Here is a 144,179-nt window from a genome sequence, read left to right on the forward strand (position 1 = left end):
ATATACTGCATGAGATGCTTTTGGGCACAGAGGAGTTGGGGCACTGCACAGTTGGGTTTACATTGCAGAAAACACTGCAAGGTGCAGGGCCACCTGCAAACAGGAGTGGGCTGATACAGAGCTGTGCTGGGCTGTTAATTGCAGAAACTGCTAGCTGGCCTGAGCTGACACCATGGCAAGGTTCATCCTGAGCAGTGTAATGATCTGGGTATATTGCTGGCAGCTTTTATAGGTGTATCTGTCTGATGAATCTCAGATTCTTCTCTTGGTGATTCTCTTCTACTCACAGTTTTACACTAAGTTGTTTACCTTGACACAGAGGGCTCTGGCTCTCTTAAATGCTGTCATCAGCTGGTTGAAGACTTTTCCATGCTGCAAGCCAGGCTGGGTGATCCTGCATGGTTTTATGCAGATGTACAGCCAGAGACCCATCAGTGGAAGGGACCGCCAGGCTGCCCCATACCAGTTGTTGGGCATGACATGATCTCTTCACATGGCAGCAAGAACTGCAGTTCTAGAAGCGTTGTGGACACCGTACAGCTGCCTTCGGGCAGTGCAGGGCTCCAGGGCGACTCCGCTCCCAAGCCCTGTGCCCATGGTGTGGGGGACGGGGCAGGAGGAGCAGTACTGGGGGGCACGCTGCCCTCCCCATGAGCACAGGGACCTGTTATCCTGCTGCAGCCTTCCTGCTGTGCAACATCTGCACAGGCACATCTGCACCTGACCTTGCAACATCTGGCCAGCTGTGCTCTCACCCAGCCGCTGAATGCAGGACAGCAAGGCCCCAGAGGAGCTATTTCTAGGAACGAGGCAGCGCAGACCTTTGTGCTTTGTGTCTTCACTCCCCACACTGTTACTGCTTTCCAGCTGCAGGTGAGGCCCAGGCCGGAAGGAATGTTGTATTCAGCTCAGGGATGTTTTCTTTTTATTTGTCTGGAAAATGCAGCTAAATCCAGCTCCCTCTTTGCTCTCCAGCCTCTTCCTTGGAGGAACCTCCTGATGGGCTGCAAAGTCCTTACAGAGAAGGAAATTAATCCAGGCATTTTAGGGCAGGGCTTCCCTGTGTGCAGCTGGGACAAGGGATGCAAGAAGAGTGTGGTGGGTCCAAGCCTAACCATTACCAGGGAGAGTTTTGGCTAATCCCAAAAGGAAGAGTGACCACACCAAAGAGACAGCTTCCCATAGGAGCACGTTTGAGTTCTGCTGCACTGATGCTTGCCTCCTGAGAGCAGCTGAGCGCAAGGTACCAGCTGCAGCATCGCTCCGGGCAGGGTTAAGAACACACACTGTTATCATGGGGGACACAGGCAGGAGATGGACTCCAGCCCCAAGCTCCTTGCAGGGATGATGTCAATGAGATGTGCCTGTTTGTTTCCAATCTCCAGCTGCTGGTAGGAGGCCCCATTACCAACTGTCTGAGCATTTCAAGCTGTTGGAAAATGTACAGGGAAGGCAAATGCTATGAATTTGGACAGATCAGCATGCAAACAGGCTTTTAAAATAATAGACTGAAAAACTGATGATTGTGTAAATACCTGCATTAAACTCACCAAGTAGGAGTCTGTGTCAGGGCAGCCAAAGGTTTGTAGCAGTGGCAGATGCGTTGCCATAAAATGCCTCAGAAAAGACAAGTTGTGTCACAAAACATAGCCTCCTGAAGCCCCTGGTGGGACTGGGGTCTGGCATCTGCAGGACTGAGAGGACAAACCTCTGCTGCTTGTACAAAGGGGCAAACACAACCATTGAGGAGCCTGATGTTGGTGACACACCACCGAGGATCCCATCACAGGGTCCAACGAGTCGGAGAACATCATTTCTCCTGACAGATACTTCGTCACGCACTACTGTAACCTGGGGAACTCAATGCACACGGCTTTCTGGCCAGCAGAAAGGTAGGACTATTCTGTAGCTACAAAAAGTGTATCTCAGGCTTCCTCAAATAAGTAGAACCTTATTAAATCACAGATTTTAATTCACTTCAGCTGCAGTTCACCACTGTATATTATTCTAATCCACAGGGTTTATGGAAATGACTGCTAACATGAGGAGAATAAATTTGTTACTGCCCTGAAAAGAACATGGACATAAAACCAGAATAAAGTATGGTTATAGTCTGTACTGAGTATCTCCATTATTTTCAAAAGGATCAGTGCAGGACCCAAACAGAAGAGGAGGAGGAGGCAGGGATGAAGAAAAGCATTTTGAAACTTCCCTTCTATGAGATGTTGTGCTGAGAGCTGGCTTGCACCCATGAGCATCTACAGTGACCCAGTGCTGCTTTAGATGGAGGCTTCCAGGTACTCAAACTCTTGAACTGTGGCATGATGTCTTTAGTGCAGACCAAAACCACAGTGAACAGCAGACACAAACCACTGATCTGTCCTAAGAGCCTCCAACCAGTTCCTGTTTGGTTGAAGAAACTTGGTGGGTTATGCCTGTGCCTGCAGGACATGCGCTGGGTTGCGTCACGTCTTCTGCGCCGCACCCACCTCCTCCAGGAGCTTTTCCATGAGTTTATCCCACGTGCAGCACTGTGACTGTGCCACTGCTTTGCAGCCTGGGTCCAGAGACCTCCCATAGCGGCAGGCCCCTGCTCCACAGACAGCCAGAGCCAGGAGAGGCTGCCTCTGCTCCAGGACCTTTCACATGCTGGGAAGCCTGGCCACACTGCCTGAGACAGCCGTTCCTTCCTGCAGCACATGGGTCCCTGTCACATTTAAGGGCAGATTGCTCCAGCCTTTTGAGTCTGCCTTTTGCTTCGATGACGGCTGGCATCAGCGTGAAGACAGCCCCAGAATCCTGGAACAGGTTGGGTTATGAAGGGATCTTCAAAGGTCATCTAGTCCAACCCACTGCAATGAGCATGTTCAACCAGTTGTCTTGGTTGGCCCAATGCAAGCCCAGGCATCTCCTGGGGGCACGTCAGACGGGCAAAAACTCACCCCTGCTCCACCACTCTCCTCCTGTGGCCCACTTGGTCCTCTGGCCTCTGCTTATCCTCCTCTTTCCTGTGCTGTCTAGCCTGGTACCCCACACTACCAAAGGCTCCCAGAGAGCAGCTCTTATAGCCTAAACACAACGTGTGTATAGCAATGGTAATTTATTTAGCTCTGAAATATTCATGGCAGTGAAATCCCATCCCACTTCCCTCCTTCCTCCAGCCAGCCAGTGCTCAGGAAAACACACACCATGAAGCAGGCTTTAAAACTAAATCACAGCTCCACATAGCAATGCAGCACCTGACAAGATTCCTGCCAGCATTTCCTCTATCCTGCTCCTGGTTGCTCCTCCTAGGGCACTGTGTTGTGCTTTACTGCAGCACATGGCAGTGTGACCTTCCCTTGGCTTTTACTGCCTTGGGCTGACACGTAGCACATTGTCACTTAGTCGGCCTGAGGAGCACTGCAGGAAGCCAGCTGGCCCTTCAGTGCTGGCCACTGCAGCACTGAGGAAGCCAGCAGGCCCTTCTGCCACCACTGAGCCCCATGCTCAGGCAGCAAGAGGTAACATTGGCTTCTCTCCTTGTGCCCCTACCTGTGAGTTATCCGAATAAACCATCTGGCCACTGTTTCTTTTACTCTCAATCTCCTGTTCCTCTGAAAAGCCAGCTTCAGGGGAATGACACTGATGTTCTCCACAAACATGACACAAAACATACCCAAACCAGGAACAGGGGGACCAAGGACCACTTTTCTTTTGCTGCATAAGGAACTTGTGAGCAGGAAATAGCCACAAGTCAGAGTGGGAGCATGCATACACTTTGGTGAGGAAAAGAATAAGATGATGCTTAGGAAGCACTTCTTCCTGAATGTGGCAACAACCAGCTTTGGAAGTAAAATGCAGGACTGTCACAGGTCTGCCCCTAAAAAAACAGAGCGGGATCATGGGCATCCACATGGAAAACAAACAGCAATTCACATAGGAGATAGTAGGCAGCAGGCTCATCGCTTATAATGGCACAAAAGCCACCAAAGCAGCTATGATCTTTCCTGCTAGGTGATCTCACCATGACAGATTCTGCATACCAGTTTGTCAACAGCCTTCTTCAGAGGAAACCCAATGCCGAGTAGCTTGCAAGAGGCTGAAGAGCCACCTGAGTCCAGGATGTAGCAAAGCGAGGTGCAGCTCCTGCCATTTGTGTGTTCTGCCTTTCAGACAGGATGATATTATTAGCAAATAAGTTACTGAAAAAACAGTTTCTTAAATATAACTCGGGAGAGGTGACAAAAGGCAACAGGGCTGACTGTGTAACTACTGCTAAGTTTAAAGAGAAGTAAACATATCCATTTATCCATATGCATTACACATATACATACTTTCACTGTAGCTCTGTGTGAAGTGCTAGCTGATAGAGAAAGGCAGCTTTGAAAGACAGCACCAGTCCGTGCTACTGCTCTAAGGTAGTTTTAAACATAGCTGGAATGCAGCCAGTGGCAAATGGAAGACCTGTGTTACTCTAGCAGGATGTCCACATGAGAAATGGTTCTGAGCTTACCAATCAGACAGAAGGCAGAATGTGCAAAACTGATTGCACGGGGTTTGGAGTGGATTCTATTCTAAGGACAGAAAAAGGAAGTCATTAATCAAGTTGCAGTTTCAGGGAGAAAACGATGTTTCATCCGACAGCTACCTAAACATGAGATACAGAACATATTTGTGCTATAACAGTGTAGCGAGATTTTCCTCAATGCAAAAAGTAAATGAACACACAAAAAGAAGATGAAAAAAATGGAAATAGTTTATTTGCTGCATAAGGAAACTTCTTGCAAATTACATATAAAGAAACTTGCTATGCTGTAGTATATAATTTTCAATATTCCACAAAGATAATTGTAATAAATATACAAACCAAAACAAAGTAGAAGACTAAATCCATCAGCCAACCTACAAAATGGTTCATCAAGTTTTATACTTTGCAGCGTTAGCATGCGTGAAATCTTGTTGTTCATTCTGAAGTGCTGCAGCAAAATTCTTTTCACATTTCTTTGGAGCATTTTCAAAACCATCTAACTACAAAATACTGTTAAAAATTAGCAGGCATGAGTTAAACCACCCAAGGAAAGTAACACCAAGGTCTAACTAATGCAAACGTGTGATTTTAATTTTTGCTTTTAAAAATCCATTTTAGTTTTGCCAGGGTTAGGAATTATCTGGTATAAGTGCACTATGAGTACAGCCAGCCTGAGGCACTGCTGACTCTTTGTCATATTACAACTCTATATAAACTTCACTGATTATACAGCTCTGGAAGATTTCTCTATTAGAGACACATCCACTAAGACGAATAACAGAAATACCATACTGAAGCTGCAAGCGAGTTAGAATGGTTGTACCCTCAAGTGCAGTGTGTGCTTAGAACACTCTTCCATGGTTTCATATTATACCACATCAGGCATTTTTATTTGACATGAAATTCAAAAGTGATGACAAAGGCTTTACTGGTGCCCCTGGCCTCTAGAAACAACATGCTGAAATTTTTGACACCTTTTGCTGTTCTACACCTATCATTTCTACATGTTTTCAAACAGGAGGCTGAACTGCATTTGACATTTCACTGCTCTGGACCACACTGACAGACAGGCCTATTACTCCATACAGATCTTTTACAAACTGAAAACACCCCACTATGCTTCAGTATTAGTGAATACTTGGGGATATAAGAAGAAACTCTACAACACGATTACCTAAAAATATTTGTTAATAAGCTTAATGCAAACATTATGTAGAAAAAATGGTTTAGTTACAAAAAAAAAAAATCATTATAGGGCCAATAAAAATATACTGAAGAGAAGATCTTTACAAAAGTGAGGTTAGGAAGTATGAGGCATTGACATTCACTGTAAACATCCTGTGTTCATTAGAATCCCTTGTCTAAAGTGTATGTTCTGGTTTTGTTCCTGAGCTTCATGGCCAACACTTGCATAGATAGCTAAACCTATCATAAAGGGTTGTTTATACAGGCGTTTCTGCACTGCTTCTGTACAGAACTTCCTTAAACTAATGATTTTTCCTTTTTGAAATAGTTTCACTCCACTACCAGGCAGTTCAAGGAAACTATGAAGCATGGATTAATTTCTGTGCACTTAGTGCATTGGATGGGTTGGGACACCTACCTTACGGTGTGTTAATCTTAAATAATATTACACTAAGAAGTATAGCTGTTTGATGTTCTGGCGTAGCATAAATACCTCACTTCTGGTCTGCCAAAGACTGCATATGGCAAAAACTCAGGAATCTGAGTGCTACAACATCAAACAACCAAGTTAATCCCCAATAACAAGATGCAGCTTATAAACAGTACAGAAGACCTTATAGAGAATTTCACCTTTACTCAGGCAACACGAGTGCTTTCCTCGAGATTAACCTTCCTCTATTGGAGGAAGCTAGAAAGTACTTTCAGGGTAAACATGACATAGAGTGGCCCAAGTAAAAAGTCTGAAGCACATACTTGTATTTTGGATATGAAAAGCAGGCATGTGCTTCGTTACTGCACACATGAACACACATGGGAAGTGGTAGAGACAGACAAAAAATCCCCCTCAGAAACAGCACAATAACACAAAAGCAGCAAATTGCCAATTTAAAATCTTATGTTAAGGCAAATCTAGATAAACACCCATAACAGGATTAATAAACAATGGGAGTTTTCCTAGGGTTTTTTTTGTTTACTTTTTCTGTGATTGGCTTTTACACATCGACAAAATTTGTTTCAGCACTTTCTGGACATCTTCATCCATTTGACCCTAGACAAGGGGAAAAAGAAGCAAAGAATTCAAGTATCTCTCTATTCATTAAGAAGATTTACAAACTATTTTTGAGGTTTGTAAATTAATTAGATCAATTTCCCAAAAGGAATCAGTGTTAAATTTGTGCTTAAGCAGTCACACCTTTTGGGTAGGATGTCTTTAGTAAAACATGCAAGGCTTTTACGAGATCTGCAGAAGAAACATCTTTCATTAAAATACCAGCACTGTGTAACTGACAATACGCATCCCTACCTGCACAGCATAGAGAAGATGCATCCTGTAAACTGAGACGATTTCCTGATGTTGTTTCTTTGTTTCCTGTAAAATAGCAGGAAGTCACAGAGCATTCACAACTGTTGAATTCAGAACTTCCCAATTAAATTTAGGCAGTTCTGGGGCACTACAAACCATAGTCTTATGCATGCATGGAAAACCAGCTCAGAAGTACTCTACCACTAGCCATCCAAAATGTAATTTGCATCAAAGTGTGGCCCACAGAAACACCGTAATTTTACCCATCTCAATAGGAAAGTGGGTGAGATGTCATTAGTTGTTAAGAAGCACTGAGCCACAAACATGTAGAAGGAGCACATATTCCTGAGTTTATCAGCAACCAGAATTGAGGAGAACCAACAAAATTCTGACAAATCAATCTCCAACTGCAACTAAGCTCTTCCCTGCAGTCAATGACCCATCTGTCAGCTAATGGCTTCCCAGGGAAGAGGAAGTGCTTACAGAGGCCTTAACCCATGAAATCCTCAGTTAATTACTGTACAATCAAACAAGGATCACCCATCTCCTTTTCCATAACCAGAGACTGCCAGAAAAGAAGCCATCTTTCCAAATAAATGTGAATCTGCTAGGAAAGCTAGCCTACAGGAAGGAAAGAATGCTTCTGTCTTGTGTTAAATCCTGACCACTTTCCTGATATGTTGCGTATCTTTGCATCTACTTTGCTGGTCCTTAAGTAGTGGTAGATAAAGGGTTCTTTTGGACCTGGTGGACTGGGATAAGAAACAGTATAGGCCTTTACACTGACAAAGTGCACTACTTAACTGTCTGCCTACTTATGCCTCCTCACTGCAAGGGAATTTTTCTGGCCCATATGCATATTGGCTTTTCCTTCTGTCTGCTGGGGAAGGTAGGAAAGCTGACACCAGGTGAGCAATGTAGCATGTCAGGCTGGGAATTCTCCTTTCAGAGTCACTTCAGAGATCTTAACAAAGGCCTCTGGTGAGTACTACCTTCTTTTTGCCCTCAGCAGTGAACTTAAGTGCTCCTTGGGAGAGGCAAGCTCTCCCAAGCTTTTATTTTGCTCTCAATAGCAGTTATGACTCAACCCAGCTTAGAAGACTGGACCTTTGATGCAAAACCAAATACAATTAAAGACAAATCTTTAAGCAGTTCGGAATTTCAGATAATAAACTGTGCTTCCCTATAAGAAGATGGATTTGCTTGATTCGAAGCTTCATGCCTTCAGTGACTACTTTCTTCCAGAAAGTTGGACTTATTTTAGTTTAAAAACCCAAAGATTCCAGCTGATGAAAGTTTCTGAGAAAATGCACAGATCTACTGCACATCAGCCCTATTTTTCACAAATCAGGGTTCCAGCAGCAGGTCTGGTCACTGCATTCCACTACAAGTACACAAACTTGGGCTCACTATTGATCTGAGAGGGTGTATTGGGGAAAACAGCTTCAGTTAAGACTATATCTGAAGAGCAATTTGTGATTTGTAGATTCCTACATGTATCAGACAAACAGAGAGATTACAGTATTTCTGGATGAAAATCCATTTCCTTGTGCTCTCATTTTAAATGAGGCAGAGTGAAGAATGGCACATGTAGCTTCAGAGAACTGGGAATAACGGTGGGCTTACCAAATTATTACACTTACCGCCAGTTGGTTTTGCAACTGCTTCACTTGTTGCTGCAATGCCTCCAGCTGCTGGCTTTGTCTTTTGGGGGTACTGGTTGAGTAGGAAAGTTGAGAAAGGCTGTTCAATGCTTCTTTCAATTTGCTAATTTCCTTGGACATTTCATTGATCTAGGGAAACAAAAAATAGCTTTTCATGACAAGCTGCAAGGGGTGCAAATAACCCTAAGATGTGGGTCTCATCTTAGGGTTATTTGTAATTCACATTTAAGTCATGGGGAAAACCAGGATGTAAGTAAACTTAATGGACAGAGATATCAAGTAAGCAAAAGGTTACAGTGCTTCTCTAACCCAGCTCCTAGCCCAGATGGGCTAAGAAAGTTGGGGCTGTTCAGCCTGGAGAAGAGAAGTCTATGTTGAGACCTCATAGCAGCCTTCCAGTATCTGAAGGGGGCCTACAAGGGTGTTGGAGAGGGACTCTTAACTAGGGACTGGACCGATAGGTCAAGGGGTAACAGGTTTAAACTTGAACAGGGGAAGTTCAGGTTAGATATAAGGAGGAAGTTCTCTACTGTGAGGGTGGTGAGGCACTGGAACTGGTTGCCCAAAGAAGCGGTAAATGCTCCATCCCTGGCAGGTTTCAAGGTCAGGTTGGACAGAGCTTGGGTGACATGATTTAGTGCAAGGTGTCCCTGCCACTGGCAGGGAGGCTGGAACTAGATGATCTTAAGGTCCTTTCTAACACAAACCATTCTGTGATTCTATGAATATGCATTTCTTGCTCTGAAAGACAGGAATATTTACAAACATGGACTGCATTTACCACATTTACAAATACTGCTGCTGAACATAAGACAGAAACCTACCAAAAATAGACCAGCTATTCACAGCTAGCAAAATACATAGCTTCTTATAAAGAAATTTGTAGTAAGGGATATAGTAACTGCAGAAGAAAAATAGTGAAGTAATGCTAAGTTTGAGATGATTTAGTAGAATCAGAATAGCGAATTTTTGTTCCTTTCTGATCTTTTGCTTTCTTGTCTCCTTTGGAATCTCTTCCTGCTGTAAATCCCACTTCCTTGACTTCAGCTGCCTGAATAGTGTGAACCCAACCTGAGCAGAACTTCAAATAAACTGAAACACCATTCATATCTCCACAGGGGAGAGAAGCTAACTGTAGAGTCAAACATATTGAAAACGTCTTTGACTTTGACATCTGAATTTTTAGATAGCAAATGCACTCAAAAGTTACTCCACTCTGCGACTTTTCACAGAGCATTGTCTATTAGGTCACCCATGTACCATGCAACAAGTTTTTAAGTCTGAACTCAAGTAACTACCCGCAGCACAGTGAATCACTAACCTTTTTATCTTTATCCTCTTCTAGTTTTGATGAGCTTTCAGAACATCTTTTCATTTGAAGAAGATCTTCTTGAGCTTGATGGTACCTTTGCTGTAGATCAGCCACCTCCCGATCTTTTGCTTCAAGCAGAGTATGCATACCTTCTTTCTCTTCTTTCAAGCGTGAAACTTCATTTCTCAGTTGCATGGCATCTAAGTACACTTTTTCCTTGTCATGGATTACATCCTTCAGTTTGGATGACAAAACATTAACTTCACGCTCTAGTGATGACTGAAGCTTTTCATATGTAGTCTTGGGTACCATTGCTTCATTAATTGCAGCCTTTTCTTCCAGTAATTCCTTCTGTAAGTTTCTTACTTCACTTTCCTTGTTGGTAAGCAACCCTCTGAGCTCGTTTATTTCTTCCTCCATTTCCTTCAGAGTGTTTCCAAGTGCATTCATCACCTGCTGGTGTTCAGTAATGGGCAAAGAGTTTTGTTTCTGAGCATCTAACAGTTGCTTTAGTTCTTCTGCTTCATCTAATGCTTTTGTGTACTGGGATTTCATTTCTGATAATTCACTCTCTGCTTTGTATTTCAGAGAACTTGTTACTTGCATCAGTTTCTCATGTTCTTCTCTAGGAATGTAGTCCAAAGCTATATCATCTGGAGTTTTTCTCTTCCTATAGCCTTCCAGCTCTATTTGTGCTTCTTTGTACAACTGAGATAACTCACTAAGTTGTCTATTGAGCTCCTCTATCATTCTGTGCATCACATCCTTCATTTCTCCAGCTTCAGCACTAGATTCCAACTGTGTCTGATTTTTCAGCTTGTCCTGTAGCCTTTTAATTTCCTCTTGCCCTTCTTTGTACCTCTCAATCAACAATGCTTTCTCCTGATTAATGTTTTCAATAACTGAACAATAAGACATCTTCATTTCCTCACATTCTTCCACAGACAATTTGTTTCCCACATTCTGCTCTCTTTCTTCAAACTTTTTCTGTAGCTCTCTCACTTTCTCTTTTTGTCTTTCACCTTCCTCCAATGCTCTCTTCAATTCTTGCTTAAGCATTTCAACTTCTTCACATGTAACCTTTAACCTACTCATATCAGAACTGGTTTCTTCACTTTCAAAGGCAACAAGACCCAGCTTCATTTGCCTTTGTACATTCAAACCCTCTTTCACAGCTTCCTCATACCTGTTTTGAGTACCTTGGAACTTCAGGTTAAGATCAGAACCATTTTCTGAAATGGTTGTGCTATTTAAATGATCTGTTTCTGGGACTCTGGGTGGGATCTGAGCTTCAATCTGCTTTCTTTGGTCTTCAGAATTTTCTAATTTCCTCTGCACATCCTTTAAGTCTTCCTGGAGGTACTTAGTTTTCACCTCACTGGGGCTTGTCAACTTTTCTTGAGTTTGGGTGGCATTTAATGAAGACTTAAGCTCCTGAACTGAGAATTCATTTTGTCTAACTGCTGTTTGTTCAAACTCTGTTTGGGCTGGATGATAAGATTCTACAATTGAATCCACTTCTTTAGGTGTTCTTTCCTATGTAAAAAAGAAACCCAAACAATGGCACACTGAAAGCAAGTACATGATTATACTTTTTAGAACAGAGCAAGCAAGGAAATGTTGCCACATCCTCCAGAGACAGACAATTGAAGCACCATGGAGGAAAGTTTTAGAAAAATTCAAAGCCCAGCTGCTCCCATTTAGTCATCTACAGCAAGAGAAGGCAGCAAGTGCCAAGCTCCTCTGAAAGTCTGGGCTGATCTCCATAAGCTAATAATCAAAGCTATGCAAATTAAAACTCTGCTAACACAACTGTTAACAACATCTTTTAGAATGTGGTTATCATAATAAACAAAGTTATTCAGCAATTTATGGGAAAAGTGAGATGATCAAAACACTGACTTAATCCCTCGGGGCAGAGCATTTCCATGATCTTACCATCAACAAGCTGGTTAAATTATCTTCACAGTACATCTCTTTAAAAATGGTAAGCAGCTCTTTGTTCTGCTAGCAGATTAAAGAGAGCACCAGAACAGCACAAAAATAAGCCACCTGTAATTTGTCCTGCAGCTCCTTATTGTGCAATGTCAAAGAAGCAATTTTTGCTTGCATCAACAGAAGTAGGTCTTGCTGGTCAGCTTCAGAACTCACATCCAGTAAACTATCAGCACCTTTAGAGAAAAAAAAAACAAAAGATTAAAGAACTTTAAAAAAGCTGGAATACCAGCTATTCTAACCTTTCAAATTGAACAGTGATTTCCCATGATGACTGAGTGTAGCAAACTGAGCAAGCAAAGCATTCCTAGGAACTCTCCCCAAAAATGTGTTAGATCACCCAAAAGAAGCAGGAGGTTTTGGTGGGCAGCTGGCAGTGAAATTACAAAACACTACTCCAAGGACTTCTTGTGTTTCTGCTTCTAAGTGGAAGGGCACAGGGGAATTTTGATCAGATTGCAACATTTCACATCATCTAAACCACCTCTCCAAATATGAAAATAAGGATGAAGTGTTATTGTATACCTGTTGTGCTGTCACTCAGTCTGTCTTTATTATCTCGATTCAAGGAGCTGAATTCTTCCTGTTGAGACACCAAAAGAAAATGCTTTCACAAGAAGTACAGTACAGTTCACCAAAGAGAAGTATAAACAGTAAAGATCTTGATGGATAAAGACTGCCAAAGTGGATTTCTCTTACTTCTGGGGTCTTGTTTAATTGTAGCAGGTGGCCAATATTTCAAGATCTGCTAAAGCCATTCAAGTTCCATTGCCCAATTCTCATTAAATATTAATGAAATATGGGCAACTGTCTCAGAGATAGTTTGGAAAGATGCAGCCCCTGTGATAAGTAATAGCAGCATATTGCCATGTATTAGAAGAAAACAAACACTTCACTACCATAAGGTGAAGATCAGACAGAAGACAACCAACCACTTCCCTAATATCTTTTGGTGAAAGGGTCTATACTTTTTGCAGTGCACAATGCCATGCACTTCGCTGACATTACCTAATGAGCTCTCACAGCATTAATACTTATTTTCATAACCATATTCCTAACTTATTCAGTAAACATTAAAGTAATACTCACTTGCTTTATAAATGACACTGAAGTAATTTTGGACTCCTTTTTGTTCCTAAAACTCAGCTAATTAATTCACAGGAGACTGTACAGCAAAATAGGTTATTAAGCAAAATGGATTACTAAGATACTATACTTTCTCTAATCTTCATAAGAAAAGAAAACTGATACCTTGCACCCTTGATCAGCAAAGAAAGCCTGCCCTTTTCCAGTCATGGGAGTTGATGTTGATGAGTGTGGAGAGGACAAATCACTAAGCTGCAAAATATTTTATATAAATAAATATGTATACATACATGTACATGTAACTACCTCTGTAACGTGCCCATACATACACCCATATTAAAGAGTACTTTCTCCTGCACTAAGTCAGTTTCAAAGAGCAGCTCAAATTTTTCAGTGCTTTCCTGAGTCAGTATTACATTTGCAGTGTAGCTGCTATACAGGTATATTAAACCTAACTATTAAACTGCATTTTTTATACTATATATTTTATGTATGTTTTATACTTTAGATGGAAGAAACAATTGTACAGTAAAATTTGTACAGTTGTATCTTAGACCATGCTGCATTTCAAACAATTTTACTTAGTTAACCTAACTGACATGTGCCATGTGTCACATGTTGTCACATGTGCCATGTGTTTTCATGGTGTCATCCTAATTTCAGGAAAAGAACTCTTGGCAAGACAAACACATAAAATAACAGTGACAGAGCAAATCCAGCCCACATCATTCACACCATGTTCAAAACCCTTTTCATCCCTTAAAAGCATCGCAAAATTGGTCTTCTCTTTACCTGAATAGGACTGATAGGAGGAGGTGGGGCTTTGCGTTTTTTTGGAGTTCCACTTCTTTCTGAACTTAATTTAGAGCCTTGATCATGCTGAAAGTTTCACCAGCCAGAAAAGGTAGTTTGTTAGTTTGGTTAGTAAAGTCCCAGCAAGTTGTTTTGTTTGTAAAATAAAAAGTAAAAAAAATCCCACATTAATATCAACTCTTGCAGCTCATGCAATGCCTCTTTTATTTTTTTCTATGTAAAGACCACATGTCTATTAACACAAAGATATTAAACATGCCTGACAATAAGAACCTGCGCCCTTGTAATCCATGCTTCAGTGAAAACAAACAAGATTTAGTGAAAAAGCAGCAGCTGGCAATAGGCTTAGCACTAGATCTTAAAGACTTCCATTCATACATAGTCCAGTCATGCAATTCTTAACAGCTACCATCTTTCCTCTCCACCAGCTTCTGCCTGAACTCCCTGAAAAACCCATGTCTCCACTCAGAGAAAGAATGAACCAATGCAATGCACCTTTATCCACTTCCCAGCCACCAGCAGGTCTACTTGCACTCCAAAATACTAAATAGTAAAATCAAAGAAATGAATTTGTCTAAATCTAGAATTCTCACAGGTGTGGTTCTCCACTAAGATGTAACCAGGGATAACCCTTCAATTGCATGTTTTAGAAATAGGAAACTTTTCTAGATCATCTTCTCTATAGTTTAAACAGATTGGGAGCCCAAAAGCTAAACTCCTACATTACACACGAGAAAAGCGGTATATCTTGCTGTCATGCATATGCACATACACAATGCCCGCCTTTCCTTGTCTCACTGAGAGTGCTGGCTGCTGTTACAGAGAAAAGCTAAATCTAAAAGTGATGTTTCTGAAACATTAAACAAGCAACAAAAATCTTCCATATTACAGAGCTGTCAGCGGCAGCACACCTCACAGTGACCTACTACTTACTACTAGAAACACTAACTACTAGTAACTGACTACTTCTAGTCAATTACTGACTGTTTTTTCTTAAATTACAAGGCAATATTTTGTATTTCTAAAACCAAGAGGACAAATACCTGTTTTGCTCTTGTTGGTGACTTTGTATCTGTGAAGCAGAAAAGAACTGGCGTTAAGAACAGCTTTGAAGAAAAAGTTACTTGTCATTTCCTAACCCATCTCTTAGCTCTACTTCGAACACCATAAATACTTTGTTTGGTTTCTGAACTCCTGTCTGAAATCTGAGAATTTCCAAATTCCATTTGAACCATGTAGTTTCTCTACTGTTTTGGGGGGTTTCATGTTGAGATAAAATTTGAAGGATTGTGACAATTCTTACACTCCTATAGTCTCGCACCATTCTTGAACATTAGCTTTCTACTTCAGAGATCCATCAATTTGACCATAAAACCCTCTGTTTGCATTAATTCCTTCTCCAACCCCTCAACTGAGGGGCTCTGTGTTACTCTTTCACATAATAAAAAAGGATCTATTCCAAATTGTATGCAAGACTTTATAATGCTGCCACATCAGCTTACCTTTTCTTTCTCAAAACACCTTTTCTGCTCTGCTTAGTGCTTTATCCCATGCTAAATATTGCAATCTATGGCAAAGATCACATTTTCCTGTTTTGGGAAGCCTCAGATCATCTTTGAAGATGGTTTTTGAAACTTTTCAAGCTACCTTATGAAGTAAATTTTTGCATGGGTGAACACATTTGCAGACAGTTCAAGAAGTGACAAACCGCCAGTCTGCATCTCTTACATACCCACATCCTGAGATAACTTTGATGACAGGAGATTCTGTATCCCTGTATTCTCGGACAGCTTGGAGTAATGCAGGGCATTGTGTCCAAAGACATCTACTAAACTGACATCTGCGCCTTTCTTAAGCAAGGCTTCCACCATGTTAAGGCTACCAGCTTCACAAGCCATCATTAAAGCAGTTCTGGATAAAACAGACAAAACAGAAACACAGAGTAAGTGTCAAGAGTGTACTCTTTAAGCAGCAGCTCATTGTTTTTTCAGGAAAAGAAGGGTGACAGTTATTGTGCAATAAGGCCCAAGATTTTATCAAAGTGTATTGACACATACATGTAACTTGTTTCTCTTTACAAACACCGGCCTACCTGTCCCTCCTCTTTCCCACACTCCCCTGCAGGACCTTCTACAAAGACCTGCCATGCTTTGCACAGGTCTCCAAACATGTCTAAAAATGGGTTCCTGAGTCTAAGAGGAGACTCGTACATAGAAATGGCTGCAGGATAAAGTCAGACTATCAAATCTCACTGACACAGTCCAATTACAGCTCTGCAAGTGGTGGCACATGAAAGCATTTATTACACTGCTGCTGTCCTTGACATGTTGCTTTTAAGATAAAACAGACAAACAGATTTCAACCAAAAAGCAGAACAAACCTCAAACCCTGATCTAATCAGGTTTTTAAAAAAGGCCCATTAGAGCACCAGTAGATCCCCTCTCCAACACAGGATAGCTAGACAGTGCCAGATCCTACAGTAAGGGTAGCATACAGAAGGAGTGTTTTACTAACAGGCTGTATCTCAATTACTTGAAGGGGTTACAAGAGATGTACAGAATAATTACACACACACTGAAAGACACACCTTTCAAGCACAACCTAATACTGCTTTCCTGCTTGGGCATAACTCCCTTCTCAGTATGAAAGCATGCCTTCACAGGATAGCCAAGCTCACTGACAAACACATTCCACAGTGAAGACATGAAACTGAAAAGTTACTACAGTGATAATATTTACTAGATATTAAGACAATTATTTGACTGATGAATTAACATACTCCCCATAGTGGGTGAGCCCTGGAGAAGCAATGGCTGTTGCAGCACTGTGCTAAAATGTAATGCTGACTGGCAACTTGGCTAACACTTCCAGAGTCACAGGGATGATTTTAGATTACCAAAATAACTTGCTTAGTCTGCACAAGATATGAAATCTGAGATGCCATTTTCAAAGATTACCCCCTTCCTTTCCCAATAAGGCTTCTCCCGTTTTCAGTAAAAACTTAACCATTTTTGTGAACATGAGATACAAGAGTAGTCACTCTCCTTATCAGAAGGAAAGTGAGAAGTAAAATGGTGTATTTCATGTTATATTGTTTTCTTGCTTCTACACACAGTACTTTCTTAAAAGAGAAAATACAAAACCACAAGTCTGTCCTACCTACGACAGAAACACCTTCATCTAATTAAACTAGAAACTCTTAACGCTGTCTGTTGATTAAACAGTGAGACAGTGAGGGGAAGGCAGAGGTCCCAGAGTGGGCAGCACCTCAGGTTCAAAGCACCAATGACAAAGGGGTTTTCTTTAGACAACTGAAAACGAAGAGAACACTAACAAACTTTGGACTGATAAAAAACAAGTTAGGGCCCAGTCTTATCCTCCCAGGTGCTGCTGAAGAACAGTATGAGCATTGTGTCACATACAATAATCAAGATTCCTATCAAGTCTAAGTGCCACGTCTTCTCAGCATCCTGCTTTACCTTCAGTTTAACCAACTGGTTATAAAATAGTCCATAATTTTTAAATCTTCATCAGCATCATCAAAACAAAAGCATTTTTCACTGCAAGGATATTGCTTTTTAAAATGTTTTCTGACACACACACACAATCTGTTAATGCAGCAAACCTCTAAATGGCACCTTCTAATACAACAGTATCTCCACTATATAGTTTTGCTGTGTTTTTCTCTTGCTGCTGTGGTAGCATTACAGTGTAAAAAAGTACCCTCCACAGATGTTCCAAGTAAAAGTTTTAGGATTTAAGTTGCAGAAACTAAGTCATGACAAGAAGACAGCAGCATTTAAAACTGGGACATGTACAAAGTGATGTGTGGGTAAGTGCTATGAATCAGATTCTTGTAGGAATTACTTACAAATGGGATTTACTGCTATGTTAGCCTGAGGGATATCTTACAGGCACATTAGTTTTACAGTTACGTAGTTTCACCTTTTCCTTTTGGCAGAATTCTGTAAGCTTTCTCAACAATCAGGATACGCTCTATAGTACAGAAGGCATTATTTCATTTCACTATTTTGGTGTACATATATTTCACTATGTATGTTTTCACTAAACAACCACTTCGGGAAGGACTTAAGAAGAAAGCTTCATTTGACAGTCAGCCTTGGGGAAGAATTAGCATTTGAACCTGCTGTACCTTCCATTTTTATCCCTGGTGTTGATGTCTGCTCCATGATCCAGAAGGTGTTTGCAGACTTCTGTATGACCATTTTGCACTGCAAGCAGCAGAGGTATGTTTCCATCCTAGGAAAGCATGTAAAGAAACTATGAACAATAATCCATCCACTTACAAATATCACTCTGAGATTTCAAGGTCAGTCATGAGCATACTTACAAACAAGATGCTATTGGTACCTTTATGTGATGTTATCATAAATGTAGCTGGGTTTACTTTAATTCCTTTCTTGACCACTGGGGATGCAAAGCATTAAGAGTAGAGCAGAAATGCTTTCTGCTGTTTGCTTACAGCTATGACATGATTTTGAAACTTTAAGTAGCATCACAACAAAAATGGTCATTTTAACTAAGTACAAGACAAAGTACTTAATTTCATACACAGAATAACTTAGTTGGAAGACACCTTTAGAGGCTGTCATGGTTTAAACCCAGACGGTAACTCAGAACCATGCAGCCACTCACTCACTCCCCCTCGTTCTTCCCCCCAAATCCCAGAAGGATGGGGAAGACAACCCCACCTCTGCTATGGCAAACTGCAAAAGGAAGTTCCTCCACAAGAGAAATCCAAGAAGAAATATAAGCATAGTATTGCTCTGAACTGCTGCACTTGAGATTGACTGGAGTGGAGGGTGGTAAAAGTTCTTAAGTATCTGAAGGACACAATGGGAGAGGAGATACGTACCAAATCTTTGATGTTAATTGGACATTTCTGTTCACACAGAAGTTGAACTGCCTGGAGACAACCACATGAAGCTAAAAAGAATAAAGACAACATGCATGAAAGGAAGAAAAGACTGAAAGGATGAACAGCAAGTTGCATGCAGAAATACAACCAATATGCATGGCCCAAATTATCATGAGAAGATATAACTTTTGAAAACTGAAATAAAAATCAATCTAATTTTAAGTATTCCAGTGGCTATGCACTTGCAAGTGTGCCTCTTAAGCTTGATAACTGTAATTAACTGAAATTCAGTATTTGCAGCATTTGTAAAAAAACCAACCTTAAAATTTGTGAACAATCAGATGGAGTCACTATATTTAGGTAACTAGACTCTAAAATGCTCCACCAGGCTGAAGAGCTAGGAATATGAAGCATGACAAAATAAATGGTACAAACTTTCAACAAAGAAGTTACCTGCATAATGTAAAGCTGTTTTTCCAGAATTGTCAGTGCTGTCTGCTGGACATTTACTCTGAACAGTTCAATAAAGAGAAATAAAAAAAAAGAAAAAGGCAATTAGAGAAGCACCAAGGAAATAAAAAATGTTGATGCTAAGGACAGAGTGCAGAACATCTCTGAGAAAAGTTTTATTGACTGCTCCAGAAAAGAATATTGAAGAAAGGTATAGCTTTCCTCTCTACCAATCTGGTCTTTCCTTTTGTGGTACCAGCTTATATTGAAAACATTTAGTCTTGCATTATTTTTGTTGAAGGCAATAAGGCTTCCTTTGCATTTGTAAAACTAAAGCATCAACAATCCAGTTATATTTTGTGGTGTTACAAGCCACCAGGTACTACTGATCAATCTAGACTTCAAAGAAATAAACAGTTTTTAAAAAAGTCTAATTTTAAAACTTTACTCAGACTTGTTTTGGTATAGAAGATTTCAGTTTTAGTTTACATCAAAGAAAAAGAATCAGAGAATTGCAGAATAGTTTAGGTTTGAAAAGACCTTGAAGATCATCGAGTTCAACTGTTAACCCAACACTGCCAAGTCCACCACTAAACCATGTCACTAAACGCCACATCCACACATTTTAAATACCTCCAGGGATGGTGATTCCACCAGGGCTCTGAGCAGCCTGTTCCAGTGCCTGAGCACCCTCTCTGTGAAGAAATCTTCCCTAATATCCAATCTAAACCGCCCCTGGCGCAGCTTGAGGCTGTTATCTCTTGTCCTATCACTTGTTACTTGGAGAAAAGACTTACCCCCACCTCACTACAACCTCCTTTCAGGTAGCTGTAGAGAGCAATAAGGTCTCCCCTGAGCCTTCTCTTCTCCAGACTAAACAATTCAGCCATTTCTCATCAGACTTGTGCTCTAGAACCTTCTGCACCTGGATTCATTGCTCTCCTTTGGACATGAGAAGATATGACCCTGAAATAACAGGCTTCCAACCAACATTAATCTTTTGCTTTTCAAATGTAGCACTACCTCTAACAGTTTTATGATTTTCTGGGAAAACAGGTTCACATAGATTACCACATTCTGTAACAAAGAGGTAAAGATTCTTCCTGTCTAAAATAATTATTTAGCCTGTTTTAATACACCTCCATCATGACAAGATTAGGCACTCCTCACAGGTACAGTTCATATCATCACAAGCTGGTCCACAGAAACAAAGTAATCTGAAGAGCGTGAATTATTGTAGAGTGTTACCAATGGGTTTGCACTTACAAACATATTTAGGAATTTGCAAATTGTAATAAAATCAGGAAAACATCAACAAAAGCACTCCGTGGTTGTAGCTAGTAAGTGAATAGCCAGCAGATATTTGGTATTAAACACTTTTAATTGCCAAGTTGATGCTGTTGCATGTGATACCACCAGCGACGGCTTGATGTCACTGTTTATGCTGTAAATGGGTTTGTATTAGAAGTACTAAGTGTTCACAGTGAAATCCTGAATAAGGGAGCCTCAGTGGTTAATGATCATAGAATCGTTTATGTTGGAAAAGAACTTCCAGGTGTGGAAGAACAGGAGGGACAGCTTGCAATGAGTATGGAGGTGAATCAGTGTAACTGGACAGTATTGTCAGGGACATCGACAGGGGTCAGTCACAGGACAATTGAAGAGCCCCAGGGTTACCAGGGAAAAGCAATGTAGAGGCTTGGACACAAGATCCATTCTCTTTTTTTTACTGCTGCTCTCAAGTGGGTTTGCCACAGTATTACCGATAACTCCAAAACTCCCAAAAAGCTGTCCCATTCCTCTGATCACATCTCCATCAAAACTCATCTGACCTTCTGAAATGGAGCCAAGATGGACAATGTCTCTTCTTGCTTACTAACACATTGTCCTCAGCCTTAATACCACAAGAGTCTTATCATCTTAATTTCTGTATTTTCTTTCTTCATTCTTTCTGCTCCCTCTCTAAACCCCTCATTTGCCTCATTCCACTGAGGATTTGAGTTATTTCCGTATTTTCACATCTAAATTAGTTTTGTTTCTTCTCCTTTTGACTTCAAAGTTAACAGACATTTCTGTGGTCAACAACAGACAGAAAGCATTCCAGTGGAACAATATCACAATCCCCCTAGAAGTAAAAAATCCTTTTCCTCTGTATCTCTTAACCCATCTACTTGAAAACCATCCAGCCACACAGACAAAACACAGGAAGTTAAAAGTTACAACCTGCTTGAAACCCAACTCTGCTATGTTAGATCAGCTGCACATGGAACATGGTATTTGTGGAACATTCAGGGAAGATACCACACTGTTTTCTATCATCCATTCTCAGTGCCTAAAAGGTCTTTAAACTTGAGCACAGCTCTTGATTGCAAGGAGACAGAGCAAAAGTGTGAGAGCGTGATGCAGATTATTAGGTGGAAATGTGCCAATATGTAGTATAGCCAATCCAGAAGAACAAAAGGAAAACTTCAAAAATTAAATTAATAATATACTTTACCTGAAGTAACCTCTTAATGCAATCAGGGTGGCTGTTCTTCGCTGCAAGATGTAAAGCACTGTGTCCTAAATTAGTAAAAGGAAACCAAATTAAGCATTAAATCATGCCAAAGCACAGGAAAAAACTCTTCCATGACAGAGGCAAAATTTTGAATTATCTGTCTTGTTCTTATCACAACACATGAAAGTAAGGATAGAGGAAAAAGAAATAAAAACCTACATCAAGCAGAATGCATTTATGACACACTGTTGTTCAGGCAGGTAACAGAATAACACAAATATTGTGTCAGAATACATCTTGGCAGAGGTAAATCTAAGATTGTGCATCTGTGCTTCTTAAAACCTAATTTTCTTACATTACTCAGCCTCCCTTGTAGAGAGATGTCTCTCAAGTGTCTTCATGATTTCTTCCATTTGGCAATGAAAAAGGAACCCAGCAAAACAAGGCAAATTAACCACACTACAATGAATTTGTATCATCCATAAAGTGCATGTAGAAGACTCAGAACATGGCCTACTTGGGTTTGCTTCTCAATTCCCTCTTCTGTTAATGTATTTAGCACACATGAGTACGTGTTTAGCTATGCAATAGTGATTTACTGACTATAGATTTGTGATGAAAGACTGCAGTCTATCCTCTTGGTCCATCTTATAGGGCATCTGAAAAATTGAAGAGGCCAAGACAGCAAAAGAATAAATTATCTGTGTAACTAAGAAAGAAGAAGCCAAGATTTAGTACTAAATACAGACAGAGCCACTTGTGATAACAGAATCTCACTGTAAATAATGTGACTACTACAGCCAAGGCTTTCCCTAATGAATACTGGGTCAACACTCTCAGGTGAGTGCAGGCAACTTCTTATTATCCAAACAACTAATAAATCCTGAGGCAAGATGAAATATGAATTCTGAATAATAGTCTGTATCACACACATATATTCTCTTATTATTATGTATAATCTGAATTCTTCTTCGCTATCACTGGTATTTCCTTATAGAGGCAAATCATTTCCACATATAAGAGAACTGGTGAGCCCAACATTTACAGGTCATTACTGGAAAGATGGAATGCTGACAGCTCATTCAGCTGACAGCTCATTCAGGTGACTCAGCTAGCCAGAGAAAATGCTGGGCACAGATTCCACTGAAATCTATTAAGAAGAGTGCCAGTTTCAAATTCAGCTCCCATCATTCTCTTAGTGAAATAGCAATTAAGGCACAGGACTTTAGTGGGCTGAAACAGTACACTTAATAGCTCTCAGCTCTCTTTTGGCCTGTATCAGCTCTTTTCATAATCCTGAGGAAATGTCTTACTGCAACTCCTGTAACAGTTAATGGGGTTAATGGCTTGGATGCACATAAAAGCAACATGGAAGATCTTGATTTAAACTGTAAAAAGCCTCATGTGAAATTAACAAAAAAAGTTGGAGGAATTTATTTAAAAATAAATAAAATTAAAACCCCAATAATAACCTATCAACTGTCATTTCTGGAGTCTGCTGTAAATCCTGACATTTATAGTATTAGATCAAAAGTTTTAAAGGGCGTTAGAATCTGAATTCTATATGCGGAAAAGCAAGTATGCCTAAACCTGCAAGTGTTAAAACTGCTGTCCTACATGTCATGTAGGGAAAAGCAGTGCTATCAAATCTGTAGTTGCTTTATCAAGAACTACACAGGCAAATTGAGTGTATTATACCACATGTGTTGGTTCACAGAGGCATACCTGCACCATCTTGGGCTGTCACATCTGCACCATGTGTCACCATGATCCTGAGGCACTCCGCATGCCCTTTCATGGCTGCCAGGTGAAAACTGGAAGAGAGGATTTACATATCACTTTTGTTTTATTAAGACCTCCTTTCTCTTTCATTCACAAATCAAGTACTGGCAAGTTCTCCCCTCCCTGTCCTTAGATCTTCTGGTGTCCCTCCACTGCCTCTCAAGAAGATAATAGCTCTAAAAGTGAAAAGGGAAATCAAAAAGTTTTTGTAGACACACCTCAAATACTGTGCTCAGTTTTGGGTCCTTCACTACCTGAAAGACATCGAGGTACTTAAGTGGGTCCAAGGAAGGACGACAGTGATGAAGGGTTTGGAGCACAAGTCTTAAGGGGAGTGGCTGAAGGAAGTGGGGTTGTTTAGTCTGGAGAAGAGAAGGCTCAAGGGGGACCTTCTCACTCTCTACAGCTACCTGAAAGGAGGTTGTATTGAGTTGGGGGGTCATCTCTTCTCCCAAGTAACAGTGATAGGGCAAAAGGAAATGGCCTCAAGTTGCACCAGGGGAGCATTGTATGTTAAGAAATATTTAGATTGGATATTAGGAAACATTTCTTCATGACTGTAAAGCATTGGCACAGACTGCTCAGGGAAGTGGTGGAGTCACCATTCCTGGGGGTATTTAAAAGACATGCAGATATGGCACTTAGGGTCTGGTTTAGTGGTGGACTTAGTGTTAGGTTTACGGTTGGACTTCATGATCTTGAAGGCTTTTTCCAACCTAAACAATTCTGATTCTACACAGGCTGTTGTCTCATTAACCCATGGATTTATGTGCATCTAGTCCCACACAATTTCTAAACCAATGTCCCTAGTGATGTAACATATCTCCACAGAACACCTTGGCTTAGGCATTAATGATGAAAACATTCACAATGATCGACTTTGCTCTAGTCATTCTACTCTGTATTGATTTCCCCATTTCAGGGGACAGGGTTTAGTTCCTCTAAAAGGAGATTTAGCTCCTAAATTAAACTATATCAAGTTGTATTTCTGCAATGTCCTTTCCAGAGCTCATCTTTCATCTATGTAAAGGGGGGAAAAAAAGCAAACACCAAACCTTAGTGTTTGTGAATATCACCTGGAGAAATCAAAGCTGCTGGATAGTTGTATTTTTTCAACTTTTGGTGTTGCTTTTCACCTCAAGCACCTGCTTGTTTGAACAGCAGGAAATTGCTGAGGTTACCAAGCACACCATGGCAGGATGCATTCAAAAGCATGAATTACCAAAGATATAATTACAGAACAAACCAAAGAAGTTATACTGAATCCAAGCCTTTCTACAGCTGAAGGTTCATGTTTGACACATCCCTGGCACCTCAAGATTCACAGAAGCAGTCTTAAATTGCTGCACATGCTGCAGGCTTAATTTTGCTGGGAAGCAAAAATGAAGGAAAAGCTCCTGAAAACAGGTAAGTTTATATCCTCCTGATGCATATTGTGCCAACACCATTGAGTCTCAAGATATAGGCACAGTACTGGCAGACATACTGCTTCCCAGTGGGTTCTACTAATATCAGCATGATATATACAGCTGTTTTCCAGTGGAAGCAAGGTAAAAAACAAATTCAAGACAAAACACACTTTCAATTACCATAGAATTGCATGTGAACATTTTGGACCTTCAACAGGCCCAAGCTGAAAGAGAGAGAATTCCAGAAATGTTTTCTAGTATCTTTTAAGGGAGACATTCAGTTTTAACATCATGCACCCCTGTGTTATGAACATTTTCCCCTGGACCCTAAAGGGAAAGTCAGAAATCATGTAGCCATAACAACTACTGTATTTAAGAGTTTACATTTTGAACAACTGCTTCCTCTAAACGTTAAAACTAACACTGAAAGTTCATCCTGATAACCAGGGAAACTGGGAATTTCAGGCAGGAATGAAACAGATATTTCAGGCACATAGTATGTGAACTGCAACTCTCTGTTTCCCTAAGCCATAGACTTCTTTGCTGCCTTCTTGAAAACTCAGAAGAGAAAAAGACCTACAGACAAGGTCTGGCAAAGGGTGTAGAATTAATCAAAACAGGAGTGCTCCTGGAACAGAATTCTCTATCATGTACAGCAACTACCACACTTCCTACATGGAGTCCTTCCACACCGACTGCTCGTTGCAAAGGGCAGACAGACAGCACTTAAGCATTGAACCATTCTCTGTAGATATAAAAATATCCTGTGTGCTCATCCTCATGCTTACTACTGCCATAAACAAACTGAAGAGTTAACACTTCCAAGAGCATAAAAAGCACTGCTGCTGGTTGTTCTCTAATCACTCAAAATCAAAACTCCATGTACTTGGTGACCAATGTCTTTGTGTAAATATTCTTCTTTAGAAGACGCTTCTCAGGCTCTGGGAAAATGGCTGTGGGAGGACACAAAAGGAGCCTGACAAATTCCAACACCTGTGATTTAGCCAGCAAAACATACGAGCAAATATGGAAACATGTTCAGATACATTTGTGTAGATACACAATATGCCTGAAGTCACTTACATACTAGGAAGGCTGTGAAGCAGGAACTCGGCTCACTTACATTTGACAATATTCATAACAAATACCTGAATATTAATAACTTGGCTAAATCTGGTACATTGGTGTTTTGCAGACAGACTGTGTATGATGGTGCCAAATGCAACATGAATACACAAGAGCAAAAAGAAGCTTCATTTAGGTAAGATCAGACATCAAAGACAGTATCAGAGAGAGGAAAAACTTAACCCTTTTCAGGCTATGCACCTATGAATAACACATCAGACCCATCAACACAAATAATTCCCACGCCAGTTTTCTTCAACTCATCACACACACAGATGCTTTGTTCATGTGGCCAAAAATATATTTGAGAAAGAAAATATCATTTCTCGCAAATTGATGGGAAGAAAGAAACATCATCTGTAAGTAGCACAAGCGGCATGAAAGATGAGAGAACATGTGTAAAGATGTAAGGATCTGGTGAGAGCAAAAACATAGAAGCTATGTGGAGAGTCCTGTGAAAAGAGAGGATGGTAAGGTTTAACTCTTAGTCATTTATACAGGGACCTAAGTCAAGTAGAACTGGGCTGCTACAGCTCCCTCCCAATTACTTGTCCAATTATTCCTGTGTCCCCTCCCTAAATGCTTGTACTGCTACTACCCCTTGCATACCCCTGTAGTGAGATGTTTTCTCTTAGTAAGCTAAAAGCAATTGGGAGGAGAATGGGGGAACATGGCTGGTTAGCTGCTGGTTTAGTAAACTGAACTGGCTGATCAGGAAATCAGCCCTGCTCCAGAGAGAGAGAGGAGAATGACTCCAGACTGGCATGAACCTATTACAGTGATATTTAAGCCAGTGTATGACAGAGTGCTGGGCAAAAACTTTCCCTTGAGGAGCAATTCTAACCAATTTTGAACTTAAGAGCCCCACTGTTTGGGTTTTCTGGTGTGTGTGTGTGTGTGTTCGGTTTTGTTTTGGGGTTGTTTGTTTGTTTAAACTTTTTAAAAATCAAACAACCGAAAAAACAAAACTGAAACACTTTAGTAGTACATAGTGAGGGACACTGTGCAGCAAGGGAGGCTCTTGAAACGAAGTCTACAGGCATTCATTTCAGTACACAGTAATTCTTTACATGCCACATAAACTTTCCTAAAATATTTGAGGCAAAAACTGCAGGTTTCCAAACACCGGCGTTCTCACCATCTGGAAGCCTTAAGCAGTGGTGCATTTTACTTGCATCTTTCGAATAAACTTTCTTTGATATGAAAGCAAACAACTTTTCCTCCCACATCCTGGTTGTGCAGTGACTTAGGCAAACAAAAACAAACATGTAAGGCTTGATTTGGAGCAAGGGCCATGCTGAGGGTTAGATTCTCATTCAGCCTAAAATCCCACTACAACATAGTTCATTTTCCCTTCACAATAGATAACCCTGGGCTAACACTTAGAGCCACATCTTGACACCCCAGCTTGAACTGATTTGAGACAGATTTCTTTTATTGCTGTATAATATTTCTATTCTTCCTGAGGGACAGGATGGTCTTTTATTATTGTCTCCAGACCTTTCATTGCAGGAGAGAGACAGGCACCCTTCCCAGTATTTTTCTCATCAGATCTAGAACTGAAGCAAGTAGCATTTGATACCCACCACTGCAGCAGCTGATGAAGATCAGCTGGTTGACACTGCTTTTTCCTATTGGGAATGTACAGGTCTCATAATTACCTACTCCTTAACAAGATAGAGTAAAAAATTATGTTCTCTGGGAGGAACGCAAGGCTGAGTTGTAATAAACAGGCCTTGAGAGTAAATGTGAAAACAGCAAAATTTCATCAGATCCAGGGTCAACTGGAGAACAATTACAAGGTTCAAAGTCCTGTCAGGACCTCAAATTTCCTGATCATAAATTTTAATCAAGTAACATTTTCAAATCCACTGATACAGAGATGAATTTTATGAATGACTGGTGACTGAACAGAGTGGACAGTTGTGTATGACATCCCTGAGCTTGGTTTTAAGCAGCAGATTTCTTACAGATAGCATATATCAAATGGTGAATCACCTACAACAGCCCTAAACGATCCCATCCTTTATTCAGGAAAAAGGATCTTTTCCATGTTTTGCTTATGAAGGCAAGCTAGCAAGGGAATGGATTTCTTCAATCAGTGTCTGACAGAGAGAGTACAAGAGTTCAGATAAAGCTGGTCTTTGCTAAAAGGCTGAGAATGAGTGTTTCCAGAATTCATTAAAGTGCCAGACAGTCTAATTCAAATAGAAAAGGGCTGTAATTTTTACTACTCAGCTTACATAAAACATTCCTTTACAAATCATTTCACCACAGGTAGAAAAGAATTCATTTATATTTAGAGGTCAGACTTGTAAAAATGAAGCCAATTGAGCTTTGCCTAAGGTGGTGTTAGCAGTAAGACATGGGTCTGCCATATCTAGGTTCTCTGCTTAACCTTTTGCACAGCTACATCCTGCAAAACTGAGCACAATCCTCTTACTGCATATTTTTTTGACAGCTGTCTTAAAACAACTGGGTGGTCCATATATCAAGGGAAAACGCTGAAAAAGTGGACTACAATGTGATTAAAAAAAAAAGAAATATAAAAAATTAAAAAAAGAAATACAAAAAAAGAAATAACTAGGAAATTTTCATCTGTGAAAAGAAAAACAGGGGAAAAAAAAAAAAAAGAGCTGAAAAATTACACTCAATCAGGGGGCTCCATCTCTGTTTGGCAAGGTCATGCTCCAGAGGTTTTTTTCAGGTCAGAATTAGCATTCTCTGTAATACAGATTTTCTCTAGGGCCTGAAAGTAGTCTGACACATTACTTACAAAAATCCAAAGCAAATAAAGTACATGGTTGAATTATGGAGGGTAAGTGAGTATTATATTTGCTGTTCTCTATTATGACAAGCATGGAACAAAATCAAACTTATATGAAAGCGTATAATACTATTTTTCTCTGCCATTTTAATTTGAGTGCTCAGAAAATATTTCAAATGCAAGAATGTTTGAAATACACTATGAACTCACACACACTCATTGTGAAGGTTTATTTTGAGTAAAAACATCCCTCCCCAAGGCAGATCATTCTTCTTAATTTTCTAATGTATGTCGACTTTTTGTTGACTTTTAAAAATTCTGACTTGTCTGCAAACAGTTTGATGATTTATAGTTTCCTGAGCACCAATACCTTTACACAAACAAACAAGACTGATAAAGATACAGATCTGCTTGGAGTCTTCATAATGTTGACTAAATATATATATAGAAATGGAAGATATTCAAGCTTCACTGCTACTAGATCTGGCAAGCGGTTCATAAGCTATGTCAGTCAGAAAGAGACCTGCTGATAACCTGGCTGATTTTCTGCATTGACTTGAGCTTTTACACATTTTAGAGGTAAAACGTAGCTTACAGTGTCTGTTATCCCTCAAAGCCTCAATTCCTACTTCAGTAACAACAGCAGAAATAAATACATGATATGATACCTAGCTTTTGATTGTTTTCCATCACAGGCTGCGTGGCAGAAGTGCTAGAGTGCCTGAGATCCGAGCTAGAGGAAAAAAGGGCTGAGTTATCACTATTCCGTGCATGAAGGAAGTGCCTGCAGCCACTCAGGAGGAAGTCCAGTATGGTATCCTCTCATATGTAGCATGATCATCAGTAATTAGAAAAGAATATAGTTTACTTTTCTGTGAATGGTTCCAGATTTTAGCAGGAAAAAAAAAAAAAAAGACAAAAGTAAGCCTTTTAAAAGCTATAAATCTAATGAATCTAATTCATAGAAAAAGTAACACCTTCAAATTTAAAGATTGGGAAAGTCCCATAAAGGTCCTGAAACTGGAGGTGTTCTCTGCCTTCCTCTATCAACCCAGATAGGGCTCTCAGCAAAGTAGCTACCTAACTGTCTGTACTGTCAAGGATAATGCTCCTATGAGCAGCACATGCGTGGGTCTGCTTCTTCCTTGCACCAGCACATATAGATAGGTATCTGTGTGGCTGGTGAGCTGGTAAAGGGAAGAAAACCAGCTGAAAACTAAAGCTGCTTTCCACTGTTTCTTCACACAGTTATAGGTGCCTGCACCCCATCAGTACAAAGCAAGTAACAGAACACAGAATTTCTCCTTAAACCTAAAAACCCAAGATTAAAGCATGAATGTTTCCTCATGAAAGGGAAAACAGAACCTTCATCTTTCCTCGACTGCATTATCAAGAGACAGTTACTCATTTGAGACAATATGTGTCTCAGGAACAGCCAACCATTTAATTATGGAGGAACCATTCAGATGTTTGGCAAATCAAACTGCCTTAAAGGAAAAATCAGACATCTACAGGTACCACTATCAATAATTACTATTTCTTTGGGGTTTTCTAAATTATTTTTTAAACAAATGAAAGCTATACCTTCACACTGCACTCACTTAATCTCCTCATAAGACTAGATGTAAGAGATGTGGGTTTTCATTAAGTGTGGGCAGTCCATGTCATGATCCTGTCACATGCATGGATGCAGCCACAAGAGTGCAAAAATCATCTTAGGAAAAACAGTTGCAGAAAATACATTTTGCTTTCAAGCCAGAGTTGGCACCATAAGAAAATTAAGTATTCTGAGTATGAAGACATTTGATCAATGAGTTGCTAGTAACATCTTCCGGAGTGTAGACAGGTTAAGATTTTAGTAAGCTGACATAGGCAGGTATGGATTTATAATGAGCTGTGAGAAATTTTTCCCATGTCTCCCACTGAGCACCATCCACCGTGAAGTGATGCATAAAGTCTGTATTCTCCTGTCTTCTATTTAAACATGAGATGGCATCTGCCCTCTCCCAATACCCACAAAACCCTCTGGCAAAAACCCTAAGTGCCACTTCTGTGTTAGCACATATCTGGAACAGCTTTAAAACAAATGAACTAAAAGCAACCACCCCACCCCCCACACACCCCCCCCCCAAAAAAAAAAAAAACCAAACCCAAACCACACTGGTTTTCATACAAAATTTCCGGTTTTGCCTCGTAGCATAAAATGTCTTGTTTCAATCATACACACCTGGAAGTATAGGACATTAATAAAAAGCAAGCCTGCTGAATGGCTGTTTTCTTAATAGAAAAGAAGCAATTGCATCATGCAACACAGGAGCTGGCAAGCTATGGACTCCTGATTTTAGCCTTCAAACTCAGGAAAAATATCCACCCTGCTACTCTTTAGAAAGATTTCTGGGATCCCCAGAAGCTTTATATTTTTCATTCTCAGGTTGTGTTCCAGCATTTCCATTTTCACACACAGTTTTCTTTGGCAAACTCTGTTACCACACTAACACAAACTCCCACTTCAAGTCTGAAGCATATAGACTTTTCTTCCATGTACCATTAATGGTAAACATAAGTGTTCACAATTCAGATTTATCATACACAGTTTCCTGCAAGTGTCCATTTTTAAAGTCCCTCAGAACTAACATCATCAAACTGCAACAGAGATTCTGCCAAGCGAGACCTTCTCGGCACTCTGAAAGTTGCTGACAGAAAGTCTGAAACTTTGGAATGCTACTTTTATTTTTGGTGTTGTAGGGTAGGAAAGACAAAGTACAACAGTGAAGTCTCAAAAAGCTGAAAGGGCCTAGAAACAAGAGCAGTGTGACCTGTGCGTCTAATGAGAAGGGTAGGGAAGATTCCTTCTGACAGTTTCCTTAAATACATATCCCACATTGAAAGCCCACAGGGGTGCAGTTAGCATCTCAATATATAGTTTCTGGCAAAACATCTTTTTAGGATAGGGTGAAATCCCTGAGATTGCCATGGATGTGCCCAGATCAACCTAACTTCCTTCCCAAGTTAGGTAAAACCAGCTAGCCTTCTGCTGTGGTTTCTTGCAAGGCCAGAATAGAGTTCAGAGTTAAAATTAAACCCATCAGTGAGAGCAATGACTAGTGTCTCTATTGACTTTCATCCTCCAACTTGGTACTGCTGGCCAGAAAAAGCTAGTAACCACCTTAGTACATGAAAAGTCTAAGGAAAGCAAGGAAATCCCAAACCATGTTAGCATAACAAGAGGCCAAGAAAAGGCTGGAAAGGCTGAGAATAACTGAGTAAAATTTAATCTAAAGAAAATATTTTTATTGCATGAAAATCCAGCAAGGCTCAAGAACCGTGTATAGTGCTCCAAGAATCTCAGATCATTGAATATCCTTATGCAACATGAGGGATGTCAACAAAGGATAGCTCAGGGTTATGTGCTGTGTTTGAAATTTCTGTGCCTTTTACACTTATGATACTTAAGACCTCTTCAGGTCTGAAGCAACAGAACTAGTTGGATTTATTTTTTTATTAAACTGTATAAAGTGAACTTCTCTTACTTCACAAGGGAATTGCAAACCAAATGGAATAATATGTACTTAAAGAAGCTAGTAGTAACACATTCTTCAGAGACCACTTGGTTAAGATGACCTCTTAACATTGGTTTTTATAAACTCTTTAAATTATTATGGCAATATATTTTTATCTTGCATTTCAGAATAACTATACTACTAAAGCTTTTAAGGTTCCACATTTTTGAAGAGGAATATGGGCTACAAGACAGACACATGCAGGAAAGTGCAACTTCAGAGCTTTCCGACATTTTCCAGTTAGTACTTTCCTAACACAGAATGCACCTGCAAAGCAGGCAGCAGAAAATGCAGAGCAACATATAAACCCAATAAATAAGCAGCCACCAGCATATTCTACTGCCTAATACCTCATTCTGAAGCTAACAAAAAAAGAAATAAATCAAACATTTTCACACTGCTCTGCCTTGGCTGTCTGCTCCCTTTCCCTTTCTAGATTAGAGTACATTTGTAATCCAGTAGCAGCCAGTTTGTGCAATTAAAATATACACACACAGCTCATTTGGTTGCCTAAGTCTTTGAAAAACATGTAAAACAACTGCAGCCCATTATGTAGATATAAATCTAACTGCAGCCTTAAGCCCTGTCCCCTCCAGCCTTAAAGAGCCTGGTTCTGGCCTGACACGAGAGGCACACTTCCCTGTGCAACCCTGCCAGCCACAGCGCTCCTCACGCAGAAGTAGGGCACTGGGCTCTGCCTCCACATCAGCCAAGTTGCAGCTGTTTCAAGCCAGGCGTACAAAGGCTTCCAACCATCTAGGCTATGCTCTGATCCAAGCAACTGACAAACTTGAAACCTGGCCAGGTCTGGTAAAATCTGGGTATTTGGCAGTCCTGCGAATGGAGCTGCTTTACAGGGAATTCCAGAGGCTGCCTGATGCTGTGTTACAGGATTGGCTGATCCTACTCAAAGCAGGAGTGAACAGGCGGCTCACAGGCTATCCAAACACATGTACAGGGGCCCTTTGAAAGATTACTTATTTTCTTCTGAGATAGCAGCATACTAATTGATAATGAAATGCAATAGTTCATTAAGAATGGCCATCCTATCAGCCTGTATGAAAAGAAAGATACAAGCTGGCTCCGAAAAGAAATTACAGACTGATTGTTTCCCCTTTAAACTAGCCATCATCCACAGGAAGTCCTGTGCGTATCAGATTCAAAACCCATTGGGATGTTTATCAGTGCTCAAAGAACTTCATATGAAATAGGGAATTTGTTCTTCAAATAAGTGGCATTTGTTTGGTTTACAATAAAGGAAATCACCAATGAAAACAAGTAAAAAGCATCAGTTTTTCAGAAGTGAAGTCCAGGATCTTCATAATTGAAATCAAAGAATATTAATTCGTCTCTTCAGAAGATGGATTGTTTATTTATTTCTCTTCTTTTAATAACATCAAGATATAAAAATAATAAATGTCTTCTAGAAAATTGCTTTAAAAGTGTGTGATAGAACCTGAATCCTGTTGATTTCAAGTCCTATCCAAAGCATAGCTAACACCTAAAAACTGGATAATGACATCTCCAAGTCATCAGAAGAGGTCTACACTGTTTTAATGAAGGGCCAGGAGAAAACCACTAACATGAATTCAAATGAAGTTGCTAAGCCACTGTCCACCATATCTCAAAAATCATGGCAGTCAGGTGAAGTTCCCGATGACTGGAAACAGGGAAATATAACCCCAATTTTCAAGAAGGTAAAAATGGATGACCCAGGGAACTACAGACCAGTCTGCCTCATCTCTCTGCCTGGCAAAATCTTGGAGCAGATTCTCCTCGAAGGCATGCTAAGGCACATGAAAAACAACAAAGCGGTTGCTGACAGCCAGCATGGCTTCACTAAGGGGAAATCCTGCCTGACCCATTTGGTGGCCTTCTATGATGGGGCTACAGAACTGATGGACAGGGGTAGAGCAGTTGATGTCATCTACCTGGACTTGTGCAGAGCGCTCGACACTGTCCCGCATGACATCCTTGTCTCTAAATTGGAGAGACATCAATTTGATGGATGGACCACTCAGTGGATAAAGAACTGGCTGGATGGCCGCACGCAGAGTTGCGCTCAATGGCTTGATGTTCAGATGGAGACCAGTAACAAGTGGTGTCCCTCAGGGATCGGTGCTGGGACTGCTCTTGTTCAACATCTTTGTCACTGACATGGACAGTGGGATTGAGCGCGCCCTCAGCAAGTTTGCCGATGACACCAAGCTGTGTGGTTCAGTTGATATGCTGGAGGGAAGGAATGCCATCCAGAGGGACCTTAACATGCTTGTGAGGTGGGCTGATGCCAACCTCATGAGGTTTAACCATGCCAAGTGCAAGGTCCTACACCTGGGTCGGAGCAATCCCTGGCACAGCTACAGGTTGGGCAGAGAAGAGATTCAGAGCAGCCCTGCGGAGAAGGACTTGGGGGTGTTGGTCGATGAGAAAATGAACATGAGCCGGCTTCAGTGTGTGCTCACAGCCCAGAAAGCCAACCGTATATCCTGGGCTGCATCAAAAGGAGCGTGACCAGCAGGTTGAAGGAGGTGATCCTGCCCCTCTACTCTGCTCTCATGAGACCTGACTTGGAGTACTGGTGTCCTCAACATAAAAAGGACATGGAACTGTTGGAACAAGTCCAGAGGAGGCCACGAGGATGATCAGGGGACTGGAGCACCTCCTGTATGAAGATAGGCTGAGAAAGTTGGGGCTTTTCAGCCTGGAGAAGAGAAGGCTGCTTGGAGACCTCATAGCAGCCTTCCAGTATCTGAAGGGGGCCTATGAGGATGCTGGGGAGGGACTCTTCATTAGGGACTGTAGTGATAGGACAAGGGGTAAAGGGTTAAAACTTAAAACAGGGAAAGTTTAGATCAGATATAAGGAAGAAGTTCTTTACTGTCAGGGTGGTGAGGCACTGGAATGAGTTGCCCAAGGAAGTTGTGAATGCTCCATCCCTAGCGCTGTTCAAGGCCGGGTTGGACAGAGCCTTGGATGACCTGGTTTAGTGTGAGGTGTCCCTGCCCATGGCATTGAGGTTGGAACTTGATGATCTTAAGGTCCTTTCCAACCCAAACCATTCTATGATTCTATGAATTCCACTCCATGGATCTCATTTAAAAGTCTGCATGATTGTCAATACACCAATGTTTGTACAAAATGTGGATTTTTTCATTTATCAACAAATTATAAAATCAAAGTTAAGTACTGCTGCTTCATTATAGATGTAAGAACATTTCCTCTCACTACACATTAACAATCAGCTCATACTGAAGGTAACAGAAAGTTAATTTGCCCAATTTAGTATTCTGACAGTGGACAGCTTTGCCCAACCATACCCAGATGTTTAATTAATGTTTCTAAGTGTTAGTCTAAAACAGAAATCAGATATTCAGGAAACTTAATATCAACATTTTAATTGAATTACATTCTTAACAGTGCTGCAAGGGAGAGTGAGAAAAATACGGAACAATCAGGATTTGAACCTGAAAAGAACTTCAGGTAAATTTTGTAGAAACAAAAGCATTTACACCCAAATCTCCACAGAAATAGACTTTACAAGAAATTCTGGAATAAGAACCAGATTTCAGCCATCTGTTGGTTAGAGATAAAAACACAGGTGGAGATCACTGTGGTATTCTTTATTTTGTCCATGCTCTGAAACCTCAACATTTTTGTGACCATCTGGACCACCATAAATTAAATATTCTGATAAAAGTAAATTATAAAATATTTTGTCATATCAGGTCACTGGAACACCAGTGAACTCCACTCCTGAAGAGGTGACAATCCTCAGGCTCTAGACCGTTCTTGCAGCTCCCATGCTACTCCAATTTTCAAAAGACTAGTAGAAAATCTAATATGCTTTTCTAGTGTTAAGGCAATTTTAAGAGATGACACAAGGTCTGTACAAAAGAAATATTTCTAGAGCATGGTGTTACACAGACAACCCTCAACACACAGACAAGAAAATAATCGTAGAATCACAGAATGGTTTGGGTTGGAAGGGACCTTAAAGATCATCTAGTTCCAAGCCCCCTGCTTCCGAGAGGATTTATAGCAATCTCCAGCTAAGAAAGGGAAGATAATACAACTATTCTTCCACTTCATAGACTCATCTGACTTATCCATTTTGAAAATCAGCTGTCTAAATCATTTTCTGTGGTTTTCTTCCTCAACTAAAACAGTGTAATGACTGCAGTACATCTGTATTCTTCCAATAGCTTCCTTTAAGATAAATATTATTACACATAAGAAAGGATCTCTCAAAGGTAATTAAAATCTGATTTACCTTTTGAACAGTGATGCACTTCATGCCACTCACCCCCCCTCCTTATATAATAAGATCCAAAAGACAAAAGAAAAATGAATGCTATGCACATGATAAATATGAAGGATTGGAATTTTCAGTTCAGCCTCCAAGGCATGAACATTCTGATTCAAATGAAAATATATAATTTCTACTAACTGCTATTGACAACAGGGAAAGAGTTCTTAAAGAGTGAATTTGTGGAGATTTCTAAAGCTTTTTTGTACCATTGTCAGGCTCATTTTATGAAACAACAGCTGATTCAACTGTAGTTAAAAAAACCTGAAAGACTCCTATTTTTTTTTTTTTCATTTAATAGCCATAAGCACTTAATTCTAGTTCAGTACCTTGCAGAAACGTGCCAACACGGCAGTTATGGACTGGCACACAGACAAAATAGGACAAGGAAGTACTGCCATTTATACATTGTGAATCCTTTCCAAAATTCTGCCCCTTCCCCCCTTCCCCACAATAATAGCAGCAGCTTCTTTAAATAACAGCACATTTGATCACTTGCTCTTATGGGAAGTGCAGTACATGAATTAATACTATGCCGTCTCGAAAAGGCTGTCTTTGAAAACACCTTTTTGTTAGTTTAAGTGGGATTTAAATGATCAAATTGCAAACTGGAAAGTACTGTTTTGTTGTTTAAGGAAGCTGGACAAAAAAAAAAAAACCTATCTGGCAGAATAAGACTACAATGGCAGAGTCAGATTTCCGGATAGGTTCTTTTAAAGTGTGCTTGGCAATAGTCTGTGCTGTGTAAGTGGGAGCAACAACGGGCCTGTCAACTTATGACGAAGGTGGATTTGCTTCATGGCCTTAAAATTGATTTATTGTTTATAGAAAGGACTGAGTCAGAGGCAGAGTAGTGGTATAGAAAGTCAGAAAAGTTTCAAAAAACACAATTATTCTGACCATGTATTTTTAAATACCTTTTTTTTAAGAAGTACTGCTGGAAACTTAAACTGCCTTATGCAAATCTGTAAATATTACCTCTAAGAAATTTACTGGTAAATTTTAATTAAGATGCTCACTAATTTAAGCATCTTTATTTCATTGTTTGTGGGCAAGCCACAAAGAAAATGCTGTATAGGACAAAGGCAAAAGAGGACATAGGTGAAATTTAGGTAGTTATGTCCAAAACCAAGCCAGATCTGGAGCACACTGTATGGACTTAGTGGAATGATGCATACAGTACTTAGCAAGACAAACAAAATCATGGATTCTGGTCTCTGTTCCTCGCAGTTCAAGCATTTTGTATTAAGAAGCCATTTAATTATAACACAGTAGTGTTAAAGAAGTATCCTTTAAACATGAAAAATCAGAGTCCTCTCCACCTTCTGTTTAAAATAATGTGACATATTACTATACTTCAGATAAATATCTGGGCAGTATCAAGAATTTTGTTTGTAGGATCAGTTACAAAACGAATAAGCAGGATCTTAAAAGAAACCTTAAGGCAACAGACAACGACAGACCTAACAAACCTGCACTGCAACATGTAATTGTTTCTCCTTTTTTTGCTTTCAAGCACATTCCAAAGTCTCTAATCTCATTATGCATGTTGTTATACAATTGGATCCATCATGATGTGCTGGTTAGTCACCTTCAGTCTAATTGTGTAAACAAAGGCATCAATATGTACTCACAGGGATCAATAGACCACTCCTCCAAAGAGCTCCCTTCCCACATGGCACTGCAGAACACTGTCTAAACTGTAAACAGTGAAATCTGAGCATGACGGTTGCCAGTTGTCCCAGAAAAACCTCTCCAGATTGCCATTTCCCAGCATGAGAGTCTCCCATGCTCCAGATGAGGCATCTGACAAACTAGCACCATGCTTCCGCATGACACTAACAAACCTCAGTGCTGCGTTGCAGCAGGGTCCATACCACGAAGCAGAGATACAGGTATGTTAGGTAACCATAATTGTGTAGGAACTAAGCCCTGGCATCATTCATCACTACACATCTTTCATCACTGTGCAGGAATGAAGCTCTGGCATTGCACTGCACTCTGCAGAGGAGAAAGAAGCCTACCTCTAAAGAAATGATGGCTCTAATTCATTTTGTACACACTAAAAAAAGACTCTGAAGCGGGAAAAATGCAAACAGGACACTGCCCGTTATTAATAAGCCATACTGGATAACATTTCGGGGTCATGATGCTCTTTGGCAGCTCTGCCTCTCTAGATCCCTGTCATTGTTTCTACACCTGTCAGCCTTTATCTTTCAAAACAGAGACAGAAATAACCCGAGCAGTTCTGCTAAGTTTCTGAAAGCACTGGAAACAGAACGAGAGTTGACATGCTGTATGTCTGTATCACAGCAATAGTATTTTTCTTTGTTCTTCCCTTAAGAAGTCTTTTAAAACACTACAGAGAAATAACTAAAAAAAGTGACAATTAAATGAATATACAAAACAAGCAGAAGCAGAAATCTTCACAGCATTAATTCATATTTGTTCCAAGCAATTATCATTATTAGTAACAGCATCATTAATATATGATGATCAACTTCTTTGTACTTGCAATTAAAAAGAAAAAGGGTGAGTATGCAGTACATTTCTGTGAAGCTGAAAATCACTGCACCAGATCCCTACAGTTACAATCCTGTTTCTTAAGAGCTAAGGCTTGTATCTACTCACTGATGATTTCAGTCTTAGTTGGTTCCCTAGAAAAATTCACAGTATCAGATTATTTGGGAATTGTGAAAACTAGGTGTTACACTAGATATAGTGCAGCTTAAGAATCTAACTCTGAAGTTATGTTGACTGTAAAAACATGCGATGCTAAACAACTGTAATTCAGAAGATTTAATGGAAGTCATGCTTTGATTATTTTCAAAAGGAAAACATGAGTATGAAACTTTTTAAAATAAACACATTAAGCGTGGAAAAAGCCCACTTGAAATAATTAGAAGTCTTGGACTTCTGTGGTAAGAAAGTGCAGGTCATTTTGAGTCACGGCCATCATTTAGTTTCCTCAGATGCAGAGGAGAAACACAGAAGCTGTAGGAAACTAAGACCAAGCAAGAAGCAGAGCATGAGTCAATAAATGTAACCCAGAGGTAATTTGTTAGAACTTATAATTTGGTATAAACTGCCTTGTGCTGCCTCTCCCAAGACTAAAAAATGTCTTCCTTTCTTCCCACCTATCCAGCATTTTATGAAAGCTTTGGTTCTGTCATGGGATGCCTATTTCTCATTTATCCATTTAATCATCTTTTTATGCCATAAGAATGGAAGTTTAAGGATAGCAATCCCTTGGCTGTAATTTTTTTCCTGGAATCTTTCATCTTCCACAATTCAGAATGTTCACAGGAGAACAAAAAGTAGAAGACGAAAACAGAATATATGAAATATATTGAGACTGAAAAGGAATCTCGTTCATACAAGACTTTCATTGCCAAACTATAATCAGAACAAGGAAGAGTTGCACGAATCATTAGCATCCACAAGATTTTAAAACTCAGTCACCATTCATTTCAAAATAACCCCTTAGAAAGAAGATTTATTTTAATTTCTATCTCATTAAACCAATGTTCATGGGAAAAAATAGCCCCAAAGATCAATGTCTTTTGGAGTGTGCAGCCTGCAGGGTGCCATAACAATACCAAGTTCCAAAATATCCTGTCCTAAAATGGCTCCAATCTAACCAGAAATTCATGTTCAAGTTACCTCAACAGGTTTGTGATTCTGAAACGGCATTTTAAATGTAGAATTATAGACTATCAGAAAGAGCTTTCCAGAACATACTGTGCTTCAGATGAAAAAGAAAACTTCATTTTCAGGATGGTCACTGGTTCTTAATTCATGGAGATGCCATGCACATACAAAGCTGTTTTTCCCCCCTGCCTTGTGCTTATATATCACGTGTTCAAGTTGGACTTACGCGGTTTTGCCCTCACTGTCTTGTTTGGTGGCACTGGCTCCCTTTTTGCCCAGCAACGAAGCCACTTTCTCAGGATCGCCATTCTCCACTGCCTGCAGCAGCCGATCATCATTCTTATTCCACTCATTGGTCTGGAGTAAAAGAAAAAGAGGGGAGAAATACTGTTAGTGCCAGCACTGTGTCCAGGCTCTCCAGAATGATCCAGCACACTTTCATCACAACAGAAAGCTGAAGCAAAATCCCAACTCAAAGAAATGGCACAGAGAAAGCTGCACAGAAGTAATTTGCAACCTGTGCAGCACAGGGTCCCAAGGACTTAATGGTTCAAGCCAGGGCCTATGTGACCACTGAAGATGATATCTAACATGGAAACTCTGTAGAAGAGTAGTGCAGGAAACAAAAAAAATTCATTTGTTCTTACTGTACTTTAAAATGTTCTTTGTTTGTCTTGTCCTGGTTTCTATTTTGGAGCTACACTGGCCCCACCAGATCTTCATCACATACATCATGTTGATGAGGTGCCCCAGTTGATTCACACCCCACCCTAGCAACACAAGGCCAGCCAAAACTTTGAATATTTAAGGCTTTTCCCAGCTCACACTCTGTAGAGAGTAAGAGATTAAGTAACTGCCCTTTGCAGACTGTAACTAGCTTTACTGAGCTTCTATCCCCCACTTTTGTCTTAAAAACAAAAACAAACAAATCAGCTACTCAGATAGATGGCACATTTCTAGTGCTGCTGAAAGAAAAGATGACCACCCTACATTTAGCTCTTTCCAATCTTAATCCACTAAGTGTTTTTGATCCTTCTCATCAGCTGAATCAGGGAAAGAACATTTCTTCCTAAAGTAAGGATTCCTCCTGTGAACTTTAGGACATGGCCTGTTTCCTCCACCAGACCTCCAAGCTGGATCTAGCAAGACACTAAGAAAACAGAGGACACTTAACTATCTGTATCCCACGTGGTCACAGCAAAACAAGCTCTGGAAAAGGAATCAAAGTTGCACCCATGCCTCCTAGTCTGGACCCAGTCTTCAGGAAGACAGCAATCTGGTGCAATAAATAACTGCATTTAGATTTAGTGTTATCACACTGCTACAGGCAGGAGAGGTATCTTTAACAGACTATGGCTTTCTCTGACATCAGTCAGCTCATCTTCAGTATGACTAACCATTCATTAGCCTTCAATTTCTACAGAACTTTCAGAATGACTAAACTCAATACACTCCTTGAGAAATACTGAACTTAAAATCCCACTTTCTCCTGATGCTCTACACAGACTTTTGCCTCCAGCTGAACAAAAGATTTGATGTTTCTCTGTCTGAACTTGTGAGAAGTGTACAAGGTGCACACTGATGGGAACTAACTCCACAAGCTGTGCACACCCAGAAAATCAAAACAGGAGGAAAGCATTCTACATTAATTACATCAGCAAAAAAATTGTTTCCTCTAGCAGTATTTAGACTCCATGACAATGAGTGGCCAACCAAGCAGCAAGCTCCACCTAAAATGAAAGACATATATTCCTCATCTGGGGAGTTTCATGCTTTAAAAGCAGCCTATTATGGAAAGCAGATGTTACAAAAAAAGTATTTTACTTGCAAATAAAATCTTTCAAAGCTAACACTGTTTGTCTGACAGCTTATTATGCTTTCAGTTTTTGAGTTTGTCCTGTTTCTGTGGGTTTTATTATTCAGTCATGTAAGATACGGGGTATTTGATGAATCACCCTTACCCACAGATCACCAAGATGACTGTAAAGCATTCGTAGCATAGCATTGGTAGCATCTAACTCCTGCACTTACTTTCTTGTTTCTTTTGCATTTTAATCTTGGAAAAGAAAGGAGGACATGGCAGGTAATGTTAATCTACACATACACATTTATCCTCCGCCTCCCCCCCCCGTCTAACCCAATACTAACCCATACTTTGAAAGAGAAACATAACAGCCAATTTAAGATTTTCTCATGACCTGAAACCAGTTTACTTCTGAAATATGAAACAGAATAAGCTATGGGAAAATACTGAGATTAAGGCCTGCTGAAAATCTTTGGTGGAACAGCTTTCAGGAGAACATTCAGTGTTTTAGTGCAAAAATGGCCATTTAGTACAAAAATGCTTCTTCAAGAAGCAGTTTATTAAACTGAAATCTTAACATAATCCAATATGCAGTGTTCTAGTCTTAAGAAAGCTAGCACAGTAATGCCAACTCCCAAATTCAAGAAAGAGCCAAGATCAAAAGTCAGTGAGAAGCTGCTGTGATAACTATATCCTTGTCTATAATTACACTGTCATTAACATCCCAGACCCAAGAGATTCCCTAATTACTACTCAGTATGTGGAAGCTGCCCCTAGGAAATATAAAGATATTGGATGGGGTGTTCTGAAAGTGACTGTATTGGAGGATGATGCCATCTTTATGTAAATAGTAAAAGATTTACGACACGTGGTATTAGCCTCTTACACGAACAGAGAGTTTAATTCATCTTTACTGTAGTTGTAATTTTCAACCATACGCTTTTTGGTAACAAAAAATACTCACACACAAACACAATTAAAGAGATTTGATGATGCCTTATTTAAAAAATTTCTTCCTACTTATCTCTACAGCCAAACAGATTTCCTCATATTTAAGAATTATACAGAACTGAATGTGGACAAACCATTAAGTGACAGAGTCTCGCCCAGGGACCCTGAAAACACTCAGTTCTATCAAATTCATCTCAGTGTCAAGGAAAGGCTGCTAGTGTACCTTTCCTTATTTTTCACATAAAGCTGTTAATTCTTTTTCCTGCTTAGAGAAAAGTGGTAGAAGCTGAAGGCTAGGATAGGATTTGGTAGTTATTTTTGACCACTGTTTTCAGTTTTATGTCTAATTAGTGTCTCTTCTAAGCGCTGTGACTCAGAGTTGTTTAAGGAATGCATAATTTTAGAGACTGGCACATACTTAATATGCTTCCAATAGCATGCTTTCAAAGGCCCTTTCCAACCCTAACCATTCTATGATTCTATATTATAACATCTTTAACACTTGTTAAATTGTACCAGCAATTTTGGTTTGCTACTGGAAAACAAAAGGATATAAGCAGTTTCTCTTCATCATTGTGCAGCAGAGTAATGCTCATTTATAAACTAAAATGGCTGTGGTCTACATAAGATGCTTAAAAGCCATTATGCTGTACTGCCCATATAAAAGTTATGCATTTCTTCATTAAAGCAATAAAGATTCCATTCCAGGGCATTAATGAACATCTCACTACTGTAGATGAAATGTCAATTTCATATTCAAGCTTTCTCAAAATTATACACATTTAGCTATAATGCAAGTTATAGAAATTTATTTACAGACCTAATTTTATTTTCAAAATTAAATTAGGGATAAATCACACTGAATAACTAACTATTCAAGCTTAAATAGTTGCTCAAGTATTCCCTTGATAGGACTGAACTGATTTTTTTCTTCCCCACTGTGTTCAAAACAGCAGCTTTGTAAAGTGCATTCCAGAAGTTAAAGATACAGCTAATAAAATAAATGGCATGCAATGGACTCTCAGAAACATCCATTCCAATAGTGAATTGTAGCCCTATCACCCACCCTCTTCAGGAAAAAAAAGGAAAGAAAGTACATATGATACCGAGAAAGACCTGGTACCCAGGACCTGGCAAGCAAGTAGGAGGTATTTAAGTCAATAGGGCTCTCACAGTGCCTCATGTAATTAAAAACTGCACAGCTACTGCTGCCCAGAGCGGAACTCTGAATAGGGGCAGTGATGGTTGCATTATATACAATTTCTGAACTTCTGGTTAGGGTATTCCCAGCTATGGTTAATAGTGTTCAGTGTAAAAGCCATCCTGAACTGCCGTTTGTCATGCAGCACCAGTATTTTTTCTTCCTGGAAAACATGCACAAGAAATGCTCCCTTCTGCAAGAACTGAGGTGGCCAGCATAACTGGAGACCATAACTTCATAAACCCACTGCATCAAGCTTCCTCCACTGCAACCTCATAAACTGTCCCATTCCACTTATCCAGGCTGCACAAACACTTGTGTAAGGCTCCTTTTTCAACTGTCCCTGTGTCACATCCTAGGCTCCTCGGCACAAGATCTTCCCTTGCTCCCTCTATCACTAGGCTCCCTCAGCACTCTCCCTTTGCTTTTATCTACACCCACTGACTTTCACTTTTCATCCACTTAACACTGCACCATCCACCAAATAGCCTATGGCAAGTTTCAGTCCTGTTACTACCACTCTTTCAGGTAGTATAAATGAATGTTTCCTTTCATGTCAGAGATGCCTAGACATGTAACATGCTGAGCAAACCCACACAGGGCACACCGAACTGAAGGTTAATACAGTTAGCAGTAGGGTCTTCAAAAACATCTCTAGTATAATACCAGAGCAACAAAGCAGACTCAAGCAGCTAAGAAGATACTTTTCATCACAATAACGCTAAGGGGTTGGGGTTTTTTGGTTTTTACTTGTTTTGTGTTAAGAGCGTTGCAAATTTTGCAAGATAACTAAATGAGTAGCCCAGCATGACAGATGGTGCTATACAAGTAACATGCAAATAAAAAACCCCCATCAGCTCAGTGTAAAGGTATACATGCACATAATGAATTTGGAAGAATCTGACCCTGGAAAAGACTGCTAATGTGAGGTATCTTTATCCCCACCCACCCACCCCACTCTCCCCCCTGCTTCTGTAGGCCACAAGCCAAACAGTTATCAACAATTCCTTCAAACAATTAACATTCCACAATAACAATGGTTTGTGAACACATGCAAAACTCAGCTCAAGAGACATGTTTCAGCTTCATATGGGAAAACCAGTGCTTCACTCAGTACCTCTTGAGGCTGGGGGTGGGGTGTGGATTTGCTTTTTTATGGTGTTGGGTTTTTTAGTTAGCATTTGCATACTGCTGAATTTAGGTAGCAACAATGGGCATTACATACGAAGAAGCAAATTAAAGCTTCTTAAAGATCAAGAAGTGCAAGGTTTTGGATAAAACAAGGAATTTTCAGTCATGCTCAAGAACAGTGAATCTTTCCCTATTAATAGTAGTATAATTATGCAATCCATCATCCCTAATAAACACTAACTGCAACAATTACCTGCCATGCTGAAGCAAGGAATCACAAGTACAACACAGTGATAGCTGAAAGGATGGTAAGACAAAATACAAACATCAGGTGGCTTAGCAGAGATGGGTTTACATTTCTCACTGAAATATAACATCCCTCTCAAGTATGCTCTTTAGTCTTAAATTTTCACTTTTCAAATAGGAAATCATGCTGTATGACCTCAGTCAGACACATCTCTCTGCTAACAGTTAAGTGTTTTCCATATTTAAGCATTTAGGAACCTGAAAAAAAAGTTGGCAGGAAAGAGCTAGCCATGCTTAAGATGGAAAGCCACTCCTGCACAACACACTGGAGTGAAGGTTAATGGAGTGAGTAAGGCAGAGGGCAGCGGAGAACTGATGGGCTTGAGTTAACATCATCAGTTTATGATTAGTGATTAAAAAGGGCACGATACTCAAGCCCAATGCAGAGTGCTCACACCACCTTCAGTGATCACTGTCAAGATAGGCTGAACTCTCAAAACTGCAGCTCCATCCACCACAGACACACACTTCAGCAGCAGTTACCAACAGTAGTTGCACTGATAGTTGTCAGCTATCTGTCTCCTCTAAACTTCCTCTATCTATGCGCAGGTTATTTCCTCTGCAAACCCAGAGATAATTCTGTGGTTGCAAGACACTAATAGAGTAGTTACCCTATTCTTGGGGATGAAACTTTCCAGTAAAAGTCCTCCATTATTGGGATCACAATGTGTGTGTTGAGGAACTGACAGGTTGTTTTGAGTCCAAAGAGAAACCTTCATATCAAAGCCTACTTTTTTTAATAATTAATGCTTGCACTACCCATTTTACATATTGCTTTCTCTATCACAAAGTGAAAATTTTCCTTTCTAGAACAGAAGCTCAATAATTAAAAAATATATATAAAAGGTACCCATTCTTTTTCCAACACCATCACATCAGGATATTAAGCCTCAGCTGCCTTTGAGATTATCGGTAAATGTCATGCAAGAAATAACAACATATTAGGAGAGCTGGTAGCTCTACTTAGCACTTGTACACAATGCTTTCCATGTGCAAAGACTTGAGCAAACATTAACTGGACAACAACTTTGTTTCTTTATCTTTGGCATGCAGCCTACAGGAGATGATTTAAGTGACCTTGCATTGTTGCAAACCTACTGGAGACAGAGTTATCTGCCCTGAAATCAGAACTGCAGGGAAGCTGAGTAGCAAATTCCTAGTAATTTCAAACTCAGCAACTCGCTGTCTGAAAAGGAAAGGAATACTTAAAGCCTGGCGTCATGAACAATCACATGGCAAAGCCACTGAACACCACTGCATCACAAGGTCAACCACGAAAGTCCACATGTGCTGGACTTCCCAAGAGAGTCTTAAAAACAAGAACAATCCCATTGTAGATAATGCATGGACTAGACAAACATCCCTCAAAGTGAAAACAAAAGATGATGGCTTTTCTCAAAAGAATGGCTCCTCTGAATAAGTTATAACCTAGGGTCAGCGGTATGTGGGTAAGTAGGCTACACCTTTCCCTGACCTCCATCCCCCATTTGGACATTGTATTTGCCAGTAGCAAGCCTCTCTGGTTGGAGTAGAAATCTCCCTTGCAGAGAGAGCAGGATGTTGAGCTTATCAGCAACATCTTATCCAAACCTGTGGCAGTAGCTCCCAAGACATTCAGAGGTCAGCAGATGCCAGAAGCTGCTGTCCCCCAGGTCTCTCTCAACTGGTGTAGCTCCAGCTTTCCTGTACCTTTCAAAGTCTGCCCATGGTGCAAACATAGCATCAGTGGCATTGTAAGCTGATCTCTCTTGTACTGCACTCCACTGGGCAGCACTCTGAAGGCCATGCCAAAAGATGCTATGTTCATTAACTTCACCACAAGTGAGGTCTTGACCTCTAATTAAGTTGTCAAAAACAAAGCGTGACAATGGTTTTCAAAGTAATTCGTAGTGATATCATCTACAAGTTGCTAATTGCCTACAACAGAAATAGTCTTTTCCAGCTTCACTTGACCATCCATGTTCGCTGTTTTAGGTGATCGACAGCTAATAATATTAATTTTATTTACATAAGAAGACAAAACATTTGCAACTTACAGAGCTTACATACACATTTCTATAAAGGTTGAAACAGCAGCAGTAATGCAAGTAATTTACATTACAACCACAAGTGTTAATGCATTGTCCTTCTCTGCTTCTTGGGCTCCTGTGCACAGCTGGGCTAACTGTCCACACAAAACACACAGCGTTTGTTTGACGCTGGCGACTGTATTTCTGTCAGACCATGAATTCCATTTGAACCGGAGGTTAAAAGCACCATGGGGAAGGCAGGAAGAGTTGGAGTGAATGAACAAGGACTGCAAACAAAAGACTAACGGTAGATTGTCAGTAAACCTTGATAATTATCCATTCATTGGGTAGCCTCTGTAGATAAAGAAGTGATTATTATCCAAGCAAGCCGTTTCTTCATGCTGAACCCCAGAATAATGCAACTGAACAGCAAGTCACTCAGCAGGGCGCTTCGGTCAGCCAGTGAGGCTGCTTGGAAACTTTCCTGGCAAAAGGGGACCACAAGCTGTGAAATGAAAGGGTCTTTCACCAGCAAAGAAGGGGAAAGATGACCTGACTGAAATGGTCATCGGAGACTGCAGGTTTGAGGGGATGGGGAGAAGAGATGTAGGAAAAAGTTAGTACAGTTTTTGCTTAAATAATGACTGGAATATGCAGCTTGTGAGCTGTGCTCAAACGCTTGAGAAATTAAAAGAATGGGAAGAAATGCAAGTTTGCTGTTTTGCTGATAGTTTCTTGTTTGTTTTGGTTTTGTTTGGTTTTTGGTTTTGTTTTGCTTTTTTTTTTCCCCTTGGATTGTTGTTGTTTTGTTTATTTTACAAACCTGTGTTTGGTTTCACAATTTCACTGACTTTAAAGGCACAGTAGTCACAGCCCAGTACACAGAATCTGCATAGTTAATAAAGCATACATAAGCAGGCTCTTTGTATCTCAGCTGTAAGATTTATTTCTGTAAGAGACTCTGAGTCCAGAAGTCTCCAAGGAAGCACATGACACAGTCCACCCAGACCAAGGAATACAGTTAACCCACATCTAGTGAGCTCAGAGGCATGTGGTAGAGTTCTGTGTGGGCTGAGATGCACACAGCTCATATATGCTGCTCATTTCACATGCTAGTAAAGGCCACAATGTATTTTTCTTCCAGCTACTACTTTTAAGACTTTTAAAAAGATAAAATAATCAATCTTTGCATTTGAGAAACAGTGAGATTTCATGTTAACATCATATCTATGTACATTAAGATTTATAATTTCTTTAAGCAGTTACTGATGTTTTCATGTAACCAGTTTCATTCCAATGGAGACAAAGGAAGTGATGAGCAAAAAGCTCACAACATTCAAGGCATTAGGATAAAATAAGAAAACATAGATCTAAATCATTAGTAACATACCCCGCAGAGCACTGACAGTAGGTCCAGCTACTGCCCATTTGTTATCACCTTACACATCACCAATACAGCAACTGGAGATTAATCTCTACTTTGAGATAGCGAAGGGTATAACAGTAACACCACCACATGCAATTCATCATTCTCAGTAAGACAGAAGAAAGTAAAGTGAAGAATTAACTGTGTGTATTTGTATAAATGAAGCAATGTTTATCTTAACACAAGTTAAAAACACAAGGGACTTTTTAAAAATAAAAGATCTATATCAATCTTCTCTGAAGTGACCATCTCTCATTGTTCTGCCTTTTCACATAGTTCTTAAGATCTGAGCTAGAACTAACTCAGATGACTGTTCTACCCATCTTGAAATTACTCAGTAAACGTTACTAAAACTAAAATACATCTTACGGAACTACTCTTTATTGCTGGACACATGGCAGCTTTTTCTTTCAGAAAACTCCATGGGGTGTCAAAACATAGACTTAAAAAACCCCACACATTTCTCAAGAATCCTCAGGTTTTCTTTATACTTACTAAAAATATGTAAACAAGAAATTTACAATCAGCATGAGATGCATGGAAAAGACCGTTTTCTAATAAAGTTTAAGACCAAAAAACTACCGAAACATCAGATTTTAGGTATGTATCAAGGTCAAATAGCAACTCACATAAGGTCTTTCAAATTTTCAGGATTTCTGCTGCAAAACTGCTTCACAGTCAGTTGAGAAAAAGTGAAATTATGAGATTTAAAGTGAAATTGGCTGGACAATCTAGTATCACCTCTTATCTGCTAAATGTGTTTCAGAGGTAAGCAGGCTGTAAGATACAGGGACAACACCAACTATGCAAACAGTTTGTTTATTCAGCTATTGTGTTGACTATCTTGCATTCCTCACTACTGTGTTAGATACAATGTTCTGCGAAGATCAGAGCGTGACCAATAACCAAGGCATACATACATCAGAACTTTCTGGTTTGAGACAGTAACAGAACTGCCTGCTTGCTTTCAACATTGTTTTTAAATTCAGTACCACTTATTTCTTGTATGAGTATCTAATCTGACTACATCTACATGAAGTTTTGGTAACACCATCCAGTTTCGGCTGACCAGTAAATTTAGTCAGAGAACATAGATACTTGCTGGATCTTCTTGCTTTCAGATAGCCAAATGTACAATCATTGGGCTGGAACCCACTCAACTGCAACATCGCCTCACTTGCGAGGACTGGCACTTCAGTCCTATGGCTCCATCTTTCCCCCTGTCTACTGCTAAACCTCTCCAAATGCTGCTTATCTTGCCACTTCTGCATAGTAAACTGGCTTTCACTGAATTTAGAGCTGCTGCCCATTATTCTGCAAAGGGGAATAGAGTTATCAAGCAAATTAGGAAGTCTGCAAACAAGAAAAAAAGAATTCAACACCAAGCAGGATTGCACAATATCCAAAATTACATTAACTGATCATTATTACTACACTGTAAGATGTATTCATAAGGTACAAGCCATCAAGTCACTTTATTTTTATATTACAAATATCTACATGATAGCACAGTTCGCAATTAAAGTGGTTCCCCTTTTTTTTCTCTACCAGAAAGACTGAAGTATTTACTTGACAAACCTCCATCATCTTAATATTCTCCACAAGCACCAGAAAGTATCTTAGATGGCTGTTTTTAGAACCACTTTACATTCTTTTTTTGTATCTACTAGAATGTCATTGTAGGAAGCAATACAAATTCAGAATTCACAACAAAACATGTATCAATCTCTAAACTATTCAGAGTAGAAAAACAGTCTATTTATAGCTGAATTTGTCATTCTTGTAAAGGACATATCCACTGTTACAAGGTTATAGCCTTCTATTCTGAAACCCATAACAACGCCAAACAAAACACAGTGCATACATAGAGAGAAATCCCTGTTCCAAGAAATTATTTTGTTTGGAGTCTTCAAGGGCTCAACTCAATCTCCAAAAGTACTTCATGACTACAAAAGAAGGCAAAAAAGTTTCACTGTCTGATCTTCATGAGGCCACTGATAGACGTTTGTGTTTGGACTGACCTCTAGATCTAATATTTGTCAACCTCCAAAATCAAATATTAAAGCAGGAAACTAAGCTTAGCTGCTTTTACTTCCACAGGTGCAATAAGGGATAATCCAAGAGTCACAGGAAAGTTATACCTAAGATAGATTCCCATTTGGATTTAAAAAATTGGGAAAGCAAGCAATTGTTTTGCATGAAAATAGAATCCACTTTAGCAGCCAGAGAAGAGCATGTGAGATTTCACACACCACATCTTCCCACACTGTTTATCCTCCACATCACATGCACCAAGAATCAGACAAGTTTTTTATGCATCACTCTGTGTGGAACATTCAACTGCACACACGTGGCAGGCCTTAAGTAAAAGGAGAGAAAGAGCAAGCAGGCAGTCACTCTGATTCCTTCCCTTGGGCCTCACTTGCAGAAGGAGCCCCATTTCTTTACAGTGATGCATAATAACATGCACAGCTCTTATGCACATTTTCTGTTGAACAGGCATGGATGGCCTCACCTTCCACCTGGCGAGAGCCAGAGCTGCCACACCAATCTCCAAGCAGTGGTGGAAACACAGTTTGGGCTGCCCCAAGCTACTGCTGGGGCTTAGCTCTTGCCTGTTCAAACAGTGATTAAGCTATCTGCTGCCTGGCAGAACCACTGCAGTCCAGTATTAATGGACCAGTCTACACAGAAATAAACCTCCCATTCTCTTCTGAATATTCTTATCCATGTGCGATTTACGAGAGCATTAAGCGCTATTCCTATAGTGCTCTTGCTAATTTGGATGCCCTGCACTTCACCAAACACGCGAGGATTATTCACACAATATGACAGAAGTCACACATGGACTTCTCTTTTTTTTTTTGTTTAATTAAAGATTCACTTGGCTCTTATTAATTACTTCTAGGCTGGATTATATTTGCATGCCACAGTCATTAAGTCTCCTCTTTGGAGATAAGTACTGCCAATGCTTTGTGTGTCATAGTTTTGATCCCCCTCTGTGAGGAATAATGTTGCTGTTACATCTAGAAACCCTACTTGGGTTGTTTAGTTTATATTCTGATTTCTTCACAAGATCCATGCACATTTTCTATAATATGTTCAGCAGCTCAACAACCTAGAGATTTTCACCTCCCAAATACAAAGCCACTGTGAATTAAAAATCTACAATGAAAAGATGCACAAAGCATAAAATCCTGAAGGACAGTACAGTGCCTGGTCTCTTTAGAGACAGAGCACATAATCCCATGTAAAATAAGTGGGCCTGCTGTGCTATCAGCCCATTTCCCACCATCAAATCATCCCTGTTACACCCATAACCTCTTTGTCAGGGTCTATGGAGTGGCTGTCATGAGAGAGAAGAGCCTAATAATAATAGAAATCTTACAAAATGCTTCCCTAAAGACACCCTACCCCTTTGATCCTTACAAGCAGAGCAACCTGACAAATATCCCTAGTCACATTCCCTATTACATATGTTTATATACATTTCAGAGATTGAGGTGGTACACTAAGGCTATACTGTATTCTTGGAGTGCACCTAATGCAATAACTATAAATAAACAACTGGTCAATTCAGATTGTTCCCAGAAGCAAATGGACAGTCAATTCTCATCCTTTTCAAAACACACTTTTCAATAATTTATGTGAAAGCATGGAGTGAGAGCAGGAGAACAGGGATTTCTAACAGGTTTTAAGTTCTTCTAGGAAGAAAATGCCCAAGAGCTTTGTGAGTCACGACAAAAACATAGATAACGTGTGTTTCTTGGATTTTTTTGTTTCTTCTAGGAATCCACATCACATCTTTGGGGGTCCCTTCCATCTCATGAGATAGGAAACCCAAAATAACATAAAAGCATCTTTTTATTTTTTTTTTTTCATCCTGTAATAGCATCTTTAACAGATTCCGTTAATAACTGTAAAGGATTATATAAATAATAAGCTAATTAAATAATTAACTAAATAATATGAAGATGAGGCAATTTTCATTGCCAGAGACAGCAGAAGGTTTCGCATTTTAGGGGTTAAAAAGCCCCAGTAAATTTAACTGTCTTTTGAAGATGCTAGTGTAATCCTTCCAAAACTGAAGAGAACAAATGACTCAACCATATGGCCAAGTTCCACTAAAATTCTGTCTTGTAATCATAAAATATGATGTAATGCAGTTTGGTCCCAGGAGAAGGAAAGGCATTAGACATATGCGACATGCACAAGCATTCCCTGAATCCATCTGGCTAGCTATGTTAAAAAGGTATCACACAAATAAGCAGAGGTTTTTAGAAGCCTCCAAGTTAAATACTCTTAAACCTTCTCTTGAAAAATAAATGTGTATTGATCTTACAATCTTCATGAATGCATCAACCATTATTGTTACGAACACTGCTCAGCTAAATAGGTATAATGAACTACTTGCTTGTTACACCTCTCTGCAGCAATATATCTTAAAAAAAGTTTGCCATTATAAACTTCAAAAGTAACTTGTGGTTTATTACTGCTTCACACCTAAATAACATGCAAATGATAGAAAAGAAGTTTAAAGGAGTACTGAAAATTCAAAGAGCTTCCCTTTTAAAAGTATCTAGGGAGGATACACATCAATTAAGAATATGCATACAGTAAGTGGCAAAAGTTTTTGCATTATGTAAAGGTTGAATGAAAAAAAATTCTAAGAAGGAAACTGGAGCTATCACTTATAACAGGTAAAATACTCTTCCTTGATTACTCAAAAATGCACACTAGAAGTCATCAATACCTCAGTTACTAAAATATTTCACAAAATCACTTGGAATTAATGGTAACCATTCACTACATTGTTATCACTCTTGTCCTCATTGTATTCAGGGCACCATTTAAGAAGCCATGCACAGATGACTTAACTAAGCATGCAATGTCTAACAGTCCTATTAAAAAAACCCCACTTTTTATTATAGGTAGTTAAAATCCAACCACAACTCAAGACAGTTTCTACCAGAAAAATACACTGATTCTAGCATGAAAAGTGAGGAAAAATGAGAAGCAGCAATAGTTTCATTTCTCATAGTGACAAAGCTAGAAAGGGAAAATTACTGGGGACTGACTGAAATTTAAATAGTCCACAGCTTTTCTAACATCACCATTATACAATTCCCCCTATGTAATGATACCTTGCTTGCAAAAGTGACAGGGTCCTGGCAGTCACTTAAGGAGCATACACTGAGTATCCTTTTCCATACCAGTAAGCACACTTAACTACATCAACATGAAAATCTAGAGAAGCAGCAGAAACCAAGAAGACAAGTGACTACAAGGGTGAGCAAAGAAAAGTATCCATGTTTCCTGACACCCATCCCAATCCCTATGAAACTGAAGATTTAGGAATCACCAAGTAAGATATAAAGAAGAAAACAGAGTAACTACGGAGTGTATATCAACTGTACATTCAAGCTGTTTATTCAATGCCGCACCAATTTGCGGCATTGTTCTCATTCCCCAAAATGGCATTAGAGCTGGAAAAATTTCAGAAGTGCAAAGACAGAATCACAGAATCACAGAACAGTTAGGGTTGGAAAGGACCTCAAGATCATCAAGTTCCAACCCCCCTGACATAGGCAGGAACACCTCGCACTAAACCACGTCGCCCAAGGCTCTCTCCAGCCTGGCCTGGAACACTGCCAGGGATGGAGCATTCACAACTTCCTTGGGCAACCCATTCCAGTGCCTCACCACCCTCACAGTAAAGAAATTCTTCCTTATATCCAATCTAAACTTCCCCTGTTTAAGTTTTAACCCATTACACCTTGTCCTATCACTACAGTCCCTAATGAAGAGTCCATCCCCAGCATCCATATAGGCCCCCTTCAGATACTAGAAGGCTGCTATGAGGTCTCCACGCAGCCTTCTCTTCTCCAGGCTGAACAGCCCTAACTTCCTCAGCCTGTCCTCATACAGGAGGTGCTCCAGTCCCCTGATCATCCTCATGGCCCTCCTCTGGACTTCTTCCAACACTTCCATGCCCTTTTTATGTTGAGGACACCAGAACTGCACACAATACTCCAAGTGAGGTCTCACAAGAGCAGAGTAGAGGGGCAGGATCACCTCCTTTGACCTGCTGGTCACACTCCTTTTGATGCAGCCCAGGATACAGTTGGCTTTCTGGGCTGCAAGCGCAAACTGAAGCTGGCTTGTGTTCATTTTCTCATCAACCAACACCCCCAAGTCCTTCTCCACAGGGCTGCTCTGAATCTCTTTTCTACCCAACCTGTAGCTGTGCCTGGGATTGCTCCGACCCAGGTGTAGGACCTTGCACTTGGCATGGTTAAACTTCATGAGGCTGGCACCAGCCCACCTTACAAGTGTGTCAAGGTCCCTCTGGATGGCATTCCCTCCCTCCAGCGTATCAACCGAACCACACAGCTTGGTGTCATCGGCAAACTTGTTGAGGGCACACTCAATCCCACTGTCCATGTCAGCGACAAAGATGTTGAACAAGAGCAGTCCCAGCACCGATCCCTGAGGGACAGCACTTGTTACTGGTCTCCATCTGAACACTGAGCCATTGACCACAGATCTTTTTTGCGCAGCCATCCAGCCAGTTCTTTATCCACCAAGTGGTCCATCCATCAAATTGATGTCTCTCCAATTTAGAGACAAAGATGTCATGCGGGACAGTGTCAAACGCTCTGCACAAGTCCAGGTAGATGACATCAACTGCTCTACCCCTGTCCATCAGTTCCATGGAACCACCATAGAAGGCCACCAAATTGGTCAGGCAGGATTTCCCCTTAGTGAAGCCATGCTGGCTGTCACCAAGCACCTTGTTGTATTTCATGTGCCTTAGCATGCCTTCCAAGAGAATCTGCTCCAAGATTTTGCCAGGCACAGAGGTGAGACTGACTGGTCTGTAGTTCCCCGGGTCATCCATTTTTCCCTTCTTGAAAACTGGGGTTATATTTCGCTTTTTCCAGTCATCGGGAACTTCACCTGGCTGCCATGATTTTTCAAATATGATGGACAGTGGCTTTGCAACTTCATTTGCCAGCTCCTTCAGGACCCGATGATGGATTTCATCAAGTCCCATGGACTTGTGTATGTTCAGGTTTTTAAGATGGTCCTGAACTAGATCATCTCCTACAGTGGGCCTAGGGTCATCATTCTCACAGTCCTTGCATCTGCTTTCCAAGACTTGGGTGGTGTGGTCAGAGCCTTTGCCAGTGAAGACTGAGGCAAAGAAGTCATTGAGAACCTCAGCCTTCTCTGAAGATGGCTCCAAGATGATCCAAAACAGCATCTGCATCAAGGAACAGACTAGAGTGCCTCAGACTCAAAAAAAGCTGCAGGTTAAGGGGGATACAAAGTTGAGAAAAACAATAATATGGGGGAGTTGGATGGGGATCGACTGTTCAGCATCATTTTTCCAGCACAGTGAAGGACCATCACACGGAAGTTGAACAAGGTCAAAACCAAACAAAATAAAGTCAATGGCAGACTTGTGGAATTCCTTTCAAAGCATGCTGTAGAAGCAATAGGTGGGTGCAAGGAGGGCCTGATCACATATTAGGTAGAAAGATTCACTTCAGATTTGGAAGAGATATTCATTCAAACCACAAGAAATTAATTTCCATGTTCAAAAACTGCTTGAGCTGAAAATAGTTAGCAGCTAGGAAAGTATTATGGAGAAGCCTCACACACACTTGCTCAGTGCTTGCTCTTCCCTACATACACACCGACAGATACTACCCGAAACAAAAGACTAGGGACCTTCAATCTGACTGTTCTGTTCTTAACAGAAACCTGTTTGGCCCCACTGCTTTTTGCACCACAGCTCCTATTCCCCCTCCTGTTCAGCAGAACAAAAATGAGCGGAAGACCAGTATTCATACAGCCCGATGGGCAATAGGATAGGTCATGCTAGAAACACTGCCCTAAAGAACCACACATGACACAATTTTTTTTAGCAGGGAGATGGAAAGTAGAAAGAAAAAAACCAGCATTGCTACTCCTCTTTTGTGCTTCACCTTCCAATAAATGAACCCCTGTGCTCAAGCAACCTGTATGCTATAGGTCCCTAGCAATTTCTTAGCTCCTTCTCAAGTATCCAGAGACAATTAAGAAAAGCAAGGAAGTAATCTTGAATTCAACAGGCAAGAGCTATGTCACCATCCCAACATTTTCTGGATGCCTGGTTTAAAACCACCAGATTTTGCTATGCTGCCCTAACCACTCAGACAGAAAGCTGTAATACTTTTGATTGTATGGTCTCCTCATACCATAGCCATCAATTCCTACAATTTTATAAGAGCTTTTAATGACAACTTGAGTGAAGGGTTGAAGTCTGAACTGAGGACAGGCTACAGCCACGCTTTAAGTAAGGTTTTGCATAAAAAAATAAGGACGGATAAAACAGTCATTCTGACAGAGGCTGAGAACTTTACTATAAATTTGGATCCTTCACTATAGAAGGCTAGAACTTTAGTGGACCATCATCTATTACATTAAGTATATTTTACGCCATGCACATCCTACTACAGAAATAGTGAACTATTTATTGAAGTAGCAATTTTGAAAGCTAAATATCTTGTTTATGTACCTAAATACTGATTTGAAAAGGAAGCTCTCATGAATCTGGCCTGCATGCTAGGAAAAAAAGAAAAAAAATTAAAAACTGTCAAAGTATCAAATATCATATATCAGTTTTGGTTTATCCTTCTAAAAAAATTCATTGCCCTAAAAATAAAAAAATCAAGGACTTCTACTGGGAAAACTCCACAGAGTATTTCACAACACCCCTAAGAAACCAAATTTTAAAGATTTTTGGCCTGGTATGCTGTTTGAATGGGAAAAGACTGACAAAGCTAAGAAAGTGAAATCAGCCTCCTGTCACTTTTCCAGGAAAGGTTATAGTGAAGATACTGCTATTAGCAAAAATATTACTGTAGTGACTACAGAAATTACAGTGAAGTGTGAACAGGCAAGTACTTCATAACCTCACCACATAACCCTGTTATCCACTTGAGGAAAAAAACAACAAAATGCTCTTCAGCATCTCCAAAGAACACTATGAGGCTGAATGATTATGCATTGGAAAGTGTTTCCTTAGGAGTGAGGAAAGTTTTGGCACACATTCTGCAACACCACTACAAATTAAACCTCTGTGCTGCAGCTGTCCAAGGCTTTGTACTCAAGTCCCTGACACAACATGTTGCCTGAGGCTGCTTGGTGAATGGCTGCCCAGCCACTGAACTGGTTTTACTGTGCTCCCTATTGTAAAACTGGGCTGTTCTACAGGCTTGCCACCTCTAATGCCACTTCACTTTAGCACCAATACTGCCGATGGCACAAGACATCTTTATGATTACTGGAAGGTTGTATCACAATTATTGGAAGGTTATCTGCAGCCTGACAGAATGAGATGGGAGGCTTTTATGCACTAGGTTTTCACACCGGAAATTACACCAAAGAATCAACATCAGGTATAAATGAGGAAAAGGAGAATTCCACCACTGCAGTTTTGATTTGGGATTTTGTTTTGTTTTAGTGGGCGTTCCTGGGGTTTTCTTTGTTGTGTTGTGTGCTTTTTAATGAAGACAACAAATATTTTGGCAAATGAAAGACATTTTGGGAATACTGCATTATTTGGAAATCAAAATTCTAGATAAATATTGAGCTTCATGGGTAGCCAGCCACTTCCTTAGCTTTGTTTTATTTTAGAATGCGTCATTCTTTTATTTCTATGCCTATGCAAAAAGTTCTCCAAACATTTAATGTCAAACCGGAAAAGTGAAGTGGAAAGTGGATGACAGCCAGTCTAACTAAGCTTTATCAACACACTCCATACATCCTGACACACTACACATTCTCTGAGTTACTGCGAGCACTGTAGCCAGTCATGCCACTGCTACTTTAAAAGACATACTTTACAAACAGACATGAGAGAATTTCAGTGTAAAGTCCAAAATAACATACTGTGTTGTTTATGATCTGTATGTTGTTTGCATGAGATAGCAAACACACAATAAAAGGGCAAGAAAAAAATCCACGTATGTAAGTAGACCTAGAAAAATTAGGTACTGTAGTGAATAATTTTAATTATTTTTAAGCCATCAAAAGTTACTATGTTTAAGAAGTACTTATTTAGCCTGATTAAAAAAAAAAAAAAAAAAAAGAAAAAACAAAAGAAAACCAAACATTTAAGACTTTAGGTTTCACTACATATTCCACTGGCTGCGTGCGTGCCTCTCACGAGAGTAAGTCAATACTGTCTTTTAGTTGGCTGAAGGAGAAATCAGTGACAAAATGAGTACAGAAAGATTTATTCTCAACCTCAGAAGTTTAGCATGCTTCAACACATGGTCTTTTTCAACCCTGGGAGCTTGGGACTTAATGCTGAACTCTTTCACAGAGGTGGCAGAGCCTGTCCCACATGGATGATCTCTAAATACAACACTGGTCTATAAGCAGAGAGCTAATTACTTGTGTCTAGTGAAAAATGATGCATTTTTCCTACTGTACAAAGGCAGACACCAGCAGCATTTACTTTAAACAGAGCTATAGAATTGTGCCAGGAAAAGCCTGGTTCCCTTGGAGATCACTCCCAGACAGCTCTCAGAATTCACAAGATACATTTTGGTAAAATACATCTCCGTTAGATACAGTCAGTCAATTTCTAGGGGCTTGAGCAGAGCACAAGGACACAAAAGAAAACAGCCATCAAAGTAGTTAGCACTTAAACTACCCTCCCATCATAGCTAGAATTTCAACATAATGGAGAAAATAATTGTGTCCAGATCCTAGTATATTTGGGTGTATTAACACTATGGTGCAACAGCAGCCTGCTACACACAATGGCCTTTTTCCTGTTTGCTTGCTTTGGTTATACAGTTAACAAGTATGTATCATACTGAAAACATTGATCCAAATAGGCTTTCTCTGCACCAAATGTAGAAAATATACCAATTATTTCATTGCTTTAATACAGTCTCTGGGACAGAGAAAGAGCTGGCATTTAGTGATGTGTGCTGCAACAAATACTCATGATTATTTTTAAAAAGTAGAGCTGCAGACTCATCTTGAAATTGCTCCTTCTAAACTGAGGCTGCAATCATTTATACCTGGAAAATGCACTGCGGAGCCCCGCAAATAAACAGTCACATGAGAACTGCAAAGAGCTACAAAAAAGGAGCTCAACAAATCTATGATGATGCACAGCACTGAAGAATACTTTTGTCCCATTTCTGCAGACAGCACAAATGGGTGTTTCTTGCACCAACAGCAAAAAAAGCCAAAGAATCCATTCAAAGAGTATAATTATATGTGATTTGCATGGTTAAAGGATTCCAGTTTCCTTAACTGCTTATGTGGGAGGATGGAGCATGTTATCATGGCAACCTGTTCCACACTAACTAGACTTAGCTATATTGTCTGTATTTAAATGTATTCCATACAGCTGGATCAGCCACAGGTAGTCTTCAAAAAGGTAAAAAGATTATTTTTTTCCAAAACATTCACTTGCAGTCACTCTATGAGCACGGACAAGAGTAAGAGAAAATTTATAACTGCTCAATTAAATAGAAAAAAGATAAAGCACACACTTCCACATATGGATTTTGAAACTGCTACAGGAGACCGAGCACAAATTTCACACGATATTAAGGTACATGCACCCCTGTACATTTCAGGAATAATCAAAAAGCCAGAGTAACAAGGTCAACAGAAGCTACAGGCTGTTTAGGGACACAGAAAGCATCATTTGATTAGCATTTATTGCACTGATTCTACAAATTCCTCTCTTTTCAGCATTCCTGCTGAACAAACACTAATACCAATTAAAATACAAAATAAGTATTAAAATACAAAATAAGAGCTCCACAGCCTTCCTCTAAGTCCTGTTGTCAAGCAGGAACTTACAGATCCTTTCAACTGAGATGTGTCCCCTATTATGTTAGCATACATAACACCAGCCTGCTTCATAAGCCTGCCTAAGGATGTACAGGAAGTAATGCATGCCATGTCTACTGTTCTAATGACACATAGCATTATTCTAGTAAGGTGTATATCAAGGTGGATATGCTTTTGCAAAAAAATTTATGCTCCTCTTCTTTGAGGAAGTCAAGTAGATGTTTCTAGAACTCTACAACAGTCAATCCACCGCCACAATCTAAGCTCTTCAGCTACTCACACACAACTTCCCCCTCAAACTCTCCACTCAAGTGTTTTTCAGAAGTACAGCGTTTGTACCTTTATTACTACAGCAGCTACCTCTTAGGCTGCCCAATCCCTAAGCTACAGAAAGCTGCAACCAGACTGCACCAGCAAGAGCTTCATACTCCATTTGGCAAACGACTCAGCATCTTCTTGGAATGGAGCCAGATGAGTAGTGAGCAACAGATACAGCAGGAGCCGAAATTAAACAGCTCAACAACATGCACACAACTTGCAGACAACATGCTTTACAAGGCGTGAAGAATTTCAGTGTTTTCAATGGAAAGCACTGATTGCAGAAGGCTCCCCTTACTCTAGGCCAAAATGTCAAGGCTAAGCAAGACAGCCAGTTGTATTTGCCTATTATACATAATTACAGATCTATTTTTAGCCTTCAGACAAAGGTTTATTTTTCCCCCACCATCTAAATACTGTGAAGTTGTACACAAACATAAGATGGCTTTTAATTCATTACTCGCATTCCAAAACCTCAGACAGGCATCAAGTTCTTCTCAAGATAAAAAAACGTTTTAAAATTCTTTCTGGTTTCATTTTTTTTCTTTTTTTTTTTTTTTCATTTTTGTAGTGAGACTGCTTTAGAGATCAGAGGGTTGGGAAAGGAGCATATTTCTGTTCACATTTTCTGAGTTAGCCTTCCCCCTCACCCTGAACTTTCACCCCCTTGCAGACATCCATGCCTGTTGAAAATTAAAATGTCTGCATTGCAGGATGGGCCATTATAATTCAACACATGCTGCTTTGGTGGAGAAAAAGCATGTCTTTGGAATAGCTCTGTTACGGGTCAGGAATGTAAAGCAGAGTTCATATTTCAGATGAAAATGGGAACCAGAGCTTTTCCTTGCAAATCCAACTTCCAGTAATGAAAAAAAAAAAAAAAACCTGTGTGCCGTAAAGTTTTTATAGCATCCGGCATCAGGCATTCTAACTAAGAGGTCAGTGACTGCTTGTGTTTTACAATGGCAGCATTGCAAAGTCCTATTTTTACCACTGAATGCAAGTTTTCAAGATTTGCTTTAGAATGTACTTTCCTGCTCCCGCCTTTATACTGTACAGATGACTCAATGGGCAGTCACATGCTCTGTATCATTCCAGAGAGCATCCCAGGCTCACAAAACAACTGCACTATTGAAACACCACAAGTAGGAACAGTACAGCTCAAATGAGATGGTATCACAACTATGTATTCTATTCCTCAGAGCCATGCAGATTGTGGTTTGATGCATTTTGCTACAAGTCCCACTGCCTCCCTACAAAGAAAGGGCAAAATCTTTTTGCAGTTAGTCCCACAACTCTTCTGGTTCATCTAAGCTAAACAATTTTTTGCACTTAATTGTGCAAAATCGAATTGTGTGTACTTAAGAGGAAAGATTATGAAAGTCACTACATCTGTACAATATCAATGTCAGTACCATGTAGTGGAGCATCTTGCTTGCTGGTCTTCTCAGAAGATGGATAGGATGCCAAGGGATGGGAAACAAGACCACAAAGAGTTCATTCTCCCAGAAGAGCAAACTCATGTTGCAGATTTGTCCATCCCTCACTTATACTTGTCTAAGATGCAGAAATCATTCTGATAGACTTGCTAATAGAGTACCACATCTTGACCATTCACTTGTTCAGGTAACAGGGTCTTGTAAGAAGCTCTCGAGGAACCTAGCAAGAGTGCTGTACATATCTCCTATACAGAACATGCAGGTTTGCATGTAACCATGTAACTGCCTGGTTTAAGGCAAACTCTCCTGAAACAAGGCACCTCAGTACATTTTTTTTTCCCCCTAAAATCTCTGCTGGAGGAGCCAGCAGCCTGGACAGAGTAGGTACCAGGCAGGCAGCATTCCTGAAGGCCATCCAGATCAATGCATAATGTGAGATACTTGCGTCTTCAGACATAAGTCAATAATCGCCATCCCTGAAAGGTGAAGCAGAAAAATTTACACCATACAACGACGCATGATTATGATAATGAAAAAAATACCCTATAATCTGTTCATCTGTTGTCCTCATCAACAGTGTAAAAATAGCAAGGAATAGGATGCAAGACGTACCACTTCAATTTTCAAAACAATTACAGTGACAGAATATGTCTGTACCCTTTGGGCAGACATAAATAAAACATGTACCATTTCAGGCAGGGGAAAAAAAAAATAAAATGCTGCAATGTAGCAGAAGATTGAGATCTCTTTATTATATGTGAAACTGTGCAGTTACACATGTGCAGACTTCAAGTGATCCTAACATTTCAGGGCTCCAGTCGTGGTTGAAAGTGTCACTGCACAAAGCACCAGAAAAAACAATCTACCCTTAATTATTCTCAAATTGCAAGTGTAGCCAGATGCTTGCCAAAATAAAGACAGTGTCCAGAACAGCCATGTAAAGTAGCTTTATTAAACAAGTTCAATGCAACACTACTTTTAATGTTCCATCTATTTCACAGAGTTGAACTGAATCCTCTAATACGTTTACTTAGCATAGGCAGAAACCACATCCCTATTCTTGAAAATAAATTGTCAGCTTTAAAAACTGGTCCCAGCTGGTAGCTTTCTGTTAGCACTACTGGTATTTGTGACCAAGTGCCAGAGAAACCTACAGCCTGTGGTAAGGCTAGTTTTAGCAAACTCAGCAATACAGGTCTGAGGGTCCTGTTCTTGTTCCAGAACTATTCTTCAGAAATAGCTTTTAATTTGGTGTCAGTTCCTTCCCCAACCCCCACCCCACCCCCAACAAGAACTTTATGCAATCACTCTACACCAGTACACCTACTCTAAGATTACTGAAAGCTAGGAAGCAGTCTCCAAGATAAATAAGCTCATGCAAGTTTCGTGAAAAACAGTGATTATGTTGACAAGAATAACACAGCGCTTCCACCAAAGGCTGCAGCATGAGCTTAGCTGTTTTGTTTGATCTGTCAAATGCCAAACAGCTAACTGCACTTACTTGCTTTAGCAATTTGGAACAGCCCCAGCAGACACTGCCCGATGCCCAGCAGGCAAATGGGACATGGGAGAGAGTTGCCTCTACACATACATCAGAGAATAGAGCAGAAATGGCAGACACTGAAGGCCAGAGTGGGAAGATCTGAGATAAGGTGGAGAAGGAGCACACAAAAAAACATGCAAAGAGGCCTCACTAGTTCTGCTGCTTCAAAGGACCTGGTGAAACCTAAGAAATCTAAGAATGACTCTTCCCAATCTCAAGAAACATTGCAAAATATTCATATGATGTTTCTTGAAAGGGTCACTATTACAACTTTTACAGAGTATGTAGTGATATTTACAATACAAATCAGGCAGACTTTTGATTAGGAAAGGAGATTTAAATTGGGGGATGAAATAGGAAGTTAAGGAAGATTGCAAAAAGAATGTTTGGGACTTTTAGCACCAAATAGAGCAGCTCCACCCCATCATCTTGCAAACAAAAAGTCAGTTGGAAAAAGTCAGTTGGTTAACTCCCTTAAAAACTGTCTCTCTATCGAGTCACTGAAGATACAGAACTGCATGAACACTACACTGCTTTTCAATACTGGAAATAAGATTCTCTCTTGTCATTCCCATCAGCTGAAATTACGCTCTTCCCAGCAACTGTGGTGCATGGCAGGTCTGGCAAGCTTACATACTAAAAGACTGACATGGTTAAGCATTAAATAAGAGAACACAAATCAACATCAGCTGCTGATTTTCCCCACCATTAGGCTTTATTGTAACAAAGACTAAGAACATTGTAATTAACTTTGCTTATGAAATGCTATGTTTTAAGTTGGGCCTAATTAGATGCAACATAATTCTTGCCAGAAACAGATAATGTGTCTTTCATCAGCTTGGGTGATTGGAATTTATTAATGTTCAGCAAGCATGCATAGTGCAAATTATGTTTACCCACTGCTCCACAAACAAGCACTATATCTCCTTTAGGTATGATGTGAAAGAGAAATGTGGCTTTCATTTTAAAATGAAACTTTATAAGAGAAGAACCTCTCAGGCTGCAAGGGCAAGAAGAGGGAATAAAAATAACAGCACTACGCATTACAAGATCCTGGCCCCATACTAGCTTTCTGCGGTACAGATACCCCATAAGCTTGCTGGGAATGGCAAAGGGATATGGAAAGAGGGAGGGAGACACAGCTTTGCAATGATGCTTTTCATTATAGCAGTAACAACAACTAAGACCCATTGGTAAGCGTCTCAAGGGCAGTGTGAAAAAGCCACATGAAGAAATGCCAAAAACATCCTCAAAGCTGCAGTAGGACAATGGAAGCCCAGGCTAACGGCAACTCTCTCCCAAGTTAGTGTCTTCTGAAGTTAGTTTAGCTTGAAATACTTCAGAACTCCACCCACCATCAGCTAAAGAGAAAACAAGGAACAGAACATGGATGATGATTCATGTCATTGCAAGCTCTTATTTTTCTATTTCAAATATAACTCAGGCTTCATGTCAATACACATATTTTCTTTTCCTTTGTTTTGTTTTTTGTTTGTTTTGCTTCCAACCAAGAACTTTTCTCCAGGGCTCAGCAGTGGTAGACAACCTCAAATGTCCCAACCCTTTTCCCACAAAGAGAGACTGAAGTGCCCTCCCCACCTCTGCAGGAGGGAAGCAGTGTTAAAGATTCAGCTAGGGTCTCAAGGCAACTTTGCCAGAGTAGTCCTGAAGCAAAAAGAAAAACGGTAGGCTGCCTCCTCTCTTAATATCTTCCACTACCAAAACAGCCCAGGAAGAAACAGAAAACTCACCAGAAATGCAGGGGGAGAGAGGGATGTAAAATCAAAAGTTCAATAATTCTGAATCTCCCCTTACAGTTCAAAGCTGCAACAAATCACATGTTTGATAAGGATTAACTGCATAAAAATCTGATTAAGTGTGCAATTACAAGTTCAGAAAAACTGGAGAAGACCCTCTAATTTCATTGTAAGCTCCTGCCCACATGCCTAATGAACTGCAGTATTTAACAACCAAGGTTTTGACATCATGTAGCAAGCACTCAGTCCTAATTGTAGATTCTTAGCATGCTATATGCCTTCCATCCAACCATTCAGTGTTAATTATTGTTATAGGTGTTGGATTTCATAACCAGAACTCCTAGCACTCTTTAATAATTACTGTTGTGCAAACATTTCTGACTTCTGAAAACACATGTGTAAGAGATCACCTAAACTAGGCAGTCAGCAGAGCTGCTGAACCCTGGAAAGCCAAATCATTATGCTCAAAAGCTACGGAAGACAATTGTGCCTTCTGAATACGAGAGGAGCCAAAAATCAGTAAGTTTAAACTCCTGAATGTGTACCAACACTACTAGTCAACTTATCTAGTTTTGTCATACTTTAGACATCTTGGGTTGATAACCAAGTTTGAAAGAGCACAGAATGATGCCTAATGTGACTATTTAAGGATATTTAAAGATAAGCAGTAGGTTAGTTTTGGAACTTACACTTACGTGTATGTGTTTGAAATGACTCATGAAGAGACAAGACTCACACATGCTATGAAGAAATTTAGTACACTTCTGGTTTAGCTTTACATGTTCATTGTGGCAGCACTCTGGCAAACATAGCAAACACTTGCAAGATTTGCCCTACTAACCAGCCAATAGGTACAACCATCACATCACCAGTAACAGCTGCATTGAAAAGGTATGAAAAGATTTATGGGCTTTTAGACTAGATGCCAGGTGTTACATCTGTTCAGAGCTTCAGAAAGAGGTGACTTGCTCTAGCAGGTAACCTTTCCCACAGAGACAGGGACTTGCCTCACTTATGAACACCAGGAGGTCCAAGACCATGCTGCGTACAGGTCACTGAGCCTCCAGAAAGCAAGCTATTCCTTGTGTGGCTCTTTGGAATATCTACTTCCAATTTATCTTTCCTACAAGGAGATGCTCCTTTGTATTTGTTAACTGGATATTCAGGGTGACAAGCAAAACAAGGAGACAGAAACATTTCAGTGAGTGTACTCTACAGAAACACTTTAAAGAAATCCGGTTTGGGGTTTTTTTGCTCTTTTTTTTGTTTGTTTTTGTAAGCTTGTAAGAGCATGGATTTGGCAATATTTAAGTTGTTTGGGTTTTTTTTTCTCAATTTTCTATATTTACTTCCATTTGCAGCAGTAGACTTGGAAAGAAAAAAAAAAAGGCTGCTTAAGGAAAAACCAAGAAACAGAAAAATTAGAATCCATGGAATGAAGGGAATAAATGGAGATTGTACTGCATAAATGTAAATTGCAAATTCCTGAAAACAGTGGTAACAATTGGAAATCACAATGAATATTCCTGTGACATTAAACTATCACCATTTCTAGTGTTAATAAGGTAGCACTCCCACCACTTCTAAAAGATCAGAGATGCATGTAACTAAATCTCAGTTTCATAGAATCGTTAGGGTTGGAAAGGACCTTAAGATCATTTAGTTCCAACCCCCCTGCCATGGGCAGGGACACCTTATGCTAAATCATATCACCCGAGGCCTCATTTCCCCACACCTGGTCTGTATATACTTGTATTTTAAGTCCAGTCATTTTCTTCTTTAAATTGCAGGCAAAGGAACTTTGATGATGTAACTTAACACACTGAAACCTTTCCCTATTCTCAGTTCAGAAATGCTCACAACAGATGAAGCATGCAATGTAAAATAAAGCTGGTTGAAAGAAGGGAATTGGTTAGGGAATAGGAGTTTCTTGGCATTCCTTTAAACCATTTCCTGTTCACCCTTATGGAGTGTAATATAGCCCTAAGAAAATACATCTGACCTCACTCTTTTTAGCTGCATTAAAAGAGCTTTTAAAAGCAGTTTAAATATCAGATTGCATATTCATAAACTAAAAAAAGTTACACATATTATTCCCTTTGTCTTCCACTAAGGCAAGTTGGGTTGTTTGGGTTTTTTTCCTTAATTTAATGAGAGCTTTGATTTTCCCTGGGAGACAAGGTCAACAGACTAGGCCACTTCCTGTCTGCAGCAATGCCCTGTGCTTATGCAGACATGAGTCTTCTGACAAACAACTGATTTATTTCAAAGAGGAGGTCATTACAATCATGGCATATCGCAAAAATCACATTTTTTTCTACTTGTTTTGCTTAATCATCGTGGATTACTCAAACATATTTGAAAAGAAGATGCATTTCAGCTGTGTGTGAAAAATGAGAATTCATCCAAAATCCCACACACACTGGAAACAAAGGAGAAAGAGGTCAGACTGTGATCATGCACTGATGAAAACTGGGCACAATCCTACTGGAAAGAACTGAGCTATTTAAAAAGGAAAAGATCTGGTCCTACAGGGTCCTGAGCAACTTGTCACCAGGAACATAGGTCTCTACTTTTCAGAAAAGACTATCTCCTTTTTCAGAAAAAGAGACTATCATCAGGGCCATTTGTGGCTTCCATATTTAACAATAATCCCGCTGAATCTTACTGATGGAAGCATCCATGCAAACCTCATCCAAGTCCTATTATGCACACCTGGGACAAATTCAAGTGCCCAGCAAGGATGGTCAGATCTCCAGCAGTGTGCAACAGCAGCACCTCAGCTAACTACCCACAGATTTTAAACAGCAGGAAACTCAAGAGACAGAAGTTTACAGCAACAGGCAGAAGACATACCAAGGTCAGAACAGTCTGAGGAGTCTCCAGCTATGTAGAGCTGAGAATGAAGTTAATCTGGGCATGGTAAAAGCTGCTTGTCTCTCCTTAAGAGAATTTACACAGCCCCCATGTTCCCACAGTATTCAAACACTGCAGAATTTTTCTTCTATCCGCCACAATTACCCCATATAAATATTCTTACATACCTCTGCCTTACTTTAAAGATGTGAAAGTGGGATAACAAGCCCCTGCAAAAGATTGAAGAAGCTTGTATGAAAGATGAAGGTTTGATCCCTGCTTTCAGTCTTCTAACACTTCTCTTCCTTTACTGCATTAGCTTGGGAGTTCTCATGCCGTTTAACTAGGAGATTAAGTCAATTCCAGTGGCAAAATTTACAGTACCCATTCCCCTCTCTCTAAATGAGACTGTACTGTTTGTTTACAGCCACCTTCAGTGCATGTACAAGCTATTTAAAAATAATTGTTTTTCTTAAGTCAGATGATACAATTTTGTAATTGTGTTTGCTGTATGTACAGAAAGTCAAAACAATCCTACATTTACAAAGCTGAAGCTACTAAGCACTGTACAAGTAATCACAGACCAATGAAGAAAATCAGAAAAACTATTCATGTTAAAACCAGAAACATAAATCTAAGAAAATTAAAATTCTGCTTTGAATACAGTCATTAAACCTGTGAGCATTAAACAGGAGACAGGAGAAAGGAAAGAGTGCAAGAATTGCCATTGCAGAAGAGCAGGAAGGAATACTTCTAAATAATTTCTAGATGGCAGACTTCTTTCTGTTAGCTTATAGACAGACACAACCCAAGACATCACTGCAGAAACAGGCAATTTAGTATTCTGATAATAAATCACATTGACTTGACCTTAATCTAAATTTAAGAGAATAAATTGGGGGGGGGGGGGAGCAGAATTAAAAAATTATAAATCTAAATTCCAGGCGTGGAAACTCCCTTGTAGGGACTGGGAAAAACACACCATGGCAGAACAACTACATTCTTATGCTACCAGAAGGAAAACACTAAAAAATGCCAAGTACCTTTGGCTACATGTTAACTTACTAAACTCCCCTTCCTGGTCCCTGAAGAACATTTAATGTTCTTCCATTTCGTATCAGAAAATCTCAGATTGGACTTGGTGCCTTCCCTTGGACAACACTGCATAGCTACACAAAGTAGATACTATGTACTCTACAGACTGAAAATTCAGCCCTTACTCCTCATTTGTGCAAAACTGTGCAATGATTTAATGAAAAAGAAGACCCTGGAAACGAGAATCTATGGCCAGAAGATAGTCCCATGTTCCCCCATCTAGCCTAAGTTAAAAGAAAAAAATAATAAAGAATGGTGTTTACCACCTAATGTGTAATGACTGAGCAAGCATCCACATTTAAAAATGAGAAAAAAAAGCACCATACACTATCCAAAAGTCCTAGTCAATATAACCAAAACTGATAGAGAGGCCTGAAGAAACCTATCTGTAGCCATTTCTCCACACACTGCTATGTCCCATTCACTATATCAGAGTTTAGCAAGCAATATATAATAAAAAATTACTTTCTCCCTCAAATGATCCTCTAAGGAAAGCAACATTACTCATAAACATAAAAAAAAATCTAGCCTTCATCTGCATCTTACCATCATTGGAGTAAATGGAGATAACTGCAGTGCACCGCAACAGGAAATTTTCAGGAATTTTTTGCTGCGACATTAACCTCAGCTGATGGTCTGCACAAACACATGGATAACACGACCTTCCTCTTGAGAGCACAACATGCTAATAACCAGTAGAGCAATCCAGCTAAAGCGAGACCTGGCTTGCAAACAAGGAACCTACACTACAAATAACAAAACCCAAACACTCTGTGCAACTTCAAGTTTACAAGCAAGCAACATATGCATTAAGAAGTGGTATTCACTCCTGGAAAAAAAAAAAACAAACAAAAACCTGCTGCCCAACACAAAGCCTAGGGCAGCTTCTTGCCATACAGCGCCTCACACACTGTTTGCAACACCTATCCTAAATTAAGTGTGAGGATGCACACCCACTGTTGTACTTATCACACCTTAACAGAGATGATGGGAGACAGCTGTGAGACAAATACAGCAACAGATGTCTGTACTAAGAGAAGACAGGAACATAAGTGGGTGGGCAAAAAGGCATCCACAAAATCCCACCTGTAAGTATGCTATTATCATACCAGCAAATGCAGTTAAGACACTCCAAGGCAGGTGGAGCTTGCAGTCTCTCTCGAGCAACTACATAAAGCCTAAGCACATGAAACATTGTTCAGGTTCCCTTGGCCACAGCCAGAATTAAAGTGTCCAGCTTCCTCCCCAATAAACACATAGAAGTAACATGGTCAACACATGGCTCCCCACAACATTATGTCTCTGAACTGGAGAGAGATGGATTTGGTGGACTATTTGGTGAATAAGGAATTGGCTGGAAGGTCACACTTAAAGACTTGTGGTCAATAGCTCAATGTCCAGATGGAGATCAGTGGAAGTAGTGTCCCCAAAGGGTGTGTACAGTACTGTAACATCTTCATCAATGAAACAGAGAGTGGGATTCAGTGCACCCTCAGCAAATTTGCAGGTGACACCAAGCTGAGTGGTGCAGTTGGCATGCCTGAGAGATGGGATGCCATCCAGAGGGACCTGCACAAGCTCAGGAAGGGGGCACATGTGAACCTCCTTGGTCAAGGGAATCCCTGGTATCAATACAGCCTGGGAGATGAAGGGACTGAGAGCAGCCCTATGGAGACTGACTTGGGGTTGTTGGTGGATGAAAAGATGGACATGAATTGGCAATGGGCACTTGAAGTCCTGAAGGCCAATTGTATCCTGGGCTGCATCAACAGCGGCGTGACCAGCAGGTCTGGGGAAGTGATTCTGCTCCTCTATTCTGCTCTCACAAAGCCCCACCTGCAGTCCTGTGTCCAGCCCTGGGCCCCCCAACATGAGGACATGAACCTGTTGGAGCGGTTCCAGAGGAGGTCATGAAGATGATCAGAACACCTTTCCTATGAAGACAGGCTGAGACATCTGGAGATGTTCAGCCTGGAGAAGAGAAGACTCTGGGTAGGCCTTGTAACAGCCCTGCTCACTGCAGGGGGGCTGGACATGAAGACCTTTGCAGGTCTTTTCCAACCCAAACCATGCTATGATATTACAAAGGCCTTTAAGACTCAATCTCCAAATCAAGTGCAGATTTACAGTTTCTGTACCTGTATTCACAAGTCACTGTCCTCAACCAAATCCTGTCATCTCCCATTAAAACGACCGTATACAGATTTTCGTTTCAAATCTGACTGCATTACTACAGTCTTTTTCCATTTTGTGCATATAGACAAGAAGCAACAAAGGCAAAGCAAGTGAAGATATGAATCTGACAGTGCACTAGCTTCTCCTTGCTGACCTACCATATAACTTTCCTTAATGGTTCTTGTGCATGATGCAGCTTCTTGCATTTTCAAAATGCAGCAATCCTTTTGCAATTGCAGTGTGCAATAAAACCACTCACAAGCAGTGCAGTGAGTAACACTCCACAAGCTCACACTTCCTAAAAGGTAGCCGAATTCACTTATATCTCAAGTGCTACATTTCACTTAGGCTTCCCTGTACATTTGTAAATTTTACACCCGAAATACACAGCAAAAGGGCAAGGCCACTGAGGGATTGCCACTGTTCCTATTGAACAGGATCATGTCCTATCACAAGCAATCACACGCCCCCAAACTAAAATAAAGGGTGGGGGGAGGAAACACAACAAAACCCCAACACACTCTAGACCCTAAAAAAAGCCACTGCTAAATACCTGCCAATATGAGCACACTCAATAGCCACGTGTATTTCTATGCTAAATTCAGGTGGAATCCATGCCTCACTGGAGCTTCACCATATGCTTCCATAGAATCAGCGTTTTGGTTTTGGTTCTTGATTCAAACCTCAGTCAGGCAGACTTCAGTCTTTCTTCTGACTTCAAGGAGCACTGTTTCAGTTTCTGGATAAGCAGACAGGTTACCCAAGTTTACGTGATTCCTAAGAGGTTTCCACCACACACAGCAAAGAATCAAAGATGAAAGAAAAGAAGTATGCAGCCATGAACAGCGTGGTACAGGTATGTCAGACACATACATATGCATTGGTAACCACATTACTTGCGAAGTTATTAAAACACCTTTGCCTCTATCATCACCATCAAGTCAATGCAAATGTTCTGGACAGTTAACTGTATATTTCATCTGAGATACTCACATGTAGCATATCTGGGGAATGAGACACCTCAGACAGCTGTAGAGCAGTAAACCGAGTTTCAGATTATGTTTTGTTGTTTGTACTATGTGACCTCTCAAAATCCAAATAGTATAAAGTAGCACTAATGTTAGGCATTACACCAGAAGAACACTGATAGAGGATCTTACCTCAAAATGCTTCAAGGTAAAGTAAGAAGTCTATGTAAAGAAAAAAATACAACAAGAAGAGTACTGTGGTATAGTACCTGTGAATATAAGCTGCAAGTCAGAGACAAAGACATCATGTAGCTGTAGTTAAGACATTCGACCACACCGACTTTTGCCAACACAAAGTTAAGAGTATTTTTATAAGCTTAAGGCTGCAGCTACTTGTAGATAGTTTAGGTCTAGAAATAGCAAAAATAGCTCATTAAATAGTTTTTCACATGTCAGAATAACCTCACAAGTCCAGGCAGCTATACTACTAGCGTATGGGCAAGGACACCATAGCTTTCCCTGTGGCTAAGCCTCAAGGTTTTCACACAGCCAAGAGCCTAGAATAAGATGCCTCTAATTTATTGAGAGCACTTTGTACCTTTCAACATGACTGCAAGCTTCCTACATGATGTGTTATTAATCTTTACACAGCATCACAGAATGGTCAGGTTTGGAAAACAGGCTAGTCCATCTCCCCAACTCAAAGGAGGGTCAACTATAGCAGGTTGCTAAGAGCCTTACAAGTCAGGTCTTGACTATTTACACAAGCAAATTAGTCAAGTATGAATGACTATATTTATAGGCATTAGCCTTGCATCAATTCCCAATGAAGTGATACATTTAAAAGTCTAATACTTCAAAAGTTCATTAGACTCGGATCATCTATTAACAAAACTTGAGCAGTTTGTAAAACACCTGTACCACTGAGCTATAGCATAAAAACTGTCCTAACAGTGAGACAGACACTGTGGTATTAGAGTTTTTTCTCACTAGCAAAAAACTTGGTTAGCTTTCAGCCTTCTATTCATGCAAGCATAGTGTTTTTCTCTACACAGACCTGCAGTTTTTAAACACTCCCTTAATAACTGTAGCTAACACAAAGTGGTCAAGCCTGAATATCACCCATCAACCTCATGTTGGCCCACAAACCTGCCATCAGCCAACCGAAAGCACCTCCTCACAGCTGTGTCAAAATGAATAGAACTACTCTCTTGTACAACTACAATAAAGAAAGGCCTCTTCAGCCTCATTCCTTCCATCTGCCTGCTCCACGCAGTGCTTCAGTAACTTGACCTTTGACAGCTTTCCCTGAACACCACATTGTATTTCCTGGGAAGAATGGCCACTGATACCCTCATTTTCCTCTACGCTTAAGCTTCACAGACCTTCAGAATACACACAGCATGAACTTCAAGGAGATCCAAGTGTGGCAAGCAAGGGAGCAGAAAAGGGCTTGACATGTTCCTAATGCTGGGCATTTACCTGAAGAATAGGACTAGAAAATATTGCTGGAATAAGGCAAATAATACATCTGTTTCAGCTTCATTAACTTCTTAACATTTGCTGTCTGCTCAGCAGATATTATTCATAGGTTCCCAAAATAAAAGCATAGGATGAAAAGGCTCAAATCTGGAATAAAATAAAATGTATGGATGCTACATTATTTAGATAATACTACGGCACCTATTCACAGCAAATTGTTCTTTTTCTTAGTAAGCACAAGACAAGAGCCTTCAAACACAAAGACTGGACCATTCATTAAATCCTCTCCTTTACATGAGTTTTAACTGAGAACTTTGACAGCTGGACAGACTTTTATTTTTAACTCTTTTAAAATCAGATTAGGCACAAGTAGTGCTGAAAAGGAAGAGCGAACATAGTGTACCACTGTAAGGACACACAGACTGCTCATTTATCATATTTGTAATTTATTTTACTTTGCATTTAAATCTTACTAAAGATAAACAAACAAATGAAAAAATTACAATTGCTTTTTTCCAACTGTTCCAAACTCAGGCCTTTGAACTTTTGTGCTCTGTTTAAAGGGACACAAAAAACATGTTTCTACACAATCAAGATTCCTTTCTTGTTACTAAAATATTCAAAAATACTAAATTTTTCTAGTTTGTATATGCCAATTTGCCTTTCTTCTTCCTACCCACCCCCACTTCATGCTGCTTAATTTTGGTATTTGATTAAGTAATGAACTGTCAACAAACTGGCTAGCTTCACATTGTGGATCTCCTGCACTTATCTACTACAATTTTGTACACTGCTGCCTGTAACACTACAGGGTTTAATCCCATTTAAAAAATTCTGCAATGGGAGGGTTCCTCTTCATCTCTGCAAGTGTTTTACATATGTTCCTTTTAATGAGGGATCACATGAGGATAGCCAAACCTGCCATCTTTGCATGATCAGAACACAGATGCAAAGTGTTCAGCTTGCCAGGCACCACTCTGGCTGCCAGGGCAGACCTGTGTTTGTGGCCAACCAGTGACTAATCAATGCTTCCTTTTGCACAGCTTCCAATCTTGCCTCCAGCTCTAGAGGGTGAGCAAGCAAGAAGTCTGGGATGACAAAGATGACGGGTCTGGGCAGGCAGCACCTGGGAAAAGGAGACACTTCCCCAACCTATACTTAGTGAAGAATCATTAGCCCTATGTCATTCTGCGTTGGTAAGAATATGACTGTAGGGCTAATAATAATGGGAGATATTATTCCTCACCTAATTTGGGGCACAAGCATGGGTGGAGGTGGCAGTCAAAAGGAAAGCAGTGCAGCAGCTGTCTGACATTTCCTTAGGGCAGTGGTTCTGGGACAAATACAGGTGTGGAAAGCAGAGCCTGGATGAGCACCATGTGCTACCCACAGGACAGAGAAACCAAGTGGGTGAGTGAGGTCAGCCCTGCAGGTTGTCCTGACAAACCATGTAGGTGAGGCCTGTAGTGACATGGTTTAGTGGTGGACTTGGCAGTCCTGGAGTAAAGGTTGGACTTGATGATCTAAAAGGTCTTTTCCAACCTAGTCGATTTTGTGATCCCCAAAGCACCTTCTGACTTCAAACAGAGTGTTTAATAGTGTTGCATATACTATACAACTAGACTGTAAGACTGGTTGATTAGGATTGCAACTGTCCATGATCAACCCAATCTGCTGATGAATATGGCACACTTAACAGACATGGGACTAGCACTAAAAAAGGTCACAAATTTATTACTGATGATGACATTTTAGTAGACTGTCAAAGACTGGCTGGGAATACAACCAAGATGTTCTCTGCTATAGACTATAATCCTGTTTTAGGAAATAACTATGTTTATTCAAAGTAAGCCAATTCCAACCCAGGTTCATCTACTACAATTCCAAACAACACAGCACACTTGTCATTTAACCTCTTTCCTTCCCTTTCTGTCCCAACCATTTGGAGATGTTGCAGGTTGTTTCCAGAATACCTTAAAGTCATCTAGCCTCAGACACTATGTACTTCCCCATTCAGAGACAACTGACCAGCGGGCAAGAGCCATGAGGCAGAGACTGGGAGAATGAAGAACCTCCTGCTGTAGGAGAAGATCAGGTTCAAGACCATCTAAGATTCCTTCAACCAGATCTTCTCCTGCAGCAGGAGGTTCTTCATTATTCCAGTCCCTGCCTTTTCGTTCTGCAGCTTGGGCAGTGTGGTTGGAGCTCTTGTGGGTGAAGACTGAGACAAAAAAAGTCACTGAGTACCTGGGCCTTTTCCACATACCAGGTAACCAGATCTCTCATTTCCTTCTGGAGAGACTCAGAACATGTTTCTTCTTCTTTCTGCACAAAGCATTTAAGCTTTGGCTGGGAGAGCTAGCTGACTAAAGCAGAGCCTTGTGCTGTCCAAAACTGAAGGCATGAAGCCAAATAGCTTTGGAACAGAAAATGATGTGCAAGGTAGAACCTGGGAGGGAAGGAGGGAAGGAGGGAAGGAGGGAAGGAGGGAAGGAGGGAAGGAGGGAAGGAGGGAAGGAGGGAAGGAGGGAAGGAGGGAAGGAGGGAAGGAGGGAAGGAGGGAAGGAGGGAAGGAGGGAAGGAGGGAAGGAGGGAAGGAGGGAAGGAGGGAAGGAGGGAAGGAGGGAAGGAGGGAAGGAGGGAAGGAGGGAAGGAGGGAAGGAGGGAAGGAGGGAAGGAGGGAAGGAGGGAAGGAGGGAAGGAGGGAAGGAGGGAAGGAGGGCCATAAAAGTTGTTTCAAGAGGAAGAGAAGGATAAATCCTCCTTTCCCAAGAAGAGTTGGATTGAGAACATTCCAGAGATCAAGTCTTAACCTACACATTGTATAGTGGAATCAAAAGTTATTACTGAAGAACACAGTAAACTGAGGGAAAGCTACAATCATGCTGTGTTTCAAGCAGACTTAATCCAACACTCAATAAAAGCAGGACACCTAAATAAAAGCAAGTTTCAATAGTTAATTTTCTAAATAACTGGGTGAAGAGGTCAGACAACATTGCTATTTAACTTTTTAGGCAGACTAAACACTGCATATGCACTGTTTTTTTGTTTTGTTTTGGATTCTTTTTTTCCATAATTATCCTGAAAGAAAGTAGCACATGTACATAGAGTAAATAGTGGAATTTTCAACAGTCCCATACTCCTTTTTAGGTTAATTGCAGCTTTCAATGGATAAAAGAATATAAGGGCTGGTTAAAGGAGATCCTGCTTTATTATTTTTGAAGTTGCCCCACCCAAGTTTTGTTCTCCCACACATTTAGTCCAGAGCACATGGAACGCAGCAATTTCAATGGAATGTACCCCAGCAATCTTTCCATTCCAGACCCCCACGTAGCTTTTTATACTTTAAAAACTGTTGAATGGGAGCCTACTACTTAGAATGCTGATCACTAAAAAGAAGTGCCAAGCCTTAATTAGCATAGTGTCTAGATTAAGACTGAGATTTTACACTACAACATACCTAACTGCCTCATCACTTTGAGAATTATCGAACAATGACCAGACCACAGGCTAAGAAGCAGGCATTTTCATAAGAACTGCAAACTTTTCAACTCCCACATGACAATATAACAAATAGGCATTTCCAGAAATACCAGAAGTTAAGAGCTGGCAATCATCATTGGGAAATCCCAGTCCTTGGCTCTGCTTCTGACAATAGCTATTTTTTCTGAAGAACTACACTGTCAATTTTCAATTTCAAAAGACACTCCACTATTTTAATTATTTAGCATTGAAGATATTTTGAAACAAATACCAATTCTAAGCTTCATATTGTCCAGTCAACAAGCTAGCAGTTAGAATAAAATTGGTCTGCTGTCAAATTGCAAGATGTGTTTTTCAGCTGATCTTCAACACTCACAGAAAACTGTCCTAAAAATTTTCAGGTTTCGCCTACAGATGTAAGTCAGAGAATGAAAACAATCCAACCCATTACAGCATTCACACAATATACCTTTCCTACAGCAACTAATAACATAGTTAAAAACAAGTCTACCTAAACAGATTCCCTCTTTTCCTACATCTTAGTGTCAAAGAGCTAGGTATTTAAATGTGTGTAGGTGCCTAAAAATGTTAATGAGCATCTTGACATATTTAAGAAGCAGACAAAACATGTTTAGACAGGCTTACTATCAAAAAAACACTCTGCCCTCATGTGCTTGTTTAAGATTGTTGAAGTCAGGCCGCAAACTGACTAGTTACTTTAGAAAACAATTCCATCTCAAATTATTAGTAAGACATCAGTAGCACTGGCTTTCTTTTAATTGGATTATTTCAAACTCTGCTTTTCCAAGCAGAAACAGTGAAAAACTTCTGTTTTACTGAGTAGAGGCATTCATTCTCTATGGTGTGAATAAATTACAAAGCCTATAAACAAATTTAAGCTCTGAAGTGAGAGTTCCTGATACTACCACACCAACTTTTCCAAGCATTACAGGTAACATAGTCTTTTCAACAATTAAAATGGCCATCCTTTTAGGTTGTCAGCTTTTAGATGTTACTAACAGTCGTTTTTGGGTTTGATAATGAGGAACAAGAGGTGAGGAAAGAGTGGAGAAAATACAGCTTCTCAGGACTAGTTGTTCTGTCAAGACCTAAGTGCAACTCCTGTTGCTCTGCCTACAGATTCCTGAAGTCTGCACATCCACTACTTAGCTTCCTTCCAGTCTCCCTCCTAGGCATCCTGTCCACAGATTTCTATTCCACAAGCATCCTCCTGTAACTACACATCACGCTTTGACAATACCCATTTGTGACGAGTGATAAATCTCATTCCTCCACTCAAATACACATGTTCACATGGCAACAGTCACTCCCAGGAAGGAGTACAGTGATCAAGTGTGTCATGAAAATGTCAGTGGAGGTGCCTGCACACACAAAGAGAGAATCAGGTGAGCTAAGCAGCAAAAGCATGAAGTGAGGGGCCACTCTCCCATCTCTCAGCTTTTGAGTATATCAATTCTGCTAAATATCACAATTAGCAGCTTTATTTACTTGGATCTTCCTGCAGCTACTTGGCTGGCATACCCACCACTGTGCTTTAGGCCAGTAATCTCCAGGTGCAATTTGGCAATGCACTTTAGCCAAACAACAGCTGCTGCTCCTCTCAACATTCCTCTCAAGGCTGACTCTACAGTGAGACAGCGCAGAGAGTTAACCAGCTAAAACTCACCCCACACAGTTAAGTTTCCATCACTTTATGTTCCTAAATTGGCTTACTTCAGGGTCAGATACCCACCAAACCAGAAAGGCAGAGATGAAAGAAGAGGCAGCAGGGATATCCCTTTTGCAAGCTGCAAGACCGGTGTAGCTACAGCACCAAAGCAAAGCCCTACAGCAAGGACATAGAGACATACTCATGAATAACAGCAGTTGTGCACACTTTCAATTCATCCACTCCAGAACAGCCTAGAGAGCTTTAATATAACAATGAAGTTTCCTACATTCCGGCATATAGTTTTTATGTTAAAAGCCTTACTGCTGGAGAAGTGTTAGTGTAAATCCTTTTCCTCATGCACACCTTGAAGACTTATTCCTACTCCTCACTTCTTCCTATTTCTTTATGTTACCAATGAGCTTGACGAGAAAGGTGCTGTTCCTTTCCCCAAGACACTTTCAGTTGTATAAAACACAATTGAGGTGGGATGAGAAAAAGAGGCCCTCCATCCCTGCTGACTTTACACTTATCCCCAGTCCAAAAGCCTTATAAATTTAGATACAAATACAACTAATTCCAATTAAAACCACCCCCTCTTCCTCCTCCTCATGAACTATAGCTAAAGGCAGCTTCTGAAAACTGAAGGATAATTTTCCTTGCTTATCTTGCACAAAGTATGGAACAGTTCCTGATGGCTGTTTTGAATTATGCCCTTAAGGTTTGGCTTCAAAACTGAGGAAACCAGACTGTCACGGATTTAGACTGCTGTGCTCTTAATGCTGCATATCTAAATTTTAGGTATCTGAAAAATCCTTTGTGGTCGACTTTGTCTCCAGCCAGTAGACAGCAGTAGTTAGCAGTAGTATCAAAACAGCAATTACTTTCAGACTCCACTTGGTTTTGGGGAGAGGCATGAGTTATCAAGGATAAGTAGGTAAGGAGTAAGAGAACCAGTGCAATTTATAACAGTGGGTGGACTAGCTACAGCAAGATCTAGTTGCATCACACATGTCACTTAGCCTTTGCTCTAGAGTAGCAGCCCAGCCAACTACCATAAAAGCGTGAATGAAGTCATCCTAACACACAGGCACACCTAACTTCCATAACATCAAGTGTGTTCACGTATTAGCCAAGGGACCGTTCTCATTACTCAAGCAGATGCCTATAAAAAGTTTTACTGGTGTAGGTGAACCCAAAATAGCAATTGCTGCTACTCATTGCAACAGGAGCAACAATGTTAGACCACAAAATTCTAGCAGTTCTAAACCAAACTGCATATTCAGTTAAATGAGACATCAGAGGCTTGTGACATTATTTTTCATTTATTGTGAAGTGGCACAAGAGACTGTGCTGATGGGTGATTCAGTCTGATGACTAACAAAAGCCAAACACGGCTTAAGTAGTTAAAAGCATCTCCCACTGCTCCCGAAGGTTGGTTGACATATTTAGCTCATTTATAGAAGTAATCTTTTTAGAAAGGGCTCTTGCTAAACTGAATGAGTGCTGCTGCTAGGAAGTGAATACAGCAGCTGCACCAAATGCTAACCTGTAGCTCAGAAGACGTTTCTAAGCAGTAACCAGAATATCTGCAGATTACACCTCAACAGCATCTCTACCTTCTTCACAGCTACTGAAGTACATCACAAGCCAGCTGAAGACCCCACTCTAATGGTGTGCCATGAGACCATCTGTACATGAAAGCACAGCCTGTACTATGAAGTGTAATTTTATTCCTGAATGTCAAAACATTTGAATGAGCTCCATTTTCAAACCTAAAGCATCTTCACCAAACACTCTAGGATCCTATGTGAATCTGGCCATAACAAACAATACATCTCTTCTTTTCAAAGCAGCACACAAATTTAGGATGAAGGAGGGAAACACTAAACTTTTCACACAGATCATGGAGACTCATTACAAACCCCACACAAAATCTGGAAAGCTAGTTAACCAAAGTCACCTATTTTCACTGATTGCTCACTGCGTTATCAAATAAGCATTAGACATGAGTGCATGACAAAAAGCTGGAATGGGTAATGGTAGGAAAAGAAAGATAAGAACAGGATGGGACTACAGCAGCTCTGCTACTCCAAGGGAAGTATACTTACTATACAAGGTGAAGCTTGGGTCTCCACTGATACTACTATAGCAAGAGGCAATATCTGATGTGCAATGTAAGGTCTCTCTAAATGCAGTTCTGAAGGGTCTCCTGTAGGACCTCCATATTTATGTCCTCACTCCTCAAGCTTCACATCCACTTCTCCTGTTCTCATATCCACCTCTCCTGTTGCACTAGAATTGATAAGCCACAGCTGCCCTAATTGCACAGCTGGTTCCTGTATTCTTGCTGACAAAGAAACCCTGCCACAGGCTGAGGAGACATTTCACTAAGTGCCTAAGCACCACACCGATAAGAATGGTATTATGCTCAAACAGATATATAATTAGGCAATAAAGTCCATATTAAGCTTAACCCTATGCCTGGAACAAAGTTTAAATCTGGGCACTAGCACAATCTAACAGAAGATTTGCAGACCCCATACACGTGCATAATTCAGTTATAGAGAGCAAGGTAGTGAAATACTACTAGTTTGCATAGCCGATAATGGCTCTCTGAATAGAAACAGCTACTCCATACTGTTGTCTTTGTGCTTGGAAAAGTTTCTTCTCTGTAATTCATTAATCTACAACCTTATCAAGGTGGGAGTGAAGAATTTGTTTCCAGCATGGAAACCAGCAGTAAAGCTGAGCAGAAATACTTACGTCACTCTTCCTGAACTTTGCTTTTAAGCTCTTCATGCTGATCACATTCAACTTTCCAAAACTTTGAGCAGCTTTTTATCCTTCTTCAATATCTAAACAAAAAAAGAAAGAAAAATAAGATTCCAACTTGATACCATTCAGTTCACTGGCAGCCAAGTCTGAATTGAATTTGCATACCTATATCACCCTTTGCCGATTTAGTCCTCAAGCTCTAAAAAAGATTAACAGCTAAGGGAAACTTTCTGTTTCTCCAAACTTAAAAGCAAGCCTAAGTCAGATCACAGAACAGAGCAAATCTTTACCAAAAACTCAAGTGTGTACCATGCTATACTAGCTACCTCTCAACATAATTAGATCACTGACATGTTCACACATGAAGCAGCTTTCTCTGCCCACTGCCTATTTTAACATTATCATCAGGGCAGCTATTTTGTAAAGTGGGAAAAGCAGAAGTATGCAAAGTCATTAATTAAAACTTTGCTGTCCTACAACTGTGGGTTGCGCTGGGTAGCAGAAATACCATCACTATTGTATGTACAAGTCTAACCATTAACAAAATTCAAAATTATACTTAAATCATGCATGACACATATGGGACAGTTCAATGCAACATAGCAGATAGAACCATCTGAGCAAGAACAGAGGTTTTCAGTGGAAGAACTGTTTTATACTTTTCCACGTAGGAAACTCTATGTGTATTCTTGGGAGTCATAGCTTCTTTTAATTTGGCATGTTCCACCTTCTTCCTTTTCAAGTGAAGAAAAGCAGCAGTTGCACAAACATATACAACTAACGTTACAGACAAGCTGCAAACTCTCACACGGGAAGAGGGACACAGTGCCTAGCCAGAGTTTGTTACTGGCTTCAATATAACACGTATCACCTATTCAAGACAAAAGTAATGGTGAACAGCATGTTAAAGTAGCATGGCAATGTGCTTTTTGCTAGAGCACAGCAGAAAAACTTTATGGGAGGGCAACATACATCTGGATTGGGCAAAAGCATCTATACAACAATGTTAAAATTTCTACTTTTGGAGTATGGTCACTGGAATAGCCAGTCACTCTCATTTGCAAGTTTTAGCTGCTGTACAAATTCCTTCTGAAGGAACAGTTTAAAGTAGAGGATGTTCAGCTGTATAAACTTCCTCCCTCCACTCTAGAAAAAAAAGGAGGAAAAAAAAAAAATTACAAGTCTAGCCAGATAAATAAATAACTGAAATGAGGACTGGAACATAAATTCAAATAGGTTATGCAGGGTCACTGATGTTTCACATCACTCCCTAGAAACAGCTTGATAAGTAAAGTGAGATTCAGTTTTCTCATAAAACAAAGGCACATTGTTACTATGAGGCACATTGCTATGCTCTACATGGTCACTCTACTATGAATTTTAAAATGCAACTACGCAGTACTCTTAGTAGAATATATATGAATGCTTCGACAAAGTACAATGCTAAGTAGCATTCAGGAGCAGCAATTAGTGCTAAGTAAACATGTCATTTAGTTCAACCCCATATTTATCTGACAGCCATTTAAGACAAACATAAGTACATTTCTTCCAAAAATCCCATACACTGTATACACACAAATACATTTCCCACAGAGCATGCACCTCCAGTGTGTAATCTGGATGGGGTAATTCTGTAGGCTGTTAAAATACCATTATGTCTAATTAAATGACTCTAAATCTAATTATGCAGTCATTCTGAAGTCATATCAGATGCCTGACTGCTTTCAGGTGTATGAACGAGGGGTTTCATTCAAAGGTCTGCTTTTCATCTCAAGAAGAATGGACTTGTAGCATTTTGCTTAATTCTTTAGCATGCAAAAGGAAAAGGAAAAAGAAATTGCAAAAGCTTTTTCACTCTTTGGCTTAAGTGACAATTTCTGTGCTTTTTCCTGGGTTGAATGGAGTATTTGTAAAATGGGAACAAAAATTAAAAGGACAAGTTTTGAACAATCAAAACAAATGCATTATTTTAGGTTGCTCTGAGAGAAGCATATCACTTTATTTCTGCTACACCTACTCAAACTTTGGAGAAAGTGTTTAAATTGCACAACAGCTCTTATAACCTGCACTGGAAAGGAGCCTGAACCTCAGCAAAACCCAGTATTCTCCTAAATCATTCTCTACCAACAACAAGGATGATAAGCTTTGCAAAGACCAGAAATGCCAGGGTACAGACAAGACAAATACTATTACACTCATCTGGCCTCCTTTATGTACCATGCCAGAAAAAAAAAAAAAAAAAAAAAGGAGAAAGGGAAAAAAAAATTTATAAACAGTTTAATTACACCAGTTAATAAAACATAAAGAAACCGTGTGCATGGGGAACCAAAAACAAATCTTTCCTCACATGCAGATTGCCAAAGAATTGTCTGCTACAGGCTGTCTTTCCCCTTCCCACCCCCTCAGCATTTTTGGCTCTCATGAACAAAAGATTTGTTATAGCTCCCATGGAAGATAAAGTGCTCAACTATAGGGCTATGGGAGAAATGACAACTTATAGGTGTATGCACAGAATGGCTGTGAAGCTGGACTCTCATCTATGAGGAACCTGTAATAGAGTGTAATTAACAAGCTTTGCAAGCTCTCCTAACATGCTACTTTTGCCCCTTTTGAGGAAGGAAGAAGGGAGGTGAGCTGTGTTTCTATTAGAAGCCAATTTATTTTCCCACAGGATACTTCATCTCTTGCGTAAGTGCATTTTAAACATTGAATGTGAAACTCAAGTCCTCAGCATAATTAAAAAAGCATGCACAAGCACACAAAAACAGCACTCCCAAGCTCAGTGTGTGTCACATCTGTATTTTTTTCCATAAGAGATAGTTAAACATGAACATTAAGGTTACAGCGTGTGCACCATAATGCCCATAATTCTTCAGCTGTAGAGATAAAAACCCATGAAGTGGCGAGGGCTGCATTTTCTTGGCACTGTTTAAGGGAGGAAATCACCTCTCAAAGGGTATAATTATTGGAATTGATGCAAAAAGAGGTCAGTATCCTGATTCAGCAGGGCTTTATGACAAGTGTTCATTTGCCAGAGGGGGGATAAAGGAAACACCATTAATACACTCCTGTTTTACAAGATAGGAAATGACTACTAGAAATTCACTAGGGAGCACCAAGTCACTTCAAAACAGTATTTTTGCAATGAATCACAGGTATTAACAAGAAGCAATCTCTAATAGCGGCATTTCTCTGCTTTCAGAATAAACGTGATAATAAATACTAAGCACTGTCATTCTGTAGCCACAGCAAGTTAGCAGTAAAGAAGTGTTTAACTCCAGCGATTCTCAACAGCTAATGTTGATCACATACTTTTAACCATTAACTCCAAAATTAAGTATCTAGTTCTCTATCTCATCTTCCTTCAGCTTAATATTAATACATGGCTTTCAGCAATACATGCCACAGAAAACATCTTTAGATTGGTGGTAAACCAACCTGTAGTTAAACAACAGACGTTGAAGTGGTGGTAACCTTTGGCCTCAGTAATTTCACTGAAACTGTTTTAATACACAATGTAATCTTTAGGTTTAAATGTAGGAAACAGATTAGGATAATCTTCCCCACTGATTTATAATGAGATAAACAACAATAAACTGTTTTTTATTAGTGAACAACAATACTGACACATTTATTCCTTTCATTAAATTGCATTAAAGTCAGAGCAAGCAAGGCTTTTCAAACAGAGTACAATCAACTCCTTGAATGGCCAAAGATCCAGCAATGCAACAGTGAAACAGCCTTAATTTTACAATGTAAAACTACAGGTTTACAGTATAACCGTACACTGTGTACCCTGTTCATGCCAGTGACAGTGATCCTTTACTGGTAAGCACTGAATTCAATTAAAAATCTTACATCTCTTGCCTTTCTGCAGCCAGGCACAATTCCTGCTGTCAACTAAGCTCCCTTCCCCTCCCAAAAATACTTCAGAAAATGTTTTTAACCTTGTGAGGTTACAGAAAGGTACTAGAGACTGCATGCAAGATATGGCAAAATAAAAAGAAGGCGTGGCAAGGGAGGGGAAGGGAATAAAATGAAAACAAGAAAATAAAAAGGGTCTGGAAGAATATCATTGCCACCATACTCTTACATCTCCTTTGTGTGAATACACCTACACTCACAAAGGAAGCATCTCCTCCCAAAGCACAACAAGACCGTTTATTCTCTGGATGATCACTTTCTAAATCACAAGCTCTGCTCTGACCCAGAAGCACAAGCCTCTGTGGCAGCCAGTACTGCAGAGCAGGCAGAGGTATGCACACCACTAGTACCTCTTCTACTGCCCACCTTTAGAACCCAGCTTCTCAAACACTTCACATGCCTGAGCTCCCCTGATCTACAATACCAAGAACATGCCCAAACCTGAGCTTCGTCTCAGCACTGCCGAAGCCACAGGACCACCTGGAGGCATTAGCCATTGCCCAGCCTCTTCAGTTTCTTGCACATAAATGCAGCAAGCCCATGCTGTCCTAAAAAAGATCCACCCAGCACTTCATCTCTGACTACCTTCTCATTTCCATCCAGCTGAGCATATTCTTCTCTATTTCTCAGGCCAAAGAAGAAAAGCATGGATGATGTGACCAAAAGCAATGGGAACATTTCCCCACTCTTTTATCAGCATAGCTCAGTTTTTCCGTCTTGAGTAACCCATCCTCCTATCATAGGAAAAGTCAAATGGAACGTAACTTTTTTAAACTTAATGTCACCTATAAAGACAAGTAATTCTTGGCTTGGTTACTGTACTATTACTTACTAATAAAAACACTGAAAAATGCACTGAGAAGCCCAAGTGCTTCCCAACAGTGGGAGTGATTTATATACAGTTAATCCAACTCTAAACAGAATCAGACATTAGAGATAGCAAGGGCCTTGGGTAATTTAGTACAATCCCTCAATCTGTTCACAAATCACTGGCAAGGATGTGCTGACCTGTACAAATGTAAGCATTTTGAGCGCAAAAATTAGAGCTCCATGGATATTACATCACCAATCCACAGCTATCACTCCACCCCCCAGAGTACTTTGCATCAACTCTCTACTCTTCTATTTGACATTCAGAATTTGCAAACATTAAACTCCATTTTTGATGGATTCAGCTGAAGTAGGACCAGCCCCTGTGGAGGTTGTACAGTCCATAAAACCCAGGCAAGACTGTCAAGGTGGGGGTATGTGCAGTTTCTTCAACAGTGTTTTCAGTTCTAGACAGCTAGAAGAAAGCCTGCATCAACAAGGCCTTCAACGCAGTAAATTACAGAAGATAAAAGAAAAATCAAAATGTGACATTGCCCTGAATTGTTTACTTAGCATAGCAGACAGCACTCCAGGTAAAATTATAGCTCAAGGAAAGTCCAGGCAAATTTGTAATTCATTCATTGCATACAACTTTACTCTGTTCTTACTCCAGTTCTTTTGTCTGGAAGTGTCTGTCAACACATATCCAGCTTACTGAAGAGCGGAAAACAAGAGACAAGACTTGCTGCATGAAGTGGGACATACTGCTGTCTTTCTCTGCTTTCAGTTTTCCCATGTCTAAAACAAAAAGGCCCCCCGTTGTGTGCAACTCAATTTTGAGACCATATTCTCTGGTTTGATCACACATAAGATACACTGCAGTTCTGAAGACTTTCCAATGTTCAATCCTTAGTCCAGCAGGGATAGATTGGAATTGAAGTATCCAGCTACAACTAGAAAGAGAGAAAAACAGTGCAGAGCTGCACTTGTGAAACTAGTTGTTTAATAAGAAACATGGCTAACAACAGCTAGTACTTGCTTATACTTACCCCCTTCCTAATGTTCTGTGTCAACCATTCAACTAGATGCTCTTCAGAATCAGCAAACATGACAATCTGGATGGATGCAACATTAAATCTATGACAAGACATATCCATGACTTTCTTGATTAATGTTCTGAAATAGCCGAAGGCAGAACTAAGTCATCTATTAGGGCAGGAGTTAGGAAGATGGGAACATCAATATAATTTACCTAGGACTCTTGGCAAGCCCCACTCTCATAAACTTATATTTTTTAAAAGGTCTTGGAAGGGTGTCCTGCTGAAAACTCCTGTAGTCTAGAAATGCCTTCAGAGATGGTGCTGATAGCTCCCCTATTCAGCTTCCAAATTCTCGGGTAGGGAAAGTATTTTAGCTGATGAAATGCAATGCCTTCTTAACCATTACCCAAAAATGGAAAAAGTTGGGTTTGTTTCCACATATCAAAAAAATGTAACAGGAATTCAGGTATTTTCTATCCTGGAAGACTATCAATGCTATAAATACTAGCAGAATATCAGCAAGATCAACACCTAGATCTTGAAGATAATCAAGTTTTTAATCTGATTTTATTCAGGTTGTTGAAACTTACTTTCAATATCAGCAGCCTTAGGCACCATACAAATATTGGAGAAGACTCGGTGTTTACAAGACTTCTCCCAGCCACTGAGACCTATGAATCTCTAGATCTCCCTCAGAGTTATGCCGATGTCTCAGAACCTTGTAAACAAAATCTTCAGAAAGCACTCAAGTGTCAAAGTCCCCACAGACATCTCAGGGTGCCCCAGTGCCTTTGGGAGTCCAGACGTCTGCAGTAATCAACAATAGCTCCCCGTCTCTTAGCAGTTATGAGGAAATTAGGGGAATATCCTCTGCTACTGAAGTTACAGAGTCATAGACAGACCAGTGTAGAAATTCTTTTTCTATTGTAATAACTGAACAAACTTGGCTCTCCACTTTACTCATCCCCTCCTACAGATTTAGGTGAGAAAACCCATGCATCCTTTTACAGTATTCTGAATAACAGCAATGGCTTCCAGGCACAAAACCAAAGGGAGACTATGGCAGCTTTAGAAAATACACGTGTTACTACAGCATTCAGCTAAAATGCAAGATCTTCGTGCAGAGGAAGGACTTGAGTCAAGAACTAACACTTCCAAGGCAAATGCACCAACCATTAGGCTGGAGATTCTCTCCTCCAGAGGTGGTCTAAAGTTCAGCACACCAACTAACACCATTACTTTCAGGCACTACTGGCCATCCTATTCTGGATCTCCACACAATGGAAGGATGCTTTCTTTCACTGTTGTGTACTCCTGCTCCAGCAGTCCTGGGCAAGTACCTGGACCAGTAGCTAGTCCTAAGTACCAGTGAGATCTTCAGTTACTTCCACGCTTCACCAGACTCACATTTGTCTCTGGCAGTTTAACAGCGATGAGCTCTAATCTATTTACCTAAATTACAGGTACTTGCACTACTTCCTCTATACCCTAAGAGTGTATTATTAGATGACCCTCAAAATGTAAGGAGCAGCAAGGACTGACAACTCTGAAAACAAGCCCCAGGGTACCTCAAATGCAGAGCTATCGCTTGTGTGCGTTCACAGGGACCTAGACAGCAATTCCAAGCAACAAGGCAGGAGAACAGGCTTCTCAGACATGCAGGAAGTATGTATGCAGCAGGAGAGACAGTTTCTCGAATCTATAACCCCAAAAGATGTTATGGACGGATATGTTCCCACATTCGGGATTGCCATTAAGCAAGCCACTAAAGCTCTAACTGGATTTGTTCTAGTTTTTTGGTTTTGCTCTGTAGTTACCTCAAGCATTATCCCTAGGCAAAAAGAACTAGCCCACAATCAGCTCTCAAGAGGAATGTGATTAGGGTATTATTGCAGTAGGATTTAGAAATTGTCAACATATCGCCCAATAAGTTGGCTTTCATGTTTCTCCAGGCACTGCTTCTTCCCCAAAAGAGGCACAAACTGCTTATGAGGGAGAGGAGGGAAAAGTAACATAGTAAGGAACATACAAAAGGAGGAAAAAAAAAAATAAAGAGATGAGGCAAGTGAGCAAACCCTCTTGTGAAATGCTTACATAGCTTCATGAGATGAGCAGCCTCCTGCCTAGTCTCTTCTCCACTTGATGTTATCCATCTCTCCATTCGGGGGGGAGAGGGGAGGAGGTAGCATTTTATGCTTTGCTAGCAGATGCACTCTTGGAAGAGGGAAGAGGGCCAGTATTTTTAGAGACTGGAAGGATGGATATCTGCTACTGCAGAGCGACTTCTTGGCACTGAGCTTGGCTTCAACTCAAGAGAACCCTAAGCTCCTATAAAGCCTTGCTCTACTCAAATGCTTTTTCACTCTGGTTCATATGGCTGTTATGCAATTCTTCTATTAGTAAATAGAATCTCATTGACAGCTTTTCATGAGTGTCCCGAGACAAAAGCCAAGCAGGTCACTCACAGACATTTACTTAATTCATTTACTCCTACTTAATCTAGGACATCAGAAGGCCTTTCCAAAATAAGGTATGGGTATTCTTTTGATATTTGATTATTTTTTTTTAGTAACACACACTAACCTGCTGCCCACTGGGACAAATGAAAGAAAGAAAACAAGGAGGAAAAGAGAAACTGCACCTTCCACCAAAGTGGCACCAGATTTGCAAGTGGTTTACATCAGCTCTGTAATAAGCATGCTCACACTCACTATAGAAACAAACAGGAAAATTTGTTAAGATCCTGCAGTGATGTTACAGCAATATTTAACGAGTCTTTTCACCAGGGAGAAACTTAAGAATGTCACAAGTGGCAACAGCAGAAGGCTTGTGCTGCCAAGCGCCGTGCGAGAGAAAGCAAAGTCTTCAGCGTGTTCTGTTGGAAGTTAGAAGCTCAGGTTCCTGGTTAAACTGACGCGACAGCAGACTATTCCATTACTTTTAACAGCTAAAGAAAATCTTGGTGTTTCAAGCCCCCGCTGCCAGGGGAAGGCGCAGACCCGCAGCCAGGCCGCCCCCCTCGGGCTCACACTAGAAACGCGGAGACAAATCGCCCCACCGCAGCACCGGGACAATCGGGAACACCTTTCTTAGCGGAGCGAGGAAACACGAGGATCTCCCCGGGGACAGGCACCGGCAGCGGGACTGACGCGGCGGCGCTAGGGCGCCGGGGCGCAGCCGGACCCGCGCTGTCAGGGACGGGGCGAGCCCCCACTGACCCCGCGGCTCCGCTCGGGGCTGAAGGGGCTCCCGGCGAGCCGCCGAAGGGCACCGAGGTGCTACTGCTCACCGCCGCAGGCAGCTGTCACCCCCGCGGGGAGGGAAAGCGACCCCGCAGAACAATAAACAAAGTGAATACAAACCAAGAGCCACGCACAGGCTGCGCTCCCCACGCCGGCGAGACAGGGCTCTGGGGAAGCGAAGGCAGAAGTTTCCTCCTGTTGCGCCCCACAGAGGGTGTCTCCCCTCAGACTCCGGCGGTTGCAGCCCCCCGCGGTCGGCGGCGGAGGCGGGGGCAGGTGGTCGCCGCACACAAAGCCCCTATTCACAGCGCCCGCCACCGTGTGCGTGTGCGTGTGCGTGTGCGTGTGTGTGTACGCAACCTCTCTCCGCCACCACCGGTGCCTCACGCCGAGCCGCGCTCACCTCATGTGGGGAACCGCGTCCCGCTACCACCGTCCCCGCCGCCGGCAGCCGAGCCGAGCCGAGCCGAGCCGAGCCGAAGGCGGAACGGCGCCGCCGCGCGCCCCGGGACACTCGGCCGCTCGGCGCGGATAGGGCGGGTTGGGGGGGGTGGTGGTGGGAGGCGTGACATCACTCCGCGGCCACGTGACCGCGGGGCTCCGGCCCCCCGCAGGGAAAGGGAAGGGAACGGAAGGGGGGGGGGATTTGTGCGCGAGGAGACCGGGTGGGTCACGTGTCGGCGGGCGTTGCGCGGGGATCCCGCGCCGAGGAGCGGGATGCTGAGGGGAGGGGGCAGGAGGAGGGGTCGCGGTCGAGGGTCTGCGCGGTGCGGGGAGCGCACCCTGGCCTCGACGGGGCTGGTGGTGTGCCGGGAGGTGGGTGCCAGGGCCCGTCACTGGGTGCCTTCAGGTCTCCTCTAGAGAAAGCTGGAGGCAGGCAAGTAGCAATACCGAGTTCTTCAAGGAGTGCAAGTGCTTGAGCACATAGGAAAAGTCGTGCACTTCAGTTCTCTCCAAAGCTTCCCTGTGCGTCAGGTTCCCCTTTCCCAGCCCCCTAGGTAGGAAGGACTGCTTCAGAACGAAGGGAAGTGGGGTACTTCGTGTTTAATATCCAGATCAGTGGCTGGTGTAGTGTTTGGTTACGCAGGAGCTTAGAGGTTTGAAAATCAGAAGCGGGCTTTATAGCTGTGCCAGGGTACTGCTTCACTGGACGCGCTCCAGAAGTCTCTATGTAGGCCAAAGGCCTCATTTCAAACCTGAACCTCCAGAGCGCCCTTTTCAAGTCTTCTGGCAAGCCAATGGCAAACCACCTCGCTATCTGACTGAAAAGGTCACTTTTGCCTTCTTCCATGCAAGGAACTCTGGAATAGTCTACAATTTGTCCTGATAAGTGAGTTGGTGAGCCTCTGCCTCCTGTTCCTCCACCAGAGCCCTGCCAAAGTTGCTCGTACCCTTCTCATGGTATCATGCCCATCTACTGGTCCCACTCAACCACAGCTGTGTTCCCCAACTGCGAAAGTCTCCTTTAATCTCTGTGATTGCTCTTATCGTCTATGTTCTCAGTCATATCCACGCCTTCTAAAGTGGCAAACAGTACAAGGAGGAAATGAGCACTTCAAAACTTTGGGCCATTATTGTAGTAGTGGCAAGTATTGTTATTAAACAAATACACTCGATTATCACCAGAAGCATGCTTTCCCCTGCTGATCTGCAGTCCTTACCTTGGCCAATTTATTTTGTGTGTATTTTGCCTTCAAGAACAGCCATCGTCTGCCAGCACTGTTTCCTCTCTCCCTTTTTTTCCCTTTTTTTTATGAAAAAGATGCTTACCAATGTTAGTATAATAGAGTTAATGCTGAGAATTTAATTTGCACAGAAACAATAAAATCAGGAAAGTTAAACTTTCCCAGCAGTGCTAGCTCAGCTGCTATGAAACATGTTGCAATTATTAAGGAATTGTTTTTAATTCCAGTTATTTTAAAAAGCCAAATACATGTGTATGGTATGGTTAGAAAGTCTCCTCCTACTTCTTCTAACACCACCAAAATTCCATGTAATCATGTGTGACTAATATAAAAATGATTTAATATGCGAGTACTACCTCTTGCATTTTGAATAGTTTGACCATGTAGGATTTTCATTTCCATTCTCAATGACAGGATATCATAAGCACGGAGTTTGGGTATACTTGCATCACACATGAATAACATGGTATTGTGAAATATCCAGTTTTTGAGAACAGGAAAATACCATATCTACTAGTTCCCAGAAAAGTATAGTTCATTGTCTGGTAAACTGTGCACCAGTATGAAGACTTTAGGCAGCTACTTTAAATGCATTAAACCAAACTGATCTGACTGACAGAACCTTACTGCCGTTTAGGTTACACTCCTTGCATGGGAAACTGTGTTTTGATTTCCTCTTTTCTGAGCCCCCTCTTGGGTTCCTCTCCAGGGGCAGGGCATTGCCTCTCTTTCAAAACACTCCTATGTAATTTTATGGCTGAAGCCTCTGCAGGCAGAGCAAAAGATTGGGAGTCAGGAGATACCAACTCTGTTTCTGATTTTGCCCTGAGTGTGCTGCAGGAATCAGTGGCAGTCATGTTCTCCCACCTGTGTTTCTAATATCTGTCTCTGAGGTGAGAACAACTCTTTGGGAGTTTTATTAGGTGATCAGCATGAGCTAACAGAAGTTGCTAGTAAGATGAAGAGAATCTAATCTGCAAGAGGCAGGAGGTGGAGTACATCCTACACTAGCAGTTTGTCTCAAAATCCAAGCATGCACATCAGCAGTGTGATGCCCTTCCCATAGCCGTTCATTCCTTTCTACAAAAGGCATAAGGCAAGGGTGGAAGAGTAAGAGACTATTGTCTTCTGCTCAGTCTCCTGGAAAAGCTGGGGGGCTGCAAGCCAGTTTTGATGCTGAGTGCCTGCCCACAGTGAGGATGTGATGAAACTACCCATGCATTCCTAGCTACTTCTCCAGAAGGGAGAGGCCTGGAAGTGGCTTAAAGATGTCTTTAAGCACATGTTATCACTCTGATGCACTGTCTTGATAGCATCTGCTAATTAGCTTACTTGGCATTGTTAATTTTTTTCTGCTGCTTGTGTCTAGTTGTTAATTTTGAGGGGGTTTTTCATGTTTTTTTGTGTGTGTGTGTTCGTGTGTAGGTTTTTGTTGTTTCTTTTTTGTTTTATTTTTTGTTCTTTTTTTTTTTTTTTCCTTCTGGCTACCGCCTTCTGCAGAACACAAAGTGCTGGTCACATCTCCACTTATAAGTTATTTGCAAAGGAAATCACACTCCTGAACTGACTGATCACTGCTCTATCCTTCAGGCAGTTTAAACCTGTTCTATGAGCTGTAAGTACCACATTTTCTCTTCCCTTGTTAGACTTGTTCTCGTCTGATTATTTCCAATCCGAGTATAGTTTGTTTTGCTAATCCTGGCTGTTACTTTATAGCTGAAGAACAATCTAAAGAAAGTTTGGTATTAGATTTTGAGACTTGATGTTGTTCCCAGTCTGATCCTGGACAAACTCCAACACAAAAGGGAAGCATACAGAGGCTGGAGGCGAGGATGGGTAGCCTGGGATGAATATAGAGAAATTGTGTGAGCAGCCAGGGATCAGGTTAGTCCTGAAAAATTAAACCTGGGTAACGATAAGATCAAGTTCGAGACCATCTTAGGAACCTGAAGGTGAACAAGTCCATGGTATCTAATGAGATGCATCTACAGGTCCTGAGAGAACTGGTGGGTTTAGTTGCCAAGCCGTTATCCATCATATTTGAGAAGTCATGGGAGTCTGGTGAATTTCCTGCTGACTGGAAGAGGGGAAATAAAACCCTTGTATGTAAAAAGGGAAAAAAAGGAAGACGTAGCAAACTACAGTCCTGTCAGTCTCACCTCAGTGCCCAGCAAGATCATGGAGCAGATCCTCATGGAAACTATTCTAAGGCGCCTGGAAAATAAGGAGATTATCAGTGACAGTCAACATGGTTTCATTCAGGAGCAAATTATGCTTGACAAATTTGGACTTGGTGGTGTTGGTTGATGAGAAACATAACGTGCCCCAGCAGTGTGTGCTCACAGCCCAGAAAGCCAAACTTGTGCTGCACTGCATCAAAAGGAACATGACCAGCAGGTCAACGGAGGTGATCCTGCCCCTCTAATGTGCTCTTGTGAGACCCCACTTGCAGTCCTGTGTCTAGCTTTGGAGCCCCAAAGAGAGATGTGGTCATATTGGAACAAGTCCAGAGGATGGTCACAAGCTTGATCGGAGGCTGGAGCACCTCTCCTATAAAGACAGGCTGAGACAGCTGGGATTGTTCAGCCTGGAGAAGAGAAGGGTCAGGAGAGACCTTATAACAGTCATCCAATACCTAAAGAAAATCTGGAGAGAGAGTTTTTGCAAGGTCCTGTAGTGATAGGGCAAGGGGGAATGGCTTTAAGCTGAAACAGGATAGATTCATATTATAAAGAAAGAAGAAATTCTTTACAATGAGGGTGGTGAGGCACTGGTACAGGTTGCCCAGAGAAGCTGTGGATCCCTGGCAGTGTTCAAGCCAGGTTGGATGGGGCTTGGAGCAGCCTGGTCTAGTGGAAGGTGTCCCTGTCCATGGCAGGAGGCTTGCATGATCTTTAAGGTTCCTTCCAACTAAAAGCATTCAATGATACTATGTTCTTTGCCTATAGTAAAATATATTTTTTCAGCCTTTTTGAAAGTTGTCCCCCATAAACTCAGGAATTTCTGTGGTAACAAGTGAGAGAGTTAAAAATGTTGTTTGTATTTGCTCTCACCCTAGTGCTTTCTTTTTTTAATAACTTGTTAGCATAGAAAGGAGGTACTTGATGCCTCTTCACAATATGGCATGTTTCAGAGAACTTGGTTGGGAATTTTTCTCCTTTAGTGTTTCTGTGCTGTTTGTTTAGCAACGGCAATGAGTCTGACAGGATCAACATATAGGAAAATACTAAAAACTGAAGACGTATGAGGGACTTGGAGAATAAGACCTTAAGCCTGCTGTAGAAGAGGATCAGGTTCAAGATCACCTAAGAAACCTGAACCTGCGCAAGTCCATAGGACCTGATGAAATCCATCTGTGGGTCCTGAAGGGGCTGGTGAATGAAGTTGCTAAGCCACTGTGCATCATATCTGAAAAGCCATGGCAGTCAGGTGAAGTTCCTGATGACTGGACAAAGGGAAATAACAGCCCCTATTTTTAAAAAGCAGAAAATGGAAGACCAGGGAAACTACAGACCATTCAGTCTCACCTCTGTGCCTGGCAGGATCATGGAGCAGTTTCTCCTGGAAAGCATGCTAAGGCACATGAAATACAATGAGGTGATTAGTGACAGCCAGCATGGCTTCACTAAGGTCAAATAGTGCCCGACCAGTTTGGTAGCCTTCTATGACGGGGCTATGGAAGTGATGTATAAGGGCAGAGCAACTGACATGGTCTGCCTGGACTTGTGCAAAGCATTCGACCCTGTCCTGCATAACATCCTTGTTTCTAAACTGGAGAGGCATAAATATGATGGATGGACCAGTCAGTGGATAAAGAATTGGCTGGATGGTCACATGCAGAGAGCTGCGGTCAATGGCTTGATGTCAGAACAGAGACCAGTGATGAGTGATGTCCGTTAGGGGTCAGTGACGAGACCAGTCCTGTTCAACATCTTTGTCGGAGACATGGACAGTGGGATTGATGACGCCAAGTTTGCTGATGACACCGAGATGTGTGGTCGACGTGCTGGAGGGAAGGGATGCCATCCAGAGGGACCTTGAGATGCTTGAGAGATGGGTCAGTGCAAACCTCATGAAGTTCAACAAGGCCAAGTTCAAGGTCCTGCATGTGGGTCAGGACCATCCCAAGCACAACTACAGGATTGTAGTTGCAGATAATGGGTTGAGAGCAGCCCTGAAGAGAAGGACTTGGGGGTGTTGATTGATGAGAAGTTCAGCATGAGTCAGCAGTGTGTGCTTGCAGCCCAGAAACCAACTGTGTACTGGGCTGCATCAAAAGGAGCATGACCAGCAGGTCAAGAGAGGTGGTTCTCCTCCTCTACTCTGCTCTCATGAGGTCCCCCCTCCAATATTGTGTCCAGTTCTCAGGCCCCCAACATAGGCAGGACTTGGACCTGCTGGAGAAAGTCCAGAGGAGGTCCATGAAGATCCTCAAAGGTCTTGAGCACCTTCCCTATAAAGACAACCTGGGAGAGTTACAGTTATTCAGCCTGAAGAAGAGAAGGCTCCAGGGATACCTTATAGCAGCTTCCAGTACCTAAAGGGGGGCCACAGGAAATCTAGAGAGGGACTTTTCGCAAGGGTATATAGTGACAGGACAAGAGGGAATGGATTTAAACTGAAAGAGGGGAGATTTAGACTAGATACCATGAAAAAAATTCTTTACTAGGAGGGTGGGAAGGCACTGGAACAGGTTGCCCAGAGAAGTTGTGAATCATCATCATTCTCTGATTCTATGATCTGCCACAAGACCCCAGGTATGCTGATGGACATGAAGGACATGGAACTGTTGGAGCAAGTCCAGAGGAGGCCACAAGGATGATAAGGGGGCTGGAGCACCTCCTGTATGAAGATAGGCTGAGAAAGCCGGGGCTGTTCAGCCTGGAGAATTAAAGCTGTGGGGAAACCTCATAGCAGCCTTCCAGTATCTGAAGGGAGGCTACAAGAATGCTGGAGAGGGAATCTTCATCAGCAGTGGGACAAGGGATGATGAGTTTAAACTTACACAGGGGAGAATTTAGATCAGATGCAAAGAAGAAATCTTTAGAGTGAGGGTGCTGAGGCATTGGCATAGGTTTCCCCATCCCTGTGGCTGCCCCATCCCTGGCAGTGTTTGAGGCCAGATTGGATAGGGCTTTGAGCAAACTGGTCTAGTGGAAGGTGTCCCTGCCTGTGGCAGGGGATGGGAACTGGATGAGCTTTGAGGTCCCTTCCAACCCAAACAGTTCTATGATTCTGTGATTCTATGATTCTAAAGTCACAGCTGGATCTGCTTAGACAGGTCTCTTAACAGAGACAAAATTTTGAGGGAGAGGAAGCTTACCTAGGGACTTCTTTTACTTTGAGTTGATCTTTTAAAGTCTGAATGAAAAACAGTAATAGTTGCAGGGAATCGTCTAGACTATTTCAGCTTTCACTTTTTAGGTGCATATTTCTTCTGCCTCCACCAACCTTCCTTCTTTCTCATGGTTTTACATATACAGTCTCCTCTTCACACTTTTTGCATGGAGTCCCAATCTATAATTTGTCTGAACTCTTTATGGTCTCAGGTGACATTTTTCAGAAAGCTCCAAAGAAATTCAGTTGTTTGCCGTTGTGATTCTTCCTTCGCCACAAAGCCCTGCTTTGCCATGGTCACAAGAGGCACTGTGAGGCTAGGCTGCCCTTTACTGGGCCCCATAAATCTGAATATTCCTCCTCTGCCATAGGAGCAGAAATCAGGAGACAAAGGAGGAGACCATGCTCTCTGTTTCACTCTTGCTAAAATCCTCAGAATTTCTCAGCAGAGATCAGCTGGACCTTGGGGAGCCTGCCTTAAACAGCAGCCTTATCTTGGTGGGCATGAATAGATCAATTCCAGTTAGGAAAGAGAATAGTCCTCCTGGAATGTAGCTTGCTCTTTTCTCCCTATGAGAGGAAAGACATTGCCTCTGGATATATTTTTCATTTTAGTTTCTAGCCACTGGAATATACAAAGCAAATTAATGCAATCCTTAACTAGGAAGATAAAAATTGTCTTTTTTCCATTCACTTTCTCACATTATTATGGAAATGTGTGCTTGCCTGTTAGTGCCTTTGATACGAATGTGCTTTCTGTAGGCCTAACTAGGAGAAAAACAATTTCTTGGCCTTTTTGCTAACATCCAGTGTAAAATAAGTTTATCTTGTATATCTTACCTGTGGGGACCACAGCTTGGAGCTTTGAAGAAGTGGACTTGATCTAACGCAGTTTTCCCACAGAGAATTATTCCATAGCATGTTTAATTCTTTAATTATTTTAAAAGTCCATGAGAACAACAAAAGAGGATTATGCACTCCTTACACAAACAGATTGTGCCTGAAATGGCTGCATGTCTGTGTGAATAATTTAGAAAGGATAAAGTGCTTCATTTCTTCTTATAGAAAAGCGTGGCAAGCAGAAAGGCAGCTGTCCAAATGGGCAACAAGACCTTTGGAGGTAAAGAACAAAGCTTTATTAAATGCCTGTCCCAGAATAAACAGGGCATATTTCAGGTTTCTATACCATGAAGAGACTGGTTTTGTGCAGCATCCTTTACTTTCTTTTCTTCTAGCAAGAGTTCTTCATTCTCACCTGCATAGCCGCTCATGCATGGGCCATGGGAATTTTACTCATTTCAGCTTACTCAATTTTTCTCCATTCTTCCACAAGTGAGAGGAAGATTATCTCACCTATTGTCCCCCCAAGATCACTGCTGAGCCAATCCCTTGCTCCCCAGCTCCTGCACAACCTAGAGGATTCCGTGCAAGCTTGAGGGATGAGACTTTTTGAAAGCCTGATGGGAGCATCTGTGTGAAGCCACCAGACTACCAGAGGCCAGGCAGAGCACACCTTCCACAGAGCTGGCTTCCACCCCTCTGCAATTATAAAGGGCTCTTTGAAGGCACACCAGTGAAAGTCCTGAAAGGCCAGTTGCCCAGGAACAACCAAGAAGATTATACTAATCTGAGGATCGCTAAAGAGTAAAATCCCTAGTGTTCAGTTACACTGGAGAGCACCTTGATTATGTTGTAACAGCACAAAAACCAAACCTGTTCCCACAGGAAGAGGCAGTTACATGCTGTATTTACTCCACACCATACAGGGAGTTGTTCTGTCTCCACTTTTGCTTTGGGGTTTCTGTTCCACTCAGTATTTGTAAATCAATTTCCTCTTCCCATTCACACTGAAGAAATACACATTCCTGCATATTTAAATGACTATTTGCATTACAGAGGAACCAAGCACCTTGAAAATGGCATTTCAAACGGCTTATTTTTTTGTCTTCCCTCCTTAGAAGGTTTCTTAATGTTCTTGGCGTCTGCAATTTGAAACTTCAGTTCTGTCCCATGCTGTATTCGCATGACACAATTTCTGCTGCTGATTTTGTTGCGGAGGTGCAAAATCCCATGTGCATTCTGTCTTAGTTGTCACTCTTCCAGCTTTTGGAAAAGAAATTTTCTTAAATCTCCAAAAGAACCAAATCTCACTCTGTCAGTCGTCTGTTTTGATTTTTAAATTATTCTTCTGATACAAAGACTTTCAGACCACATTTTTTTAATTCTACAAGTCTTCATTTCTTCTTCGAGAGCTTAGTTTTTTCTTTTGTATGTATAAGTGAAAACTTGTTTAAAAAAAAAAGGAAAATACAATATTTCTTTACTATCTCTGTTTTATTGGAGTATGATTCATATCAACCCCAGCCTCTGCTGGGATTGGTGTAAACGAGTGTCAGACCTTCCTTTTATCCTGGATCACAAGGAAAAATATTAAAGGGTTGGAAAGTGGGACAGGATCCAAGGTTAAGACTCTGTGATTTAGTGTGGAGACCTCAGAGATTTCTGCACTTTGCACAAGGACAGATAAAAATCTTATGTAATCCTGCTCCAGCAGAGAGGCTTTTCATAAGGACTTCTGCAAATGAAGCACCTAATTACCACCAAATATGTAGCAAACAAAGGAGTGAGAGTAAAGCTTTGATATGCTGTACCAGGTTTTTGAGATTAAGACAAATCAAAACATCAAAGAGGAATGAAATTGTATATAAAAGATTATAAATACGGACCCAAGGGCAGAGTTTCATGAAGTGTTGAGATCTGGGTTTGGCATTATCAAAGTTAAGGAATTATCAAGGTTAAAAAAAGCCCTAAAGCCACATTCTCCAGAGGGGTGAACCGGTATAAATTCACTCCACTCAATAGAAATCATTCATACTTTTGTGAACTGATTTCTTTACAGTGATTTCTTTTGTCTAGTAGAATTTTTCCCATGTGGAATACTGTGTCTGTGTGCAGTGGTGTGGCTGAGATGTCCTCTTTTCTCACAGTTTTACCCTGTGCACTTACTCTTTTGCTTGAATGTTCGGTCTCAGACATTTTGTTGCCTACTGCCAAAGTAGCCTCAGTCCATCTGTTTAGCAGGTTCTTCTGGCCTTCAGGGAAGAAATAATTTTGCTGCTGTGGAGCAGCTCACAGCATCACATCATCCTGTGTGACAGTTATGTCTAAAGGTCAGTGATCACCAGCAGGGTGACCCACCCCTTTTGACCCCCACCGCTCCTTCTCCTTCCCACACACTCATCCATCCTTCATGACCAGTTGGGAATTCTTGTGTCTGTAACCGAGTCTAGGCCAAATCTCACCCTTCTCTCCCTGCTAGAGAAACACATGTAACAGAAATCCCAGTGTGCTTTCACAACAAACCAATCTGCTGCTTTCCAATTACACCAAGGATACCACAAGCCTTTATTTTCCAGGAACCATTAGGACTCACACCTCTGCCTATCCTCCCCTTCCAGGTGAAGAGCTGGGCCAGACAGATAGGTCTGGCTATCACCAACACTCTCCCACCAAATAGTCTCTGTCTGGTAAGGAGGAGGAGGGCATTGTCTCCCAGGAGACTTGGTATGTGAACCACTTTATTCTCTTGCTTAGAGGCGTGGCATGTGGGAGTACAGACACTCAAGCAGTAACCATTATTCTTTACAGTTGGAGAGAATTTGGGAGCTGAAAGGATGTGAAAGGACTCAACAAAATGAATGGTCATGACTGTGGGAGGGGGCCAGAACCCACTACCAGCTTCAAGCCCTTCCAGAGTGCATTAGCCAGCTAAGTGATTAATGGAATATAAGGGATACCCAGCAATGCACTCTCTTCACATCAGAGTAAACATCACGTGGTGGCTGTGCTGATCTAATGCCATGTTAGATGTGCCCAGATTTAAGGCAGATCACGTTTGTTCTGAGAAGTGCCTGCCTGTGCACAAATCTACTAATAATTACCCTGAAACCATGGGCTGCTATAGCTGATGGTATGCAGAGTCCCAGAAATAAGAATCTCTTATCTCCAACTTTTATTTGGGATCAGCAATGTCTTGGAATGTGTTAGTGTTCTCTTGGAATAGAGAGCGCAGGTTTCAATGCGTTCATACCAATTCTTTCCATTTCAAACTTTTCTTGAGTTTGAACTGCTGCCCAAGAAATGAGAATAGAGCACCTCTTCTGCAAGAGTGACAACTTACGCTTGAGTCTGATCTTACAAAGCGGTCTGGTGGTAACAACCTCTGAGGAAACATGGAGCCCAACTCTGGAACCTGTTAGCTTCTGCCCAGGGCACAGGAGTCTCTTCTTGCAGGACATGATAGCGAGAACCCAGCTGACAGTCTGGTGCTGCTTCCATTTCCTTTAACTTTCAGGTTTAATCAGGATCATTAAATATAAAAAAAATGAACATTGGTTTCTAGTCAGTTGCTAGTTATTTCCGTCTGTTGCCCTGGAAGGAAGAATACAACTACTGAGAGATACGGATACACTTTATCAATCAACTTTTAAGTACACTTAAAAATAAAAGCTAAGGAACTATAGCCTCAGGTTGAAACTATTACTGGAAGGAATGGAACCATTTACAATAAAATGTAATAATAAAGCACAGAAAGTAAATAAGATAGAATTGTTTACTTGGGTACTTGCTTGCCATTTTATTTCACTTTGCAATTTTAAAACACAAATCTGTTTTGCAAATAAGCAGTGCATACATATTAGCAGTAAGGCTGTTCTCAATTTCATTTTAAGTAGTTGAGTAACGAAAGTATAGTTGCAGTTGGATGTTGAAGAGTAGAGACAGATGGATACAGCAAGCATTTTTTCTATGAACATTAGATAGTTGGTGCTTTTTGGAATGAAGTAAATACCAAGTACCTTAAAATAATTTTATTGCCTTTTTCAGCCTTTGTTTCTGCAGCCATTTGTGAAACCAGGAGGTTTTTGTTTAGAAAATTCAAGGAAAGGAAGACTCTTGAGAACATTTATGCGTACGAAGGCTCAGAAAATTACTTGTAAACCATAATTTTCTGTAATTTTACCAACAAGGATTAGGTCATCTCCCCCATTTTATTAAATGAGCCAAATTTTGCCTTCCAAACTCTACAACAACATAATTTTCTCCATGTCGCTATCCCCAAGGAACCATAATTGAACCAGACTGATAAATGGTATATTTAAGTTATTAATTGTAAATATTTTAAATGAAGATGCTAAAACTTTTGAATTTGGATATATTTGTATTTTCCGTTATTAGTTGGGCCTATATCTGTTCTCTGTCCAGAATTTAATTCCTGGTGGGCAAAAGTGATAGACTCTGCCATTCTGGCTTCTTGAACGCAGTTTATATACCTCTTTCTGTTTCATTGAATCTCCAACAAGTTTCAATCTAGCTCCAACTATATCACTTACAATTTCATTAAATTGCTCTTAAATTCAGCCTTGGTACTTATTCCAGAATCCTGCATATGTTTTGCTCTCCTCCTCTGAATTTCCTAAGTCCAATTTGTATATGAAGGAGTATGCAGAATGAAATTGCAATCACGTTCGCAGTGATTATATTTGGAAAGTGTATACTTCAGTGGTTGCAATGAGGTGGTGCCTAGCTGCAGTGAAATGCTAACTTGTGAAGAATACAGTTTCTGGTACTGACTTCATTCTTCAATATTTTCAGGGCTTAGAGAGATTTGTTTGCAGCATTTTCTGAAGAAAGCAAATATGTCCATTTGCTTTGAGAGTCTTCATTAATGTAATATATGGAATGAGAAATTCCCTTTGGAATGGCAGTATTGCCTTTGAACTTCATTTTTACTTCTGACAGAGCTTTCATGTTGGTTTTGAACTTCTCTCTATTTCAGCATCATTCCTTCCCAAGATTCTGCTGTCAGTTCCATCCCACCTGCTGTCCATTAGAATATATCAAAACAGACCTATTTTCCTCAGTGAGAAATAGAAGGGCTCAGTGAGATACATCTTCCAGGCCAGGATGATATGGCCTATGCATGATTTAGCAAGCCATTTGGAATTTAGGCCCCCATATTTACTCTACTCACAGTTGGGAGTTGTTTCGTCGGACAACGTTCAGTTTTGTCCCCTGAGCAAAGTGTCCCCAGCACAGCTCATTCAAAGACATCCAAAGTGCAAATCGCTGGTTTAGACCCATACAACCCCTAATTCCCCAAAGGAGTTGGAGCACATTTAATGGGCATCTGGGATGGAGCTGCTTCTGAATCTAACTCGTATGCCCCAAAGTTGCTCTGCAAGTCAAACCAACATGATGGGAGGTTCACTCTCAAGCCACACCAAACCAAAATGTTAATGTAGACACAGTCAAAGCTTCCCAACTTATTTTAAATTTGCTTATTTTAACGTGATCTAAGAACCAGAACAGCCGCTTTATCTTGCTGAACAAGAGCAAAATGTCTGTCCAAATCCCCTCTCAGCATGTGAGGAGGTAGGATTACATGATATGTATCTGTGTATGAAAGCTGTATCAAATTAAATTGAATTCATGCCATGCTAATAGGCCTTAAAGTCTCAGCTCAATTTGTGATAGAGTGAGATTGCCATCTTTATTTAGTGGAATTTAATCTACAAAGTAGCATGTATTGACTTATACAACTGGTGTCCAAAGAAGTATTTGTCCATCAGGAATGGCTTCATGCTTCTTTAGTCCAGAAGGTAAGCAAAGAATGTGATGTTCCTCAAACATAAAAGGCATAATTGATTTAATGGAATTATTTGTTTAAAAAAACCCTTAACTAAATCAGTAAGAAAAATGAGACAACTTACTGTTCTTTTGTGTGGGTGTTTTAATTTTTAGTTGTTTGGTTGTTTGGTTTTGTATATTATTTGGTTTGGGTTTTTTCAGTCCTTCCTCCCTTGGATGGCTTTAGAACAGTCTCTTCCCTTCAGATTATTGTCAATTTGTGCTCAGTCTTAGGGTTCTGGTTTGTGGGCTTCACGCATTTATTGATATCAACTGTTTTATTTCATGAAGATATTTATTAGTCAAGAATTTTATGAAAAATTACAAATCTTAATTATCTGCCAGTTTAATACCATAGATTGTTTTCTCATTTGCAAGGATAATTTATGATGTTTATTGCATGTAAATTTCCTTTAAAGTGGATCCAATTACATTTTCACTGTTTTACTTGCCTTAGCATAGTAAGAACTTATCCATATGCTCTTCTTTTCTTCAGCTAACATAGAGTAAGTATCTATCTGGTCCTGAGACCAGATATGCTTCTGTTTACGTGGTTACAGCTCCCAGTAACATTAAACTGGTATAGAGATTGTATCCTTAGGTATTATCTCATTATTAAAACTAATTATCCGACCATTAACAAAAGCTGAGTAAGCTCTGAATCTTAAGATCATGACTATACCTTTTACCAGCATTACAGCCTTACCAGTATAAACGGCAGATTGGACTACTTCTTTTCATTGTTTGTGGGTGTTTAATTCTCTACACTTACTAACTACAAAATACAGGTTTGGAATTTATAGTCTAGAAAACAAAATCAAATGACTTGGAAACCCTAATAATGCAAAATGAGTATCTACCATTGACAGAGAACTACTTACCTGATTATGTACTTGCTCTTTGGGTTAGGTGGTGTCACAAAAGACCAGCTCAAAATTCATTAAGCACAGAGGTATGCCAGCCACATCTTTGTACAGAAATACTTGTTAGCAAAAGGAAATTATGCTTATAAATTGTACTGTCAAAAATAATTATTTTTATTGCATATCCCATCAACTAATAATTGTTGGAGCATTCAGTCTGGAGCTGCAGATGTTTATTGCTACTTCCTGGTCCTTCTCAATTCTCAAAGGGCAAGCATTCATTTACAGAATTAATACGACAAAACACAGATGACCAGAGTTCATAACCATACTAAAAGCAGTTAGGGGCCAATCCTAGACACATTTACTTCCTTGGATAGCTTCTTCTCATGCAAATAGTTCTATTAAAATAGAACAGTTTACAGATATAAGGAAAGGATGAAAGGTATAAGTGTCAGAAAAATAGCTAAAACATGCAGCAGTATCTGTATTATGTCTAGTTGAAAGCATTCCAAAAGATATCATGTTCTTTGATCTTTCTATTTCATGCAAATGTATCAATGCAAACTTTTCCTCTTCCTGTTACAGAAGTGATCTGAAGATGTGCAAAAGGAAGTTAGTGTTTCTCATCAAATCTCCAGGTAGTGGCAGGTTGAGACTTTATAGATCAGTTAATCAGTAAAATCAATTTGTGCTTAATTTTAATTTTAACCAGTAAGAACATATCCTAAGATTTTATTGCTCTGAGATCAGATGAAATCCATAAAAAAAGAATATATGAAGAACATGAAATGCTTTTATTGAATACCAGTGCTGTGTCTATTAAATTGGCAATTCACTGTATAAGAAACTTTCATAGACTATCTCCTTGGGGCTATAAATCATGCGTGTAGGACATCCTTTCCAGTGTCAAGACCAGCCATTAAACATGATTTACACTGACAGCTCCCTTCATTGATCAGAGGAAAACTTGTGATTTGTAGGCATGCATGTAAAGAAATGCCCTGTGTTCAAAGCCTTCCAGTGCTACATTTGTGGATTTTTGAGAGGACCCTGCATCCATCAGGTTTTTAAAAATGTTTCCACTAGTAATGGCAATAGTTGAAATAGGTTCCTGTAGTTCCTTCTTCCCCTTCACCCTTCCCACCACACCTTTTGTCTCTCAGTCTCCAGCCCTCTCTTTGTCTGGATTTCTTCCTTTACACCTCCCCTTCACACTTTGCCCTCTTCCATGACCTGTGTTTTCTTCTTCCCATGTGGTTCGCTCTGCTCTGTTTGCCTCTGTTTCTCCTGCTCTTGTTTTAATGCTTCGTGTTTCTTCTCCCCCAGTCTCTCTCTTTCCACCCATTCTTTACTCCCAGGTAGTGTGTCAGAGAGGTCAGCCTTAGTGATGACATTCAGTTTTACTAAATCTGCTGATCAGGGGCTGATCTTTTCTAAAACAACATTTTAATTAATATATCTAGATTTATACCCAAGCCTGAGTACTTCTACAGTAAGAATTATCTTGCAGAGCAGACAACCATAAACAAGAAATCTTCTCACAATTAATCTAGTTATCCAAGATATCACTGCTCAAAATATACTACTTTCACACAGTTACTACCTTCCTGAAGCCCAGATCTCCTTGCTTGCCCTCATTAATTACTTAGGAAAGCAGAAAAGCACTTGAACATGCCCTGAAGGTCAAACAAATGTGAACAAAACCCTAAAGCTGATGATAAATTCCCACTCTCTATTATGCCACATTGGGCATGATTTCCAGACCTGAACAGTTTGCCATTCGGTTTCCTCACCAGCTGACCTTATGTATACTTGCAGTTTTAGTTATTTATGTGTTTGGATCTCAGTTGCATTCACATTAAACCTTCTTTACACTGCTCTGCCAATGAAAGGGGACCTCTGGGTAGCTGTAAATTACATTAATGTCTCAGACTGATGTGAGGGGGCATTAGAAGAAAGTGGTGCTTTCCCCAGGAATTAAGCACAAATTCAGGAAGCAGATGAGCAGATGGATGCTGTTCCAGGGGATGAGCTTTAGTTGTTGCCAGTTACTGGTCTGAGTAAATAATCAACTGGGTGAAATTCTGTGGTACTGGCTGCACCTGTGATGAGACTGAATGCTCATAGTGGTCATTGTAAAAATCCATCCATGTTTACATTTTTTTTTTCTGTAGATCTTTATCTTTTTGTTTGCTTGCAAACAACTCTAAAACATACAGTATTTTTGTAATGGTAGGAGAGTAATGATACAATAATGTTCTTTGCTTGGTTTGCTTTTAACCTCTGAACAGGTTCCATATGGCAAATGATGAACGAGGTTTTTAAATTGTGTGTGGGACTGAGGGGCCATCAATCTGAGGATGATAGCCTTGATTTGTAATTATAAACTCTGATGTTTCCAAAGTAGATTTTGTACAGAAACTTCATGTTCATACCCAGATCACTGATAAAAATCATTGCTCTTCAGGTGTTCTGACTAATTTAGTTCCACGAGGTACAACTCCTGTTCCTTCCCATTTAGCTGAGATTTGTTTCTATCCCTCCACGCCAGACTCCTCTCTCTCTAAGGAATAACAATCTGGGAGATAGGAATGCTTGATAACTGTGTGATTATGGTCTGGATGCTCAATAAATTTTTTTAAAAGCAATAATAAAAATGTGTGAGTAACAACAGAGAACCCTGGAAAACCTCTCTTACTGCTATAAAGACATCACTCAAATGCAGCTTCTTTTTCTGTTAACAAGATGTTCCTTACCATTTCCTAAAGTTTTCACCCTGGGCAGATAAGCAGAATGGTGTGAGAGTAGCTAGGACCTGCATCTCATAATTTTCCTGCACAGCCTCAAATAAAAGATCCCTCTGTGGCTGTTACAAGGTTTTGCAGACTGCTAGTGGCCTGGGAGGAGGAGAAGGGGTTGGGAGAGCATGTTTGGAAACCTGTAAGCTAATGATAACCCTGGTCCGGATCAGTTATAAAAACACAAAGGTCGTATTCCAGTAAAACTTCCATGTTGGACTGAAAAAGCTTCTGTCTTTGAAAAGCAGAGGGAGTTTTACAGACACCATGTCCGTAAATACTGCAAACAGCAGTATAAAGATAAAATTAAGGATTTTTTTTTTTTATTTTAATGTGGGTACAGCATGGCCTCCCAAGCAATTGTGTCACTGGGGAAACTCTGAGCCCACATCTCGTGGCTGAGAATGCAATGGGAACTCTTTACCTTGGCCTTACTGCTGAGGAAAAACAGGAAAGATGTGTAACTGCCCTAAAAATTGAGCTCTGTGTGCATTTTTCATGACTTTTCTTTGTATACTGTATATGTGTGTATTGCCCCTTCTTTGTATATTTTTCTTAACACACTGTCCAATTTCCTCCTTTTCTTCCTCTGATTTCTCCCATTCCCTCCTGTTAGAAGTGTCCTTAAAATCACACAAAAAAAGGACAGTCAGGTCCAAATAACCATATATTCCTATCATTTTTACACATACTTCACTTTCTTCCATTCCCTTGGGCTGCCTGTGACTTTACAGAGCACGCTTACAGTCCCTGCATGTGTATCAGCAAGCTGTGCCTAAAACAGCTCACGACCAAGCTGCCTGTTGGGTGTGGTGGCCACTGGTGCTGTCACCTGCATAAGGGTGAGCACAGCCTCTCAGAGACCTTTCTTAAAACAGGCTGAAGCCATGCAAACACTGAAGCAAAACAAGAAGGATTTCTGTCAGTGCTCAGGTCTGTGCATCGGCTGTGGTTAGTTTACTAATGCAAATATCCCATGTTGCAGGAGTCCAGAGGGAGTTGTTTTCCAGATGTGGTTAATGCCCACTGCTGTTTTTCACCCCCGATTCATATATGCAGTTTGGATGCAAGGTAAGTACATGAGGTTGTCTAAGAAGATATGGGACACCTCCATCTTTTGGATGCAAATCTGCAGCTGATGCAGCCTCATTACAGACTTTTCATAACTAGTTTCTTCCTTGGTTTTGTTTGTCTGTTTTTTGTGAACATACTCCTGTGATGTATACTTAATAAGGTCAAAAAATTCAGTGTTATTTTATTATGAAATATTTCTTGGTGTTTGATAATTGGTTGAGCAAATAAACTTTTGCCATAGCCATTAACTGTACAGATTCCCAAATTAATTAGCAAGGCGGAGCTGACGTATTACCTATAGTTGACATTAATACAAAAGAGTTGGAGACGTATGTGCAGAATTGACAAATGGAAAGCAGAAAATGGATTTTGAAAACTAAGTAAAACAGTGGACATGCCATTTCTATGGAACATAGTGCCATAAAGAGGAAAAGTATTACACAACAAAAGCAGAAAAAATAAGGGAATTTAATTCTTCTGGGTTTTGTGGGTGTCAGTGCACATCCCTGGCACCAGTTCTCACAGGCTGGCTTCTAGAGCTCACCCATGAGTGCTTTGCAAGAGACAAAGCTAAATTAGTGTACCCTCTTGTGTGTGTTCATTTTTAGAAGTCCTTCCTTGATGTTCTGGAAAAGCAGTTTAGAAAAGCCTCTCTGTCCAATCAATTCAGTCACAGGCTCCATAGACAGAAATTCCTGATGCATTGAAATCAGTCTGTCTGAGATCCTTCTCTCCCATCACAGACACTACAGTAAATCCTCAGTTGGTTCTAAAGACCTGCAGTGGAAAACTGCTTTTAAAGTCCTTACAAATTCCAGTGTCCTCATATTATGAGAACTGCTAAAAGACAGTGACACCAGGAGCCTGCATCTCTTACCCATCTGTGGGGAAGGTGGGTGAAAGAGCAGTTCTCTGTCTGTAGTTTCTGGAAAAATCAGGTTATTTGTATATCTGATTACAGGGGGGAATTGCTGACCTTCAGCCACCGATCTCGCCCTTAGTCCCTTTTCCCTTTTCCTGCATCTCCCGAGACTCCATATATTGTCACGCATACCCAGAAGGTAATCAATAATGTATTGGCCTTAAATTGATTCAGGTCAGCCTCATCACAGATGACAGCAGCATTGATAGAGGAGAAGGCTGCTTTGGGAGCAGGATAATTATTTTCAGCCCATCACCCTCAGCTGGGAAATACATGTTTTTTGAGTTATGAAAGCCTAGACTCTGCTCCTAGTGGGTATTTAAAAGATGTGTATCTTGATACTTGGGAGGAAAACAAGAAAGAAGCTAGGTCACACACGGCATCTTCTGATTGCTTACAATTGGGAGCGCTTGACTTGTGAAAATCATCCAATTTTTTCTTCACCTTTACTCTGGACAGGCAGGCACAAATAACCCATAAACAGCATGCTGGAAGACTCCCAAATTCTTAAGGCAAGAGGCAAGTTAGTCTCGAGCAATATCAGATTAATCTGTCCCAAATAAAATAGAAATGAAAGCCACAGATCTCGACTGCATTTCTAAACAGAATTTTAGCTGTTAGCCATCTAATTATGTTTATATGTTTCTCTGCCCAAAATGCAAGTCATGGTACACTGGTGAAACAGGAAACTTTCACATTCCACAGGGTCCAGACATCACAGAAACAGCCATGAAAGTTCACACAGCAGGTCAGCTCGTCCTGCATTGCTTCAGTCAGGCACCACACATTTGGTGCTGGGAAACTCATCATTGGAGCAGCCCTGGCAGGGCTGCAGACATGCCAGAAATTGTGCCAAAGCACTGCTTAGGGCTGTGTGGGTGTGCATGTGAGTTGCTGTTTAAAACCATTAGCTGTCTAACATGAATGTACTTACTATTAACTGGGAATATTACAGTTAGATAATCCCTGCTTAAGCTGATTTTCGGTTGTCAGATATTCTTTATTAGAGACACAGTACAATTCTCAGCTTGTCCCGTTTCCTGGACAAAGCAGTACTTATAAATGATAGAAGTCAGTCTGAATTCCTGGTATGATGAGTATGAATTCTTCACGGTAAAAAAGCCCAATATTCTTTTGCTTTCCAGGCATTACCACAGGCCCATTTAGTCTTCAGCTTTTGTTATTTTGAGTAAATTCATCAAATAGAGGGTTTAAATTAGAGAGGAGACAGAATCAGAAACCTGGATACTCACCAACACTTTGACCTCAGGCATATTTCAGTTATTTTCAAAGAGTTTCAGCTGGTCCAGTTTCTATAAAAAAGACAAGACCTAAGCCCTTCGTCTGGACATGCTGAAACTGCAGAGGGATTCAGTTTCAGGTTTAAACTATATAGCTTGAGTTTGGAAAGAGCTGAAACCAAGTTTGTCATTACAAAATAGTGACTTTGGGTGACTCCATTTTGGGATGCTGGACACAAGATAAAATTAAGGATTTTTTTTTTTATTTTAATGTGGGTGCTTGAAATGTTTTGAACATCCCATTATTTTATAGAGATTTACACCTCAAATCACTTATCACTGCTTAAATACATTGTCCTTCATAAAACTGTTTAATGGTGGCCAGGACCTACTTGGAATTCACTGTTTCACAGATAACAAATGGATTTAATAACAGAAGAATGCTGATTCTATATATATATGTATCTGGCATTGGAAATCTAATTCAATACGTACAACTCTGTGCTTCTGCTTCACAACTTTGCCAGCAACATGATCTGCATCTTTCCCTCAGAGATGCCCACTGAAGTTTTACACTTCAGTGTGTACGAAATAAATCCTGTAAGTATGTAGCTGTCCCCATATTTTGGCACCACAAGTAGGTACATCCCAAGTCTTTGGCTTGTTACCCAGATGGTGTCTTGGAAAAAAAAAGCTATCTACCATTTGGGGTAAAATGTTCCTTAATCCTGCAACAGCATCTAGCACAGTGGGTGAGCTGAAGGTAATGTCCATCTGTAGAGCTTGTTTGTCTAATTGTATCATGACAATTAAGCATGGCCAAAGACAACATTTATTGTGATTTGCACTTTCTGAATTACAACTCTGATGACAAGGAAATTACCCTTGTGGAAATAGCAACAGAACTGGAGCCCAAAGTCCATCTTAAAGTTAAACCAGTTTCAGTACTTACTTAATATTGATTATGCTGTCCATTACATTTTAAGCTCAATGTCCACAAAAATCTGTTACAGTCTTTCAGCAGAGCAGTCTATACTTGTTTCCAACTGTCCTTAAAATAGAACTGCACCATGACTTTTTGTTGTAACACTCTTGCAGTTTACTGGCCTTGCTCTATTAATGGCTGTGCTTTTTATATGAACACAAAACATACGTTTTTAATTTCCTTAGAATAGTAAGAAATCTTTTTACAGAAACTGCAGCCTAAGCAAATTGCAAGTCTATATTACTTCCATTAAGAGATCTTACTTTCCCAATGTAGAGTGCTTTTGGTGGTGTGTTAGAAAGTCCAGAAACATGGAGTGAAAATTTTTCTTGTGACCACAGGAGCATTTATGTTTTTCTGGTGAGGCCCATATCCGGGTCATTTAAATGTATGTTTGCTTTATGCTTCCTTTTTCTCTTCATAAGATACAGGGCTTTAGAAGAGATACAAATTTCTTTCTGAAGATTGTTGCCAAAATGAGAGCAGATTAACTTTCACAGGACTTATGTTAAACTTTGCCTTACTGGAGAGAAATAGGCATATCTGGATGGTAGCTGCATCTGCAGTCCACAACTACCTCAATGTCTGGCCAGTACAGGTTAGGGCCGTTGCTGGGTTTTTAGGACCTAGTGGGGTAAAAGACAGGGGAAGTGGGGAGAGATGCAAACACCCATTTACCGAAGTGATTCATCTCACTTGCACCCCACACAAAGCTCCTTCTTTTGGGAATAAAATAATTCTGTGTGACCCAGCATAGTGGAGCAAAGTGTCAAAAATTTAAAATTATCTATGGCCTGAGAGCCTGATTTACATATGTGTGCAGATTAGGAAATGTTTGGCTCTCTATAAAAATATTGTGGATCTGTGTCAAACTGAACCTCACATTTCCTATTCATGTTTTCAGTTAACTGAAACAACTTTTGCAGGTATTGCAGTTGTGTGTCTATGTCCTAGCAACTTTGCAGACTACCTGGTTGTGTACCTGTGTGTGTGACTGATAAGGACCGGCTTCCAGTGTATGAGTTCTCTGACTATGACTGTGTATATTACAGTCATGGCTTTCTCTAACTTGCTTGCTATGAGTCTACTTCCCATTTAATTCATCTTGAAAGAGTCAAGGGAGGGTCCTTGTCTTTTATGAAGCTAAACAGATGCCACAGTGCAAACCCCAAGACACACAGAGCTTTAATTGCATTAGTTATCTCAAACAAAAAAAAGCCACTGAATCCAAGAGTCCCACTTGGACCACCTCCATCTGCAAAGGAATGTAAGGATAAAGACAGTAAGAGTTTACTCAGGAAGAAACAGGATCTGGCTTTGTATTACAAGGCTGGAAAACGAGGTTACAATAAGTAAACAAAAGAGATAATTGCCTTCTCTGCATCAATGGCCTGTCCCTTACCTGTAATTCCTCTGACCTGTTCTGTACTGCAGATACTTGGGCATGCGTGCCTGGCATTCCTTGCCTCAGCAACCAGATGAGCTGAAGAGACCCAGGCTTCCCTTCTATCCCCTAGTTCTGTCTAGCTATACTGGCTCTTTCATGGCCATGGAAAAGCTCCATGGCTAAATCAGGACCATGATATCCAAGTTCTGTAAGGGTCTTGGCTTCCATCCTGCCTGTCCTTCCTGGTTAGGAAGGCTACTGTCTTACATTTTCTCCAACTCTTCCTTCCCCAGGCAGCATAATATAGGGAAAATCCTCAGCTCCACCACATTCACACTGTGCTATGTATTCATTGTAAAATACTTTTATTTTTTTTAGTGGTTTTGGTTTGCTACTGGAGATCTCACACCCATAAGGCAGGTGCATTGCCTCTGTCCCAGCTTGCTGTGAGCTGCAGGACTTCCCTGCATCACAGGTGAAGAGGTCACTGCAGAGGACTTGGGTTCAAGCTAGTTGAGTTCATTACCCAGTTAGCACTGGGTCTGGAAGGACAAAATAGGAAAGGACTAAGGCAGAGCTGTTTTGGGCTTATGAACAGAGGTGCATAATGGTGGAATCGAGGAATTCAAGCTCTCAGGCCTTGACTAGATTTGACATTAGTGGTGAAGAGAAAGGGCAAGTCTTATCAAGCTGGTTAGATTGGGATGGGATTCATCCCAAGAGACTGCAGAAGGTTAGGGTTGGTGCTGTCGTTGACAGGCAGGGTGGCTGTATGCTGACACTGGCAGGGCTTGGATTAATCTCAAGAGGATTCAGAGATAGTGTTTCGGTTGTCAGGAGCTGATTAATTGGGCTGTGGTTCAGAGGTGGTGCTGAGTTAAGGAAAGCAAGTAACTCAGCCATGTTCCAGTTTGACTCCACACACGTGGCCTGTGATTCCATTTGTTTAACCTTCTCACTTGCCAAGAGTCAGTAGGCAGCTAGTCAGTCAGATTTCCTATATCTCTTGGTCTTCTGGTTGGCTGTAATTGCCTCTTTATCCAAATAGCAAGTCAAAGGAAAAGAGCGGATTTGGAGGAAATATCGTGTGTGCAGGGAGCAGGGGTGCAAGCAGTTGTAGCTTGAGCATCCATAAAGATTTTAAGCCAGTGTTGGATTTTTTTACCAGTGCATCCATTCAAGTGAGTTAGGCATAACTGCTTAATGTATTTAACTGTGTCTTCCAGATCTGGTCCTTGAAAATGCTTAAATCATGCTGTGGCAGCAAACAACCTTTCATTTGTGGCTGGATAAAAGTAACAGTGATGCACAAGTCAGTCACTTCTGCCTCAGGAGCAGAATCCGTAACTTAATTTCAAATCTGTCTCTTCCAGAACTGTCTGACAAACCATCAATCTGGCTTCCACTCCTTCCCCTCCACTTGCCAAATACACTCCTCAAAATGCTGTTCTCCCTCAGCTTCACTGCTCCATCCTCTCCTGGCACTCCTCAAACCTTCCTGATTTTCCACTCTTGTTCTGTGGGTTCCTGTCTTTGTCTTCTCCACCATGTTGGGCTGATTTTCACATTATTACCTCTTCTATCTTTCCCCTACTTACCCAGAGATCAACATCTCAGTTTCTGAGCCAGGCTTTGTAGATGTTTTTCCCAACAGCTACACCTGCCTAACCAGTTCATACCCACACTCCTGGTTGTGTCATACTCACACCTCCCTGTTACTCATGCTTAAACAACTGTTTGCAGTGCCACATGTAATGTTCATGTTGGAGCGGGTCAGTGAACTCTTCTATGCTAAAAGTGTGTGTGAAGAAAGAGAAAAAGGCATTGCCTATTGCAATTTGTTTCAGCTGCTGCATGGGAATAATATGGGGGTGGTGATGGGAGAGGAACAAGTGCTGGGAATGCTTGAAAACCACAAACTTAACTTGGCTTCCATCAAACAAGCCTATTGCTCTGGGCATCTGCCTGTGCAGTGTATGGTGAATAGAAACAGCCTCTCCTTGCCTGCACTTGGGGCTACCTGGAGGTTGTGTGACTGGGTTTGTGTGGCCCAGAGTCCAAACTAAGGCCCTCCATTGAAAACAGGTTATACTGAACCAGCCTTAAAACACCCTGACCTGTGCTTCATCTGTTCTTCTCACCACTGACATGGACAGAACTGAATTCCTCTCTCCCTGGCTCTCTTCCTTCCACAGCACACAAGCACCACAGGGGTTCCACATCAACTGTGTCCAGCACATTTTTCCCGTGATTTTGTGTGCATTCCTCGGATGTCAGCCTCATGGACTTACCACAGTTTGTGCATGCTGACGCCTTCAGCAGTACTACCTAGCAGATCTTGATAGCTGCTTGCTGCTTCTCCTATGGAAGAGCATTTAGCATTTAATAGGGATGAAAATAATACTATTATATAGAAACAAAGTTGGAGATGTCTGGGATATTCGACAAATAAAAATTCAATACCGGATGAGATCCTTCCAGGTGATCTTTTAGCCTGACGTAAAGGAATTTAATAGAAAATTCTATCCGTATTATAAAATGCTATAGACTGGTTTAAATATTTTGCATGAAGGCACTAACCTTCTGTGAAATAAAATTGGCCCTTTCCATAACATTTCTCAGCTGCATCTGTTTAATATTCTCACTCTGGTGGACAGCGTTTTCTGAAGATGCTTATTCTAGATTGCACTTTCTGTCCACCAGTCTAATAACAAAATCAAATAGAAATCTTAACATTACCAACCGATTGGCATATTGGTGAGAAAACACCCAGAATTTAAGACTAAAATGTTGCTTTGCTACAAAGACTGGAATTCTTTGGCGTGCCAACAAACTTGCCAGCTGGCTATAATAGAAGAAAAATGAGCAGAGCATCTGCAAAATATTTATAGTAAGGGTAGAGGAAGGAGGGGAGCAGGAGGGGAGCATACCACTGATAATCAGAGTGTATCAGTGGTATGCAGAGGTCAAAACGTTTATCAAACCAATTTGATGTGAAAAACCGTAATGAGAAAGAGATTTTGAATATTCTGAGCAAGTCCCAGACTGATGAGTTGCATCTTCCTAAGTGCACTTTGATTCCCTTGGGAACCAGATGGAGGGGACGAGAAGGGGCAGTGGGAGGAAGGGGAAGGAGGCTGAAGGAAGCTGAGTCCTACGTGTAAGGGTGTATAGCAATGATGTGAAACCATTGGGCTGTTTCCTCTGCACAGCTAACTCCTTGGTTTGGGCTGCCTGGGATGCCTTACCCACTATCCCTGTTCCCCCTGCCCTTAATGGATTTCATTATCCCTGTCTGGAATGCAGAAGACATTTATTCCAGACAGTAATAACATATATAAACAAAGTGCAAATGCAGAGGAAGCAGACACTGGTCCCCCCGCCCCCCCAGTCTCAGCTGACCCCTGGTAACTTTGTCCCACATGAGAGGCTGGAGGAGGAAGGAAAAATCCCTTCTCCCACCATCTCCCACTGTGGTTCACCCTCCTGCAGCTCCTAGTCCTGCTCTTCTGCAGTGTGCATGGCTCTGCCCTGCTGACTGCTGTGCTCTCCACAGCCCTTGCCCGGCTCCACAGGCTGGTTGGGCTTTCCAAGAGTGTAACTCTGGTCATTTCTGGCTCACTTCTCCAGCCTGGGGCTGCTGGAGCTGGCTGGGGATTTCCAGGAATGGGGAAGTTTTCCACTCTTTGCTGGAGCACAAGGGGCTTTCCGACATGCAGACTCTTATTTCCCACACTGACTCAGAAGGAAGGCTAAAGAGAGGGTGAGGGATGTTTTAGCTTGACTCTCCCCCAGGAAGTGAAACCTGACCTATAAATACTCTGTTTTAGATGTGTTCAGGTCCTCAGGTATGAAGACAATACGAAGCAAGTTTTGTCTTCCACGTTCCTGCTCTCTTTTCTCATCACTGCAGCAGGTCAGTTCAGGGTCTCAGCTCTCCCCACAACAGAAAGCGTGACCTCATGGTCAGTTCCCCAGGACAGACAGAATTAGGGCTTTCCTGAAGAGGAAATGTCAAGTGTCATTGCCAGGAGAGTTCTTCCTTTTCCCTGTGGTCTTTCTGACCACCCTTCATCCAGCATCCCAGTGATACTTACTCTGCTCAGCCCCAGGTGAAGTGTTCAGGCTGGTAAGGACAAACAGGAAGGATCCGTGTGAGAAACAATGATGTTTGCACAGTTTCTGGGCAACACAAAGAAGTGTGCTTATTGTGGAGCTGCTCAGCTGTTCCTGAGAGCCGCATTCATCCCACCATCAGGGTGAGCTGCAAGGCAGTAGGGCTGTGCAGCAGCAATCCCCCACCACAGCCATTCCTGGGGGATTAGTCACTGACTTTCCGGGAAACGGGATCCAGTCTGGAGGGTCTAAAACTTTGTTCTCTGGTTCGTGTGCAATGGTTGGGGTGACTCCTCTGAAGTAAATGCAAGCACATAACTGGTTTAAGCAAGAGCCTTTGGCTTTTTTCCTCCACGCCCTGCCCGAGGACATTTCTTGGCTCCTGGTGGAGGTTGTTCAGAGGCAGATGAGTGAAAACACACACTAGACATTAGCTGTGAGCAATGGCAACTGGTTTCAGGCATGTGACTACTAAGGAGTAGTGGCAACTCCTTGTTCCTCACGCTGTGCCTACACTGCTTGCCTCTGCAGTGTATGTCAGAGCTTGTTTGTGGCTGCTTTCATTAAAGTTAATTAACCCTAAGAGACCAAAATCACAGCAGGAATAGATGGTGTACAGTCTGGTGTCCCTCCTCTCCCTGCCCTCTTTTCCTTGCCAGTGTGTCCTATGCTGGGGCTGACCTGAAGCTCAGGAAGATGAGACTCCTGTGACCCTCCCTGCCTTCAGCTGTTTGAAAACACCCATATAAAAACCTGTAGTAAAGTGCTTGAGTTGATATGCATATGATGAAGTTTATCAAAATTAGTAGGCCACGTACCTGACCTCCCGTAAAAATGACATGAGCTCATCCACAGCACCCTGCTGGTAGTTTTAGTCCTGCCAAAATGAAAACAAATACAGATTGTGAGGTGGTTGTTTTGAGTAAAAAGCTACCAGCTACTCAGTGTGTGGCAAGCCTGCGTGCATGATGAACAGAGAAGAGCAGAACAAGATCCTTCATGCCTCAAGCACCCCATGCTAAACTTTCATGGCATTTACAAGTCACTGTACTGCCCACCTAATACCCTGAGATGTATTTTTTGAGGCAGGAGGGACTAAGGAAGGTTTTGGAGCCAGCAGCCTTGGCTGCTCTATGCAAGGCATTGTGAATCCTTAAGGACTGGTATGCAGGATGCTTGCAGCCCCTTTTCTCCATGTCTGGAGGAGGACGTTTTGATGGGGAATTTAGTCTGAGAAAACAGTGACAAATGACCTGTCTGTGGAGAAGGGATTAGGAAGAAGGGGAGAGGAGAGAAATGAGAAGATAATGGGGAAGGAATGTTTTTCTTGGAAAAAGGTTTTGAAGAGGAAGCAGATCATGTAACAGCCATGGGCAATACCACTCGCATCCTTCACAAAAACAGGGGCAAGCAGCACTGATTCACCTCATCTCATGATACCACCAGTCTTGAACAAAGAGGCAGTGAAAGTCAGGGCAGCTGTGTCTCTTGGACAGTCACAAGCCTTCTGCTCTGCTTGTGATTTGATTTACTTAGGACATTAAGTCATATCCCTGGGACTACCACTCCACAGCACAGCTTACCATAAGATGGCTTTTTTCCCACCTCCCTCTTGAACAAAGGGCATAAACCCCACTCTGAGGCTCCATAGCATGCAGGCAGCTTCTTTCCACTCAAGCTCTTCGCAGGGAAGAGATTGAGTGCTGCCAGCCCAGAGAGCACTGTGGCCAGGCATGACTCCAGCTCTGAGGTAGGGCAGTGCAATGAGACGATGCAGAAAATGGCTGTGTCAGGCCATAGAATGCCACAGCTTGGTGCATAAGCTTGTATCAGCATCACTTCAGTAGTCCTGGGTTTCACTACGTTTGGAACTGTAATTACTGTCCCATTATATGTTCTTCCTGCATCTGGGACTCCTGCCTCTGGCTATAACTTATTTAACTACCCCTGCTTAGGAGAAACCAAATTACCTGCAAATGCACTGAACCCTTCAGTGACTTCTCCCATGCCCCTTTTCATACTTATTGTATCACCATTGACCTTGTCCACAAAAACTTTGCCCATTAAAAGGAGCCTCAGCTCTGATTCGCAGCAAGCACTCAGGAGCCACGCAAACCTTTCCACTTCCTCCAAGGTTGGTGCCTCCTGCTCCATAATGTGGTTCCTCAGGGCACAGTGTTGTTTCAAAGTACAAATTCCATCTGGAAGGGATCTGATAGCTTGTCTGGCCCGAGTCATTTCCTTTAGGTAAAATGCCTTTTTTTATACTTGGCAGGGACAACAGTTTCCGAAACAACTCTCCTCATGGAAGTGTTAGCACAGAGTGTTTTTCTGTTGCTTTTGCCTCTGGAGTCTCTGTAGGAGGCATGCAGGGAGGCATTCAGATGGGGCCTCAGCAGAAAGTGTGGTCTCCTGTGAGCAGCTCCTCAGTGCCTCTGCATGGAGCAGCAAAGCCTGTGTCACTTGTCCTTATGGGACGAGAAAAACACTGTCAAATGTAAATAGGAAAGCACACCCAGCACTGCTGGAAAGGGAGCTCCAAGAGCCATTAACTCACTCATTTCATTATTCTGCTGTTTTTTTTTCATGTATCCCTGTTCCATGAGGTTTTCCAATGACCTATTTTCTCGGAAAGGCACAGATGCCAAGCATGGGAAGGTAAATACAGAACAACATGGACAAGCCCATCTCCCTCAGATGGGCTGCTGGGGGACATCACATGCCAGCATGCTGAATGGCCAAACTCTAGTAAGAAGCACAGGGCAGGAGATGGCCTGCAGCAGCTTTGCCACACTGGTCTCTCCCTTCATCACAAAGGGTGGCCTAAATCTCTCCCAGAGGTCTACATACCACAGCCTGTTTTTCCTTCAAGGCAACCACAGAAAGATTTATTTGTCTAAAGAGAGGGGAAGCAAAGATTTTAACTCCTTAATACTGCAAACTGGTCAGTGGATTGTTCCCCCATGTAGCTACCAGGTGGTCTAAGCCTCCCTAATCAAGTAGCTCTGGGACTGTTGTGGGATGTGGGATGTTGGTATTTAACTCTTCCTTTCCTCGGGAGTGATGGAGACTTCCCTCATCACAGGAGGTAACACCTTAAACCATTACAGCTGTTTCAGAAATGATCAGGCCCTGGCAGCTGTTAGAGATTTTAGCTATATGATCTCTCAGTTTCAGTACAGCTGTGTTGAAGTAGCTTTGGTTTGGTTTGCTCTCCAGACGCTCACAAGTAGCAGCTCACCCTTGTTTCTTGGGGTCTAAGTCAATACCTACACTGTATCCCTCGCAGCACGAATCACAGGCGTTCTGCTTACACTGGGATATTTCAATTTCATCACAGGCTCCAGAGAAACTGCCTCTGTCTGTAGGCTTTATCCTTCCAAAGCTCTGCCACCTTGGAATATGTCACATGGAAAATGCAACCAAAGCACATACCAGTGCTGCAGGAAATTGTCTTGGCAGTGCGAAGACATCGTTCTGCTCTCTGACTCGGTCCAGCATCTCTGCTCTCCCCCTCCATCCCACCACCCTGTCTTCACTGGGCTGTGACATTTTGCCCTCGTAGCTATCCTGCTCCATACCTTATCCAGCAAAACTGACTTCACTTGTTTTCAGTAGATTTGCCCTGAGCTATGCAATGGACCATTAATTATTATTTATTATGCTGTAAAACATGTTGAAGCTTTAAGAAACTATGTGGCTACATTTCTACTCTGCTGCAGCAAACTTTGATCCTCTTTGTCAGGAGGTCGGAGATTTCTTGATGTGTGCACTGTTTCAGAAGAAGAAGAGAGGGAAGGAGAGAAAAGGAGAGGAGAGGAGAAGATGGGACAAGGGTGCAGACTGTACACAAAATACCTGCAGAAGAAGGGCTGGGTTTAGGCAACTTCTCATTTTCCAGCATTTCAGTTGCTTGTTCAGTGTCTGCAGAAAGTGTCTCTTGGTGCTTGTTTAACTATTACAGCAAGTGGTGCTGGGAAAGGAGACCACAAAATCCGTTTTTCTAATAATAAACACTCCCCATTCTGTTAAGTGACTATGGATCACACATAACTTAGCCTGGATTTTCTTAGGTCCAGCTGCCTGGAGCCCTATTTGTCCTCCTCTGGAATTTCTGCTAATTATGCTGAAAGCTGAGACCTCTGTTTGTACTGTGCTTTTCCAAATACACAAGAACACTTGATATAAATTCATTGCAAGTGGAAGATGGTAAAACTTCTATCTCTTACAAAGTCGTTTGTCCAGGAAACCTAAAGACCTTTATGATTACAGACTGGGATACCACTCATTTAATTTTAGCCATCTAAAAGCCATAGCATCTCACCTAAGCTATTTGTCTAGTCTCTCTATATAATCAGTGGAAGGAGATAAGCCTGTCTGGGAATGACTCAGTCCGTCTATTTTAGGGTGGGGTGAATCACCCCTTTGCAGCTGCCTTTCTCTATCTGTTGACTACAGAAGGAATCATATCAAATCCCTTAGACCAGAGATACCTAATCTGAAGTAGCTAGAGTTATAGCTAGAATCACCCACTCTTGGTACTACTGAGAAGCACAGCTGAAGAACTCTTTCTGCTGCTTGGGTATTGTCCTGTGTGGTGAAAGGACAGCATGATAATAAAAATAAAAGGGATGCATCTTCATTTAATTTCTGCACACTGCTGTGAAGGACCCAGCCGTTCCTATTAACCTACTGCATTTTTACCTTCTCTATCTTCCTTGGATGCCAGAGGAGAGTATGTTAGTTAAACAGGTTGACTGAGTGCAGCAATGCCAGCCATCGCAGCCCATGTCCTGTATCCTCCCACAGTGATGGAGAGACCCCCACAAGCAACACAAGGGGCAGGTAGAAGAACTAAAAGCCATTTCCTCAGCAACTTAGTGCTGGATTACTGGCTGACTGAAAGAGCAGGAAGAACATAGTGTATGTTATAACATATAGAGTAACTATAAATGCAGTTAAGCACCACAGTGCCTTTCCTATGACTTTGACCTAGAGCTGCCTCCACTCTGTATTCGCTTTCTGTGGATGAGTGCTCACTTTGACCTCACTCACGGCAGCTGCATACCAGTATATACCCAACTTAAATACTGTTCCATGTGAGATGAGAATCTCGCCCAGCTTCTCATAATGTTCCTGTTGCCTTCTGGCTCAGAAGGAGTGGCCATGGGGCAGGATGCCTTGCCTGACCCAGGCAGCCCAGCTTTCCCTGTGGCTAGCTGGCTGCACCTCCAGGTGAGAAGGTCTGCTAACGGGCATTGGATATATGTTGGTATACCAGCAGATTCCCCTGTGGGCATGTGGCCTGGACTAGCCCTGTGGGAATGTCATGTGAAACTGAAGTGGGGTGTGCAGCAAGAGGAAAAACATAAAGAAAAACAGTTTGGAGGGAGAAGCAAGTGGTTGGGCTTTTTTTAGCAGGCATGTAATATCACTTCATAATTGCTGTCTTTATGTCTGTGTAGGTACTTGTGTGGTCTTATTATTCCTGTACTTCCATCACTGACTAAAATTGTTCAATCAGAGTGTAAATTACAATTAGAAAGTGTCCATGCTAACTTGTCCTAGGGGTTGTTTTTTTTACTCAGCAGTACCTGGTCCCAGGCCAAGGTCTCTTCCTCAGGATGCCAGTGTGCTACGTGGCGAAAGCTTCTGTTTCAGAGTTTTCCATCCGGGCTTTTGAATCCTAGGCTATTGCCAAACCGCCCGTCAGGCTGGTTAAGAGATTGCTCAGGGTAGCAGCCCAGAGTTTGTTTAACTAACATTTTCCTACAGTTACATACCGAGGGTGTAGAATACCAGTTAGTGAGGAAAATTTAAGCTGGTTTCTAAAAGGCAAAGTGAATTTCCCCCATCTCACCTGCTCTAACTGACCTCACCCTCTGCTCTTGTACTGCCAGCTCACTGTCACTCGATAGCTGTTTTCATCTTCTCTACTAGTGCTGTTGTGGAAACCTCTTATAAGAGCCCATCGCCTGGCCAAGAATATTTGCTTATTGAGTATTTCTTAATCAGTCCTGGCTGATTTGCAGCTTTGCGGTTTGCAGCTTCTTCTTTGGCTTCTCTTCCAGTATGTCCAAACTGGCGGCATCTTCTTCACTGGTTCTGCACTATGTCTAGTCCCTCCTCACCTCCCCTCCCCAGTGCTGCAGCTCAGCCAGGCAGTGCAAATTCAAATTCTCTGTGGCTGTTTGTTTGTTTGATATGAACTCTGGAATACCTGGGCAAATTCCAGCTGGAAAATCTTGCTTTAAAGAACTTCCTTTAGTAGTGACTACAGGAAATGTTATTCTTCCCTCTGTGCCCTACCAAAAATGGGTGTGATCTTGCTGCTGTCATCCCATCCTTGTCTGAATTTCAATAGGAGGATGCTAATATGAGGAAAATGATTTCATGACAGATTTATGTGAAAAAAATCCTCAAACAGTTAATAGGAGGATCAATCTAGGTAAAAACTGTTATTAGCAACTCACATGTGGGTGTTAAGTGTCAATCCTCAAAAACTGATTCTATGAGTCACCTTAGAGTACCCCAATGCCTTGATACAGTGAAAAAGTGTAGCTGCAAAAGAGTTGTCATGGAAACATAAAAATAGCTCTGGAAGGGATGTTGAAGGGCCATCTAGTCCCTTCCCTATTTCAAGATAACATCAAATATAAATTAACCATTTCCGACAGACACTCTCGAACCTATTCTTAGAAACCTTTTCAGCTTCTCAAGGCAACCTGCTCCATTAGTTCAATTTTTTTCTGGAACGATAGCAGTTTCTAGACAGCTGATCATTCTTGCTGTCATCCTTATTCCTCTTGGTCTACATATTTTCTGAAGAACATTTCCCTGAACCAGACTTAGATTCTGCAGGTAAAGCTTTACTCATGCTGATTTACGTTAAATTACTCTTTATCTTATTACATGTCAATGTGTCTGCAGTTTTTGCATCAGCATGGCACTGCTGGAGCATGGCAGGATTGTATCCTGCCACAGCTCCCAGAAAACATACTCCTACTCTAAAAGAGAGTGAATGAACTGTGAATACATTGTATGGTTCTAATAGCTCATTACCAAGGAGGCCTTCCCCTTCCACAGCTTTGAACCCTTATGTAGCAGACTAATTCATGGTGAAATTTAGGTTCTGCTGTTTGGACTGAAATAGTTTTAGTTGGGTGTCCTGCTAAATGACAGCTATAGCAGTCATTTTTCTCCTTCTTAGTAGCTGGTGCAGTGCTTTGGTTTTGACTTTTAGCCTGGGAACAGTGCTGACAACACTGAGAAAAGAGATACTGGCAGCCTATGAAGGGGTTCGAGCTGCTTCAGAAGCGATTGGCACTGAAGCACAGCTCCTCCTGGCACTCCGGTTGCCCGTGCTGGGCTGGATGGTCAAAGTCAGGGTCTCCTCTACACGCCATGCAACTGATGCTACATGGAGTAAGTGGGCTGCACTAATTACACAGTGAGCTCGAACAGGAAATCCCAGTCGTCCAGGCATTCTAGAAGTCATCATGGACTGGCCAGAGGGCAAAGATTTCGGAATGTCACCAGAGGAGGAGGTGATGTGTGCTCAAGAGGCCCCACCATATAATAAACTGTCAGAAAGTGAAAAGCAGTATGCCTTGTTTACTGATGGCTCTTGCCGTGTTGTGGGAAAGCATCGGAGATGGAAGGCAGCTGTATGGAGTCCTGGACGACAAGTTGCAGAAACTGCTGAAGGAGAGGGTGAATCGAGTCAATTTGCCGAGGTGAAAGCCACCCAGCTGGCCCTGGACATTGCTGAACGAGAAAAGTGGCCAGTACTTTATCTCTATACTGACTCATGGATGGTGGCAAATGCCCTGTGGGGGTGGTTGAAGCAATGGAAGCAGAGCAACTGGCAACGCAGAGGTAAACCCATCTGGGCTGCTGCACTGTGGAAAGATATTGCTGCCAGGGTGCAGAACCTGGTGGTGAAGGTACGTCATGTAGATGCCCATGTACCCAAGAGTCGGGCCACTGAGGAACACCAGAACAACCAACAAGTGGATAAAGCGCCTAAGATTGAAGTGGCTCAGATGGACTTAGATTGGCAACATAAAGGTGAATTATTTTTGGCCCGGCGGGCCCATGACACTTCAGGCCATCAGGGCAGAGATGCAACATATAGATGGGCCCGTGACCGAGGGGTGGACTTAACAATGGACACTATTGCCCAGGTTATTCATGAGTGTGAAACATGTGCTGCAATTAAACAAGCCAAGCGGTTAAAGCCTCTTTGGTATGGAGGACGATGGTTGAAGTATAAATATGGGGAGGCCTGGCAGATTGACTATATCACACTGCCACCAACCTGCCAAGGCAAGCGCCATGTGCTTACCATGGTGGAAGCAACCACTGGATGGCTGCAAACGTACACTGTGCCCCATGCCACTGCCCAGAACACTATCCTGGGCCTTGAGAAACAGATTTTGTGGCGACAAGGCACCCCAGAGAGAACTGAGTCAGACAATGGGATTCATTTCTGGAGCAACCTTATAGACACTTGGGCCAAAGAGCATGGCATTGAGTGGGTATATCACATCCCCTACCATGCACCAGCCTCTGGGAAAATCGAACGGTACAATGGGCTGTTAAAAACTACACTGAGAGCAATGGGTGGGGGAACTTTCAAGCATTGGGATACACACTTACCAAAGGCCACCTGGTTGGTCAGCACTAGGGGATGTGCCAACAGGGCTGGCCCAGCCCAGTCAGAACCTTTACATACTGTAGAAGGGGATAAAGTTCCTGTGTTGCATATGAAGAATTTGCTGGGGAAGACAGCCTGGGTTATTCCTGCTTCAGGTAAAGGCAAACCCATTCATGGGATTGCTTTTGCTCAGGGACCTGGATATACTTGGTGGGTAACGTAGGAAGATGGGGAAGTCCGATATATACCTCAAGGGGATTTGATTTTAGGGGAAAACAGCCAATGAACTCAATTGTATGCTGTTGCCAGCTATGTAGCACTTTCATAGCCCACCATCTAGATGTCTTCAGGTCACCAATGACTGGCCCTGCCTTCCCTCCGATCATCATCCCAACAGAGAATGATGAAACCAGAGGAGCTCAGCAGTGACCAGACAAGCTCTGCAGTGTCATCAGCAGGCAGCAATCCAACACTGCACACTGTGTGTCCTGTTCTGAAAGACTGTTACAAGAGATGGAGACCAACATCATGGACCGAATGAACTCAGCAGCTTTATCGCGATTGGTCCATGCACTAAGGGATGATATCTCTCTCTTTGTGTGTCTCTGTGTGTGTATATATATATATATATATATATACATATATATCTGTGTACGAGACAAAAGCAATGGTGTAATGAAAACTGTGGGATCTGAGCATGACGTGAATGGTATGAAATAAGGGGTGGATACTGTTCTGGGTTCAGCAGTAGCAGTCATTTTTCTCCTTCTTAGTAGCTGATTCACTGCTTTGTTTTTGACTTTCAGCCTGGAAACAATGCTGATAACACCAATGTTTTCAGTTGTTGCTCAGTAATGTTTACTCTGACCAAGGACTTTCTGAGTCTCATGCTCTGACAGGGAGGGGGGAAAGCCGGGAGGAAGCAGAGGCAGGACCCCTGACCCAAACTAACCAAAGAGGTATTCCATACCACAGCACATCATGCCCAGTATATAAACTGGGGGCAGTTACCCAGGAGGCCCAGATCGCTGCTCGGGTCAGGCTGGGTATCGATTGGCGGGTGGTGAGCGGTTGTATTCTCTCCCCTTGTTATTTCCCTTTTCATTATTATTATTGGTGGTAGCAGCAGTGGTTTGTGTTATACCTTAGTTACTGGAGTGTTCTCATCTCAACCTGTGGGAGTTACGTCCTTTCTATTCTCCTCCCCATCCCTCAGGGAGAAGGGGGATGAAGAAGTGGGGGGGTGTGAGCGAGCGGCTGCATGGTTCTGAGTTACCAGCTGTGCTTAAACCATGACACTGGGAGAAATACCACATCCCTACAGATGAGTTAGTTCACCGTTCACTGCCTGAAGCTCCCAGATGTCCTTGGAGGAATGGGTCCCATGACAGCTGGACCTGTGCAGTCAGAGGTGACTCCTTCCCTCTGAGAAGCCAGTGTTTGGGTTGTCTGTGGTTACAAGCAAGGTTCATATACAAGATTACTGCAAAAGCTAGTTAGAAATCTAAACCACGTAGACTCCACAGACTGTTTTGTTCTCTGCCAGGAATGTCTGCTGGGGGTGTTGTGGCTTCTTCTGCTCTATTAACCAGTTTTTACTTCTTAGTGTTATTTGAAACAAAAATAATTTAATAGAATTAGTTGCATTGTTTTTTTAAAACAGTTTTATTGTTGAAGAACATGGGTTTTCACTGCATGTGTTTTCTGGAAAAAAAAACAAAAAAGGTATTTTTAAAATTTTTTATTAATTCATACACTGAAATTATTTTGCTTGGACACTGCATTTGACTTCTTTGGGAAACAGAGCAACCATGTTTTTTTATACCTCTGTACTTGTGGGTACTCAAGCTTCTCAGCTGAACTCTATCTCCTCTTATATGATTCCAGAGGTATAACTGTCTCTATCGTGATGGATGATGCTGGTATTTACAGTTTGATAAGCTTCTATGTAGGAAACAGCTGAATTCCAACCTCTGAGTTTTAAAATGAATATTCCAAGGTTCAGTTTCTCTGCCAGTGAAAAGCTGTATTTTTACTCCAGAAAAAAAAAAACAAACAAAATCAAAAAACAAAAACAAGACCTGCCCCCCCCCCAAAAAAAAACCACACACACAAAAAGAACCAAAACAAAGACTCCCCCCGCAAAAAAACCAAAAATCCCAATAGTGCTGTTCTCCTGAAAAAAAGAAAACTAGTGTTTTGAGCAGCTCTGGGTCTTGCTGTGGACTTGAGGAAATCCATTTGCAGCAGGGCAAGTGGGATGCCCTACCATGAGGGCACATATCGCTTATTGAGGAAACCCTCCTAAGTGTGCTGCTTCAAGATATCTCCAGGTACCCATTCTTGGAGGCACCCTGCTTTTCACAGGGGATGGGGGCCTTTGGACCTACACCTGGGTGTGGGATTGATGTGGTGCCCATGAGAGAGCAAAACCCTGCCTGTGTCCTCTAAGTTCTTCTCACTGAACTGGACCCAGTGCCTTGAGAACAGCAGCACCTCGCTCCCCCTTTCCTTTATAGCTGTGTTCTCCCTGCACGTGCCTGCTGGGCTCACAGTTGTGCTGTAATTCACCGGCAATACAGGTCATCCAGCTCAAAAAGCTGCAGCGATTTCATAGGGTGGGGGGGGGGGGGGGGGAGGTAGTGCAGAAGGGTGAAAGGCAAACCCAGCCTTTGTTAGCCATGAGTGAAGAGGTTCTTTGGCCTTTGCACAGCAGTGATAGGCATGTAACCAGTGATTTCAACCTACTTGGAAATCAAAACTCTGCAAGGACATTGTTGTTTTAGTGCTTGAACAGGCATTTGACATCTGGTGAAGTGCTGGGTGAGTATTGCTATGGTGGATACCTAGGTATCATGCAAGGGAAAGTACCTGGCAGGGAAGGAGAGAAGAAATCTGTAGTAAAAGCTGCTCTCAGTTACCTGAGAGCATGCGTTTACACCATGGCAAAGGGTATGGGGGGCCACGGCAAGAAGCCTCTGGCCAATTTGTTGCTTGCTTTAGGGGAAGAGAGGACTGCATTCAGGGGAGCTGTGCATCCAGGGCACATTTGCCTGTGCCAGCTACAAGGGCCAGGGCAGGGGCTCACACAGCCTTTCTGTGCTGTTTAATCATGAGCTCATGTCTTACACTTTTGAGGACAACAGCAGGGTCAGCGAGCAGCATGAACTGGGGACAGTTTTTGCTAAGCCAAGGATGTAGCCACCCTCTTTCTGAGGGACAATAACTGAACATGATGTTTTTTGTGCTTCTTACTTCTAGGACACCAACACTTCCTCCCTGAAGAAAATGGGGATCAAATGGAAGTGTGGGATTCAGAAGATACAGCAGCTCAGCCTCTGAGCTGCGATGGCTCACACAGCCACTGCAGGTGTTGGAGGGACACACGGCATGTCCTATCCTGCAGCATCTCATCAGATGTGCTCATCTATGACCAGAGACTGCTGCATGTCCCCTTGAATAGCTGGATGTGTGTCCATCATATCCAGTCTGAGGGACAGGACTGAGTGTATGATCAACAACCTGACAGGAGATCAGGGGAGCAGGGATTCATGTCTGTGGGCACATGGTTGCACATCTGGGGGCTGAGGAAATGGAGCAGCTGGAATTGGGCAGCCAGTACTGTTCAAATGGGTCCTGAGGAAAGGCAGTCAATGACATGGATAGACGACAAACTTTTTGGGGACTTTGAGGTGACCAAACAAGGACACTCTTGCTGCTTATGTCAGCATCTGCTTCCCTGTGTCTCCCCTGAGAGTCTCTCATGACTTAGGACCAGTTCTCCCATGCCAGCACATTTCCATGATATCCCTTCTAGTTTCTCCTAAGCAAAAATAAAGAAATGAAAAATGCTTTCCCTGTTTCTAACCATGAGGATAAAAGTGATCTCTTTTCCATTCACTAGTAAAGACTGACTTTTGCATAATAAAGTTACAAATACCCAAATGAAAGGCAGACAATATAGTACGCTCTAGATTAGAGGCAAGAATTCTTAACCTGCAATATGACTCCGTTATTTTAATACCTTCATCTCTACACAATAAAAAGGAACAGTACTCATCACCTTCCTTCCTACAGCTGGTACATACAGCCAAGACTTCTGAAACTGTCTGCCTCAAGTTGTGTCCCTAAGCCCGCTGTTCAGCCATCTGGATAAGCTGTCTGATTTTCAGACATTCTGAGCCTTTTACAATTCCCATGTGATTCTGCTAACAGAAAATCTTGGCCTCGAACCCTTGCTGTTAAACTAAGCAGTGCCAGGTCTGGCTGTGATTATTAAAGCTGAGAAAAACCTCCATTTATGTTTCACTGCATGCCAGGCAGAGCTGGCCAGTGTCCTGCGCAGACCTGTGCTAGGTTGTCTTTTCACGAAGATTTGCACAGATGTGCTCAAAACAACCCCCAAAATTGTGACTCCACAAAAAAAAAAAAAAGAAAAAAAAGCTATGACAGGACTCCTGTAACACCAGTATCAATGCAAAGCAGATCTGAATCAGGTGTATGGCACAATGCAAAATACAAACACTGCCATTTTGTCAAAATGAAGTCTTCATGGGCTTGAGACAAGGTTCCTCTTCATAAAATAAACTCAGGTTTGTTCCAGCTTCAAATGAATCAACCAGGAAATCTTTAAACCTTTCACAGAACATAATTTTCTTCCTCCAGACACATGCCAGCAGCTGCTGCAACTGCTGTGTCTGCCTGGATCAAAGGCATCAGGAAGGGGCGGTGAGGCGGTGTAGCATTCATCCAGCATGTGAAAGCGAGTGCAGGGGTTAGTGCCTGAAATCATGATGTCATTACAGAAAATCACTGGAGTCAAGGGAGAGTTTTGTGTCCCTTTCCTAGTTTGGAGAGTATGTATTTTGCAAGCTGGCTGTCAAATGTTCAGGTACAAGTTACTGTCCGTCAAAGCTTTACATTTCAGTTTTGTGTTAGTCAGGAATAAAGATTTTCAGAGTTAAACTGATATTTCTGCATATCTGCTCTACTTGTACATAGAGATGTGAATATTTGACTCACTAAAGGTGATACGTGGCAACAAGAGTGGCTCTTAGGATGATACTGTTCTTATTGCGCTCTGGTTTTCTAAGAAATATGACGCTGTCAAGGTTAATTCCAAGTAATGCAGAATTTCCCACCTCCCAGGTAGCTTAGCTTGCACATAGCCAGTGAGTTCATGTGACTTTGAACTCATGTTGCTCTCCTCCCTCAGCTTTAGTCCTTTAATGTTTTTTTTTGCTGATTTATTGCCTGTGAGTGCAGAGATAACCTCTTCTTTTCCTTGTAGCTCAAGTCATCCATAAGCACAATATATCCTGTACAGTTCAGCTGCCTGATTATCAAAGCTCCTTGAGTTTGGAAGTTAAGCTTTCCATATCCATCAAGTTCTAGATAATCAGTGGGATAAGCAATTCAGAATGTACAAATTACAGCCCTGGTGTACGAAAGAGAACCAAAACTGGTGCTAGTTCACCTTAACATGCCAGGTTATGGTTTATGGCAGTGCAGGAGTGTATAAGGAGACATTTTAGCTATGCCTGCAGCTGGGGTGGGAACCTCCACAAGAGGGTGGGATAGAGAGGGGGCAGGCAGCCAGGTCAGCTCTCCCATACTTGTCACAAGCCCATTAGTGAGTCAGAGCCCTCACCCCAGCTGAAGTCATTAAAGCTTTCGTGCTCTCTGGCAATAAGACACACAATGCCAATGTGGGTGTCAGCTGCCACTGTTGCAAACCACACTTCCTTGTATGGGTGCAGTGAAGCACACAGGGGGAACCACAGGTCCTGATTCTCGTGAAGCAACATAAAAAGCTTTGCTTCAGGACCCATGTGTCAGTTGGGTTTATGTATGTAACTGCCCAATGCTTTGCAAAGCATATTTTATTAGAAAAAGATAAAATTTTAAACAAAATATGGTCATTTTTGATAGAGAAACTCTGTAGATGTAATACTCCTCTGGGAATGGGTTCTCTGGAAGGTGAAGGGAACGTTATTGCTGTCTAGAATTATCTAATAGGAGGGTATGACTGAGTGAGGCAGCTCGCCTCGAAGGTGTACTGTGGTAGGACAGGAGGCAACAGACACAAGCTGGAGCGTTAGGTAAAAGGAAAGACTTTTTGTTGTGTGAGTGAACAAACCTTGAAGCGGGGGCCAGAGATACAGGGAATCTGCATACTCAGAGATCTTCATCATTAGACCAGAATAGTGCCTGAGTAACCTGATCTCACCTGCTTGGACCAGGGTGTTGAGCTGGGGCACCATCACTTGGGTGTCCCTCACAAAAAGTGTTGTCTTTAATGATACTGTGAATTTAACCACCTAGCCGTTCCTCAAACAAAAGCAGATTCCTAAGGAAAAAGTCTTTAATGGTGAAGTTACAGGTAACAGCCAGCGTTTCCTACCAAGTACAGCGAGAGCTGTCCTGCCTTCCTTGCTCATGTCTGCCCAGGTTGGTTTCTGGGCTGCGAGCGCACACTGCTGGCTCATGTTCAGTTTCTCATCGACCACCAGCCCCAGCCATCACCATGTTCCAATCCCCCTGCGCGGACAGTTACCCCTAAGCAACTCACAGCACGCATTAGGAGGGCTCACTACGTGTGCTCCCGGTATAGACACTGCAGTCCCTTTCATTCGCTTTCCCAGATCTAAACCCGAAGAGCTTTGCAGCGATCTTGGCCATCCTAGACCTGCCATTGCCATCTAGCGGGCTCTGCTCTAGGCGCAAGCTGACGGGAGCCCCGGCATGCTGGGAAGGGCTGTGTCCTGCTGCCCGCCTCCCCTCGGTGCTGGGTGATAGATGCTGTCCCATCCTCGCTGCTCTGCCCCACCAGCGTTTGCTGCCACCCCACTGACCAGCCAGTTGCTGGTAACCGGCCGAATCCCAGGGCATGGCAGCAGAGGAGCCCAGGAGGACACACACTCATCCCTTGTGCCTGGATGTATAACACAGGTGTCCCCTCACCACGTGAGCGAAGGCACTGTATTCATCCCCTGCCACATGTGACTATCCAGAGAGAGCACCTCTGGGATGTCTCTTGCTCAGGGAAAGTAACCCAGGGCAATTCCTGAACACTGCATGAGGCACAGCCAACTCCTACACCAAGGAGACCTGTTACACTCTCCTGGGGCACGAGACCGTTTTGCATGCTCCTGCTTTCTCACTTTGCAGGCTGCATGCAGGGATGATTGTCTCCAGGGATAGAAACCTCTCTTGTCTGGCAGCAGGAGGATGGTGTGGCCTCTGATAGATCCAGCTGAATAAAAACTGAAGCTTCTCCATAGACTGCTTCTCACAATAACGAATGATGTATTTAACCTGGGCCAGAGCTTTGTCCTGTAGAGATGGGAAACACAGATCAGGTATGGACTTGTGCTTCTCAACATGTGCTGGGGGAGGGAAAAGCCTCTCTGGCCATGGACTCAGAGACTGGGTTCCTCTGTCACTATATATCCCCTTGTATGGTGTGTCTGTGGCACTGCCTGAGGACAAAACGTCTTTATTTCAACCTGATGTGTACAATTAATTGGGCCTGCAAGTCCTTCCTCTGACATCAGTGACTGAGGTCTTCCCTTTGGTGGTGGGGACACAGAAGCTGCTGAGAGAAGCTGTGGAGAGGGTAGAGGGGTAAGCAGCCCTCCCAGGGCTTCACCATAAGGCGTGAGCCACACTCAAACTCCAGCTATGGTCTAACCAGAGCTCTGCCACCCGCTTCCCCTCTCCCAGGCATCACTAGAGGGAGATGGAGCACTGTCTTGTGGCACTGCCCAGGAGCATCTCCTTAAACCCCATTTTCTATGCCTTTTCTTTCTGCTTGAGGTTATTGCTGTAAATAAGATACGGCGGAGGACATGGGACTCACTGGGCACTCGGCATCTTCTGCTGGGGCCCGGGGGGCTGCCCCTGCTGACACCAGGGCACAAGGCCCTGTGAGGCATTCTGCACCAACATGCATGCACCCAGTCTGTGAAGCAGCCAAGAGGCATTGCCTGTGTTAGTGTCTATACTGACTGGGGAAGAGGACAAGAGAAAGAAGAGCTGGCTGTGGCTTCGGCCACTGTAAGGGAAAAGCAGCAAGAGGTCCCACCAAGAAGTGTGACAGTGGGAGGACACGAGGGGCTGAGAATGGCTGAATTGCATCAAAAAGGCAGTGTCTGAAGAAAGAAATCAGTTCTTACTGAGTAATGTTTATATGGATACTGCCAGGAGTGACCGCTCTTTCTATACACTACAGATAGGCTGGATCTCAGGTTAAAGCAGTGGGTGGCTGGAGCTCAGTGAGGCCAGAGGAAGGACTGCAGGTGGTGGGGCCATCCCTGCCTGGTGACACGAGACTGAAAGGGACCCTCAGGCAGAGCTGGGACTCAGCTCGCAGAGCTTTGCCTGAAGTTTAAGTGTCTAGAAGAAGGCGTCTCACATCCCAGTCCAAACAACAGAGAAATACTGCCTGCATAAGGCAATCTATCTCCTCCCAGTACAGACATCTGAGATAAGTGGTGTGATTCGTGCTCTTGATTTGCTCTCTTGGCTACAGAGGGAGCCTACACACCTCGCCTCGAAAAGCTGCCACGTTACTGGCTTGTGCTGGACAGACCAAGTGTAGCTTTTAATTGTATCCACCGTGCATCTTTGCCCATTCCACACCAACCTGTTTCTCCTCCACTAAGCATAAACAAACATACCCTCCAGCAGAATTCCTGCCACACATATCAAGGGCAATATTCTGTTTGCACAGATTTTTTAATCTCTGACTTAAATTCACTTGGGTATAGGTTCTAATCACAAGTTCTTGCAGTGTGTTTCATTCTTGGTAAGTTCTTTCTCCTCATGAATTTACTTAACCACTATATCCAAATGCACTCTCAACTTACATTTTGACAGAGATTTAAAAAAAATAAAATTGTTTCTTAAAGGCATTTTGAATAATTTTGTTACTTTACCTTCTACAAAGTTTTGGAGACCTTTAAAAAACATTGCCATCAGAACAGTTTACCGAGATCCAGAGCTGGACTCATCAAGGCTCCATACAGGATCAAAATGACCTCCCTGACATGTGTGCTTGTCCTTTGGGTACACATTCAGTTTTAGCACATCACAGTGAGTGTTTTTGCTGAGCTGCCGAACCACTGTGATTGCTGTGATGTTTCATTGCCAGAGGTTCCCAGGAGAGACTCTATAGCATATGCCTGATGTTTCTGTCTACAGCTTTGTAAATTTGATTCAGTTGTGTTATACACTTTTACAGGATGCTTCCAAGTATTCTTGTACTATTCCAAATACAGAAGTATTGGAAATCTTGGCCCTGAATTTTTTTCTATTTGATAAAACAAGGGCTTTCAGGAAAGGTTAACTTTGTATTCTCTCTATTTCACTTTATATGTCTCCGTATTTCTGAAATATATTTACCTCCTCCTCCTGCCTTTCCTTAGGGCAGATGTACAAATACAGAGGAATCCATCTCTCTCAAACATTTCTGTCCTAGTCTTTGTCATGTCGATTGTATTCCCATTCAAAACTTAAGCAAGTTAGAGTGTTTGCATTCTGAAATATGTTTGCCATGTTATATGAGAAGATTGTAGCAGACAGCATGAAATCCAGCTATCATGCTGTTCTCAGCAGTTATTTTTCTCTGGTACATTATATTTTCATATTTATGTCACTGCTGGTGTAACGCTGTTTTACGCATAAAATTGCTACAAACTCTACTTGAGACATTCTTGTGTTTTCTTCAGACTTTCAGAGAAAATAAGTTCCAGTCCCAGGACTGAACGTGGCAGATGGTTGGAGACTGGAGGACTGTCGTGGTTTAAAACCACTTACAGCACTGGTTTTTACCAGCAGGTATATGAATTCTCCTTTTTCTATTAAATCAAATAGAAAAAGTGAATAAAAAATATTCACTTGTCAAATAAAACGCTCTCCTTTGAAAGCGTCACTTCTGCCCCTTTGGGTCCGGCTTCCCCTTTCGTCAGGGCTTGCTGTGCCCTGCCCGGCTGTGTGAGCTCTCAGTGACACTGACAGCCACCCTTCCTGCTGTCAAACCACACTTCTCAGCATTAGAAATCACTGCCCTGGGGACTTAATTGTCAGCCATCCTTCTTGCTGTCAAACCAGGATTTCTCAGCATTAAAAATCACTGCCTTGGGCACACAAAATGACACCTTCCAGCTTTCCAGAGACCATTTGAAAGGCTGAGGCACTACAAGCCTGCCTTCTTTCAGCTCCAGGCAGCCAGCCTGGCTAAACAGAGCCCTTTATCCTTCCCTGCTGAGGGTGAATGCTGTGCTGGGTGCCACAGCCTCCCTGAGCCCTCTGCCAAGTAGCTGCTGTTGCTCTGTGTGCTGTCCCTCAGCTGCTCCTTTCTGAGATAGCCTGATCGTCTCTATGATGTGCTTAAACAAATGATGAGCTATGGAATTGCCAGGTTGGGCCATTGGGTGGAGGGGGCCGGGAGGGGAAGTGAAAGAAAAAGAAAAAAGCTAAGAAGGAAAAACATAAGGAAAAAAAACCCCAGGAAAATAAAAGGGGGCTGTAAGGAAAAATAAAAATAAAAATGAAAAATAAAAATGAAGGAAAAGAAAAATTACAAGAAAGAAACCCCAGTACTTTGAAGTAGCTGTGCTCATCCAACAGTGGCAGCAGGGGCTGACTGAGGTTATATTCCACACACACAGTTTCACTCACGATGTCAGGACACAACTGAACTGTGGGCACAAAGGAAAGGGAGGAAAGGGAAAAAAGGTCTCAGTCAGAACCCTGCCCTTTCCAGTGCACACTGTTTCGAGTGGTTGCTGTTGGTGTGGTGAAGTCCTTAGGAAATTCTGCAATACCCCTTCCTTTTTTTTTCTTAGCAGAAAATGAAGATGAGCAAATTCATGCAACTATCATATTTCATACAGGCTCCTCCACATCCTGGTGGAAAACTCTTGAGTAAAAGTCTAGTTAATATGGGATCTGTGCCTCACAGCTACAGGTCCTGCATCTTCCATGAGTGCCCCTGACTGAGTGTGACATTTGGAGTAATAGAAAATATCTACAGTCTCAGAAATGGGAAAGGTCCTACTGAGAGTCCTCAGATGATGCTCATTGTAGCGCAGGACATTGTACTTCACAGATGTGGCCAGATCACTTCAGCATTTCTACATTCAGGCTTTTCCCCAGCTGTTCAAATTGCCTAGAGACAATGAGCCATATGTGCATTTACCCTCTGCTGTGTGCCCAAAGGCCATCCTATGTGCTTAAAGCCTTTTCCACTGTTAGCTCCCTGTCTGTCAGGACTGCATGCCACAGAAATCCCGAAATTACTCTTTATGACTCTGAAATTCAGAGATGGTCTTATCCAGAGATCTGGTAGCTAAAGATATAGCACATGTGTGAAACAGAGATCCTATCTGCAATCTCAGACGTCTCCAAACTCAGAGGACTTTAAGGCATTTTCTTAGTTTTGCTCACATCTGTCTTGAATTAAGACCCTTGAAGAACAGCTCTGTGAGCATGTGGTCATGCTGGCACCCTCAGATTGATGCCAGCGAGTCACTGGCCGCAGGCAAATGCTGCTTTTTCTGGGAGGGCCTGAAGCACTGGTTAGGCTGAAACAAAGCCGTATTTGAGACAACCGAAGTTGATCCTCCCTCTGCTTGTTTCATCTGTTCACAGAGCCATGGGACTGGGAGCATATCATTTTAAACTATAGTACGCTGGAAAGACAGCTGAATCACATAGCTGGGTATTTCCTCCTCATGGAAGCAAGGACCCAAGTATCACTGATAATCCTAATTGAACATAGTAATGCTTAGAAGAAAAAAAGCCTGTTTTCCAGGAGGAATCTCCATGGAGATTAGAGGGCTTGGGACACATCTGGCCCCAAATACCCACAACCAATACATACATTATGGACAGCAGCAGCTTATCCACTCCTGTCACCTCCATACTAACAGCCTGCCACCAGCCTGCTTATGTCTGTCATAGTGTAGTTGCATCCCCTGTGGGTGATCTCTGCTCAGCCTGCACATCAAAATGCAGGGTCTATGACTGCAGGTTGCTGCATTTCTCTACAAACCTGCCTATCTCCAGCCATATCTGGCTGAGCAGCTTCAAATACTTGCCCGAGGATGTGGAGCATTGGTGAACAGACTGCTGTTACATGAGAGAGACACAGGCAGTTTTCCTTGGGTAAGGCCAAGCCCCAGACAAGCTACTCTTCTCCAGATTCTCTGAAGCACAACACCGTCTCATGCTGAGCAATGCCAGGGCTTGTTGGCTGAGGTCCCCGCCAGCCTCCTCACTTCACTTGCAGCAATGAGTCATTCATGCATCTCCTTCTGATCCCTGGCTACACAGCTGGTGCTTCACCCTTGCTGACCCCTCCAGGACTCTCAGTTAGGATGAATGCCAACCCTTCCTATGGGAGCTGACTGAAGGTGGCCTGCTCACCCCTTTTTCTGTTGCATGTTGTCTTCATCCCACCACACGCAGTGTTTCAGATGTTATCAGATGTTTTTGTCATTCAGATGTTTTCATCTTCTGCTTCTTTCTTCCACATGAAATCCAAGGCATGCCTCAGCCTGGCAGTCCTTGTGGCTTACCCAACACTGACATATCCGACTGATCACAAGATTAGCCCATGGATGGCCTACAGAGTGAAGACTTCTGCTAGCAGGTAACTTGCATGGAGGATATCATGTGCCACATACTTGCATGGACTTGCTTCCATTATTTTCAACACATGTGCAAATATCTGGCCTTGGTTCCATCTTCCCTGATAAGTAAGGACTTACAATTCACTGCCATTGCATTTAGTAGATCTCTGTGAACAAACATCAGTTTAAATTACCAGGATTCCAGGGCACAAAAGCTCTTTTATAGCCTTAATTCACAACTAGGCTTTTGCTGCATTCTTGCCATTTTGAAATGACCCTTGTCTTGAATACTGCATCTTGTGATCCACAATTCAACTACAGGAAAAGGTTTCTAAACTAGCATAACTCCTTACTGATTATACAATCATTGTCAATTATACAATGTTTTATCTACAGCTCTCTGATCTAGGGAGTCATTATTTCTTAGAGTCTTTGCTATAGCAAGGAGGAAACACTGCAGAGTATTACTCAACATTATTGTGTATGAACAGCACATTATTTTACAATATTTTCATAATATAAGCCTGTTCCAAGCACCAACTGGAAGACCCAGAAGAGTGTTCTTAACTGATGACTCCAAAGTCCTGTTATGGTTTTGGCTGGGATAGCTAATTTTCATCATAGTAGCTAGTATGGGCTATGTTTTGGATTTGTGCTGGAAATAGTGCTGACAATACTGGGGTGTTTCAGTTACTGCTCAGCAGTGCTTTCACAGAATGCAGGCCTTTTCTGCTCCCCACACCAGTGAGAAGGCTGGAGGTGCAGAAGGAGTTGGGAGGAGACACAGCCAGGACAGCTGACCACAACTGACCCAAGGGATGTTCCACACCATATGACATCTTGCTTGGCATATAAAGCTGGGGAAAGAAGGAAGGTGTGTAGGGGGGACATTTGGGGTGATGTTGATTTTCTTCTCAAGTAACTGTTAGGGGATGGTTGAACATCTGCCTGGCCATGGGAAATGGTGGATTAGCTTTTTGTTTTGCTCTGCTTGTGTGCACAGCTTTTCCTTTACCTATTAAACTGTCTTTACCTTAACCCATGAGTTTTCTCATTTTTACCCTTCTGATTTTCTCCCCCATCCCACCAGGGGGATTGTGCATGACTTGCTGCATAGTGTTTAGTTGCTATCTGGGATTAAACCACAACAGTCTTTTTTGCATCCCAGGTTGGGCACCAAAGAGGACTATCATGGTTTAACCCCAGCCATTAACTAAATACATCACAGCTGCTTGCACACAATTCCCCGATCTGCCCCAGTGGGATGGGGAGGAGAACTGGAGAAAGTTAAAATCAATAGGCTAAGAACAGTCTAATAATTGAAATAAAGTAAAATATAATTAATAGTAAAAAGAAGGAATAGGAAAAGGAAAGAGAGTAATGAAACCCAAGTGATGCACAACACAATTGCTCATCACCTGCCGACCGATACCCAGCCCAGCCTGAGCAGTGATCTGGGTGACTGCCCCAGTTTCTATACTGGGCGTGACGTACTGTGCTATGGAATACCCCTTTGGCTTGTTTGGGTCAGGGTCCTGTCTCTGCTCCCTCCCAGCTTCTTGTGCCCCTCCTCACTGGTAAATCATGAGACTGAAAAGTCCTTGAACAGGGCAAGCGCTACTGAGAGACAACTAAAATATCTGTGTGTTACCAGCATTATAGAATCATAGAATGGTTAGGGTTGGAAAGGACCTTAAGATCATTCAGTTCATAAGAATAATAACTAGAATAATCTAGTTATTATTCTCATAATAAATGCAAAACACAGCACTGTACCAGGTACTAGGAAGAAAATAAACTCTACCCCAGCTGAAACCAGAACAAAAATCCTGATTGGTACTGTTTCAAAGTGTCAGCTATAATCTCCCCAGTCCTCTCATGCGTTTCTCTTCATACCTGAAATGCACATATTTATACAGAGCCTGGCATAAGTCCAAGGAATCTGTTGTGATTCATCAAATGAATATTCCACATTTGGAAGTTGTCTGCATACTTACCTACAAAATGAGCTCTTCTGCTACATGGACACCCTTGAGGCAGCTCCTTCCTCAATCGTCCCCAGCCTCTCCTCCTGTTTCCTTGTTTGTTCTCCTGCACATCTGCATTTCTGGCCATGCACCTCCATATTCCCATATGACTTTTTAAGAACAGTAGTTCACACCATCTGCTGAGCCATTAGCCCCTCATTGTGCACATGTACAGTGCTGGAGAAACACATATTCGTTTCAGAGAGAGAAGCCTATTGATTTTTCTAGAGTCTTTATGGCACAAGGGTAAGGGATGCTGAGGTCCGTCAAATTCCTGTTGAATTTACAGAGTGGCTTCTTTAATTTAAACAAGAAAACCCTTGACTTCCATCATAATTCTTTTCATACAGACCCACAATCCTTGTATAATTATACTTCATTTATAAAGAGCAGTAATTAATGCTCCAGGAGTAGGTTTCATTAATCCAGCCCATGTAAAACTCTGACTAAGCCAGTCTCATGGCCTTTTTCCAAAAGCTCACTCTTCCCATGCAAACCCGCTCCTGGTGTTCTTTTCTTCCTGCAGAAACCTTTAAGAACACAAAGCTCAGCTGTGTTAAATAGTTGTTCTGGTTTCATTATGCTGCAGAAGTGAACGCCTGCAGGGCAGGACCCAAGCTGGGCCCTCGCATTGCTGTCAGCCACAGCCACAGTCTCAGCAACACGGGACATCCCTGTGGTTTTCCCAGACTGGGGGACTGGAGAAGAGAATAACTTCCTTCAGCTTCAGGATTTCTCTTTCTTTCAGATTACTTTCCGTGATCCAGTGGGTGAGAGGCAGCACCCGAGTAACCACTGCAGAACAGGCAGGGCATGTGTGCTAATGCCCATCAAAGCTGTGATGTCAGCCCAGCCTGGGTAAAGGAAGAGCTGCGGTGGGAACCTGAGAGACATGGAGGAGATGGGGAAGGATTTATAGGAGAGGCTTTCAGTGAAAAAGTGAACCTTATGTTTTTTTAAAAAAGAAAAACTTACTCTTTCAGGTATTTATAAGATCAGCAGCAGCAGGGGCAGCGAGACTCTTGCAATTAGTAGTTATAAATGAGATGTTTACAGTTGTGCAAATCAGCTCCCCCTCTCTGCTCCTTTGTTCAGGTGGGTGCATCTTTGGCAATGGCAATCTGTTTTAGACATATCCCAGAGTTATTAGTGCAGCACTATCAAGAAGGCACATCTGCTCTTGCTGATACTAAGTCTTGTTTTCCAGCTGCGAGGAGCTATTTTCTCTAAACAGAAGCTCAGAGATATGCCTGGAGGTAACAACATGATCTAAACAGCTGGGGTGCTGCATAAGCCTAAAGAGTTTGTGCATATGGATATATGGCATAGACATTAGTGCTGTTCTCAGTCAGCCTGTCATGTGAATCATAGAATCATAGAACAGTCAGGGTTGGAAATGACCTTAAGATCATCTAGTTCCAACCCCCCTGCCATGGGCAAGGACACCTCACACTAAACCATGTCACCCAAGGCTCTCTCCAGCCTGGCCTTGAACACTGCCAGGGATGGAGCATTCACAACCTCCCTGGGAAACCCATTCCAGTGCCTCACCACCCTTACAGTAAAGAACTTCCTCCTTATATCCAATCTAAACTTCCCCTGTTTAAGTTTTAACCCATTACCCCTTCTGCTATCACTACAGTCCCTAATGAAGAGTCCCTCCCCAGCGTCCCTATAGGCCCCCTTCAGATACTGGAAGGCTGCTATGAGGTCTCCACGCAGCCTTCTCTTCTCCAGGCTCAACAGCCCCAACTTTCTCAGCCTATTTTCATACGGGAGGTGCTCCAGTCCCCTGATCATCCTCATGGCCTCCTCTGGACTTGTTCCAACAGTTCCATGTCCTTTTTATGTTGAGGACACCAGAATTGCACACAATACTCCAGGTGAGGTCTCACAAGAGCAGAGTAGAGGGGCAGGATCACCTCCTTCGACCTGCTGGTCACACTCCTCTTGATGCAGCCCAGGCTTTCTGGGCTGCAAATGCAAACTGAAGCTGGCTCGTGTTAAGTTTTTCTCATCCACCAACACCCCCAAGTCCTTCTCCACAGGGCTGCTCTGAATCTCTTCTCTGCCCAACCTGTAGCTGTGCCTGGGATTGCTCCAACCCAGGTGTAGGACCTTGCACTTGGCATGGTTAAACCTCATAGGTTGTCATCAGCCCACCTCACAAGCGTGTCAAGGT

The 144,179-nt window shown here is 41.7% G+C and overlaps 1 protein-coding gene across 2 annotated transcripts; it reads right to left on the reverse strand.

Annotated features, from left to right (window-relative positions):
* Positions 1–4,723: 4,723 nt before the first annotated feature.
* On the reverse strand, positions 4,724–92,110 carry RAI14 (retinoic acid induced 14). 2 transcript variants are annotated; one of them, XM_057431126.1, is made up of 18 exons: positions 91,979–92,110; positions 82,548–82,639; positions 40,521–40,651; positions 23,420–23,508; positions 21,695–21,759; positions 19,201–19,258; positions 18,745–18,815; positions 18,022–18,128; positions 15,601–15,779; positions 14,912–14,940; positions 13,848–13,934; positions 13,221–13,307; positions 12,495–12,552; positions 12,027–12,145; positions 9,984–11,510; positions 8,642–8,791; positions 6,999–7,064; positions 4,724–6,743 (listed from the first exon to the last, which is right to left on the reverse strand). In XM_057431126.1, exons 2-18 carry the CDS (start codon positions 82,581–82,583, stop codon positions 6,666–6,668), a joined length of 2,937 nt encoding a protein of 978 aa, XP_057287109.1. In that variant the 5' UTR covers positions 82,584–82,639; positions 91,979–92,110; the 3' UTR covers positions 4,724–6,665. The 2 variants fall into 2 exon arrangements, with proteins under 2 accessions (XP_057287109.1, XP_057287111.1); XM_057431128.1 differs by lacking the exon at positions 13,848–13,934.
* Positions 92,111–144,179: the final 52,069 nt, after the last annotated feature.

Source organism: Pezoporus wallicus, unplaced genomic scaffold (assembly GCF_028554395.1).
Source record: "Pezoporus wallicus isolate ANWC-B61680 ecotype Strahan unplaced genomic scaffold, APGP_CSIRO_Pwel_v1 contig_8692, whole genome shotgun sequence".
Classification (NCBI taxonomy): domain Eukaryota; kingdom Metazoa; phylum Chordata; class Aves; order Psittaciformes; family Psittacidae; genus Pezoporus; species Pezoporus wallicus.

What these genes read in the sequence shown, in the direction of transcription:
- RAI14 (XM_057431126.1), bottom strand. Translation starts at nt 82,583, where the DNA reads ATGAAGAGCTTAAAAGCAAAGTTCAGGAAGAGTGAC. An exon ending in AGCTGCAGGACAAATTACAG is followed by an intron (nt 11,511 to 12,026) that starts GTGGCTTATTTT and finishes TTTTTTACATAG; the next exon opens with GAAAGAACACCTAAAGAAGT. An exon ending in ATCTTCTCTATGCTGTGCAG is followed by an intron (nt 6,744 to 6,998) that starts GTAGGGATGCGT and finishes CCCCTTGTCTAG; the next exon opens with GGTCAAATGGATGAAGATGT.